We start from the raw sequence: 143,724 nt of genomic DNA on the forward strand, positions 1-143,724 counted from the left end.
ATTTTGCCATGACGATTTTTCCATGACGCTTTTGCGATGACGACTTTGCGATGACGATTTTGCCAAGACAATTTTGCCATAACGATTTTGACGATTTTGCCATGACGATTTTGCCGATTTTGCCCCGGCTATTTTGCCATAACGATTTTGACGATTTTGCCATGACGATTTTGCCATGACAATTTTGCTATGACGATTTTGACGATTTTGTCATGACGATTTTGTCATGACGATTTTGACAATTTTGCCATGACGATTTTGCCATGACAATTTTGCCATGACGATTTTCCATGACGCTTTTGCGATGACGACTTTGCCATGACGATTTTGGCATGACGATTTTGCCATGACGATTTTGGCGATTTTGCCGTGACGATTTTGACGATTATCCAACGACAATTTTGCTATGACGATTTTGCCTTTCAGCTGTCGAACACATCGAAACCTGTCCACTGAAACGATGCTCACACAGTTGAGGTGATGAAAATGGTCATGATTTTCGGGTAGAAATGGTATTGTTCTTCCAGATCAACTGCTTGGCTTTTAATCCGTGTAGCGAATGCGTTTTAGCCACGGGATCAGCAAATAAGGTACAGTCAGAATGCTACTACAATACGTACAACACTACTTGTGTACATAATAGACCGTTGCGTAATCAGACAGCTAAGTTGATATGCATCGTCCTATGTTTCCATAGAACGATGAGTGATGCATCTCCCTTCCTTTCTATTATAGAGAACGATGTGCAGCTTCAGATAATGTCTTTGTGACAAAGTTTCTTCTAAGGCTTTTATTTCTCCAAATCGAATGTTTTTGGTTGGCACATGTATACATTACAAATTGAAATACATCCTGTTTATTTAGGTCTCCAAGAAAGTTTCCGTCGTTTATTGAAGTTTTCGTTCGGATGTCGCCAATCACCTCTGGGCTCCGTGGTGACTGAATTAAACCGGCCCAACAGTCTTGAGCCAGAGAGGATAAACGTGGCTTGAACGCAGGGGATTCAATCCCCTACTCCCGTGGCACGAGTGATAAACTGCCACCCCACTTAGGAAGACGAGGTGGGTTACAATAGCGGTCCCACTGGAACCAGGCCGACGGAACTCACATCCGAGGGCCGCCGGTCCCAGGCGTCCGAGCCGGGAGACTAAACAGGCTCTAACTCCGACGGGGGAGTAGGGAGGATGACCCCCACCCAACCGAAGCCTGTACGGACCCCTTGCGGTCCGTGCAGGTGGACAGCGAAACAAGGAAAACGCATGTGCAAAAATCTTTTCAGAATTTTTGGTTTACTTCCGGGTTTTATTAAAAATAAAGTTTCTCAATCGCCTGAGTTGTGTTTGTGCAACGCGCGTGAAGAAGAGATCTTAAGACCTCTGAACAGTTTCAAAATCTGATGCAGAGTCGTGCTCAGGACGCTGTCCCTACTACCTTACTGCTACAATTCTGCCGCTATCTAGACTAGCACTACGGCAACCTAAGTAACTATAAAAAAGTGTTGTTTAATTAATTGAAAATACTTCGTTTCTGTTTTTCTTTTGTTCTTTGAGTTTTCCCTTGACTGACGGGAAGAAAAGACTTCGAAATGTAGCAACACTTGAACAGATCTACCACCTTACCTAAAATAAGACCAGAATTATTATTCCACGACGGAAGGACGCAATAGAATTTTTGCATTCGTTTGCGACGGAAAGTTGGCGGTAAAGTTGAAGTGGAGCAACTCCTGAAGCCTCACAAGATTCACTAAAGAATGCATGTGACCGTTTAGATGCACTAAAGCATATAGGAGACTGGTTATATGAACTAAAGAATACATTTGACCATCTATATGCACCAGAAACCTTTTTGTGGCGAATATCACTCACTATAAGAGACCTCACTTCAAATGGTGTTCGGATTGCCGATGCCTGACATCGCTTGTAGACGTGTTCTGCATTGAAGAAAAACGCGTGCACACGTGTTGCCATGGTCACCACAGACCTGGGCAACAAACACTTGGCATGGGTGAAATCACTGCAGTTTTTGTCGTCATGGTAACACACTTCGGTCTTTTCCTTGATGAGCAAAGCGATATGCTTCCAACAAATATTTTGACTAAAAATTCAACGTGAGATTCACATTTCTAGATAGAGACCCTCTTCCTCTTATGTTTTGAAACATGTATGTTCATTATCATTAGAATGTTAATGAGTTGTAATAGGCACCCGTCGGGCCTGGAAGCGGACAGACATCCAATCGAGCAGCCGTTACAAAGATCTTATAAGAGTCAGAAAGATTTAACTACGCAGAAAAATATTCACGTGTTATTTACCTTGGATTGGAAATGCTTCAATGTGAGGCGTGACTGTGTACGCTTACGTTGGTTCCAACTCACTCGTTCAAACACTCAAGGGTACTAACAGGAATATGTGAGAGTTTTGGCCGCTACATACTGCTCTAGATTGACAGTCAGACTTCGGTCTTGAGTCTTCTCCTATGGAGTTGGGTCAAGTCGAGCGGAAAACCGCACGTCTCGTAGAGACGCCAAGCGACATTGCCTTGAGAAAACGGTTAGCTCATTTTATTAATCAACGTATTTTCCCATACTTTGTACTTCAAGTCAGTGGTTACTCTCTCGAAAAGACGTCCACCGCGGGCAAGCGTCTTCAAAAACGGAGCCGCTTCGTCGTCAATAATGTCTATCACTTCCTGCGGATCCCCAGCTACTTCCGGAAAGGCATCGCCCTAAAAGAAATAGACTTTTTAAAAATAAAACGCGCTGACCAAAATTTCCACAATAGTGTAACCTCCCCCTCCTTGTCCCCTCTCCTACCCTCGGCCTGTATTGCCCCGGCGTCCGCCGTTTGACAGAGCAATAGTGAGTGCGCGCGTGATCAGCCATGTCAATTCCGTCGACGTCATTGGGGCCCACTTTACCCATGTAGGGTCTCGTGCCAGGTTTTCTACATAAAATATGCAGTCATGTACTTGTATTAGCCAAAGATGACAACAAACCTGTTCAATAGCTTTGAAGAGGGAAGTGAAGAGATCGGTGTCATAGTTGGAAATTTTGCCTTGCATGACTGATACGATTCACTCCTTACCTAGAGTGGACTGTCCTGGAATCAAGTGAATCCTGACAACAAAAAGAGGTCAGTACATCCAATTCAGATAAAATCGTCAACGAGAAAGCCACACACCTTGTCGTCGCCGTAGCTAACGCTGAACACGAGTGGAACGACATCGTGGCGAAGTACGCTGTCGTAAGTTACGTGGTATTCGCCCCGACTGCGAACGTCGGAGAAACATAGATTTTGCACTGTCTGATTGAATTGCTTGAGTCGCTTCGTCGAAGATCGACAATACATTTCGTTGCCTTGACAGCCGCTTAAGGTCACTTGTATCGTTTCCCTTTGACGTCGGTGCGAAATTCTTGGGCCGGTGACGTCGTCGCTTTTGATTCGAATTGCGACGATTTTACATCAAAACGTCGCCGGTCGATCGATTCGACTTCTGGTCTCGTCAGAAGAGGCTGCACTGACGATGACGGCGCTGGCGTACGTTCTTACTCTCAGGTCTGGAGAAGTCTGTGGCTCTACAAAAAACAATTATTTTCCGCTATGACAACAGACAGTGTAACAACTTACTAACTATCAGGATAGGATAAAGATCGGTGAATCCTCATCAAGATTCCATCTTGTTTTCATACTCAAACGTTCTCTAAAACGTCAATGACACGTCATTTTCTAGAACGTTCAATGCTGAACCGACAGACTGACTTCAACAGAGAAGCAGTGAGAAATATAATTCTCTCTGTCCTTTTCTTGAAACGTGTATAATGTCAGTTTCGCCCTGCAATGACAGTATACGTGAGATAATTTGAATACGAAGACTGAGTTCTGGCCTGACGAGAATCGCTGTAAAAATCTTTCTCGTCCGCGAGAAGTGAACTAGCGCTTTGGAATTGATGGAACTGCTTACTTCATGAATTCGAAGGCAAAAATGAGCTTTATAGGCCCTCCGCCGTTCGTGTTTAACTCGATTGAGCTGCAAAGACGCTCGATAGATGACGTCCGTGATTTTTCTGGGACCCTTCTTCTGTTCTTCTTTCGCCATTTTTTCGTGTTCGCGGTGTTGCCTCGAGCAACGAAGACGACGATACTTGCTCGTTTTCCTCGTCTCTGTCTCGCTTCTTTGCCTAGACCATCCGAACGACGTCTTCGATCAACCAAATCGTCCAGCGACTGCTCGCGAAGGCATATACACAGAGAAAGTCGCAGCAACACAGTCATTAACTCGACCATCACGTGTTCGTTCATTCTACGATGTCCCGTTCGATGACAAGCCAGCGAGTTCGACGATAATCTACGACAAGAAACCACTTAGAAGAGAAAGGCGACCACGAGGCATCTAACTTGAGGCGACAAAGCTTACATCATTCATTGCCAGAAATAGAAAAGCTGACCATAACTAGATAATGATGGCCTTTTGTGAGCCATCATGTGATCCCCGAACACCCTGAGCACGGTATCTGAGTTTCCATTACTGAACCGGGCAAGGTCACTGATTGTAATTGCTTCTACGGATTCTAGAATCCCTACTAACCATGACATGCATTATTTTCCGCAAAACCCTACAATTAGCCAAATTGACCTCCAATGCGACACAAAGCTACTCGTCCAGGTGATTGTGTCACGAAGCCCATTATCAGCTCGCAGTTGGGTTTGCGTGCTGCGAGCAAAGCTCGCAGCACGCCAAACCCAACGTGCTCCTTTACTGCGTTCCCTTGATAAACGTCACTAATAAACTCACTGTTATGTGCCCGTTATCAAACATTGATATAACACTGCTGTTATATCTATGCTGAAAACTATTGAACACCATCCGGGCTTGCTATCTGCTGTGACGTCACCTTTTTTTTGTAGCATTGTGAAATATACGGGAGAGTATGACATCACAATGAATGTAATGTCATAAAGACACCTGTGTGTGTGATTGAGCGATTGTGACGTGAGCGTTACCGACGGACAGAAAAACACTTTCCAAATTTGGCCCATCACGTTTGGGAGCCCCTCCCACCAGGGCGCGGAATCATTATGTTATTGCCTGGTCGCTCGCTCGCCCTGCGTAAGGGCTTGCGGTGCGGGGGCGTGGCCGCGTCACGTGATGCCTTACGTGCATCCGTGACACCCTCTGATCGGCACGCCACCGAGGCAGGAAGGTGGCCCGAAGGCAAAGCCGCCGGCCCAAACCAGTCACAACTACGCCTGCCGAGATCACGCGGGCGCCATCCAGACTATGTGCTCACGCCCCCGCCGACTGTTTATTTAGATACGCCCGCCCCGCCCAGCGAACTTGACACCTTTGCGAAATCTGCACCCGCCAGTCAAATTGCTTTTCCATCTGCCCAGCGCTTTGATCTTCTCTTCCGGGCATCCGACGCGCGCCGCCGCCGTTACAGCGCCAATGCAAAGGCTGTGCCCGGAAAAACGATCGGCGTCGTAGCCCCGCCTTTGCAGCACCTCCCGCATCGCGGCTACCAATCGCCGTCGTGTCAGAGGGTCCCCGTTCGGGAACCGGAACAGAGGGCCTTTTCCCGCCCCTCGTATCGCGAGGTATTGTAACAGCGACGATACGGGGCACATTCCATCCCGCACGCGTCCGAGGAACGCGAACGCTTCTTTGCCAAGTTCCGTCTTCGAAAACTTCACTCAAATCCGAGCCCATGACAGATTTACGCGGTCGTCCTCGGCGACGTCGGCGTAGATCAAGTGTCGTCGCTCGTCGAACTCCTCCGACGAATTCACGAGAAACTCGGCCGTGCGTAGGCACCCGAAGAATCCGACGCAGGTGGCGGCCTACAGCAGCGCGCCCTTGTAGCGATCGGTCAGCCCGCGCCACTTTGTCCGCAGCGCGTTCAGCGCCGATGCGTCGATTGGTAAGCGTTGGTCCCCGCCGCTGCGCCCTTGCTCTGCCTGCTCTCGCTTGATTCCTCGCAGGACTAACGCCAACTGCGGTGGCCTCGGCGTCGTCGGATCCCCCCCTTCGCTTTCGACATGCAGATTCCGGACTGCCGAAGGGTATGCCCTAATCGTCGAAGCCTTGCGACCCTTCTCCGCGAGCGACGAGACAAACAGACGCAACGTGTGTTCGCTTGTAGGTATCGGCGAGAGGGAAACCCTCTCGCAGAACTCCAGATACGTCTTCTGCGAAGACGAGTACGCTCTACGCTTCCCGACGGCCAGACCGCGGCTCATGTAACGCCGACGAGCGACTTCCAACTCGGCGATCCCCAGTCGGGGTCCGCTGTCGCCAGTTCGTCGAGCGCCGCCACGATTCTTCCTGAAAGCGTTACCAGTTCCAGACGTTTTTCCTGCAACACACCCCGGGTTAGCTCGCCTCTTGACAACGCGTCCGCAACTCGATTCTGGGCTCCAGGCAGATGCTCCGCGCGTATCGAGCAGTTGAACTGAGCCGACGACATCATCAGTGCCTTCAGCAAGCGCAACAGCGCCCCGTCTCGCGTCGACCCCGCATTGCACGCAGCCACCACCCTGCTTTTGTCCGATTTCAGCCGCACTGTAGAACCGATCCAGCTTTTCCCGACAGCAAACAAGCCGCCAATACCGGGTACATTTCCTTCGGGGCTATCGAGCAGCTCTGCCAGGCCTGTGTCCATCGCGCAGCAAACCCCTGCCACGGCGTGACAGAGACGAGCACCGCGCCGAAGCGCCATGAGCCCGACGCATCTGTTTGCAGCTGCGCTCGCTGCCGACCTGATTGCAGCGCCGACATCAAGCCAATACCGTTCCACTGAGTCGCAAATGCCAACCACCACTCCACGTCGCGACGCGCTTCCTGGCTAATACGCACCCTATGATGGAGCTTCCTCGGCACGCGGGACAGCTCGATCAATCGCCTCACGAACGCGCGACCCGGGCAAATAATCGACGCCGCGTGATGAAGCAAGCCAATGAGCGACAAGAGCTCTCGTTTCTTCCACGCTCTTGACCACCGAAGCGACTGCAGCGCCTCCGTGAGCTTCTCTCGCAGTCGTCGCAGTTTCTCAGCCGACAGGCGCAGCTCGCCGCGCACCGTATCCAATTCTATGCCGAGGAACTCCTGCGTCGTAGCCGGGCCGCCAATTTTCTGCAACGCCACCGGCAAACCCAGCGACCGACACGTTTCCAGCGCCCGCCGCAAATTCTCCGCGCTCTCGGCCAAGCCTCCTCTACCAAAAAACAAGAAATCGTCCAGGTAGTGAAGGCCGCAAGAGACCCCCTTCGCCCGCATGACCCAGAGCAGCGCGTCGGCCACGGCGGAGAATATCTTGTGCGCCGAACGCAGCCCAAACGTCAGCGCCGCGTCTAGCCCCACGTGCCCCTTCCACTGCACTTCCAACAGCGGACGGTCTGCCGGATGAACGGGAATCATCCGGTAGGCCGCCTTTAGGTCCAACTTCGCTAGCAAGGCTTCGTTCCCAAGCTGCAACGCCAGCCTCGCGGCGTCTTCAAGCCGGGCATACTGCAGCCCCGCAAGCGCCGAATTCACCCCATCGTTGACGCTGGCTCCCTCTGGCGCCGATAAGTTCACGATGAGTCTCCACTTGCCCGGCTGATGCGGCTTGGGGATCACCCCAAAGGGGCTCACGTGGGATACAAGATCTTCTGGCGGGGACCAACCAGCCGCCGCGCCCGTATCTTGCCTTCCAGATAGGCGTCCTACGACTCCGGAATTAGCGTTTGCCAATCCCATGTTACGTCGAGTGCTCCGCAAGGGGCAGCCGCGCTGGAAGCCAATGCAAAAACCCTGAGACAACCCAGTGCAAATGTACTGCACGAACTGACGGTCAGGATGTGACGCTAAGCCGTCTACCCACTCCTCAACCTGGACTGGGGACGACACAGCAGCCAACGCGGCCGGCAACGGCGACTCCGACGACTGGTTGCACGCGGCAATCGCCGCTAAATCGTCGCCGTAACGGTACCGTCCGTTTATCACGTTGCACTCCGCGACCGTTACCGCGACACCTGCCGACGAAAAGACAAGTAAAAACGGTTCAAGACCCGAAACCACCACGCGCCACAAAAGAAACGAACGTGGCACAAGCTACCCGCGAAATAAAGAAAGGAAGGAACCCACCGCGCCATGTGGCAAAGCCATGAGCACCTCTCGCCTCGTCGTCCCTGGCACCAACGTAATACCGACCCGTGACTCAACACCAACAAAACGGCACGCCGACAGAAAAACGAAAACGAAAAAAAGAAAAACCGCAACGAAGGCCAACACGCCGCCTGCGCGGAAACACCCGTCTTTGCGCCACACGACACCCTGAGCGCCGCTAGTCTTTGCCTTTTGCCCTAGGAACGCGCGTCACTGAGCGGTTACGTTTTTGCTCCCCGTCCTCCTCGGCTCCCGGGCACTCGGACACGCGATGCCAGCCACCGCACTGCACGCACTCGTGTCGAAACCGGCAAGCCGCGCCGTAACGACAGCTCTCGCGGTAATTCCAATCAAAGCACGCCCCTTTGCCCTTCCGGCCGCGACCCGGGCGGTTTCGCTCGTCAGGATCTGACTACACGCGCCCTGGGCATTGACTCTCCGTGTGATATCGATCGCCGCAGCTGGCACAGCGAGCTGGCAGCGACCCCTCCCGTTGCAGCCGCTTCCGGCCTCATGAACGTACGCGGAAATAACGTGCCGTGCGGGCGAGACCAGTCCAAACCGGGCTGCGCCGCGGCAAGCGTAGGAAACGAACGTCGTACTCGCGCCACCTTTCCGCGGGAAACGCGGACGCCTCCTGCAGAATCAGCCGCATGTACCCGAGCATCATCGTCGCTTCGTCGCGATGACGTGAGCACTGAATAATTGTGTACGCTGCGAAGCAGGCGGCCCAACTCGTCAGATCCGGAACCGGGCGGAGCTTCCTGCGGGTACCCGTAACCAGCTCACTCAATGGGTTGGCCTTTTTTAGCGTTGCCAGTGGAGTGAGGTTCTCGGCCAGAAGTTCCGCCATGTTCACAAACTTTTTGGACACAATTCGTGCCACTGCAGATAGTGCCAAAGAATGGAGGAATTGGGGTAAAATATAATTCATCCATTACTTATTTTCATTGAGCAATATGACCTTTTAGTATTGACAGAGAGAGTGCAGCATTCCGCGCCTGGATGGATTATCACTCACCCAAGTGCCGTTGAAATTACGAGGGTTCGGCTAAAGCTATGGAAAACAAGGGAGCAGTTGTTCTGTTCTCAAGGTCGATCGAAAAATATAAACTGGGGTAATTTTTATAATTATTCGTACATACCTTGAACGAAAGTGCAGATATACGACGTTTATTGGAGACGGTGACTCCAGCTCATATGATGCGGTGAAACGAATTTACGGCGAAGAGCACCCAGTGCGGAAGCTTGATTGGGTTGGTCACGTGCATAAGAGGATGGGTGCTCATCTCCGTAAATTCGTTTCTGAAAACAAAAAGATAATTATCAATGACGGAGGACGTGTCAATGGAGCAAATCGCCTCACGCACTTCATGATTGACCAGTAAGTGTAATTGACATCGCTCATAGCAAGACATCTAAGTTTCTTTAGCTTGAGTTCGAACTATGGCTACGCCATAAAGGCTAACGGCGGAGACGTCGAAAAAATGAGAAAGAGCGTGATAGCCGCTCTTTATCAAAGTATAATGCCTTATAACAAAAATAAGAAGGCAAGCGAATGGCAAGCGAATAGAGAAAATAAATATAAACTACCTACTTTTTTTCTTAGGTCAGTTCTCAAACGCCGTCTCCAGGGCACGCATTTGAGCACGGGCCTACTTGCTGCCCCCAAACGGAAGAAGACCAGCACCAGTTTTGCCCCGAAGGGGAAAACTCGTGGTGTTGGTGGCGTCGAGCTCAAGCTGGCGCTACTCCTGGACCGCAAAAAAAAGCGCTTCCTCACGCCTTCTTCCACGAACTCAAGCCCATCTTTGCCGTTCTTTCATTCCCAGCGCTGCTGGAAAGCTGCCGAGAAGGTCTAACCCAGAACGACGTAAGTTTGAAATAAAATATTTTATCAGTTTGTACTACATTTACCTGTAGAATGAATCTTTCCACAACACCCTTTAGGGTTGCGTTGACAAAGCAAAGTATAAAGGGCCTGCAATAATAACGGCAGCGGCAAGGCTTGCTGCTTGCCAATTCAATCACGGCTCAAAAGCTTTTGCTCGCGTACTGGAGGTCGCAAAGAGGCCAGGTGGAAAGCATTCATTGTCAGCTTTCCAGAGCCTGGATGATGTTCGTATCCAAGCATCAAATATAAAGAACACAAGCGAGGGCATCAAGAGAAAAGCAAAAAAACAGAGGAGGGATCGGCAAGAGCGGCAAGAGGGGGCAACATACGCTCCTGGTGCCTTTGGTACTGTCGCTGAAGGAGACAACGAAGGAAGAGCCGAGGATAACGCCCCCGGTCGTCGCAGAGCTTCGCGCCGTCGTCAAGGTAAAGGGCAGGCAAGAGGAAGAGGCAGACGCAGAAGGCACGGCGAAAATTACCACGTCAGTGATGAGGAAGAAGGAAGGCAGATTGGAGATCAAACGGAAGCGCAGAGAGGGAGGGAGAGAGGCAGAGGCAGGGGTAAAGGACGAGGAAGAGAAAAGGCTAAACGGCCACTAAAAGAAAGATGGCCCTCCAGAAAAAAAGCAGGCATTTGTTGCGTGCGCTTACCGTTGTCTCATTCTTTTACTGCATAGGACGCGGTGCCGTTGAGACTGATCTAGACGACGAAACTACTAGTACTGACGAGTCCGAGAGTGAGAGTGAGTCCAGCGATGACGATTACGACCCTGATTTTGTTGGCTTTAGCCTGTCTGAAGAGGATCTTTTGGACCCCGAATTCCAAGGATTCGATTAGGAGGTCCCAGTGTAATCCATCTGTTTGCGTTTTGTTGCGCGTAGTATCGCATTCCTGACTAATGAAGTTCACACGTCATGGCTCCCAACTCCGTGACTTGACGCCTTGGCCACGGCTTGCTCCTTTTCAGTTGTTCTGCTCAACGGCCTTCCACGAAAAGAAATCAAACCGATTAGACACGAAAACGCATTCCCTAAGATAGAGAAAAACGACAGAAGCGTTCGCGACAAGCAGCGATGGCGTAGGCCGATTTCCGTGAAACGGGCCGAATCGGGACTCTCGCTAGAGTTAGGGTAGTCTCTAAAACGCATTGGAAACGGGGTAAATGGACAATACGCATCCTGCGTTGACTTATTTTTGATCGCGAAGTTGGACGAAAAAGCGACCAACTCGCCCTCAATTTTGGTAGCAATTATGTCGACAAGTCCAAAATGGCCGACTGCGCGGTAATCGGTGGCTATTTTTCCTTCGGATTGCCCTACCACGATGCCATTCTTTTCTATAAGATAGAAGACACTGCATTGATATCAACATGTTGCTTCGAATACAGAATCGAGCCAAGAAAAGCCAAATCGAGAATTTCGAATCCTCCGACAAAACGGAACGGTCAAAAGTTGGTCGTAAAATTCTTTTGAGCAATAGCTCTTTAGAAACTATCACTGAAAAGACCCTTTTCAAAGCGATCGCAGCTGTACCACAAACAGGTACGCTAGAATTTGGTCATAATCTTATCTAACGGTTGTTTTTGAATTTTTTGTTTGAATTTGGCTCGTTTCTTTGGAAATCGGTAAGGTGCAAGAAGATTAGGACGGTCTAAGGTGCACCGTAAGCAATTAATAAAAGTCCAAAAAATGTATTTTATATGTTTTGAAAAGAGGGCGGAATATTCATAATGCCACCCTAATTAAGTAATTTTATTTCGCACAATCTAAAACGGACGCTTGTAATACAGAAAATCAAGGCGATTTTCTTTTAAAAACTAGTGCGGGCGCTATGAAGTAACTAGGAAATTCTTTCGGCGTTCGAATATTGAAAACGAAGCCAAATTTTAAAATGAAAAGTTTGATCTACCTTTTCCTTACGCATCAATTAACAACATAACGTCTCTCTTCTTTCTTCAATGTATGACCGCAACTTGATGAAGTTGAATCGAAAGAAAACACAATTGATGCTGTTTCGGAAATTTCTCAAGATATTCAGCTTGGCTGCTATTTTGAGCTGGAGTCCGCAGGTAGATTCAATAAGGTGTCTTGGAAGCTGGGTGCTATGTATCGATTCCTAAAGAACTACTGAGCTCCGCAAGGCTTTTCTCTACCGGCTGCTAAATTATTTAAAGCGTGCTAGCGCCTACGTCGAATGTCGTGCGTCATCGAGAATGACATCATTAGAATTCTCTGTCCCGTAGGATTCCAATGATGTAAGGCACGTAGGCGTTCGACGAAGTACGTATATAAAAGTTACTTGCTGCTACGCAATTGGCTTGTAGCGTACGCGACGGTTTTGTTCCTTTACGTATTACAGGGCAGAATAATTTTGTACTTGCTTAGAAAAGAAAAGGGCAGCACCACAGTAAATCGTTAGGAGCGTTTACTGTTTTTGGTGTAGTTAAACCATGCGCGCGCTAGCCACGCTCATGACAACAAATAACTTCTAAAGCGAACTTCTAAATTACGCAGAAGATCAAAAATCGCCTTGACCAAAGTTTTTAGCTTTTTATTTTATGTCGTTTTGCAAGGGCGCCAAATCGCGAATTGCTTCGTAGGCTCTAGAAAACGCCTTTAGCAACGATATTTCACAGCGAAATTGTAGGCAAACAAAAAAACAAACTTGAAGTCGCCTCGACCAGTATTTGGAAACGTGTAGGCCGTTGCGTTTCCAAAAAAGAAGTAGAGCACTTACGAAGGGATTGACGCCAGGAAACGGCGAACAGTACTTTTGCAATATCGTGAAGAATCATCGATCAGTATGCATGCGATCGACTAATCCTTCGACTAAATCCTAGAGAAAGGATGTCACTATCGTTTCGCGTTAGTAAATCTTTCTCATTTTGAATAACGCGGCGAAATCCGTGAAAGGTTTACGTGAGAACCTTATGCAAGGGTGCACTGTCGTACTTTTGGATTCACACTATGTATTACAATTTCCGAAGTGGCTGGCATAATCTGCATCATGCGAGAAATTCTGCGGCCTTTCCAGACAGGTAAGGAACATTGAGTCTTTGGGGCTTCTTCAAAAACGGCTTTAATAATTTTTCCATAAAGTCTGAGTTAATTTTCTGTGCACACAAAATTTTGCTGTTTCTTTTATTCGGTCAGCCGTTGATCACGATGAGCAGTCAATTCTGAGCATAGAAAGAAATTCCACTACTTTTGTACAGAAAATGTTTATGTGCCTTTTGAATTGTTCTTTCTATCTGGAATACCATCTGGAGGAACCCTTTCAAAATGCATTAATTAGATCGCTGATCACCAACATCTTTAATTCTTCATAATGATGCCGCCTTTCAGTAAAAAGGCATAAACACTAATCGTATCTTAGATTTTTTCCACGGGCTGTAGTTACCTCCTCTTATCTTCGTCAAATTAAAAAAGAAAATCAGAGGCAGCAAGTCGTCGAGCAGATGCAGGAGCAAGGCGAAGTCAGCATCTTTACAGAATTTCAAAGTTTTTATTACGCCTTTTCTCACCAGAAGGCAGCCGCCCAGTGTCGAAAAGATGAGTTTAAATGTTCTTTGAAAACTGGGCTTCTTAAAAAAGATTTCTCTTTTGCCAAACAAGTATTTGTGTACTTCTGTAAAATAAAATAAATTATTTGCACGTTACTGAGATTAATTATTACATTCCAATAAATGCTGATAAAGTGAAAGAAGATTTTCGGCAGCGTCCAAGTGGATATGAAATGGCCGAAGGACGAGACCGAAAGTGAAGAAAGCGACACAAATTCGACAAACGTCCGCCTTTTCTGAAGGCCTTATCGCAGTCAATGCAGCGATGATTACACTGCCCCAACTGGGAACAGACGGTGTTCTACAAGAAGACCGCATTGCAAACCACAAAAAATCCAGGGGAGCTGTCACTACACAATGAGTGGTCTTGCGAACGCGTCTGTGGAGGCGGGGGGATTGCATAGGACATTGGGGAGCCTTCAATTTACCTGAATTATCCCCACGACGCGCCTCTCGTCTAAACATAACAAGAGAGACAACATTACTGCATCAAACAGGCAATTCCAATTAGGCGTACTTCGTCTCGTTAATGGTTCCTGGGGTCGGGATTTCCGAAGTATTTTCGTCGCTGGTACTTTCCAGTCCTCTCCTTCTGACTTCCTTCTCGGTTGGCTAACGGACGCGACGACGTCGTCGGTGTTCGCTGGCTCAATAGCTGCCGTTGTTTCAGTTGACGTTTGAATTGTCGTTGTTGGCGTTTGAAATGCCGTTGACGTCTCAACTGCTGTTGGCATTGCAATTGTTGTCGGAGTTTCAATTGCCTTTGGCATCTCAATTGCCTTTGGCGTTTCGACTGCCGTTGTTGCCATATCATCGTCGTCGTTCTCACTGACACTGCGCTCCTTCGACTGCTCACTCGCTCTGTCGTCATCGTAAGCCGTTCCAGTCGGCACGTAAGACGGCAGTTTCTCCGTACGGAGCGGCGGCAGCGAGGGACGTCTCGCAGGCTTCTTCTTTATCGACGCATTAACCAAGAAGGAGTCGCCTCTTCTCCTGCTATGGTGATGGACGAGCAGAGAAGGAGGTTGCGTCCCCATGCCAGGAGACGGCATTATCATCTCTTGTTGCGCCACTGCTGCGTGCGTAGAAGACGGCAGCGGCCCAAAAGCCGCTGGTCCAACGGGGTACCTAGAGACAACACTTTCGCGTAGAAACAAGCGTGTCAACGTGCGTGCACGGACGTGTGCTTACCAACTAACTGGAGAAGCGTAAATGTAGTCTGGTGGCAGTTGCAATGGCGATGGCGGAGGCGGCGGCACTGCAGAAACTGCGCGGCCCGGATGTATGACACAGCTCGTGCCGTCTTCGTTATCTAGGCCCGGCCGAAGTATCGCATATTTAGCTTCAACCTTGCAAACGGACGATTGTACCCATAAAAACACGAGGTCGACCTGCTTACGAAATTTCCACGGATTCTATGGTACTTCCCTTCAACTACTTTATCAGCAGATTCCTCTTTATCAAACGTAACAAAGGCAAAGCCTAGAGCCGTGGCAGTCAACAAAGCCAACAATTTAAACAAATAGCAGAGCAAGTTTCTTTTATAATGCCGCAAACTGTTGAATGTCCCATGTGGAACTCGAATGTCATCGACGCTTGCGAATTCCGGTTGCCAAGAACCTGATCGTGACAATAATGCGCTCTTGAGGAGCGGGACTAACTTTCACCTCGCATGTGCGCGTTGCTACATACTTTACGGTCTGACGAACAGCTCGTTTGTTGGTTCTTTTTCGTTCCTGACTTTTCGAAAAGCTTAAGGAAGCTTTGTTTTTGAGGTTATGTTCTAAAAGACGCATGCCAACGCATTTTATTATGTTTTGCGAATGAATCGTCTATTGCTCGCCTTTCACAGGGCGATGAGAGATCTGTTAGACGTGCCAAAGGTTCTGCAGTAGCTTTACGTATACACAACCATTTTGCTTTACTCACTTATTCCATTTCTGGGGTGTTCTCTGGTAAGCTTAATCAATGGCGTTCAGACACGAAATACTTATATTCATATTCGGGGTAACATAATAATAACGCAATAGTCGAACGACGAAATATTACGTAACGTATGATACGAGTAGCAGTCACTGATAAGATACGGCAAAGAATAGTCTTATCTGCTCTTCTCTACTTGATTAACGTACTTTGGCTCCCTGCAGTAATGAACGTGGCAAGTTTTGCTGAAAGTTGGCTGGACAGCTCGTGGGATGTGTAGTACTCTACTTCGTCTTGTTACCCATCTTCTTCATCGTTGATTTCTCCGTCGTCACGCGATTCCTGCGTTTTCGTCACTACCACGAACTTCTTTACTCAAATTCGGATTGAATTTTTCCGCCAACTTTTTTACAGACGTAAGAAGAAGAGGCTGGCAGAAGAGGCAATTTCTGTCTCGAATGGAAAGAATGCCCGCAGCTCAATACAGCAGCTTCTGCAGCAGGACTGGCAACGGTGCAGTTTTTTCTTTCCCAAATAAATGCAACTGACGGTGGCGTTTTGGTAGAGTAGCCAATCGGAAAAGAACGCTCGTCAAACACTGGATCAAAACCAGGTGCACTGATTATTGCTTTGTTCCTCCGTTTCTCTTTTGTTAAATTAAGGTTCTCCGCTGTGCAAATAAATTTGCCTGATGATCTTATGAACGAAAATTTCTTTCACCTTTTCAGACAGGGAATCGTGGTGTGTCTGTGGGCTTCTTCAAAAACGGCTTCAAACGTTTTCCATAAAGTCTGAGTCAAATTTTCGTGCACTCAAAACTTTTGCTGTTTCTTCTATTTGGTCAGTCTTTGACCACTCCGAGCAGTTCACTCTGAGCAAAGAATGAAACACTTCTACTTTTTTCAATTCTTACTGGGGCCCCCGAAAGTTTATCTAGTCTGGGTATTACAACAGGGAAGTGCTCACTTTTTGCGTATTTATTAATTAATAATAAATGCGGGAGACCGTTCGTATGCACGAAAAATAGAGGGATTTTTTAAAGCTAAAATATACAGGAGACCGTTTATGTGCACTAAAAACACAAAGTTTATTGTTAATAATGCACTAATTATCAAGAGACATTTTATGTTCTCCAAAAAACAAGAGACCTTTTATATGCTCTAAAAATTCACGAGAGCGTATGAGATCACATTCGCGACATCACAATGAATGTGACGTTATGAAGGCGCTTTTGAAGTGTGATTGGTAAAGTTTGATTTTGACGTCGGGATATACCGACTTTCGATTTGAGCAATCACATTCAACAGACGGCACCAGGAAATTACAAAACCGTACATTTGAAGGTTTTTAGCCTTGGTACGAAGCTAAATAACTAGAAAAAGTATAGACATCTTTTTCAAATATATGCAATAGGATTTTTTCTGCCATTATTATGCAATAAACAACTAATGCCAGCACAAGGGTTTTTTGCTAAAACTGTCTCTGCGAAAAATAGTTTGAGCTGACTGAGCTGACTGCCTAACTGCGGACACACATTTAGCAATTTCGTAATGAGTTTCTTTGCAGATGTAGAAATTCGATTGCTTCCGCGTCGCCTTGCGACGACGAGTCGAAATAATTCTACATTAAAACTAATTGAAGGAATTGACGATCTTTCAATTCCATTGACGACGGTTCGCCTTGATGCAACATATGAAGATGTTAAAGAAATTGCGAGAAGAGAATTTTTCCCTCCAACGACTTTGACGGTAAATTGAGTTTCTATAAAATCGTTTTATGTTGTAAAATTGTGTAGAGGCGAAGTTGCTCTAGAAGTTTCAAAACGCCTTCGTCCCTCTTCCCCAAACAATTGGCGACAACGTCTTCTGCGTTGGGCTTTTTTTAAAGTCGCAACCCCGAGTAAAGCAAGCAAAGATGTTTGCTGCTTTACATACGCGTAAGTAAATACTTTGTACTTTTAGAGCAATGAAATTAACTTTGCCTATTTTGTTTTTAGCAACGGCTCCTGCGACAACGACGAGGCCTGCACGAATGCATTCGTCAGAAATAGAAAAATGTACAATACTTTTACCCGTAGCTTTAGGGTTCTAAAATCAATTTCTTTTATTAGTACGTCTAAATGACGAAAACATAAAAATCATCAAAGAATTGGATAGAGGCTCGTCGTGCATCATATACGATGCGCTCTACATGTTTGGCAAAGTCACTTGCAAATATGTAGAAAACATAGGAAGCGCTTTGGAAGCAAAGCGCGAGATAAAGATGCTAAGGTACAATTTATTGCCTTTGTTGTAAGTATAGTTATCTTCAAACCGCTTATCGTAGCCGACTTCGTCACCCCAGCATCATCAATTTCTACGGCTACGTAGAAATTGATGACCATTTCAAAATCGTCCTGGAGCAGCACAGGACAAACCTTTTCGACCTTTTTGTGAACGGCAAGGTAAATTTAAATAACGTAACAGTTACTTTTGAATGCAATCTACGTCTAAAAATAGGACGAAAATATTCCTATTACACTAACCCACTGCAATTCCATACTTGGGCAGGTCGCCGGTGGTATTTCATACCTTCATAAAATGATGTTATACATTGCGACATCAAAACTGTCAATATTCTTGTAAGTCGCTTCGAATTGGCCAACGAAAATAGTATTGTTTTTGAACGTCTTACTTGGATTCGAAAATTGCCGATTTCGGTTGCGCAATTTTGAAAAGCGAAATTCAAAAAATCGAAAAAGAGGACGCCGTCAAAATTGGGACGTTATGTTACTTTTCCCCAGAAATGTGGGAGGGGAAACTGGGGAAGCCGTGCGATGTCTACGCCTTTGGCTGCGTTCTCTACGAGATGGCCTCTAAAGAGGTCATGTGGAAAGGTCATCAAAAACCGGCCTTTAAGCGGAAAACAATCGAAGGGTAATGAAAACTGAATTTAGATATGTCCTACATTATATCGTAATTTTGCAGTGTCTTTCCGAATGCGTACAAAAAGCTCGCAGATAGAATAAAACTCATTATTTCGAAGAGCTGGGCTGCAAACGTGGCAGAAAGGCCAACGGCAGAGAATCTGGTTAATGTCTTGGAATTCCAGGAGACCTTTGTTGCAGAAGCAGAGAGCAGTCAGCCGAAAAGAAAGAAATAAAAAATTGTTTCGGTAAATCACCAAATTTCTTCTACTTTTAAAACTTAATTAATTAACATTCCTTTGCAGGACAACGACGACAACGCTGACGACAAGTAGCGCCCGTTCCTTAGTTTAATTAAACTAACAAGTGATGATGGCTATTAATAAAAGATTTCAAAAACTAGCGCTCAACTTTTGTGACATCTATTTCTTTAATTAAACAATGTCGAATCTACCTCCGAGCAAAAAGGTGAATCCTCAACAAGCAACAAGATGACAAAAAGACGCCCTGAGTTGTCCAAAATGGCTACACAAAAGTGTCAGGGTTGGCCGTTTTTGGACTATGGTTGGCAAACGCCGATAGAGGGGTTCGCTTATTTTGTCTGCTCTATCCAAATTTGCAATCGCCGTTTTAATTCATGAAAGTTTGACATATGGTTTCTTATAAACGTAAGATCGATTTGTTCAATGGTTAGAGTTTAGGCGCCAGGGTTCGCGAAACTGACTTGCAATCTTGGAAGAAGTAACGAGGCGCTCGATTATTTCTTTTGTGGTAAATGAAGTTATGAGTTGCGTAGGAAACAACTCTCTAAGCTCTTATTCAATGGCGAGAAATAGCTGATACGCTGCATCGGAGACTTCGAAGAGATTGCCCCTGTCTACTTTCTCAAGCCAGACAGTAGTGCAACCATAAAATGTGTACGCCAAGTGGTGGTCTGAAAGGAACTCTTCTTAATCTTTGTCTGCCATGCCCTGAAGGCACTGACGAGTAGCCTGCCGCTCCTTTGAAGCGTCCTTTCTGTATTGTTTCAAAAGATGATAAGGCACAAAGCCAGAAGCGAATCGACTTGCGTTTTCTTCATCTCCTGTCAGTGGCTTGGGAGACTGTGGCTCAGTCGATAAAATCTCACTCGATGAAGACGCAGCAGAACTGAGAGTGTCGTCAAATATCATCTGACTAACCGTCTGTGGCAAGAGATGGTCGTAGGAAAGCAATACTTGTTCTGCCATGAAATCGTTCTAAAGGTGTTGCAGTTTGCCAGCACGAAGAGCATGGAAGGCTCTTTGCGCTCTCTGGCGCACTACACAGAAATTTCGAATACGCGGACCCTCGTCAAGCACGATACACGAACGAATGGAAAAAACGATCTCGTCAGCAAGAAAAATTGCTTTCGAGCCGTAATTGGCGCTGTGGAGCGATGTCGCTGCTTCTCTAAGACGTAAACACCTTTCCGTCTTCGCCGTAGTTACTTTTTCATTCACGAAAGCGAGGAGAAAACGACGAACGACTTCCATTGCCAGAGGTAACAATCGTGGGGTCAGCCAAAAGTCACGTGATGACGGGAGTTTCATTTCCCTCTCTCTCTTATATCTCTGCTTTAGGGGTGCAAAAAAAACAAAAAAAAAAGAAAATTTTGAAGAAGCTAAGGTTCCATATCCCCACTGCCACCTTAATTAATTAAGCATGCCATTGATGCTAGCTGTTATGTACAACAAGAGCAAATGCTGTGTCTAAAATGGTGAAAAGTTACAGTAATTCCAAATGTACGTTCCAACAAATGGCTTGTCCTTTTTTCGTAGAGCTGAAAAAGCAACGCTTTATTGCAGCCCGTTTAAGTCGCTTTCTCGTCACTTTTCGCTTCTGCATGGCATGCTTTCGACGACTGAGAAATCCTTGTTTCATGCAATTTTCAAACAGCCGCGGAAAGTCGTTGGACATGTCTGGCGTAACGTACAGCCCGAATTGCACAGTACTGTTCAGACCACAATGGCAGAGAATGATGCTAAAATCAGAAAGGAGTTTTCTCCTGGCACATTTCAAAGACTATTTTGGGAACAACAACTGAAAGCATTCAAGTACAAATCACCTATCGGGATGAGATGGCATCCTATCATGATTAAATGGGCTCTGCAACTAAAAATGCTTTCCTCCTCCAGCAATCATTCTCTGCGTACAGCGGGTTTTATAACCATAACCATGCCATCAGAACGGACACTGCGAGACTATTCACATTTTTTCAAAAACTGAAGTGGATTTCAGAAGGAATGACATGCTTGTCAAAGTGGCGGAGCAGCATAGAACAACTTCTATAGGAAACCACGTCGTAATAGTTTTAAAGAAGATCTCGTGAACAACAAACGTGAAATGGAAGTCATTGGGTTTGTCAACTTGGGAGACTTAAAAAACAGTTTACTGGAAATGGAACGCATAGGTGATGGCGAAGCACCATACAGCAATATAGCAACACACGTCTTGGTACTAATGGTGCGAGGCTTAGCTTCACAGTTGACTTTTCCATATGCCCACTTTGCCACGACGGGAGTTACAGCCTATGCTTTGATGTCGATAATGTGGGAGGCAGTCGAAATATTAGAATGTTGCGGTTTTAAGGTCATGGGAACTTCTTGTGATAATGCTGCGCCCAACCGAAAATTTTTCCGACTGCACCCCGGTGTTTCAACAGAAGGCGGCGTTACGTACAAAACGAGGAATATGTACAGCAAGGAAGAACGATGGCTGTATTTTGCTCAGATGTGCCACATCTAATAAAAACAACAAGAAACTGTTGGTCACGCTCGAGAGACAACGGGAAAATGCGGTCGTTGACTGTAAGTAAAAAGTCAACTTGTGTGCAAATGACACAAAACGATTTTTTGGATTAAGGACAAACACATCAGCTGGAGCCATTTGGTTCAGTTGTACAAGCGTAATCAGGAAGCACAAAATCCGGGAGGCTTGAATATCCTAACAAAATTGAAGCTGGAGCATGTAGAACTTAATTCTTACTCTCGTATGCGAGTAGACTTTGCTGCACAGGTGGGCGAGGCTTCTCCTTAGTCATTAGAGTCTCTAATTTTATTTAGACTTCAAGCAATTCAGTTGCCAAAGGATTACAATACTACGAGATTGAAGGAAGCTGCGAAACAGTCAAATTATGTCAAATGTTCGATCAAGCTTTCATTGCCTGAACGTTAGAAGTCTTCCAAATCCTAAAGAATCATGTAGAGGTTATACGTCAACCGTAGACGACCGTTTCACGGTGGGTACATTGACTCTTACATGATATGTATTTTACACCGAGATTACATGGCAGTGGTTGATCGATGTTCTTTGAAATATCTAAAGGAATAGGACTACTGGGTCAAATCACACGTTGGTATCTCTCGAAGCGATAAGAATACGTTGAAACTGGGTCAGGAGACGATTTTGGGTTGGCGAATGACAGGTAAAATTGATTACGATGCCATTGACGCCGAAAATTGACTTATTAGTGATATCATTCGTGGAAATCACACGATATTTATTGGGTCTGCCGGAAAATGACGTGCTGTACGTGCTAAGCGAGCACCTAAGACAAGACCCCCTAGAGCTAATATTACTTTGGACAACAAAGATCTAAAGGCGGAAGAAACGACAACCCCTCAGTGAATGAGTGCCTGCAAAATGCCTCGTCTCTCAGAATACAGGGGTCAATCGCCCAGGTTCAAGTAAGAGGGAATAGCAGTAGGAAGAGATTACTCTTTACGGAACAGGTTATTGATGACACTCCGTTAAGTAAACGCCGTCGAAAGAATTCTAAATAAACGCCTCAGCGGCAATTGAGTGCATGCCTCTTAGGAAAAGTCACTGGCCCGAGACAATGTCTTTCTTAGTCCTTTCTTCTTTTTAGTAGCAACGCATTTGGCCTGCTTGTATTTCCCCAACCATGAGGACGCCAAAGAAAACCCTCTCATCATCACCCAAATGGTAACTATTTTCTTGAGCAAAATATTCTTTTCAGATTCGTCATCTATATCAGAGGATGTCATATCCCATTGCTGTTGCACATCAGCATCTCTCATAATAGCCTCAATCAAGTCTGCTGGGGTTCCTTTCTTTTTTCCCAATTGCCTAGGCAGAAGGACTCGAACAACGCTCTCAACGGCAAAGAATAACTTGTAAGAAGCATTATTGACTTTGAAAAGTCTGCCTCGATCAATCAAAGAGAGCCACTTGGTAGTTTAACTGACGAAAGTGTAGCCGTGGTCGTGCAATGTAGGATCCGTCTCGTCATCGTCGTCAACGGACATGTTGCTCAGAGTTCTCAAGAAAAGAGCGGCCCTCTCAGTGGACAATTTTTGGTACTTCTTCAAAGTTTAAATGGAACGAACTCCGAGGCGTAACGCAAGGCGCTTTCTTCGTCAGGAGTCATCCGCTCGAATTCGGAAGATGGGTCAGCGGCAGCGACACAACTATCCTTAGGCTCTAAACTTTCCAAGAGTATGCTTTGAAGACTCTTCTATCGGTATTTACGCACTGGGACAGCAAAGGATCATCGTGGGGTATGCCTACTTCAAAGTACAGAGCTTTCCAAATGGCAGGCAAAGCGTTCATTCTGACAGCCATGAACATTCCAAGCGCCTTTTCGCCTACAGAAGACGTAGACTGATTTTCTTTAGGTGCCGAAATGCACTGATTCAAAGCCTTTTTGAAGTCGTTAGCGAATTTGAGAACGGTGCTCCGCATTTCGGCGTTGAGCAGCTCTCGGGCCTCTCTCTTGAACTGATCGCACCTTTTCGTGGCGACTTTCATAACGTCTTCACGCAAAATGTCTTGCAAGGCGCGTATAATCTCCGACATTGCAGTGGTTCTAACGCGTAACTACCGTATGGTCACGTAACAATCGGGAGTTTCCAATCACTCTCTGTAACATCTATGGCGGAACAGCCGTGAGTTGCCAGTAGAACGCGTGCCAAGTCCGCTCAGCGCACAAAGCCCCGTACAAAAGCCATTGCACGTGCCTCATTGCGTAGATGCGGCTGTTGTGAACTTACATTTTTTGTTGCGCATATATATTTTTTTGCTGCGCATATATTTTTTTCTTGCACAAACAATATTTTTCGTTGCGCATATACATTTTTTTGATGCGACTATATTTTTTGGTTGCAAACATATTTTTTGATGCGCATATATATTTGCCGTTGCGCATATATATTTTTTTCTTGCGCATATAAATTTTTTGTTGCGAACTTTTTCCTGTTTATCATTCCATACGCAAGATTCAATATCTCTCGCCTTACTGTTCGCTTTTTTGTTCCGGCGGCACACTTCGATTCGTTCGAACGATCGGACGCTTCCAAAGACAAAGCCACACTGTCGCTACGCTTATACGGGATACCACTTTTAATACTCTTCCTGTTCGCGAAACTTTTATCTCATTGGTTTTCTTTTTCGTTACAGACTTTTCAATTTTCAAGTGACTTTTTTGGCTTCTTCGTTTCGAGGGGCGCCCTGGTTCTCAAGCCGAATTAGCAGCTCCGAATCCAACCACGCTGTCTCCTTTTTCCTGTCCACCTCTTTCAACGTCCATTTTGTCACTTCCGCCTCCTGCATCAGTACCACCGCCGCCACCACCGCCACCGCCACCGCCACCGCCACCGCCACCACAACCACAACCACCAGAACCCCTACCATTTCCGCAAGCAGAACTGCTACCCCTTGCACCAACCCTGCCTCCAACGCCTGCTCCCGCCTTTACTTTACGCTCTCTACAGAGTCGAGCAGCGTTTCACTACAATCATGCGGCTTCTTATGTCGCCGTCGGCGACATCGGTTCTATGACCCACGTATGCACGCATTGTCGGGCGTTGAAATGGAAGAAAGAATCGGAATCCATGTGTTGCGCTAACGGCAAAGTAGTTTTTAGATCCCTACCTTTGCCTCCAAGTCCTTTGCGACAACTTCTCACCGACACTGACCCTCCATCTCCCCGTTTTCGATCGCGCGCTCGCATGTACAACTCCTGTTTTCAGATGACCTCTTTTGGAGCGAAGAACCAATATTGTTGTCTATCCAGGATTTATGCCGACTTTTAAAGTTCAAGTTCAAGTATACCACTTAGTAGGCTCCCTCACTCCTCCGCCTGGCAGCGATCTGAGTTTTCTCCAGATATATTTCGTCGGCAGTTACCACGATCAAGCCCAAAGACGACTTTCATCCCAATCTGACGCCGTTCGCAATGCTGTTCAGCAGCCTCCAACAGATGCTCCATGACGTCAATCCGTACATTCGCGATTTAAAAACCGCATTTGAAAGAGGACTCGTAAACGATAGCCACAAAATTGTCATACGCCCCGACAAGGTGCCGCAGGGAGAACATCGGCGTAGATACAACGCTCCACAGGCTTCTGAAATCGCAGACCTTCTGCTTGAACAAGACGCCAACTGTAGAGACATTGTCCTGTCGACAAGAGACGACAGACTTCGACGCATCTCCGAAACAAACAGGGCGTACGACTCGTGGCAGTATCCACTGCTCTTTCCGCGATGAGAAGATGGATATCACCTCGAACTCTGTCTCTGCGATCCTAAATCAAAAGAACCGATCGACAAAAAAATGTCGCCTCTTCAGTTCTACGCCTACAGACTAATGCAACGACAACATGAATTAGACATCATTCTGCGCGCCTGCTCTTTGTCACACCAATTTTTGGTTGATGCGTACGCAAAAATAGAAACCGAGCGAATGTCTTACATTCGAAACAGTCAGGAAAAACTTCGAGCCGACAGCTACGCTAACCTACGAGACACCATAAATAGAGGTGACGATGTTGTGGATTTTGTTCGTATGCATGTTGGGATCCCGTAAGTACGGGACGGTACTGTACGCTCGAGTGTGAGCCAGGACCCATTAAACAGCTCTCTAAGCAGTCGTTCTAATTACTCCTCTACGCCTAGCTCCCCCGTCTGCCGCCCGTCGACCGGCCGCCCGCAACAACTTGGTGGAGAATCCGGGTAGCCGCGCGCGTCGGAGAGAACGAGCGAAGCACGTCGTTCGGACAGAAACAGCTAGCGAGAAAACGTCTGGCACGCTGATCGCTGGCTGCGTCCGGACCTGTCCGACGACGTTGCGACGTTCGGACTCTCCCCGCCGGCTACGACTTTTTGAAATCGGCGGTTACCGGGGCGTGGCTGACGTTGGGGGAGGCGTAATTGGCCGCCCGATAACCCAAACAGAGGCGTGTGAGGCAGCTCCGCCGCACACGCAGCAGCGACTTCGGATCTCGCGTCGTGCACGGACACCCGCTCCGCCACGCGCGCCGTCGAGCAGCGACAGCGCCACCGAAGAACAAGAATCGTCGAATCGCCGCGAATCGCAAGTACGTCGAACGAGAGCGGTCGTCATGCCGAAGACGCGCAAGCAACGCCAAGGCGCCGCGGTGCGCGATGCCGTCTCACCGTTCCAGCAGCCAATGCGCCAAGTTGCGACGACGCCGCGCCAAGTTGCGACAACGCCGCGCAACGCCGCGGCCGCGCCGCAAGCGGTCGCAGAGGAGCGACGCGGCAACCGTCTGAGGCGAGCGGACCACTCGCGCGCGATGGATAAATTCTTTGGAGAAAGCGTCGACGAACTGCACGATTGGCTTTTTCAAGTCGACGCAATCGCCGACGCCGACGAGTGGACCGACCAGGAGAAATACAAAACCGCCCGCGTCATGCTGCAGGGCCGCGCTCGCACAGAAGTCCTCGCGTTCGAACGCAGGATGGCGAGCCGCGGCCAGCGCATAAATTGGACGTCGTTTTGGGAGTTTTTAAAGAAGAAGTTTGGACCGAATGACCCCCAAGTTTACTACACCGACAAACTGATAGCCTGCAGACAGGGGCTGCGGGAGGACGTCGATACGTTTACGACGCGTTTTCGCACGATTGTTTACGATCTCTTGGAGGCCGATCCCGCGGCCCTGTCGGAACGCATGCAAGTCCAGCATTATAAGAACGGACTACGACCCGAATTACGAACAGAGCTACTCCGATCCAATACAAACGACCTCGACGCCGCCGAAGAAGCAGCCCGGACGGGCGAGAGAATTTGGCGCGCGGGAGCCCAAACGGCTATGGAGGTGTATCAGGTTCGGCGCGACGCCCCCCGTGAGCACAAGCAGACGCGACAGAGACGCGAAAGCGAATCGGGTCCGTCGACGGCGACGTTGCTGGCGGCCCTCCAGACACAGAACGAACTTTTAACAACCGTGCTCAAGCGTCAGAGCGAGATGCAAGGGATGCTGGATAGCCATTCAAAACTCCTTAACCAACTGAAGCCGGCGCCAAAGCGATGCGACTACTGTCAGAAACGCGGACACACAGCCGACCAATGTTTCAAACGGAAGAACGACGAAGAACGAAAATCAGAGCGCGCTGCTAAACCGCAGGAGGACGTCCGATCGATCGGAAGTACGAAATCGAAACCAGACCGTTACTGCGATGTGACGATAGGAGATCTCCGTCCGGAGCAGCTGCTCTTCGATTCGGGTTCCGATCCGTCCGTTGTTTCACGCGGATTTCTAGCCGAAATAGGCGCGACGGCAAGCGACGCTGGCTCGCAAACGTACACGGTGGCGAATGGAGGATCGTTACAATGCGATGGAATCGTTCACCTCAGCGTAAAAGTCGGTGCGTTTGAACTAACACACCCGTTCATCGTTAGCGGTGATGTTGCAATTCCGGTCATCGTGGGAAAGGACTTTATGCGTGCAGCCAAGGCGACAATGGACTTCGGGGATGGATCGATCGTTTTACGGACACCCGGCATCGAGCAGACCGTCCGGCTCGCCAGTGTAATGTCCGAAACCGACGGGATGGACACCGTATCTCTAACGGAAGCCAAAGGACGAATCTGTGCGATAACGGCCATGCGCCGCCCCGACGCAACGCTCACATTAGGCAACGAAGTCGTCCGCGACGTAAATCCCGAGCGAACAGTGAAGAGGCGAGCGACGCCGGCGGTGATACAGGAAGAGACATTACAGACACCACAAACGGAAACACCTGTCGAGGCGGAAGCGAAAAGGGAAGCGACGCCGGCGGCGGTACAGGAAGAGACATTGCAGACACGACAATTGGAAACACCCGAAGAAACGGGAGAGGCGACGACGACCAATGCGGCGAGCGCAGCGAAAACACCGTCGATAGATTTCGCCATCAATCCCGACCTAACGCCGGCACAGTCGAAGGCACTGCTGCGCGTTTTGGAGAAACACGTCGACGCATTCGCGACGAAGGCCGGTGATTTAGGGCGACTCAAAGGCGTTTCGCATTTCATCGACACGGGAACGCACCGTCCGACGAGTCAGCCTCCTCGCCGACTTGCCCCCCCGCTGATGATCGAAGCACGCCGGCAAATCGACGAAATGCTGGAACGTGGCATAATACGCAACTCGACTTCACCGTGGGCTAGCCCGATTCTACTGACCGATAAGAAGGATGCCACGAAACGGTTCTGCGTCGACTTCCGCGCGCTCAATGCAATCACGAAAAAGGATCGATACCCCTTGCCACGGATCGACGATAGCTTCGACATTCTCGGCGGCAATTACTACTTTTCGAGCCTCGACCTGCAAGCCGGTTATTGGCAAGTGGGCGTCAACCCCGCCGATATCGAGAAGACGGCGTTCACGTGTCTCTACGGCCTCTTCGAATTCGTTGTCATGCCTTTTGGTCTTTGCAACGCCCCGGCGACGTTCCAAAGAGCGATGGACCTCGTTCTCGCGGGCGAAAAATGGCGCACGTGTCTGGTGTATATAGACGATATCCTCGTCTTTGCCCCGACATTTAAACAGCACCTCGAGCGATTGGCTACCGTTCTCCGCCGAATGATCGACTTCGTATTGAAACTGAAACCGTCAAAGTGTACGTTCGGACACAATTCGCTCGCGTATTTGGGACATATCATCACCGGAGACGGGATTCGAGTCGATCCTCAGAAGGTCCAAGCAGTGACGAAATTAGCGCCGCCGACCAACAAACCGAGTTTGCGATCCTTCCTCGGGCTGTCCTCGTACTACCAACGCTTCGTACGCGACTACGCCCGAATCGCTCAACCACTGTCTCGATTACTGCGAGACGGAAACGACTTCGTGTGGGACACGACCTGCGGAGAGGCCTTCAATACGCTGAAGAACGCGGTCATCGGCGCCGGTCCTCGCGTATCCGGACTGGGACATTGTTTTTCTGCTCCAGACCGATGCCTCTAACACTGCGATTGCGGCCGTGTTATCTCAGGTTCATGCCGACGGGATGGAACACGTCGTGTCGCACGCCAGCCGCGTCCTCATTGATCGGGAACAGCGCTACGACACGCGCGAAAAAGAACTTCTCGCAGTCGTTTATGGCATCGCAACGTTCCGCAAATATCTCCTCGGAGTTCCGTTCGTTGTGGTGACCGATCACGCAAACCTGAAGTGGCTCATGGCGTCGACGAAGATGTCCGGGAGACTGGCGCACTGGGTGCTCGAGCTACAGGAGTTCGATTTTGAAGTGCGGCACAAGGCTGGGAAAGCGAACCGCAACGCCGATGCGTTGTCGCGCCTACCGACGGTTATGCCGATTCAAGCCGTCGCGGTGCCGACAGCGGACGATATTTTGGAACACCAACGCGCGGACCCTCAACTACGTGCGGTGATGGATTATCTCTCCAAACCCACGTCTCTGTCACCACAAGCGGAAGTTACCGAGCTGCTGCGTGATAGCGGAAAAGTATCGGTAGAAGGCGTTTCCGGTATGCTGTACTACACCGGACGCGCGGGTACCCGTGGCATTACGACCGTTCCGTATCTCGCCGCCGCTGACTGCCTCGATGTCGTTCGTGCTTCTCACTCTCTTCCGTCCTCTGGCCACTTCGGACAGTCGAAAACGTACGATCGCGTACGATCACAGTTTTATTGGAGAGGAATGCGCCGCGATATCGACGACTTCATTCGCTCGTGTCAAAGCTGCCAATTTCGGAAGAAAATTCAGCCGAAGAAAGCCGGTCGACTCCAACTCTTCAGCGCCTCCGCACCGTTTCAAACGGTTGGCATCGACATAGCGGGGCCCTTTCCACGGACCGACGATGGCAACCGATTCGTCGTCGTTATGGTGGACCGTTTCACGCGCTGGGTGGAGGTCGCGGCTGTGTCGACAATTGACGCTTTGACTGTCGCTGACGTTGTTCTTTCAAAGATTATTTTTCAACATGGTTGCCCCGAGCAACTGTTATCTGATCGAGGTGCTCAGTTTACCTCAACTCTCCTCAAGCGTCTCTCTGAGTGCTTAGGAATCAAGAAGATCTTCACTACTGCCTATCACCCGCAGTGCAATGGGCAAGTAGAGCGGTTTAATCGCACACTGAAGACGGCGATCTCCGCGTTCGTCAACGACGATCACACGGACTGGGACATTTACATCGACGCGGTTGCTTTCGCTTACCGCACGGCCGTCGTGGATTCTGTCCGTAATACCCCGTTCTATCTCGCACACGGTCGAGACGCTCGGCTGCCGACAGCAGTTATCACCGGACCGAAAACGGAACTCACTCGAGACGCCCGGGAATATGGTCTCGCAGTGACAAAGAAGATCCAGCGCGCTTTCGAACTCGCCCGGCGGTATCAGCTCGACGCCGACATTCGACGGAAGGATTATTACGACAGAACCCACTACGCGGTTGAGCTTGCTCCCGGTAGTCTGGTCCTTCTCCATCGTCCCGTCCTTACGCCCGGTCTCGCCACGAAGCTGCAAGATCGCTTCACCGGACCGTATCGCGTAACCCGTCGTTTATCCGACGTGACGTACGAACTCGTGAATCTGGAAACAACGCGACCCGTCATTACTCATGTTCAGCGAATCTTATCGTATTATCCTCCCGAGGGCAACGTAAAGTCGGCATACAGTGACTTCCGTCGCTCTGAACCTGCATCACATGACGATGGATGCGCCTCGATGGATCCTGAACGACAACGCCGTTCACGCTCGACGCCGCCTACTGCTTCTAAGCAACGTCGTCGACGCATATCGTGTCCGGAGCTTCAGGATGAAAGTGGCCTCGTGGTCATCGATGGAGCAGCCTCTCCCCACTCGAATTTCTCGTCACGCCACGGCGTAGACCCCCGTTGGCCTGGGGATCCTTTTCGTGATCGTGGGAGCGGGCCATTGTCGCAGTTACCTCGTGGAGCAGCTCAACTTCATTCTCAACTTCATTCTCATTCTTCACTTTCTTCGGACGCCTCATCTCATCGTCAAGGTCGACCACTGCGCCGCACAGCTGGGCAGGCCGCCCTTCGTTACGACGAAGAGTATTAGCCGTCTCGAACTCTCTCAAAACTCATTATTTTTTTTTCTTTTTGGTGTCTCACCGTTATGGTGTTTTCTGTCCTGCATGTCTGCCCTAGCTCTTCTCTCGCGTTTGGACAGGGGTCAGTCCTCTTCTGTAGTTAGGGGGGCCTTGTTGTGGATTTTGTTCGTATGCATGTTGGGATCCCGTAAGTACGGGACGGTACTGTACGCTCGAGTGTGAGCCAGGACCCATTAAACAGCTCTCTAAGCAGTCGTTCTAATTACTCCTCTACGCCTAGCTCCCCCGTCTGCCGCCCGTCGACCGGCCGCCCGCAACAGACGATGTCGAAAACATCGGACTAAAAGTCATACTGCCTTCAAGCTTTACTGGCTCTCCGAGGTACATGCACGAACGTATGCAAGACACAATGACGTAAGTCAGAAACTACGGCAAACCAGATTTCTTCTTGACAATGACTTGCAATCCTTGATGGACTGAAATTCTCAATACTCTTTACGAGCGCCAATCTCCATCAGTCCGACAAGACATCATAGCTCGCGTTTTCAGGCTCAAAGTCCAGAGGCTTATGCACCTTTTCGGGAAATCGAACATATGTGGACCATTACGGTGCTACGCCTATTCAATCAAATAGCAGAAACGCGGATTACCTCACGTCCATCTCCTTACGTGGTTTTATGACAAACTACGACCGGAAGACGTCGACAAAGTCATCTCTGCCGAAATTCCCAATCCACAAACAGATCCCGAACTGCACGCAATCGTAAATTGCAATATGATTCACGGGCCTTGCGCTGACTTCTGCTTGGTCGACGGAAAATGCAGCAAACGCTTTCCCAAAAATTTCTCATCTCAAACACACAGCGGAAGTGACGGATATTTCCAATACAGAGGACGATCTCCCGCTGAGGGAGGGCACACAATACAAGTGCGCAGAGGCGTTTTGAAATCGACAACAGATGGGTCGTTCCCTACAATCCAACTGAGACGTCAGCTGAAAAGGTCGTCATAGCGCCTATGGAAATTCTGGACATCAACGAGTGTTCCACGGACGGAACAATTTCTATACTGGAGACGACGGCACGAGAACTAGCACCGGTGAAAAATGTCTACAAGTCAAGCTTGGTACGCACATTCTTCTGAAACTGTAATTGGCATGCTTTGTCTCGTGATTAATAGGCGATTGTCGGCGACCAGCTGACTTGCAAAAATATTCGCGGAGCCCAGTTACTTAGACGTCCTGAGCCTAACGAGCGTAATCAGCTAAAGTGGGCCAGAGAGTACCCAGGTAAACGCTACTCACTTTGCAATCACGAAAGATATATTCTTACCTAGGTGATTTTCATTTCACTTGGGAATGTCTAGGACTATGTACAGATTGTCTGTGGGGCGATGAAGATGAAAAAGGCACTCTCAGCAATCTGAGAGAAGTTCTAAAAAGAACGTCTGTGGACAGAAAAGCCAAAAATTTTCTGGCGGCTGACGAATTTTTTATACAGGTCAATAACAATTTTGGGCAAAGTCACCAAACTCATTTTTTGTTAGGCTTTTGAAGCTCATTTGAAAGCGGCAGTTTTACTTTTCTTTGGCGTGTCTAATTCAGAAGACGTTTCTGTGGCAGCAGACGTAGCTGATCAATGTCAATGGCTGAGAGATGTGGCAAAAACAATCGTCCTCCGTACGTTTGTAGCTCCAGAACCAACGCACCCATCCGACGAGGAAGACGACGTCTACGCCTACCATCGACTGTTACTGCATATGGGATTTCTCTACGCAAATCTGCGTCACTCAATCAGATTCAACAAGAGCGAAGACATCATTCGTATGTGGCGATATTGGCTGATACCTCTACTTGGAGGTGGAAGGTCAAATTATTCAAACGAGGCGGCAAACCTACTTGCAAATCTTGCTGCTGATTGGCCAGAAGATCTAGTTCAAGTGTTTACTTATAATAGAACGGTTAACATGACTGGGAAAGTGGGACACAACAAGCCCATTGACCAACTTGTGGAACATTATAATCTGTAAGCGTTCGAACTATTCAACCGCTACTCTCTCTCTATATATATATCTTTCCACAGTATCATCAAAAACGCGACGAGACATTCTGGGCCCAACCTTACCAAGCATCATCTTTGGCTGGTGTCTAAAGCAGCATTCTTGCTAATGGATGTATGCTCTACTATGGACTCCTTCCTTGGAACAGCCAGAAAGAACGCCCATACTACACGCGGCTTAGGCGAAGACATCGATCTTATGGTGAAGGTATTGGTAGAAAAGGAAGTAGCTGTTTTCCAGCCCCAAAGAAAATTTGAGCGTTTTAAGTTCGAAAATGTACGCAGAAGAGGATTGACGAAAATAGAATCTGGCTGGCTGAGAAATTACCTCGACAGACAAACGCACCACCGATTGGTTGACAGTACGTCCGAGACTGGGGAACACGTCGTTGAAGACGAGAACGACTTCATTTTCTGAACTGCAACTTTGAGTTCTGTTATTAGATATTAGTAATGTTATTTAGTGAATAATGAGCACTCGCACTTTGCGCCCAGTCCTTTATAATGGAAAAAATTACCTTTGCGTGGCTCTCTCTCGATGCCCAAAGAGACAAGATCTGCGTCATCTCGGATAGACTGAGAGACAGCAACAATAGCATTCAAGGCTGAGTCGAAAACAATGACTTCGACGCCTTGAAATACGAACCCTTCAGACTCCGCAGCAGATCTTCGCCACCTAAATAAGCGTTGCCGAAGGTCGTCTGCACTCTTTTCATCCTGAAAAGGCAGATAATTGTGTATGAAAGAGAACGCGCAAAGTGCACCGTACTATCTCCGTTGATTTCAATTTCCGTTTTGGAAAAGGGCCAGTTCCTCGTCCTCGTTGTCCTTTCCGGTACGTGAAAAAGCCGTTCGGATCGACGAAGTCCTTTTCGGGGTTATAATCACATCGAGTGCAGCAGGGGATAATCCATCTGTTCGCTTTCTTCAAACGAAGATTCCAAGTGCTCGCACAATTTCTTCCGAATGCAATCCTTTGATTGAAGTACACAGCAGGTTCGACTGTTTTCGAACGAGTCGCGAAATTTCGACAAATTAGGATTGCGGTAGATTGTACGCCATCTCGGCCCGCTCTTCCAAACATCTGCAGCTTGCAGATTGTGGCTCGTTTGTACATTACGTCTAACTAATACCTGATATAGTTGACATAAGCTGCTTGGTACGCCGTAATGAATAACCAGGCGAACATCTTTAAAGTCAATACCCTGATTAAGCTAATAAGGAATTACTGGGAAATCATGGATTGAATACTGCAATTTTACCATTCCGAAGCCAATTGTCGCCACCACAACGGATACGTCTCCATTTCGAAAGTCCCTCTCGGTTTGCTCTTTGGTGCTGAGGGTAAGGGAGGAATGATGCACCGCGACCTTTCCGTGATGACGAAGAAGCTCCCACAGAGTCGTAGCCATCGTCTTCGTTTGGACAAAAATGATAGTCTTGGCGAGTCTCCGTTTTCATTTGCTCAATAATAGGACTCATTGTGTTCTTGACGAAGAAACATCATTTAACTCTATTGATATCATTTGCTGTACCCTAACCCACATAGTGATCTTTTTTGCCCTTTAGAACTCCAAGAAAGATGTTCTTCCTATTTATTGGGCCAGTGACAAACACTGGATCACGTAGGCCACACCGTTCTTCTATTATCTGCGCAATTTTGGATGTTGCTGTTCCTGTCAGAACCATCATGGAGCATGAAACTGTAACTTGTAAATTGTAACTTGCACTTTGCGTGACCCTTGTGGGCCACCGTATTTAGCTGATAAATTGCGCAGTGTTAATAATGCGGATGGCTGTGGTTCTTCTTGAAAAAACAAGAAAAGTCTTAATCTGTTAGAAGTATTTAAACACCATTTTACGCTTACGCTGTATAAAAATTAATTTTCAAGCTAATGAGTGTTTGTTTTTAGGTTGTTTTGCAGATAGTAGCGCCACTAGTGGTCGCGCGCGCGCATCAAATTTTCGTGCAGCCTTGCATCATGGAAGATATTCATACAAACGTAGTTTGAAGTGTTTTTCTTAAAGAAGATCACTTTTCTTGATGTAAATTCTGTGCAACGCAAAAGCCTTTTCCGCCAGACGAAATAAAGGTTTCCTGGCACAACAAAAATGAGTTTCGTCAGCGAAACGACCCGTTTTGTCAACTTCTTAATTTCAGCAGATTTATGATCTGCCGCTCCAAATGTAATGCTGTCATATCTTCGACTTCTACGCAACTGTACTAGCTTGCAAATACCGTACATCTCTTTCAACATTGAGTAACGAGCAGCAACACAGACAGCTTAAATAATTACAGTAAAACCTTGTTAACGACCACTCGTCTTTAGCGACCACCTCTCTATAACGATCACTTTCTTTGGGACAAATTGGTCGTACTTTAATTTACCGTGCATATAGCGACCGTCTGCCTTATGCGACCAGCGACCACTTTCCTCTGCACGTTCTTGCGCAATTTGCACTGTTTTCAGCGACCACATTAAGCGCAATCGAGTATCCTGAGCATTAAATCTGACTACAAAGTGCCTAGTGATGCCTAAAATGCCTCCCACGGACTTTTATTTTACGTGCCAGGTTCGTTGCGTTCGTCTAAATGAACAATGAGATGGCGATGAAGACGGCTTGCCGGTGCAGCTTATCAGGGACCAAAGGAATTGGCACGATCAGAACGCAAGAGCGGTACTGTACACCGGATATCGCTTAGGACATCTTCAGCGAGAGGTTGCCTCAGTCATAGCACAATGGTTAGATCGTTCTCAAATTATTATGACTGGAGATCGAGTACCAATGAAGAAACGTTCTAGACAATAAAAATTTGAACTTTCCTTGAGATTCCATGGCGTTTATTCCTGAGACCGCGCGTTCACGCAGTCGCCCATACAACCGCCTGGAAGGAAAACACTCCCAACAAACAAAATGACTTGCAGCGTACAGGAAGATGGCGAAAGAATTCGGAACAGCGTGAAATGATACATAAATTTTATGTATTATTATTAAATGCATCCCCTTCATGATGTTACTCCCCAGGAAGTTCTTCATGCGAGTTTGTTTCAGATGCTATAGTACATGAAGCAACCAAGCATTAAAAGAATACCGTTAAATATGAAACAAATGTGTCATACACATTTTTAAATACGCGACCTGCAGACTCGCTAGGGGATTTAAGTTTAAACATGCTGGGAAGCACTGTACTTACGCCGTAGCCTCGGTCCCAGGCAATTCTCCTCTGATCCCGGATGCCCGGGGTAAGTTGGCCAAATACCTCGACGACGCAACGCGACTCGGATATCTCTTCGAGCCGCTCGTTTCGAGGTGTTCGGCCGATGAAGTCCCATCGCAAAACGTCTTTTTTCCCAATTTTCGCTTCGCCCTTCTTTTGATTTTCTTGACAACAAAAATGCATTCATGGCTTTTTAGCGTAAATGTTTGTCTGCCTGTCTTCAACGTTAGAATTCTCTTATTAATTCACGTAAAGATAAGTTTGTTCTCCCATTTATTTCTGTTTCCCGCGTGCCCTTTTCAGCTGGAGCTCCCAATAAAAAAGCGGGGAGGAGAAGGGCCTGGTACCATCGGTCTGGATCATTGACTAGCTATCCATGTGAACATGAGTTGACAATGCACCTTGAATTTTCACTACCGACCTCTGGTACCACTTTCTCGAACGCATCATTTTTAGTTGCGCAATGCCAAGGAATATGGACGACCTAGACGTACAAACTCCCTTGCCCTAGAGGCCTACGGCAGATCTAAAGGCGCATTTTGGATTTGACAGTTTCCGGACCGGTCAGTTAGAGGCAATCGTCGCCGTTTTCTTAAATATTGCCAGCAGCTTTGAAAACTATTACTTTCCTCCATTGTACTTAAGGTACGTTAGTCCCACTATACGTGTTTTGCAGACGCAAGCTAAAACGGAGTCCATGTGAAGCACGTCGCTTCCGAAAAGAACCGTGAAGTTAACATACTGCTCCGCCACTCTACTGCTGACTGTGTCAAACTAGTCAGTAGTTGAGTCACATGTGAAGTTATCATCCGCAATTTTTCCTAAAATTTGTTGTGCGGCTGCAATGACGTGGCTTGTGACAACCTGAAAGAGATTCTGTAAAGGCGCTAATTACTGTTTTTGCGGCCTTTTGTCACGTTTCGACAATGAATGACGTTCTGCAGCTGATAAAAAGTGCCATGATCAGATGCTGATTGTTTTAACAATCCCTCCTAGATAATTGATGCAAAGAAATCTGGTTTAATACTAGATGCCCTTGGATGATGATGATAGGTGCCTAGCATTGAGGAACTGAAAGCAAATATGTCGAAGAAGAGTATTGCTGTTGAAATATTAAATGACTTTACTCTCAGCCACTTTTGCTTTTGGCCAATGAAATTCTTTGCGAAAACGTCTTTTTATGCGCCGCGCGTCGCATCATTTTTCCCAAAGTGTTCACTTTATATCAGTGTAGCAGCTTCATGCAAGTGCAGTACACAGTCTTGACGACAATTTCTGCAAATAGTGAGCATTATGTTATATATTCCTTTGAACAAAACCGACAAACTCTACAGCGAAGTCTAAAACTTCTTTCATTGGCATTTAAAGTAACTGTTCGCGGTCAATATTTCGGCTTGGGTAGACGTCTTGGCGATCTATCCAACTTTCTGAGTTGTTGTTATTACAAAGTAGCGCATCCTTTTTCTGCTGCGGTTTAATTTATTTACCCAAGCTAGGTACCTGCATTCTCCATAACTATATTATAATATCCGATCGACAATTATAACATCAAGATCATTTATATTGTCCGCCCAATTCTATTGATCATGAAGATGAAAGAGGAAACTTTGTTGCGGACGATTGAAGAGCAGACGAATCCAGCATTTAGCTGACGGTATCAGGTTGGGAGGCAATCGTCCGTCTGTTTCTGCATTGACCAACAAGGATTATGGTTAGTGTTGGGGGTTATGGTTAGGGTTAGGGAACGAGGTTAGTACAATCGCAGACGTGTGATGGAATGAATGACTATCTGATAAAATGCATCTCGCCACAGACGTTCAATCCTTTGGTTGTGGACCGATTGTCCAGTTATAACGCTGCCGCGCCCGGGTCATCAAGATTGGTGAGAGCAGGGCCGTAGAGAAAGACAGAGCTTTGCCAACTCTGCGCATGCTAGGCTATCACGTGGTTTTATAAACGCAATTTTGGTTCCAGGTTCATACCGCGCGAAGGGTACTGCATATGTCCATATCAGTGAGTACCAACGAGATCTAAGAAATCAAACTATTAGCGTTAGAAAGGTGGTGCATGTCATGGAGGCGTAGAGAGCAAAGTTTAGTGCATTTTTCGCGTAGCCAGATGACGCACTCTTAGTAATGGACCTGTGAGACTGTGGAAACGCTCTTTTCTTGCCCTAAATTAAACTAATACGATGCTTTAAAACTTTCAGTCTGAGAAAGAGAGCCTTTTCGGGTTTAGAGTCTACGCGAACAGCACTTTCAAAGGGTCGCGATTTATTCGCCTGCCTCTGATCTGCGTTTCGCTAAAACTGTACCTAGCTAAAACCCTGTTTGTGCACTTCTGCAGCACTCTGATGCAAAAAAATTATGAGTTCGAGGCTTTTCTCATGTGGTCTTGTCTAACGGAGACCCTTCAGCTGGACCTATGATGGCGTTCATAGAGTCACGTGATTAATTAAGTTGGCACAGCTCTCTCTCTCTCTCTCTCTCTGGCTCTGGGTGAGAAAACATGAAGAGCGATACTTGAGCATTTTTACCGCCTATATCGCACCTTACCCGCGAAGGTACGCCATTTCTTTTGCAAGCTCGCTCAAACTGGTCATACACGGTTGAAACTCTGTTGTTGTTGGAACAATAAAGATACACTATGAGACGGCTGCATCCATCAACACTGCCGTTGATGACAAAGCGCCCCATCTTAATGACAGTGTTAGTGACTTTACAAAAGCGCTTTAAAAACGCAATATGTATACCTTTTCAGTTTGTGATTGCCGTGTATGTGCCAAAGACTATTAGGCCCGGGGACGGAATATTGTCTCCTTTCAACAGCCATCATGAATCAACTCGAAAACAGCATTTGCGCATGCGATAAACAGGAAATTTAATTTCTTGTTTGAGGACAGCATAAATCATGCGATAACCGCTTGTGGGGTCACTTTGCTTCAGCGCTTGTATGCGACGAAGGATTTCGTCTTCTTCAATTTGTGTGTCGTGTGTAAGACCATTCGATGCTGATTTCGTACTGACGCAGTCTACGCTTGATAGCAAACGCGATACCGTATTTCCTCGATTACGAGCTGCCAGTCTCGTGACTTTGCGACTTGCGCGCGTTCACGCCGAGTTGCGCTTGGCCGCCTGTTTCATTCTACTAGAAACGATTCCAGAAGTGCATCCACAGCGCAAACACGTGTTGGTCAACTATAACGTCCTTAACTAAAAGTTCAGTTTTCTCTCCACAAATCGGCATCTTTTCATCAGCAAACTTGTCTTGCGAAAAAATTTCTTATCCTTTCTTGCCAATGATTGGTACACTTCTTTTTCCACTACGTCTGACAATTGAGTTTTTGATTTCTCCAGGAGAAAACAGTCTCAAACGAGGCCTAATTTTTTCCACCCAGCAAGCAGGAAGTTTTATATTTTTGCTGAGCGCAGGGCACGTTTTGAAAGATATCAAGAGTCAGTCGAAGGACAACGGCGAATTGGAATTCTGCCAGGTGGATCGCATCGTACCCGGACGCCCGGACGTCCTCGCCTTGCAATAACAGAGGAGCAGCTGGAATATTTGCGTGATATTGGATTACGTAAAGTGGACGGACATCGCTCGAATAATGTGCGTGTCGGTGCGTACTATTTACAACAGAAGGCTGGAATTTGGCGGGCCATTAGCTGATGACGTCTATTCTCGCCTAAGTGACGACGATCTTGACAGGACTGTAGCGAGATTGTTGGCGTGTCCGACAGAATCGGCGAAAAGCTCGTTATGGAAAGTTTGCGTAGCAGAGGCATAACAGTTCAATATAGAAGACTGCGCCGGAGCCTTGAAAGAGTGGACCCTATTTTTAAGAGCTGCGAGGAGACAAAGACTGATTCATCGAAGGCAGTACAACGTGAGGGGAAGCAATAGCCTTTGGTATGTTTGTCACATGACTTGTACAGTATATCACATTTTTTCCTGTGTTATTACGCACGTAGATGGCAACCACAAGTTAATTGATCCTTGGCGGATTGTCACACATGGAGGCGTTGACGGCTATTCAAGGTTAATAGTTTACTTAGAAGCCAGCTCCAACAACAGAGCTACAACTGTGTGTCGGCTCTTTGAAGAAGCTGTTGCGATTCACGGTTTGCCGTCCCGTGTGCGTTCGGATCATGGCGTCGAAAACGTTCATGTTACACGATACATGATTCGAATGCGCGGGCTGAATCGTGGCAGCATGATAACGTGTAGATCCGTTCACAACCAAAGAATAGAACGACTTTGGCGAGACGTTAACGTAGCTGTTATAAACATGTTCAAAGACATCTTTCTCCTAATGGAATCGTGCGGAATCCTCAATCGATACAGTGAAGTGGATTTGTTCTGTCTCCACATAGTGTTTCTTCCAAGATTGAACTATGCTCTTTCTCAATTTGTACAGCAGTGGAATAATCATTCCCTGCGAACTTGCGGCGGTTCAACCCCTCGCATGCTTTTCTTCACCGGCTTAACATATGAGGATCCACCTGACAATATTTTCGATGATTACGGTGTTGAAGACGACACAGATGAAGACGGAAGCGAAATGTTACAATTGGACGGACGCGCGAACGAAGTTGAAGTACCGCCAACGTTGCAAGAAATTGGAAGGGACATAGTAGAAGCGGTTTGCAACGCCGTCGACGCTTTATCAGACGATGGTTATTACGGTATACAACACTTTGAAGATACGAGGAGAGCCCTTCTTGAAAGTATTAATAATTGAACATAAGGGAATGTCTAAAAGTGCAAAATCCTCTGTTGCGAATAAAAATAAAATCTTCTTTTACGCATAAAATAAAATCTTCTTTCACGCATAAAAATAAAAGCCTCTTTTACGCATAAAGATAAAAGCCTCTTTTACGCAAAAAATAAAAGCTTCTTTTACGCATAAAAATAAAAGCCTCTTTTACGCATAAAAATGAAGCTGTTACGAATAAAAATAAAACTGTTACGAACATATAAAAAGATACGAATTTTTGCAGGTTTGTCGCTCCATAAGTAGGAGTCCCGTGCTTTTTCTCCTTTAACCAGAGCTAGCATGGGCGTCGCGACAGGTCCGGCAGACCCGGCAGCTGCCGGACCAACTTTTTTGCCGAAGCTTGAAATATTTTGTAGTCGGTGAAGTAACGCTCTACGTAAAAGCTCGCAATGAAGAAAACTGATGCATACCTGGAGGAAGTACCGTAAATTTTACAAAGATGATATTGGTCGGCCAGAACTAGAAACGCAATTGCAACTGCTTGACACGTACCTTTCGGGACACGAAAACAAAGCCACGCTTTAGGATTGTCTGCAGTATTTGAAAAGCCTACAGGAAGAACATCGACGGTTATTCAAAGAAGTCTGCACCCTAGCTCGTCTAATTTTAGTAATGCCGGCTACAAATGGAACAAGCGAGGGATGCTTTTCCGAGATTCAATCATCTTATGATTCTTAATCTCAACAAAGACAAACTAGATGCTTTAGATTTAGACGTAATCTGTAGTGAGTTCGTTGCTGAAAATGAGCAAGGCCTAAGTTTATTTGGACAATTTGAACTAAAATATTTTAATTAAGTGAGGCGTAGCCAACGAGAATAAGGGGCGTGGTCGCAAAATTTTTTCGCGCGAACGTTTTTGCCCGACCAATATCGAAAAGCTTCCGACGCCCATGGCTAGGAATCCTTTCCTTGTTTCTGATATAAGCTTATATGCAAAGAGTCCTTTTTTCTCTTTTAGCACAGCTCTAACTCCTGTGCTTTTTTCTCCCATAACCACAGCTAGAAATCCTGTGCTTGTTTCTTCTATAACAAACAGAATTTGTTGAGCAAGATATTTCGTTCAAGTTTGGCGTCGGAACGAATTCTTTTAGGTATATCGCCGATTCCGGGAGTTTCGGAAAGAATTCTTTCGCTCGAATCGTTCCTTGACCACCCATATTGGATTTCTCTTTAACTTTGCTCAGGAATAACGCTGAAGAGGATCAACGTAGCATCTAATGATCACAACTTCGCCAAGGTATTTTTATACTAACAATTTTCTAGTACAGTACCTTAAATTTTCTACACGTAAAGGGCAGCTAAAAAATTTTGATATGTTATTTGTACTGTAATTTTTATTGTATATGCACTGTTTTCATTTCAATTTTAACTTTTGTTTGTCTGGTAAGAGCGATATTTTGTGCGGCACGTGACGCTGTGCGACGCAGATAGAGGTGAAGGGACTGTCTCTCCTCATACATCCAGTGCGTTAATCCGGGGTCTCGGAAAGATCGTTCTACTTCGCTCTGTCCGCAAGAAGTCCCCTCAGCCACGGTGTCACAGGTAGTAACGAGGACGATTCGAGGGATGAAACGGATTCTACCTATTCGATTTCCTCGGGAAACGCCGAGACCGACACGCTCTCCTCCCCGGACGACGAACCTGTTGGTGCTATAGGACCGTATACAGTTTTGAGCCTGAGTACGACAGCAACGAATTGGAACAATCATCGACTAACTTTTTTGGATTGGTAAGAAAGAAATGGACATTTTTGCTGTGCGCTAGGTGTACGTAGAATAAAGAACTAACCGCCTGAAACTAAAACTCTAAAACCTATTCGCCCGAAACAAGGTCGTTACGTATCACTACTATACTAACTGCATGTTATCTAGTATCGAGTGACTCTGCCTTTTGCCTTAGAACAGCTTTAAGCTGTGCTCAGTCATCGTTCAACTTTACCTGTTCTTAGCTACAACTCGAAGGGGAGACTCGATCCGAAAACGTCGCTACGGGAGAGAAACAGAGGCGTCTGTTTTATTCCGGGATATCACGTGCAACCAGTGACGTAGGCTGTAGCGCGACCGACGATGGAATTTGGCCTCTGTCGCGCGATAAGAAAGCCGCACGCCAACGAGAACAGCGCGAAAAGCTTTCGAAAGGTCTCCATTATCATACCAAACCCACTTGCAAAAACGTTGGAGTACCCCTTTAAACTTACAATCCCCTAGCGAGCCTGTATTTAAAAATCTGTACGACACATTTGTTTCATATTTAGCGGTATTCTTTTAAGCTACACAAAATCAAATGTGATCGGATATAGAGACAATACTTTGTTTACCTGACGCCAAATACCCACTGTGAAATACGAGTGTCCGGGGCAATAAATCTGACTACAAAGTGCCTACGAAGTGCCTAAAATGCGTAAAATACCTTCCACGGACTTTTATTTCACGTGCCAGGTTCGCGGCGTTCGTCTAAATGAACAATGTGTTGGCGATGAAGACGGCTCGCCGGTGCAATTTATCAGGTACCGTAGGAATCGGTACGATCAGAACGCAATAGCGGTATTGTACACCGTATATCGCTTAGGGAATCTTCATCGAGAGCTTGCCTCAGTCCGATATCGCATCATGGTTTGATTGTACTCAAATTATTATGACTGGAGATCGAGTACGAATGAAGAAACGTTCTACAGTGCCGGCCAGCATAAACGCCTCCCCGTTGATATTTATTATCTTGGCGCGCAGTTTGAATTGAGGTTTGTTATCCGCAGAAATGAACCAACAACGCGCGTTACTGAGCATTAGAATTTTACGTCATTTCCTCTCTAGCAGCCTTTCTTAAAGAGGTTTTCTCTGGCATAATAGCTGTGTCAATGCGGCGCTGTTCCACTGTGACGGTGTCCCACTGTGCCGCTGTGACACTGTGCCGCGGTGACACAAAACCGTGACGCTGTGACGCTGTGACACTGTGACGCTGGGCCGCTGTGATACTGTGACTCTGTGACGCTGTGACGCTGTGTTACTGTGACACAGGACGCCGTGACACTGTGACACTGTGACACTGTGACACAGCGCTGTGTTGCTGTGACACAGGTGACCCTGTGACGCTGTGACGCTGTGTTACTGTGACACAGGACGCCGTGACACTGTGACACTGTGACCCTGTGACACAGCGCTGTGTTGCTGTGACACAGGTGACCCTGTGACGCTGTGACGCTGTGACGCTGTGACAGAGGACGCTGTGCCGCTGTGACACAGGACGCTGTGACACTGTGACAATATGACACTGTGACACAGGACGCTGTGACTCTGTGACTCTGTGACGCCGTGACACTGTGACACTGTGACACTGTGACACAGCGCTGTGTTGCTGTGACACAGGTGACCCTGTGACGCTGTGACGCGGTGACGCTGTGATACAGTGTCACAGGACGCTGTGCCGCTGTGCCACGGTGACACTGTGACACTGTGACACTGTGACACTGTGCCACTGTGACACTGTGCCACTGTGACACTGTGCCACTGTGACACTGTGCCACTGTGACACTGTGATGATATACCGTGACGCTGTGCCATTGTGCCACTGTGACACTGTGCCACTGTGACACTGTGATGATATACCGTGACGCTGTGCCATTGTGCCACTGTGACGCTGTGCCGCTGCGACACTGTGACGCTGTGACGCTGTGACGCTGTGACGCTGTGACGCTGTGACGCTGTGAAACTGTGTGACACTGTAATTTTCCACGGACGGAACTACACTGACACTGTACCGCTTGATTTTCTCAAGTTGCCGTAGATGGGACATGTAAACATGCCAATCAATATCTAAGCGATCTAGATGGCTTCTTTGGAGTCCACAAAACGCTAGCGCACGTTGATCAGTCATGTCGTCTACAAGCAAAGGTGAAACGGAGGCGTTTCCGTGTTTGTCTGAAGGGTGTGGTAGAGTGTACGGCTCTAAAGCAGCGTTGCAGAGACACGTTAAATCGAAACACGGCGAATGCTTGGCAAAAGAAGGTCGTTACGAATGCCCCGTGAAGGGATGCAACAAAACGATGTACAGAGCCGGACTTTTCGTTCGTCATCTGGAGGAGTTTCATGAAGTAAACGCAGGTACGTATACGCAGATCGCTTATATTAATTATTACACCGGCTTTTTTGCCTCCCCGGTTTTACAATAGGCCTTATAGAACAGTCGTTTTCATCGTGGCCGCATTTTCTTGAGTGGAAAGAAAAAACAGAGAGTGAATCGCACACGGCTTATGTTCGGCAAAGTGGCGTTTGCAAGACAGAAAGCGGTCAGTTCGTGCACGTATCTATAGGTCTAGAATCAAATATACCGGCTTTTACAAACTGTATACAGTTTCGACTTTTTACTTTGTTTGCTGCCGAGATGGTGACGCAAAATTAGAGCCCAAGCCGGAAGGAAAAAGGAAGAGCAAGAAAAGTCGCAAACTTGACGCACCTTGCGCTAGCCGAATTACTGCCGTACTTAAAGACGACGGCACAGTTAACGCTACTTATATTCCTCTTCATACCAATCATGAGCCTTCGCCAAGCGAAGACAGATTTCTCCCCCTGCCCCAATCAGTCAAGGAAGACGTCAGGAAGAAGCTACTTGTAGGAATACCCAAAAGCGTGATTGTTTCAGGTTGATTTATATAATTTGCAATTTCTCCAATTAATTAAACTAACAAACGCAGATGCAAACAAGCGACTGGTTGAAAAGGTTGACAAAGCGTCAGATATTTCTATCGTCAGCCGACGCGATTTCCTCAACAAGCAAGACGTCAAAAACATTGAAAAAGCTACTCCGTTGCTTCAAACTGGATATCATTCTGACGATGCTAAATCGGTTGATATTTTTGTGCAGAGGTTACAGAACCAACAACACAATTGTATTCTCTTATACAAACGTGTTGGGACAGTGGATCTTGGAATGGAGGAACAGGAATTTTTTCTTGTGATCCAGTCTCAACATCAAAGGCAGCTCTATCGCCAGTACGCTTCGAGGATCGTATGTGTTGACAGCACACACGGCACCAATGCATACGACTACAAACTGATAACCATGATGGTATGCGATGATTGGGGGCAAGGTAAACGTTTAACCTTTGTTAATTTACGCTGTGAATGACAGTCTTTTAGGCAAAACCGTGGCATGGTGCATTAGTAGTCGTGAGACCAGCATTTGTTTTACTAAGTTTTTCGAGGCTGTCAGTGGGGCCTCTTCTGACACGACCATAACTACAGTCATGACGGACGACGGTATAGAATTTTTAGCAATTAAAATTATTCTTATTTCAGTGTGTTCAGATAAAGCCTTAGCACAGTCTATTGTTCGTGTATATGGCGAAAATGTATGTCATCTTCTTTGCCAATGGCACATCGACCGGTTAATTCGGCTCATAAAAGATCACTAGTGCATGATCTCTAATCGCTTGAATTTTTAGGGCTTTCAAAAACAACCTAGTTTGTCGCGTCAAAGACCAAGTACACAGGCAGCGACTGTACCATTGTCTGCACTGTCTTCTTTACACTAAGTCCAAAGTCGAATTCGAAAAAAAAATAATCGGCTTTTTGTCGCTATGGAGAGAGAAAGAACCGAAATTCATCAAATATTTTGAAGAAAACTATGTCATTCGGCAAGGTTTTTAGTCTCTAACGTTTTAAAATATAACAATACCTAAGGAAGGACGCAATGTGTAGAAAATTGGGCCACAGCGTATAGAAATTTTCATCATTCGGACGTGGACACAAATATGCTTGTGGAGAGGTAACAATTATTTGTTTTTTGGGGCAAGTGGCGTTATTGAAAATTCTTTCAGCTTTCACAGCAAATTGAAAATGACGTATTTTGGAGGGAAAGTCTGCCGACGAGTAGACCGCCTTTTGGAAACTCTTTTGCGCTTTGAAAAGGATGAAACAGCGGATACCATTCGCAAAGAGCACCTCGGCAAAGAGACCCCGAAGACAAAGAAGGATCGCCGTCGTCATTTGCAAGCTTTGGAAATTCCTGACAGCGCCATAGAGGTACCAATTTAAAAAGCTATTTTTCCACTAGAACACTATAAATTTATTGGACTTTAGAGACAATCGGAAGGTGTATGGCGGGTCGGCGATTCCGTTGTAAAGTACGATGAATGCCCAGAAAGTGATAGCAGTCGTACCTGCGATGAGGGTGACTGTAAAAACTTTTGTCATCACAACTACACATGCTCCTGCTTTGATTATGAAACGGGGCACGTTTGCAAGCACCTTCACAAAGTGGCAAGTGCCATGTTCAGGAATAACTCGGATTCAGAAATGGTGCCTTATACCATTTCATCTACACAGCGCAGTGATCCTGAGGGTACTCGCTAGTGATATACAGATGACAATTTAATTAAGTGAATGTTCCTTTTTTGCTAAGACTGCGAAAACTCTAAACTCGACTATGCACGGGAAATACAACGTTTGACCGCTTCCATCAGCGACACTGCCAGCACTCTTTCAGCTGAGGGTTCAAGAGGTGTGATTGCGCTGCTGAAAGAAGTGGAAATTCGCATACAGTACGACAAAACAACTACGAAAGAATCGTTTTCGTCCGTCAGCCCTCCTGCAGTTAGTCCCAGAAAGAGGATAGCGGAGCGGCAATCACCCAAGTTTGTCAGAGTGACAAAGCAATTGGGGCGAAAGCGCAAGACTCCTTTCAGGTATACTACAGCGAAGCAGTCAAAATTACTAACAACTCACATTCTGAAGGGCACCGTCGTCAGAAGAAAAAAGGGTGGCAGATGCAGATATGCTAAGCAATTTTATAGCAGTAAGCCTAGAATAATGAATGTAGGTAAAACTTACAATGTGGTTCAGGATGATCACACGTATTGCCGTCAAAATGCGGGTTAGACATACTCTACTAATATCAGCAGCTAATCACTCCACTTGCTTTTTGATCTCTCTGCGCATGATCGCTTCTATCTCCTCGTGCTTTTTTTTGATCTATCTGCGCATGCCCGCTTCTATCTCCTCGTGCTTTCGCCATCTTTCTGCTCGCGTCCGTTTCCTTCTTCAGCTCGTTTTGTTGGTCATTTCTGCCTCCTTCTTCAACATTACGTCACGTTTTGGGTGCGAGCAACTTTCGAAGGTTTGGCATGCTGTCGATAATGCAGCGAACGAATCCTCATTTGCTCCCAGGATCATCAATGTCAGAAATTGTCGAAAGCGATGGCTGCCTAGGCATCCGGACCGGCGAGAACGGAAAATTCGTGCAGAAAAGCAATTTTCTCTACAGAATACATGGATTTGTTCCCGGGAGCAAATCCATGGGTCTCGAGCAAGGGTACATGCTTGAGGTGACGTTGGGCTCTAGCGGAAAAATGAAGTAAGATTTGCAGAAAACGTAGAAGTCAAAAATAACAGTCTTTTGTATTGTGTTTTTCTTGCCTCGCAGACAATGTTTTGTCGATCGCAAATCTTTGTTTTCAAAGCAACTACTTGTCGACGCGATCAATCCAGCGTTTGTTGACGATGACATTCTTTGGTGTTGCCTGTCATCCACCGAGCTTCTGGACTACTTTCAAAAGCGACAGGAAGAGTACAGCAGTCACGCGGCGAATAAAATTTATCCAACCAACGTCATCGGACGGCAGATGATCGGCGAAAAATGGTACTGGGTCATTAGCGAAGAGGTGATTAAATCCATTAGCATTTCTGTGAGCCAGTAGTATTTTTTAGGCAATTTTTCACGACGACGGGACTTTGGCCGAAAAAGAAGAAATTTCGGTTTATCTGAGAGGTACAAAGGACACCGCTCTTGTGCCCTCAGGACCGATACTCAGCACTGTGGCTGAAGGCATTCCCAAAATGAAAGAGTTGAGGAAAATCGTTTGTACCGCGTTTCCTCATCTTAAAGGTTCTGAGGCTTTCCTTTTTTCTCGATATTCCTCAAATTTTACTCGTTTGCATTTTTAGGAATGTTTTATCTGGTGTTGGCTGGAGCTGCACTAATGATGCATTCAAGCATTGTTGGCAAGAAGCGAAAAAGCGCGCCAGTCATTTTGTTGCATGGCGTCGTCTCGTCAGGAAAAACGACCCTCGCCAGGGTAGCTCTCAGCTGCATAGGGTTACTCGTAAGATGACTTTTTTATCGCTCGCTTTAGCTCACTATAGTGCTATTTTTTTAGCATGCATTTTACAACGGTTTGTCCACAACGAATGTTGTGGCAAAGGCTAGCGAAACAACATTGGGTTTTGCACTGGAGGATCCCAAAAGCGTTCCTGAAGTTGAGAAGTCGGTCGTGAACGTGTTCAACAAGGCTACGCAGTCGACATTTGAACGCAGTGATCAAACTCCAAAGTGCTCGTTCATGATTACCACAAATATGGATACTGGCGATGATCAGAGGTAAGCAAGTACTATTGTAAACAATAATCGTAATTGAATAACTTTAGACTTCTGTCTCGATGGGTGATCCTTCCTTTCACCAAAGTCATAGATGACCTATCTGTGGAGCAAACACTTGCGCTGGAGAATCTGCAAGATCTACTACCGAAAACGGCATGTGCTTTGACACATTTTATTTCTCTGGGAGACAGGTTAGAATAAATCTCGAAATTTTGATCTGTATATACGTAAACATGAAGGGCTGAGTGCAAAAAGGGCCTAAGAGCCAAAATAGTTGTTTTGAGTAAAACATCGTTGAAGTTTAGGGAGTGTAGATTTCGTCTAATAATGTTTGTTTGAAGCAAGGAAACGACCATTTTGTAGCATTTTTAATGCGCTATCCGAACATGCAATCGGGAAGTCCCGCTGTGCTTACGCAACCGTAAAAATAAGCTGAAGAGTCTGCCTGTTTAAGCCTCGGAATCGGATTCTTGAGAAGTACAGGCCTCTAGACCCTCATAGAATGGCACGAACTGCCCTGGAAGATATGGGATCATCTTGCGGAGATCTTGCAACTTCATTACACTTATTGGTTTCCCTGCGGGATACTTCTGCGGTAATTTGCGCGGAAGCTTCACAGGCACTCTTTTTCCTCTCTTTCGAATGTCAATTTTGGTCCACGGTTCTTCTTCTGAGTAGCTAAAACGTAGCCAAAGAACGCCAGGATGCTTCACAGTTATTTTCTTTCCATCTACAACCTCTTCGCCCTCTCCATAATTAATCCAAAGAGCTTTGCTTTTGAGAACAGCTTCTCCGTTGAGACTCTTTTTTCTGTCAGTGTATTGACGCGTCAGGGACGAGTGTTCGAGCATATCTTCAGCCTTCATTTCAATCACAGTGAACGGTTTGAGCGGTCTGGCGTTCCGGAGAAATTCGATATAGTCGGAAGGCGTATAAAATATTGATCCTTTTTTACTTTTTGAAATGTGGCCAAAATCTCTGTCATTTGGTAGATATGTATGCCCCCGGACAAGAAATTTGTGGTCAATTCTTGAAAAAGTCTCTTTGTTTATTAATGTATTGAAAAGGCTCATCATGACGAAATTTTTGTTTTGACCGAAACAGCTATCGGAGTAACAAATTAGGTGTCGAGCGTCTTCAACCCGCGCAGAAACGTGGTTGGACAAACAAGATGCTATTTCGTCAGGACCTCTACCTGCTGTAGATTCATCCCATGCGTAAAGATAAGCAGAGTCATCGCTCGTATGGTGAATGCCCAGTACGAGTACGTAGAGCTGCCGAAGATAGTACATTGCTGAATGAGTCATGGACGGAACAGGCGAATTCTGCATCATGTCAAACGTTAGGACTAACGCTTCTGACTCTGGTTTTCTAGAGTTGTCGGTATCCTTCTTTAGACTAAGGTATCCCTCACCAGCTAATTTTTGATGCTCTGCAAGTTGAGCCATAAAGATATCCTTTTCCTCATTTGAGATTTCAGGGTTAGCAGCTGCATTTTTCAAATAGTCGCATTTTTCGCAAGTGTCTGATCTTGGAAATCCAAAGGAAAGATTAAACTGCTCATTAAAAATCTTCCTATACATCCATTCTGAAGCCAGCGGTGTTTCTTGAGTGTTTCTTAGAGTTCGACGCCTTGCAGGTTGATATTTCTCGACGTAAAGCCTGTACATTTCAGCGATGCTCAAATTCTCAGGAAGGTATTCACGATGCAGATTCTCTGATATAGAGTAGTGGCTTCGCTAACGAGGAAAACTTTCAATATGCTGCTTTACTTTTTCTATCACGTCGGCAGGAATGGCATTTGGACGAGGAGTGTATTTTCCTCTTTTGTCAACCGGGACGATTTCTCCAGATGTAATCTTGTTTTGAAGTACAGTAGAACCTCTCAATAGCGGACACTTTGGGACGACGTTTTTTGTCCGCTATAGAAAGGTTGTCCGCTCTAAGAGGGCTGTCATATTTTGTTTACTTATCCTTTTACTTTTCTTACAACAACTACGAGAAGTAATCTAAAATATGTTTCTGCTTTGTTTTTTGACACTTACACATGGCAACGCGATCTACACAAGAAGCAACCATGTTTGCTTCGTCGTAACAGCCTTTGCTTTTTAAAAACTCTTCAACATCCTCAAGACTCGTCATGGCTTCTCCAAAACTTTTAGTAGCTATTTCTCGCTCTTCATTGTTGCCTTGGACCTCGTCTTCATCTTCGGAATCAGAATCTATTTCAACGACGTCTGAGTGATTGGCTTGGTCCAATGACTGCATAAAGTTATCTTCCCAGTTCTCATCATCAGCTTCAAAACACACTGGAACATTTTCTTCTCCTTGAATGTATTCAGCTACATTGCAACCTTCTGAACCAACAGTTTCTTGCATAAGCTGTGCAAGATCGTTTTCGTCACCTAAATCTGTGAACATGTCGGCTTCGTCTACTCGAACAACGGTCATGTCACTACTCACAACTCCAGCATTTCTGAAACACTTAATGATTGTGTCAGGTTGGACATCACGCCAAGCTTTAGCCACCCAGCGGATTGCAGTAAGAATAGTCACAGACTTAATCACATCAGACGGAGTATCACTTTCCTCAATCTTTGCTAAGACGTATCGAAGCAAAGATTTTTTGTAATGAACCTTGAAATTCTGTATTATGCCGAGGTCGAGAGGTTGCAATTTTGAAGTTGTATTTGGAGGTAGGAACAAGAGTCTCACATTGCTGTATTTTGTCTGACATTCCGGCGGATGACACGCTGCATTGTCCAAGAGCAGCAAGACCGATCTGTTTTGTGTGCTCATGCGCCTGTTGAAAGCTGCTAAAATTTCTTCAAAGATTTTACTTGTCATCCAAGACTTTGGCTGGTTAAAGTATTTCACTGGCAGAGAAGCTTTATTGATTCCTTTGAAGCATCTTGGGGTACAAGACTGCCAGACAACGATGGGAGTTTCTTTTCCTCCTTCTCCATTCACGAATAATGCTACTGTCATTCGATGCTTTTTCTGTTTACCTCCATGGCATTTCTCTCCTCTTCTCGCAAAGCCCTTGTCAGGCAGAGCCTTCCAGAAACAGCCTGTCTCGTCAAAATTGTAGATGTCTTTTGCGCTGTAGCCTGTTAGGAGTTCTGGGAGCCTCTCTTTCCAAGACTGAACGGTGTCTCCCCGAACAGTCCCAGATTCGCCACAAATTGTGACCTGCCTAAGGTTAAGCCTTGTTTTCCACTTCTGAAGCCAGCCATTTGAACCCCGAAAGTCATTGATACCCAAGCGTTCAGCAATCTCCTTGGCTTTTTCTATCAACTGCGGCCCTCCGGGATAGATATTTTTCGACGAAGCCATAACATACCACTCGTACAAGCGATCGTTGACATCTTCGAATTTTGACTTTCGAGCCTTTTGTCGGAGTTGGATTGCTGTACTTGAAAGGTTGCTTTCATATTGCTCTAGGTACTGCTCTTTCTTTTTCAGCGTTGTTCCAATTTGGGTTTTGCTGCAGTCAAACCGCTCCGCCAATGCTCTCAGAGTGAGACGAGGATCGCTCTCTGCCGCTTTGATGACTTCAATCTTCGTTTTGAGCGTAAGATGCTTTCTCTTTCTTGTTGGCAACGTCGGGCGAAACATCGCTTTGTCTTGTGCAAAACACGTGCAAAAGCCGCGCACGCTAAAGACGACCGCGGGCTTCAAAGATGGCTAGCCAGCCTGGTACTCTGCCGGACACTACCTACATCGAAATACCATCTTTCGTGAGAGGATATCACATCTATAAAGAAGATTGGAGTCCTGCAGTTGGAGACGTCCTCCTATTGCAAAGAGATCCTCTAAACGAAAAGGACCGAAACGCAGTGGCCATCGTCAGAGACGGTTCAGTTGTTGGTCATGTGCCATTCAACTTAGCGCCACTGTTTTCTCATTTTCTAAGGCAAGAATTAAATAAAGGAACGGTTAGAATTACAGGCAGCCGAGTTAATCGAGGAGGAGGGTATGGGCTTGAGATTCCGTGCACCTACTCTCTCTACGGTCCGGCAGCATTCTTGCAGCGAGTTGCGTCTGTGGTGGAAGAACTTCGCCAGAAGAATTTGATTTAACTACAACAGCCTCAAGGCTTGCTTAATTAATATCCCTGCCTTGTCATAAGAGACATTTGTGTCCCTTTTGAGAAAATTTGTTTTGTCTTTAACAAAGAGGTCAAGAAACAGGAATAAAGCTTTTTCGGAGTACAAATGTGTCCGCTATACGAAATTTAGAGTGTCCGTTAAAGAGAGGTCAACGTAGTACTAAAAGGTAAGAAGAGTCAATTCGTGCCACGGTTGTTGTCCGTTATAGCGAGGTGTCCGTTAAAAAGAGTGTCCGCTATTAGAGGTTCTACTGTACTCGAACTCTTTTCGGATTGATCCCGTGAACTGCACAGAAAGATTTTCGGCAAACTTGAATAGACGTTCCATTCTGCAAACGCAGGTGGTATTCGAAAGAATGTTGTCTTCGAGAACTTTCACGCACTCGCGTTCGGACAACTGGTTTTACGTTGATCTGACCTGCTAGGTAAATATTTTGCAGATCGTAGCTTTCTGAATCATAGAAAGCCTTAAAAATTCGCTCCGCTTCTTCAGACGATACATTTCGATGGCAACCGTAGCTGCAGCGGCACGTTATAGCTCTCATCGTCGTTTTCTGGACGATTCTCCCTTTAGAATCGACGTATTCTTTACCGGAAACTTTCAGCTTCTTGTTTTTGTTTCTAGTCCACTCGTCAGGCTGTCGCAAACGCTTTCTTCCCTTTCTCTGGCTTCCTTCCGTGACGTCCATTGCAAGTACGAGTGTGAAGTAAAGTGCGTTAAGAGTCACGTGGTCTTTCAGAACAAAACCTGCTATATCTCCGTTAATCCTTCAGGGATATGCACGAAATTTTAACTCATGAACCTCCGACGCCTAAACTTTACTTTCCGGCAGTTAACTCAATTTTGTACAATTTGGCGCTTAGGCCCTTTTTGCACTCAGCCCTTCACATAAAAACTAGGTTCATCTCCTACGGATCTGTTGCTGCTGTAGAAGCACTGCCATCTGTAAAACGATACTTGCGGACGGTCATAGACAGGTGCCGCCAGGGATATGCTGACCTACTTTGGTTTGCTGGCGAGGTGATGCACCTATCATCATAAACTTTGCAATGAAAAAAATTTTTTAATAATTTAGATTGCGTTTGACATGGGAGAAGACGAAAAGATTGTCACAGATACGTTTCTCTCTTTGGTGTCAGAGATAGAAGCACTGCAAGGCAAGAACTCCGTCCTGACGGATACGAGCAGCAGCTTCAAAAAGTTGGCTGAGAAAGTCGTTTCTTGCATTAATAAGCTGAAATTAAACAGTGCTATGGTGAGTTTTACTTCTAATGAATACATGTCTACTTCATTTGCCTAAATTAGGTGAAGGAGTTCGCATGCTTTGTGAGAAGCAGCTCCGGCGATCGAAGCAAGGATTGCGTTGCTATCCACTTTGAGAAATTTCAAGACGTCTTAGACAAAGCCGCGGTTGATCCATCCCCTGCAACGTCAATTACAACCATCAAAAGAATTTTCAAAGAACGCTCATCTTTGGGAAAAACGGAACCAGCCAGATTTCTGGTAGACTGGCAAAAAAAGGAGTCAAAGAGAAGCCGCCAACCGCACATTTTTATGAGTTCTTTTGCTGCTGACGTTGGTAAACGCCTGAAGAAAGGTTGCCATAATTCCTTGACTCTATGTAGCTTATACGCCAGCATTTATACCTTCTAGCTATAGCTTTGGGCTGGGAAAAGGAGTTAGAGGAAAAAAGCGACACCCGTGATAGCAGCCAAGGTGCTTTGTGCATACAGAACGCTTACAACTTGTGCGATCATATTAATTCTTTATATATGTTGCACGTAGATGCAAGCCCTCAGGAAAGTGAAGTGCTCTTTTCAGAAATTCATCCTGCTAATCCTCCTGCTGAAAAAGGTATAATTGTCTCTTAGAGTAGATTTGCTAGCATACCTCCTAATACTAACCGTTTGACATCTTCGCCTCTAATAGTAGTAGATGAAGTTGCCGGTTCAGTTGCCGGTTCAGTTGCCGCTTCAGTTGCGCTGAATGCTCTTGAAACAGGTACGTGTACTGAACTGGCGCTCTGACAAAAAACGAATTCACTGATTCTACCTTTGCATGTCCAGAGAAGGAAAGGCACATTGGTCAAGAAGTTGCTCCTGAAAGTGACACTGACACCATTTTCGGAGGTACGTCTACTACTTGGTTCTGACAAACGGTTTTCACTGGCATCAATTTTTCCGCTACAGGTAGTGACATTGAGGACAAAATACCAACTGTCAGTGGAAGTGCTCAGCCAAGAAAGACAAAAAAGACGAAATTGAAGGGTAAAGCGCATGCGGTTCGGCCTGAAATTGGTAAAACAGGTAAGCATAATTATAGATGGTTTTCTAACTATAGTACTATGTTTTCTTTTAGTCAAAAGGCAGTTGAAACGGCCTAGAGAGCCAGAGCGCCTCAAAGACAGCATACATCCAGGCCAACTGTCAAAAAGGCTTCGAAGCGAGAGGAGCTAGATTGCCGTTGCAATCTACCCGAATGGAATCCACGAGTTTGCCATGTTGAGTTGATTGAGGTTCATGTTTATGACAAAGTAAAGCAAAAAACGTACTGATTGCCGCAAACTTCAGTGGAGGGCTCGAATAAGTATAGAGAGTCAGATCTGCATCAGTGGAACGCGGTGTCACTATTACGGTGTCACGGTGTCACAGTGTCACAGTGTCACAATGGCACAGGGGCACAAAGCACAGTGACACTTGGGACACGGTGTCACGGTGTCACGGTGTCACAGAGCACAGTGACACAGTGCCATGGTGGCACAGTGTCACAATGTCGCGGTGTCACAGTGTCACAGTGTCACAGTGTCACAATGGCACAGAGCACAGTGACACTTGGGACACGGTAGCACAGTGTCACAATGTCAGAGCACAGTGACACAGCGCCATGGTGGCACAGTGTCACAGTGTCACAGTGTCACAATGGCACAGAGCACAGTGACACTTGGGACACGGTGTCACGGTGTCACAATGTCACAGAGCACAGTGACACAGCGCCATGGTGGCACAGCGCCATGGTGGCACAGTGTCACAGTGTCACAATGTCACAATGGCACAGAGCACAGTGACACTTGGGACACGGTGTCACGGTGTCACGGTGTCACAATGTCACAGTGTCACAGTGTCACAATGGCACAGAGCACAGTTACACACGGTGTCACAATGTCACAATGTCACAATGTCACAATGGCACAGCGCACAGAGCACAGTGACACTTGGGACACGGTGTCACAATGTCACAATGTCACAATGTCACAGAGCACAGTGACACAGCGCCATGGTGGCACAGTGTCACAATGTCACAGTGTCACAGTGTCACAGTGTCACAATGGCACAGAGCACAGTGACACTTGGGACACGGTGTCACGGTGTCACAATGTCACAATGTCACAGAGCACAGTGACACAGCGCCATGGTGGCACAGTGTCACAATGTCGCCGTGTCACAGTGTCACAGTGTCACAGTGTCACAATGTCACAATGTCACAATGGCACAGAGCACATAGCACAGTGACACTTGGGACACGGTGTCACAATGTCACAACGTCACGGTGTCACAATGTCACAATGTCACAGAGCACAGTGACAGCGTCATGGTGGCACAGTGTCACAATGTCACAGTGTCACAGTGTCACAGTGTTACAGTGTCACAATGGCACAATGGCACAGAGCACAGTGACACTTGGGACACGGTGTCACGGTGTCACTGTGCCACAGTGTCACGGTGTAAGAGTCACATAGACGCAGTGACGCAGTGACGCAGTGTCACCGGTACACTGTGTTTTTGTGAGACTGCACAGTGACACTGCTCCACGGTGCACGGCGACACAGTGAAAAAACAAATCTTATACGCGTATTTTTTGAAAAAAAATTATTCTCAATAATGCGAGCAACGTATAAAATTAATTGTTCGGAAACAATGACGTAAGCTATAGCGCGAGTGTTCGTGTTCGTTTCTGCGGATAACCACGCTCGTTTGAATTTGGTAAGGGGTGGCCTTTCTTTACTTTGTTCCTTCAATGTAGAGTCCATAAATCTTTAAGCGATTTTTCCTCCTCACTGTTTGTTGTCATTTCGTTCTTGATAGATGGTTAGACAGTAGAAATTGACACAGTCGAACATTTTTGCACGCACTTAGTCGATAGTTTCTCTTTAGAAATGCAATATTTGTCGTATGCATATATCGCTCCATTGAGAAGTACAACTTGCGGTACACCACGTTTATTGGCGATGGGGATTCAAAAGCTTACAGCAACATCCAAAATATTTACGGTGAAAAACACGAAGTGAGAAAGCTCGATTGCGTAGGCCATGTTCACAAACGGATGGGTGCCAACTTGAGGAAATGGGTAGACTCTTCCAAGAAACATGTCTTGGAAGATGGAGGATCAGTTGGCGGAAAAAGTCGCCTAACAAAAATTGCAATGAACAGGCTGAGCACCTAATATGGCTACGCAATAAGGAGAAACCTGGGAAATGTTGGAGCAATGAAGAAAGATATTTTGGCTGTTTTGTATCACACCTGTCGACCAAAAAATGTGGATGACGCTATTGGGAAGAAGACCAAAAAGAATCCATCAGAAGGACATATTTTCAATCACGACGAATGTCCAAAGTCAGAGGAAGAGCAACGCCAATCGGTGAAAACTCGTGGTGTCGCTGGCAGAAAGACCGAGCAACTGGTCAGAACCGGTACAAGCAAGACGAGAAGCGAACTCTTCCACACTGCTTTTTCACGAGTTGCTTCCCTTGTTTGAACGCTTGTCGGATGAAAATCTCCTGGAGAGGTGCAAAGACGGGCATACTCAAAATTCCAACGAGTCTTTCCACAACACTCTATGGAGCTATGCCCCAAAAGCAAAATACCGTGAAGCCCTGTCAATTCTCATTGCTGCTCGAATTGCAGCTGGACAGTTCAACAATGGCTCTACTGTCTTTGCACGACTCCTCCAGGAAATGAGAACTCCTCCAGTATGATTTTCACTGCACCATTTCCAGGCGATCGACAAGAAAAGAATTTCTGCCAGTGAACAGAAGTGCTCAGAAGAGGGGATAAAAAGAAGGGCAACTAGGAAGAAGAAAAAGGCACAAAGGCAAGACCATCAGGAAAGGAGAGAAGGACCGATGTACGAAGCTGGCGGGTTTGGAGGCGAAGCCCCTGAGCGGCCGCAGCCGCGGCAAGATACGGCTCGGGGTGGTCGGGGTGGTCGAGGTCGTCGAGGTAGATCGAGAAAAGGAAAAGAGCCTGTGACCGCCCCAGTACGACAAAGACGGCAACCGTCACCAACTGCCGAGTCTTCATCGGAAGACGAGGCTCCCGTAGTCCGAAGGCAATCAGCAAGGAAAAGATTTCAAGGTAAGATAACCCCTTAGAGAATTGAGCGTTTGAAATTCTCTATAAAGGGCACTACATGGAGTTCTCTTCGTCGGATGAGGATGAAGTAGCTACGGAAGTGGGCATTCAAGAGGATGTTGCCAGTGGACAGGTAACTGTAAATGTACTAAATGTTGAGTCTGTGTTAGAGGAGGACAGTGACAGTTCGTTTAGAGGTTTTACTACAGAAGATATAGGGTCCGTGTTATTTAGTGATATTTCTGAGAACGATGACGATTAGATTAGAGTAAAATAGGGGTGGGTAGAATTTTCTTTCAGTGTTGGTGCCGTTCTCTAAATAATAATAACCAGCATCTTCCCCCCTTATGGAAATCGCCTTTCACGGACAAAAATTAGGTCAGAACCAACAAATGAGATCAATAACCATGTTACAAGTGGCCTTTCCTTACGAATTAGGCGGCTAAGCGCGAATAAAAACCAGCGAATCGATGGTAGCAGAAACTTCACCTTCTTCCTCCTTTTTCTCGTGATTTCCAAAATGGCGACCTGGCAACGGTCAAACGGTATTGGAGAAGTCGCTACTTCACGAAGAAAGCCCATTCGAATACAGCCGCATACGGGACATATGTAGCAGTCATTGTATCTGAGCGCTTCATTCAAAATACGATCTATTCGACCGATCGGCGACTCCAAAGTTGCAAGTTGTTGAAGAACAAAGGTAAAAAATACTTTCGCCAGATAAAAGCGAAGATTTTTAGAGTGAAAACACGATTTCTCTTCGAACGCGGATGCAAAACACAGCGACGAAGGTCCAATACCGATCAAAGAGGCACGACCGCATGTTTTCGAAGCCGAATAACTGATTCCACGACAACTTTAGGGCAGAAAATCCTAAGGCGACTGTTTTCTAAGGTAAGGATAGTTCAAGCGAGACAAAAGACTGATTGAAAAATCTTTTATTTTCCATCAAAATTTTAGAGGTGTGGTACCCTAGTACACCACCTTACACAGGCATAATGCTAGTTGTTACTAGTGTTTCAGCCTTAGTTCATATTTATTCAACTGGCTACATGTCAGGAGATCCACATATACCCAGATTTATGTCATATTTTTCCTTAGTTACTTTTTTTATGATTGTTTTAGTAATAAGTGATAATTATGTTCAATTATTTATAGGTTGAGAAGGTGTTGGTTTATGTTCTTATTTATTAATAAATTTTTGACTTACAAGAATCCAAGCTAATACAGCAGCTATAAAAGCCATGTTGGTAAACAGAGTCGGAGATATTGGATTAGTTTTGGGTATGTTTGCTATATTTAAAGAATTCGGAAGCTTAGAATTTTCAACAGTATTTAGTACGGTGAATGAAGTATCTCAACCTAATAGCATAGCTTTAATATGTATATTATTACTTATTGGGACAGTGGGTAAATCTGCTCAACTAGGTCTACATACTTGACTTCCAGATGCTATGGAAGGTCCAACGCCTGTGTCGGCATTAATTCATGCTGCCACAATGGTTACAGCCGGGGTTTTTCTAATAATACGGTCTGGGCCTCTTTTCGAGGGTTCTCCTTTAGCATTAACTGTTACAACAGTTGTAGGAGCCTTAACAGCCTTTTTTGCTGCCACGGTTGGATTAGTACAAAATGACTTAAAGAAAGTTATTGCTTATTCTACGTGTAGTCAGTTAGGGTACATGGTAATGGTTTGCGGGGTATCCAACTATTCAACTAGTTTATTCTATTTAATGAACCATGCTTTTTTAAGGCTTTATTATTCTTAAGCGCAGGCTCTGTAATTCATGCAATAGCGGATGAACAAGACATGAGAAAAATGGGACGTCTAATTAGATCTATACCCTTACGTATGTAATGATACTTATAGGGTCTCTATCTTTAATGGGATTCCCGTATTTAACACGATTTTACTCTAAAGATTTAATTTTAGAGCTAGTTTATGATAAATATTATCTGGTTTTGCTTACTGATTGGGGGCCTTTTCAGCTTTATTAACTGCATTTTATTCAATAAGATTAATATATTTAACTTTTATTTCTAATACTAACTCTAAAAAAGAAGTTTTAATGAATGTTCATGAATCTTCTTGAAATATTACACTTCCCCTATTTTTATTAGCTTTAGGAAGCATTTTTGTGGGGTATATAGCCAGAGATGTTGTGGTAGGAACAGTATTACCTCCTATAAACCAAGTTCAATAAAACTTGTTCCTGTTGTTTTAAGTTTATTAGGAGCTACTTTAGCCTTTTTAGGCTATAATACATTAGGCGGCTTTAAAATGTTCCTTCCTAAAATAAAACCACAAACGGTGGTGAACTTGTTTAATCCTGCAATATACACTTTTTTAAATTCAGCCTGACAATTTAATTATATAATTAATCATTTCTTGGTTGCAAAAGCATGAAAATTCGGGCATTTAATTTCTTATCGTGTAATAGATAAAGGCTTACTTGAAATAATTGGACCTAGGGGGATATCTAAATTAATTATAGGTGTTAGCCAAAAAATTAGTAATCTTCAATCTGGTCTAGTCTTTAATTATGCCTTAATTATGTTAGTGTTTACAACCCTATTTATATCAGGAGGCGAAGTAGGTGGCTTCGCATCACAACAATGGGCATACATTATGTTTAGCTAAAAGGGGGGTACAACTGTACTCTACCCCATAAGGGAGTGTGGTGTAAACGGTGAACACGGCTGGTTTAGGCCCAGTTAATGCAGGTTTAAGTCCTGCCAACCCCAAATGAAAAGGGCTTTTAGAAAAGAAAATCTTGTCCTATTCATAGTCGATGAAACATTTATTTGTCTGTCTACCATACTTAAATTCTTCCACATTCAGAGTTTAGTTGAGGTGGCCGGCTTAGTGCCTCCAACACCATCTTGTGCTTTACAATGTAAGAATAATGTATGATGCTCTACTTATATAGATTTCGCAGAAAACCAGCTATTTCCAAGTTCGATTAGCATTTCACTGCTAGTCACAGATCATCCGAGATTTTTGCTACAATCACCGGGTCGTTCCTTCACTAACTGGTAAATTAGCTTCAAACTGTCCATGACTAGATCACTTGGTTTCGGGTTAAATTTGACTGAAATGTTTCGCTCTATTAAAACTTGCTTTCGCTACACCTTCGTTTATCAACTTAAGTTTGCCAAATCTTATTCTCGCGAACCCATTATACAAAAGGTACGTGTTTACGCACTGCTTGTAAGTTAACGAATCACTTCATATCCATTTACCTCTAGGGCTTTAGGATATTTACTCTCTTTCAACCAACGGCGGCGGAACGAATTTTTTGTTGAGGGGGCTAAACGGCGCGCAAAAATTTTTTTGACCACGCCCACTCAAGACTGCATTTCCGGCGTTTTCGGCATTTCAGCGCTATGTTGGATAAAGCCTCCTATAAATTAGATGTCAGATTGTAAAATACGCTCCTTAGAGAAAAACAGGTAAATTTACTCCTACTGTATATATATTGAGAGATATACGTGCTCACTTAAATAATTTTTATCTTTAAAAATTGCCGAAAAACTCCCTTCTCCTTTCATTCCTTTCGCAAAAATCTTTGGCAACTTGAGCTAAATCTACAGTGTCTGTTACGTGCTTATGGATGTGTAAAATAGCTGCATTATTAAGTCTTTTTTGAGTCATAGTTGTTCTAAGGTAAGTTTTGAGACGACGCAAAGAAGAAAAAGATCTTTCAGCTGTAGCAGTACTCACTGGTGCAGTTAGAAATATTCTTAGTAGCTTGTCAACTTCCGAGAGCATTATTTTAGCAAATGAGCACTTATCAAACATCGAAGATATCCAGCTTATAGTTATGTTATCTGAAATTTCAGATCGTTTTTGCCTTGTTTGCGCCAAAGCTGTTCGAACGAAGTCTGGCATTGTTGAAAGTTGAACAAGCAAGCGGTCGAAATCGATTTCTTCTCTGTACGTTTCTCTTAGAGCGGGCGAAAGGCGCGGAGATTGCTGCGATTCTGCGCAGGAAGACACTAGGGTGTTCTCAATCTCGGCAAGAAGTTTGAAAGAAGGCTGCTCAAACCTTCGCTCCAACTCGTTAATGAGCAAATCCAAAACTTCGAAGTACGCCTGACGATAAAACGTTTTTGGGTCCGGTGGTACATAAGAGTCACTTCCACTGTCGTACCTGCGTGGTCGCTGTCTCTGCCTTGGCAAACAAGGAGGTTCCGTAAGACTTTCACATTCAGTAATAACATCACGGTAAAAGGTTTCAAAATATTCGTCTGAGCGACGTCGCTGAAGATACATCTTGGTTGCATTTACTCCATCTAGAGAGTCTGAAATGTTAGTTTTCTTTTTCTGTAGCAAAACAGATAGCTCTTCAGTGCGGCCAAATATTAGCTCAGAAAGTTTGAGTCCAAAGAAAACAAAGAATTTGCCCATGAAAACTAAAAGACTAGAAGCGTTGCTGCTTGTAATGCTTCTAGGCATATCAGCATTTTCTTCTAAGCTTCTACCAATTACGTCGTAATTCTGCAGAACAGCTTGAATTGCCTTTGTGCGCACTGTCCATCTGGTTGGACAAAGCGGTTTAAGTGAACTTGTACCTGGCGCCATTTCGTCTTTGATCTTCGAAAAAGCTGCTAGTCTCTTTGGAGACGCTCGAATATGCGTGGCCAAATCTGAAACTAATTGCAGTGAATCTCTAACACATCGGCATTCTTTTCCAACATCTTGCAGGCACAAATTTAAAGAATGAGCCATACAGTGAACATACAAGGCACGAGGATTGTCTCGTTGAAAAACAGCAGCAACACCATTAAGCCTTTCACTCATGTTCGCAGCTCCATCAAAGGCTACCCCACGACACAGCGGCAAAGGAAGAGCGCACCGTACAAGAACATCCTTTATTGCTTTGGATAATGTCTTAGCGTCTGTTATATCAACTTGCATAAAGCCAATAAAGTCTTCGTGAACCTGGTACTCTCTGTCTATCCAGCGAATGGAAATGCTCAATTGTTCCTTTCCGCTGGAGTTCCGCGTGTCCAATAGTACCTTCCTCTGCTCTTCTTGGTGGGTTGGGTTCCCGCTCGCGTTTTCTTATTATATGAGCGCTAAAATCGAATATTATTCTCCTAACGAACTTTATTTCTATAGTTGTCTAAAGAGAAACTATAGACTAAGTGCGTGCAAAAATGTTCAACTGTGTCAAGTTTTACTGTCTTACTATCTATCAACAACGAAACGACAATAAGCACACAGGGAGGGGGAAAAATCGCTTAATCTATTTTGTAGGATTTCCGAGAGAAGCAAGAAGCTATCTTTTCGCGGCACTACCTACCTTGCCCCGTCGCTTCGACACTTTTCCGCCCATCCGTCTGTCCCTCACCGGCACGACGAACGTCTTCAATCCGGCGGCGGCGGCGGCGGAAGCCTGCGAAGAGGCGGGACCGTGTTGAGCCATGTCATCCACCGTAAACGTTGGATTCGTTGCACTGAGATCGGTGTGCTGCCTCAGTCCTGCCGTCCGACTTGGCCGCTGTTGAGCGTCGGTCAATTGAGACACGTTTTGCTGAGTGCACGTGGGATTCGACCGGAATGCACGAGTGCTTCCCTGCTGCAATCGCCTATCCCTATCGAGACAACAATTTTTGAACATTTTTTCTTTCATTTCACGATTCTCAGTCGCATTGCCGAGAGTTTTTCGAGATCTTGAATGGACGACTTGTACTTGAGCGAGAGCTCGACGGACGACGACGAAGAAGATGTCGCGGAGAGACGTCAGGTAGAGAACTTGAAACGAATCGAAGCGGGCGAATACGTCAAAGCTTGACTCATTAGAAACATACAACTATTTGCCGAGCAGGGTCTCGTGGAGCACAGTCCGTTACATGCTGGGAGAAGTTCACTACGGTGGTCGAGTTACGGACGACATGGGCTTTGTCATCCAGGGAGCGAATCTCATGACGTCACCCAACGCCAATTTAGACTACAAGCGTCAATCTCAGTACACTATTGTCGTTCGGTCAACCGATTCCGGGTCTCTGTTCGTTGAAAGAAAATTGACAGTCTACGTGAAAGACGTCAACGAAGTTCCTAGTGCCGTCCCTGAAAGGAAACGACGTTCTGGAGAACAGCCCTAAGGGCACGGTTGTCGGTGTTGTTCGTGGAACGGATCCGGACAGCGGTCAAAAGTTGACATTCATCCTCGTTGATGCGGTCCTCATGACGTCACGTGCCATCCATTGCAGCTCGTATTCCAGTTGGACACTCAATTGACTCAAAGTACTTCATCCTAAAGAAAAGGCGTTTGGTTTTTTTTTCTGTTGCAGTTTTCTCGTAAAGAAATGGGACATACTGACGAGGCAGATGAAGAGCTTTCCGATGTCGCCATTCACCTCCGGGCCCCGAGGTGACTAAATAAAACCGGCCCAACTCGAGCCAGAGAGGTTGAACGCGGCGAAAACGCAGGGGATTCAATCCCCTACTCCAGTGGCATGAGTGATAAACTGCCACCCCACTTGGGCAAGACGCGGTGGGTTACAATCGCGGTCCACCTGTGCCTTGGTATATAAAGGCACCCCCGGGACAGATGGGTCACTGTCTCCCCGAAAGAGGGCCTGGGTGAAGGGCCCTTCACCTGAAGACGCCGGGAGGACGTTAGTTTTCTTTTTGGGCTACTTCCGGGTTACTTCTGGGTTTAATATTTATATTTATGGTATGAATTACAGCATTGCACCCGGCAGTCCAGGTGACGTACAAACAAAACGATAAGGACAAACATTGAGTTTGTAATAGGCGCCCTTCTTCTGCATCAGATCGGCGTGCGTTCCCCGTTCGACGATGCGGCCATTTTCTATCACGACGATTTTATTTGCTCCTTGAATCGTCGACAAGCGATGAGCAATCACTGCTCGTGCGGCCTTCACGCGCCCGATCCAACGCCTCTTGAACGATCTGCAAAAGAGAAAATCCCGGAAAATTTAATATTCAATAAGAGAAACGCGTTTCAAGATAACCTTTTCGCTTTCTGTGTCGAGAGCCGACGTCGCCTCGTCGAGTAAAAGAACCCTCGGATTTCTCACGAGAGCTCGTGCAATGGCTATTCTCTGTTTCTGACCGCCAGATAGTTGCGTACCCTTGTCGCCTGCTCCTGTATCGTATCCCTAGAAAAATATGAAGTGACCATGGCAAAGTACGCTGAGGGTTTCTGACTTTTGGAAGGCTTTCGATAAATTTATGAATGTTTGCATTTTTTGCCGCCGTCTCGATCTCCTCAGACAAAACGTCGCGAAAATTGTCTCCGTACGTGATATTGTCTCGAATGCTACAGTCGAAGAGTGGGTTCTTGACTGACGAGACCCAAATGATGACGAAAATGCTTCAAATTCCATTCACGAATGTCCTTACCATCAGCAAACTGAAGACCATGGTATATATAGACTTCATAACATAGAGAAGATTTAGCATACCACAGCTCCTTCCTTTGGATCGTAGAATCTCTCTAGAAGTTGAACACACGTGCTTTTTCCGCAACCGCTCGCTCCAACTAAGGCCACCGTTTCTCCTGGTTTCACCGTCAAAGTCAAATCTTCTAAAACAGGCGCGTCCGGTCGAGTTGGATAACAAAATTTGACGTTTTCGAAGCTAATATCAATATCACCGCTGAAGTCGTCCTACAAAAATTTTAATCAACGGTCACCGCTTTCTGATTGAATTGCATATATAATATACCCGCTTTTCTCCTTGGCACGATGAACTGTCGATTGACGGCACCAGGTCAATCGTTCGAAAAACTCGCTTCGTCGCCACGCGCGACTTGGAATAATCGGGCGCCAAAGACATCGCCTCTCCCATCATGGAAAAGGCTCCAAAGATAATTGCGCCAAAAACACTAAGCTAGAGAACGTACAGGTAAACTACCATCACACACTGATATATCATCTCTTACATAAAGACGGCCTCGTAATCGTAACCTTGGTGAGCAACTTGCCACGCGCCGAAACGAAATGCTGCAGCGTAGGAAAAAAAACAGAAAGCCCTGGGAAAAAGCAAAAGTGAGGCCTTGAACGTGCGCCTTGCGAATTGCTGATTTGTAGGGCGGCTCGAGGCATTCGTGATACTTTCGAATGAAGACGTCTTCCCTCGTCAGCTGCGCAACCGTTTGAATGTTGTCGATACTTTCGACGACCACTTGACCGGCGTTCTCCATCTGAGCGGCGTTCGAGTGCGCGTGACCGGCAAGTGCTTTCGTCTATGACGAGAAACGGTATGACGGCAAGTGTGGCAAGCGTCATTTGCCAATTGTAGACGAAAGCGATGGTGACACCGGCAAGAAGAGTGGCAATCATTTGAACGATCGTACCAATGCGCGTCCCAAAGCCCTGAAAAAAACTCACCTCTTTTCAATTCCTTACAGTTGCTCTTTTCGATGCTTACGGCTTTGACTTCGGCGGCGTCGCGAGCGAGTCGGGTCGTGAGAACGCCCGTCGAGTGATGCCGATCGTCGAAGTAGGCGATCTCTTGACGCAGCGTCGCGCGGAACATGAGACCTCGTAGACGCGTCGTCAACGCTTCGCCGGCATGCCCGTAGAAGAAGGTCTTGCAAAATTCGAATATCCCCGAGCCGACGCCAATGTAGATGAAGACGGGCGCCCAAATGACGACTTGACGTTGCATCTCTTCGCAGTCTTCACTGAACACCTATAGAAATAGAAGGTCAATTGAAATCTTGATCGTATCGAACGATTTCGCGCTCACTCTCATCATTCGGGCGAAGATGACGGCAAATGCGGGCATCACGGCTCTGGCGCCCACTGCGCCGATCGTTCCCATTAGAAGGTGAAACCATTCCGGCGAGCTCAGTCTGGCGATACGGACTAGCGACGGTGGCGGAGTATCCTCCACGTTTTCGGTATCCTCTTCCTCTTTCGTCTCTTTCTTATCTGAAGTACCCTCCTGCAAAAGGGGTAGTTCCACTCAAAGAATAGAGTAGACTTTTGCCTTTGATTCTTACAGCTTTTGAGTCTTGGCGACTCGCTGACTTTTTTGATACTTGACGCTGTACAGAGTGTTGACGAGTCACATTTTAAATCTCTACAAAAAAATGATGTAGTGTCTAAAATAACTAAGCAACCGGACTTGCCTTTCTTAGTTTCAGTCTCGTCAGGCCCGCCACCGACAACACTCTAAGAATCAATCTACGAAGTGACCATAACTTAGGCTAGATGGTCTAACCTGATTCATGACTAGATCGTGATAGACGTCCCCTCGTTTCATCAATTCGTCGTGACTTCCTTGCTCCACAATTCGCCCCGAAACGATTGCCGTGATACAGTCAGCGTTCTTCACAGTGGACAGTCGATGAGCAATGACGACAGTAGTTCGACCTTCTCTAGCCTAAAACATAGCCCAAGTCCCGGGGTGAAAACCCGGTCGAGCGTTGACTTATTATACCTTATCAAGAGCGTCCTGAACCGACTTCTCGCTCTGAGTGTCCAACGCCGACGTGGCTTCGTCCAGGAGAAGTATCTTGGGATTTCGCACCAAGGCTCGTGCAATGGCAACGCGCTGTTTTTGCCCGCCGGACAAGTGGGCTCCACTCTCCCCAACCAACGTATTGTATTGCTAGAAAACGGCGCACTGTAGAGGAAATTCGTGCGCCGCCGCGTGCATGGGGGGACTCACTTCAGGCAATTTTGTTATAAAGTCGTGAGCATTCGCCGCGATGGCTGCGACGCGAATTTTGTCCGTCGGTGACCCCTTCGCGACCGTAGCGTATATTCTCGGCAATCGTTGTCGCAAACAGAACGGGCTCTTGACTCACAACGCCTATGTGCTGCCTCAGCCAACGGACATTCAATCGATGAACGTCGTGACCGTCAAGTAGGACCTTCACGCGAGGAAAAAGTCAGGATTTTAGTCGACTGCCCCTTCCAATCCTCACATCTTACCGTGCCGCTTGCGGGATCGAAGAATCTTTGAATGAGCTGAACGGTTGTACTTTTCCGCATCCGCTCGGACCCACAAGAGCCATGGTACGTCCACTGGTGATTTTCAAGTCGATACCGTGAAGCACCTAGGAATTATATCAAACGGACTCTCCTCTCCCTTTCCCCATTTGTCTCGCCTCAACGTCTGGTCTAGAAGGATAAGAAAAGTCAACGTTTCGAAATTCGACGTTGCCCTTCACCGTCTCCTCGCTCGGCTTATCGCCTTCGTCAGACATAGGATCAATCAACGATTGCTACGCGAGGAGAGAAAAGAGCCTATCAATTTACACTTGGCCATCCTACACTGTCCTCGATTTCAAACACTCGAACAGCAGCCGCTCGCGCCGTACTCACTGCCTCCCAGTTGGGACCGGCGTAGCCGAGAGAAAAGGCTCCAAATGACATCGCAAATATCGCCTGGTCAGAAGACTACATGAAGAAACGCGACAGATATTCCGCTTTGGGTCTCACTGTCAAGACGTTGCCACCCGTGGTCAATTCTTCATATACAAGAAATCCGGCGAACCTTCAACAACAACAACATCCTCATTTCTCTTTTGGCTGACATACCAAAACGCGAATCCAAATGCCGCAAAAACGATAATGTATAATGAAAAGACGGCCAGGCCACGACTCAGCGCTTTCTTGTTTCCCAGACGACGAGCCTTTTCAATTTCGGTTTGGTATCTAAAATAATAGTACGCGTAATAGGAACAGCGTTTCTCCCCTGCATCAATTATTTGACCTGCTCATTTCCTTCTCCTCGCCGCTAAACGCGACGACAGTTCGAATGCAAGAAATGACCTCTTCGGCTACGCTTCCCGCTGTGGCGTAGGCGTCCTGTTCTTTATTCGTGAAAGAGGTGATAAGCTGAAAAAGAGACCCGTTCAATATAAATTCAAAAGTGTTTTTCAATCTCTTTCGCTTCAATCACTCCCAAAATTGCAAGTATGGGAGTTAATCCCAAGATGAAAAGAGAGAGACGCCATTCAGCAATAAAACCAATAATAAGTCCGCCCAGAAACACGGTCACCCACATGACAAACGAACCAATCTTATCTCCATTGCCTCGACTAACTTTGTCGAGATCACTAAAAAAGGAAAAATTAAGCGAATTCTCGGGGGTGAAAAAAAAACGTGCTCTCACTCAGCCAATTGCGTGGCCAGCTGCCCGATATCGTTCGTCTGGAAACACGCCATCTCCTGTCGCATGATCACGCGAAAGAGGGCTTCGCGCATGCGACGCGTTCGGCGGCGATGAGAGTTTGCGTAGGAGCTTGAGACGAACTTGAAGCTGCCATGACAAAAAAATGTAGATTGCACCCATGCCTGCCAAAAAATAATTAATCAATACACACATACAACGGTCAGTGATTACTTTCTTCATTGCCTTTGAGTCTACAGTGTAGCAGACCAGAAAATAAATTAATTAGATTATAACAAGAACTACATCTCTTACCTGACTAAAAGGAATGCAATTATTTTCTAACTTTTCCTTGCGTTTCTGTCTCCTTTGGAAGGTCGAGCTTCTTCAGTCCGCACACAGCAAAAATTTGACGTCATCCATTGTCTTCTTATTTCGTCGCTGTCCTTAAGGAAAAAATAGAGAGAAAAAGCTGAAAACATTTCATGATTTATCATGACTTATCTGAAGATCCATGGATGAAGAAATTCCTAATCAAAGAAAAATTATTTAAATATATAACTTCTTCTATCTCGTTCTACGCTCTTCAAGCGAGCCTCGCTTTACTTCGATCGCCTCCCAGACGTACGTATTAAAGGGAAAAACTCGTTAGAAAAACCTAAGATGGCGCAAACGAGCCACAAACAAACGGAAACGATTACGGGTACGACGGACTCCATCGATCGACGCGAGAAGAACTACAAAAATAGAGAAAATTCACCTGCATCTCTTCCCGTTGCATCCAGCGCAGAAAGACTTTCCGATCGGTCGCAAAACCGATCGGAAGTGTCACTTTGGTAGTCTCGCGTAGCCAGACCCTTCCCCCTTGGTGATATTAACTCTCACCAAGGGGAAAGGGTCTGGGGAACTTCTTTGATCTTCTTGTGTGCCGCTTCCCCCGGATTCCGGGGGGACCATATATGGAATGTTGACCATATACGGTAACTCCTTGACGTCACCATATGTCACCCAGGTTTTGTGACAATCCAATAAGCGATCACACCAGATTACACTGTACTGTAGAGTGACGCCATTCGTTCGCTTGCCACTGAAAGACGCAGCGGGTTAGCAATGGGTAGGGCTCGTTTGATCTGCACGCAACGATTCGCCAGCTGCCATTTTAGCCAGCATTGGAACCGCTACTTATTGGATTGTCACCCGATCTGGATGACATCATGTCACTCCTACGCGCGGCACACAAGATCAAAGAAGTTCCCCAGACCCTCTCCAGTGGTGATATTAACCACCACTAGAGAGAGGTCTGGCTACGCGAGACTATGACTTTGGCTGCTCTGCGCAAGAAACAGAAAATCACACAAAGCAATGAAGAGAAGTAGACAAACCTCGTCGCGACGGTTCCGCTGAGTTCCGTTGCAGGAATCGCTGCGAAAAGACAGAAATACGCTTCTAACGCACGCTGGTGCGAACAATCGATATATAATCACGTGATTACATAATTGCTCATATCAAAAACCGATTGAAATAGCTAAATCTGTGTACAAAAACATCCCATTGAATGATTACTGAGCTTCTACACTGATTTCTAGTCTAAAAAAAGCGAGGTCCCACAATGGGGTACATAGCGGAAGTGAGCCATGATTAGGAAAACAGTCTAAAACCAAGTTTACAAACCGAAGCGGTGATTATAAAGCGACGTATGATGACATAAATACGTAGATGATAAACTGATAATTACTGTTAGAAAAAGTGAGGCCCCTCGTTCAGACACGCACTCGAAAGTCGTTTTTAGAGAAGCAAAAACGGTGTTTACAACCGCCTTCTGATAGCTGCTTTTGCTGTTTACAGTATGTTTTCGACTGTTTTCTCACGGTGGCTCACTTCCGCTGTGTACCCAATGAGACCTCACCTTCTTTATTTGTAGAAATCGGTGTAAAAGCTTATTACTTATTTGACTAAATGGTTGCGACACCGCTTTTGCTTTCTAAAAACGATTTTCGACTGCGTGTCCGAACGAGGGGCCTCACTTTTTCTAAAGGTAGTTATCAGTTTATCAGCTACATATTTATGTCATAAGTCGCTTTATAATCGCCGCATCGCTTTGTAAACTTGGTTTTAGACTGTTTCCTAACCATGGCTCACTTCCGCTATGTACCCCATTGTGGGACCTCATCTTTTTTTATACTAGAAATTAGTGTAGCAGCTTGGTAATCATTCAATGGGATGTTTTTGTACACATCTTTGGCTATTTCAATCGGTTTTTGACGACAGTGATTATATCACGTGATTATATATTATAGATTTTTCTTCGTGGCGACTTTTCGCAGCGAATCCTTCTACGGAAGGCAGCGGAACCATCGCGATGAGGTTTGTCTACTTCCCTACACTGCATTGTGTGATTTTGAGTTTTTGCAGACCCAAGTGAACACTTCCGATCGGTTTTGCGACCGATTGGAACGGTTTTCTTCCCTGGTTGTAACGTTTTTCATATGGACTTCCTGTGCACTTTCGCCCGTCCAATGGACCACGACGACTGACGGCTCGCTCTTGCCACATCCTAATGGGCACGTTTCGCTTCCTTATAAGTTATTCGTCTTTTTATGAAAACGCGCAAAGTCCATGTGCGCTAAACTATATATTAATTGCTCTGCCTGCGCAGACACAAGAACGTGTCTATTATGATTGCGCAATATATCGTCGTGGAGTCGCACTGCTCCCTCCGTGTCTTTCCAAACTTTTATGACCAATTGGCCGTCTTTTGTCACGTGATTATTGGTACCCCTATCTTGATCTCTCCGTCCTTCTCCTCTCCTCAACGATCCAAAAAAAATAACAATGACGAACTCTCCTTCCCTGGACTCCACTCAATTGCATGGCTTGTTCTCACTGGCTGGAATCAGAAGATTTGATGTTAAGTGCAGATCCTCTGACTGTGTAGAAAAGCTAAAGAAGAAAATTAATTGCACGTATAGAAAATTTAATAAAATAAAATGAAATAAAAAACGCGGGGAGGAATTCAGATGCTTGTCGCCCATTCGGATTGAGAACGGCAACGCTTCCGAGACTGCTGACGTCCGTTATAGTACTGGCTCTCATCGTGATGAAAGTGTTCGCCCTGCTAGTTGCCACGTCGGGGAATCTATTGATTTCCTTCAAGTCGTCCTCTGTGATGTTAACGGCAATTTCGAAACCGATGGGACTGTTGGTACGGCCTCCAGTTAAAGAGAAAGAATTGCCTGTTCCAGCAGCGTTGCCCTGGATCGTTATGTACGTTACTTCGAATTGATCAGGTAAGACGACGTCGTCAAAAGTCAGAGTCAAGATTCGGTTTTGCATGTCAAGAGTAAAGGCCGAGAGAGCGGGCGCTAGATTGTCTTCTCTGTAAGTCGTCACTTGACCGGGTCCAAAAGCTGAAACGGGGTTCCCGGCACTGTCTTTTACACTTTCGCTATAAATCTTCAGGAAAGTGTTTTCTTTTCTGGCAGCCAAAGCCGAATTGAGCTTGATATCTTGCAAATCGGCATTGTTTATTTGAATTACAAGAATCGTTGGATCGGAGTCTTTTCGGTGAGGTTAGAAGCTTCGCCGCCAGAACTGCTAGCTTGCAAAGTAATCCAGCCGAAATCAATAGAGTTCGAGTCCACCGGTTCACTGAACTTAATTTCCGCTGTTCCTTGACCCAAATCTAAGCTGACAAAGTCAATAGCAGTGGGATCCGTTTCGTCTTTCACGTAATTTCGAACTTGCAGCGCACTTATTCCGTTTAGAAGCGGAACGGCTCTGTTGCCACCAGGAGGAACGAAAACGGTATCTCGAGCTAGACTTGCCGTTGCCGTCAAATACGTAGAGTTCTCGTCCGCTGCCAATGCGTAAATAGATTTTATTCCGTTGAGATCCGCTGCGTTCAGTTGAATAACGAAGGAGGGGTTGTTTCCCGTGTTCACGTTTCCAATTCCAGTTGTCAAAGTATAAGACGTTGTTGAATTAAAAGCACTTTGTAGAGTTATCGCAGATGGATCAAAGCTGACTTCGAGAGCAAACTCATTTAGCGTCACGGTCAATTCGCCTGTTTCCAAATTCAAGTCAAACGACTGCACTTTAGTTCCCGTCGTATCCTCAACGATACTCGTCGGCGACGAATACAATCGGTTCGCTACGTCATCAGCAAGCACGGCAACGTCGTTGCCAGCCATATCTTCAACGAAATCTGAAGAAAATCGTATGTAGCAAAGTCCTGGAGAGCTGCACAGTCGAACATTTCTTTTGATGCTATTGAGGTCGGCAGCGGAGAAAGTGACGACGACTCTCGTTCCATCGGCGCTTGTCATAGCGCCGGCGGTGAGGTTCACAATATCGCGGTCAATATCATCGTTGTACCATCCTTTGATTTGGACAGCTGATGGATCTAAAGTCGACACTCGAACTGTTTCGGAAAATCAGCGTAAAGGTTCCGTCGTTGAAGTTCAACACCTCGAAAGAGACGAGAGTCGGTGCCAGCCGGTCAACGACGAAGTCAGTCACCTTCACTGCCGTAGCATTCACTAGAGGATTCAGTGGAAGTGCGACCATGTCGCTGACAAGATCAGTCGTGTAGACCAGGTAGCAGTCATTGACACCGGTGCAGTAAGGCAACGCATTCAGTCTGTTCAAGTCGGTTGCAGTAAAAACAAATGTCAGTTCTGCGCCATCTCCAGTCACTCTTGCAAATTCAGTCAAAAGAAAGAGGTCCTCGGTAGCTGTGGCATTATTCTGAAAGTGCAGATGAGAAATGTTAAACGTTGACGAATCAACAGCTTCGCTGAAAGTCAGAGTCACGTTTGCTCCGTTCATGTTGACCGAAAAGCCAACAAGTGTCGGTCTTGTCGTGTCCGGAACGAATTTCGTCACTTCCACGGCGTCATCACGATCTGACGTAAATAGGCCTACGAGATCTTCTGCTGCGTTGTTCGAAACGGCGACGAATGTCGTATTGGCAGAAAGAGCCAGAGTTCTAGCCACTTTTATAGCATTTAACCGATCTTTGGCAATATTGAGACGAATGATTGTCGAATCTTTGGACACAAACGTGCTGTCTTTCAAGTCGATTCTCGCGACGAAGTCACTGATTTTGTCTTGAACGAATAATTCCGAGGGATCGACTGAAGAAGCGCTAATCGTTTAACTAAAGGTGAGATCGAGTATTCCGTTGTCGAGATCAAAGACGGCGCTAACAAGTTTGGGCATAGTTGTGTCGTTGAAAAAGTCAGAAACCTTAGAGCAGGCGACACGATCCCGACCATCCCATTTCCAGCCATGTCTTGAGCGAGGTCGGCGTCTACACTGAGATAAGAATTTTTCGAATTCGAAAAGATGTTAGGATTGCTTCTCAAAAAGTCTGCATCGACAATGCTAAGAGAAACGTCAAAAATCGAAGTGGACGCCCCTGTTGGTTGGCTTCCTGAGGTAAGCTCTTAAGATACCCCAGACGAAGTATTAGACTGGCTGTAAAGAGTCACTCCTTTAATTCAAAGTCCTATTTATAAAGAATATAGATTTGCGCACAACCCTTTTTGTCTTAGCTTACCTGCTTGGAGCGCCTGAAAGCGAGCAGATAGCATTACTACAAACAGGTGAGTTGCACAGCTTGACTTGAAATGGTATATTGACTTGTAATTGAAGGTCAGCGCGTGATTAGTGCATTTGTTGATCACAGCCAAAGCGTTTGCCTTCGCTTGTTGTCTTTGCTTGTCTACCCACTTCTGTCTATCGTCGTCGTGAGTCCAAAGACCAGCGAGACAATTCTTGGCGAATCAAATGCGTTGTTCAAATGTTCATTGGCAACGGAACTTCTTTCCACCGTAGAGGCGATATCGCATACAGCAGACGATAAACGACAGGAAGGAGACTTCGCGAAAACGGCCGAAAGAGACTTTGAACACTGTGACACAAAGGTGGGCTCTCTTTTACCTGTTCTGGACGTTTGCTGCCGAACACTACACGGCCTGCTGACGAAGTAAGAGGCTAAGGGCATGATGAAAGGGATGGTTTTCGACGCTTTTACACTATTTGCACTATAGTCGTATCAGCACGGTGGAGTGGTTATCGAAGTTGATGGAAATGATGCCAGCTTACCGGCAGAAGCCTGTTCCCGTCTACTTTGTACTTATTGGAGCCGCGCTGTTTTCCTCTCCTCTGGACGAAGCTCGACCAAAAGTGCTACAATTTCTCAAGGCAGTCGCTCTTTCAGACCCAGCTCAGGCTAATTTATTATCCGTTTGAAGTTTACGGGTTATTATCAATTTTTTTGTGCAGTTAGTGTCGCTTCTTCATCTCTTCCTTTACCAGCTGAACCTCGAATCGATTCCCGAAGTGAAACTACACATTATGTATTCAATACCTGATCTGGCAACTCACCGGCTTGCTGTTCAACCAGTGTTGAGGAGTCTTCAGAAACTCGCGGAGAATAAACGTCTTCAGCCTCTGTCTATTCGACTGATCGGCGTTTTGTGGCAAAAGCAGGTAAACAGCCTTGCAAACAGATCTCCTGTCGTAAGTGTTTACACTGTAAACTGTAGGACCGAATTTTTCCTTACCTTCTCCAAGTTCTCTTCGCCTGTCCTATTGGCTTTAGTGACGGCGGTCCCATCGAACGTTCACGAAACTACGAACTGAAGTTGTCTCAAGCGGCTTGCATTTTAGATGTGTGCCGACTGAGGTAAGTCATGTCGTGCACGTTGCTTTGAGCACGTGTGATGTTTCTTTACCAATAGAGCAAGTCAGCATGGTGCTGATTTAGTCGGTCTCCTTTCTCGTATATTGAATGCCGCGCTTCGCGATCCTCTTGCACCTTGCGAACCGGCTGCACTTGCTATAGAAGCTCTTAAGTTTCTTTGTCTTGCCGACGTGATTGACTTGCCGACGGCGTGGTCATCTCTTGCTAGCAAAGTACTGAAAGACCGACGTCCTTTGCTCTTGAAGCAGGCGTGCTCGCTCTTGAAGGTAACCTTTGAGCTCTGTGAAGACGATGTAGGAAAGCCAGTAAATTGCGTCCTTTTCGCGATTACGTTATGCTTTTGCGCAGGATTTTATTGATAGTGTCGTGAGAACTCTGTGGGAAGTGGCGCTCACAATCCGCTCTTATGTATCGCCAATGAAGCTTATGCAGCTTTGGCGGAATTGCCACGTAGCTGTCTGAAGTTTGATCTTCTTGGTGTGTGAGGGTTTCCGCTATCGTTTTCTAGCGAGACGTTTTTCTTTTTAGCTTCAGAAGCAGGTACTGAAAAGCGTGAGCAGGACACTAGCGGCGTCTCTAACAGTTACTGACGACGAAGACGAAGATGACCAAAAGGATCGCCCGTTGTCGAACCAGTATAATAGATCACCGGTATAATAGATCACTGCGTCATCGTGACGTAGAGGTACGTATGAATGACGTCACCATATGCCGCGGTCCCTCTCCGTCTTCGATTCGGTCTCGAGAAATTTCGTTCGTGAAGACGATTCTCGAGCCTAAATAGATTCAGCGAGTACGCTCTCACGCTGATCTTTTATGCCGGTGATCTTTTTTACCGCTGGCATAACAGATCACCGGTATAAAAGACCAGTGCAGTGCATGCCTTTCTGAGACAGCGACAACAAATTCATTATGGTTTGGACACACTATGCGCATGATCACTTATGCAGCCGGCAGAAAAGAACTCCATAACCGATAGATGCCATTCTGTTATTTAATTAATTTTTTAATTAAAGGTGACTGCATAGCAATATGTTGCCACATTAGTGTAAACTAGCACAACATCATCAATCACAACAATAATTCGAGGCAATGATTGCTGCTGCAATCAAGCCGTTGTTTCGTCTGTTGATATGCGAAAATTCAAGTTTTTATAGTTACATCTATCGGTAGTAAACGCCATACTTCACCGATCATTGCAACGATTGTTATTATGGTTGGTTAATTAAAGTGCAAGGCAGAATTAACTAAAATTTGCCAAGAAACATTCTCAAATGCGTGAAATTTTTTTATGTAGAAATGGATCGCGGCACTGTTTCCAAAAGTTATTCTGCAGTAGGAGTAGGAAGCATTCGCAATTAGGGCGATGCAGCCTCACGGAAGTAGAACTAGCTCTCCTAGCATTTAATTTTATCAACGCTACATTTCATGCAGGAATAACGCACTACAGAATACAGTAACGATTACAACATGCACTGATGAATTTTTATCACAAGGCATTGCAGCAGAATTGACTACCGATGTGAGTATTCCAGCAAGCATTGTCGCAATCATTATTGCTGTTTCTGCTCTTTTATTTTGAAAGGAATACAGTAGAATCTTGTTAAATCCTATTGTTTTAGAAGCGCATACACTTGTCACTAATTCTAAAATTGTTTCAAGACAATTTTAAAAAGGATCTCAAAACAATTCTAAATTGTCCCAAACCAATTTTCAAAATTGTCTCGACAATTCTAAAATTGTCCCAAGACAGTTAGTTTTCTATACGTTAGAAGAACATGCACTAAGATCTGGCGATCTTTTCTGCCGGCTGCATAAGTGATCATGCGCATAGTGTGTCCAAACCATAATGAATTTGTTGTCGCTGTCTCAGAAAGGCATGCACTGCACTGGTCTTTTATACCGGTGATCTGTTATGCCGGCGGTAAAAAAGATCACCGGCATAAAAGATCAGCGTGAGAGCGTACTCGCTGAATCTATTTAGGCTCGAGAATCGTCTTCACGAACGAAATTTCTCGAGACCGAATCGAAGACGGAGAGGGACCGCGGCATATGGTGACGTCATTCATACGTACCTCTACGTCACGATGACGCAGTGATCTATTATACCGGTGATCTATTATACTGGTTCGACACCCGTCCGTACCTGGTGTTCTTCTCACCCATCTTTTGGCGGGTTTTAATTAGCAGTCGAGAGACGGTGCGGACATTTTTCTTAATTATTAATACCGCTGTATCAGCGCAATGTTCACAACCACAACGCGTTGAAATATTCCATATTATCATATTGAATGTATATCTGCAAAGACTACCTGCAAAGACTACATGCACTAAGCAAAACGCCCACGCAATTACAGCAAAGTTCAGTTCTAATACATCTAGATCTCGTCGTTTTGTATACTTCGGCTATCACGTATAAAATACATATGGCCCGTATATCCGGGTTGAAAAAGCCGTCCGTATAATATGACATACGGGCACCAATAACTTCCTCGTCCTCTAGACTAAAAGCGGACGTTCCAGTTCCACGTCGATCATTAAAACTAGAGGCTTGCTTGTCCAACCCAGGCCAATGTGAATATTTATTATAGTCTAGTCTTACCATGTGTGAGCTCGAGCTAATGCCGATACTGTACCGGTCCTTTCGACGCAAAATCTCTGCGGACCGCTGCTTCCTACATAAATAAATATCACTGTATCCTCTACTAGATTGATTTCGCTTCTGCAAACCGTAAAGTTCAGCAAATCCGTTCATAGGAACTCGAGATGTGCCTGTGATGAATTGAAGAAGACGATGCTGCAGCCTGCAATTGAGACAGTAGTCAGATTTCGTCCGAAGCAGTACAGACTTCCTCACCTTCCATAGCCAAATGATAATAGGATGCCGATCCGAATAACCGCCTTTGTACACTGTGTGTTTGCGCCAGTCCTTCAAATCAATTTCTCCCAATCCACATAGCAAATACTAGATAGAAGAAAGTGGCTAAATAATCGTTTGAGTGTGTGTGTGTGAAACAGATCTCAAAACCAGTAGAATAAACGACGCCTAATAAGAAAAACCCTCTACGACGCTCGAAACATTGGATTCTTTGTCGAAAATGCAGAGATTTTAATCTTTTATGCCGATCGAGTCGAGCCAATGTTCGGATGTCATCGATATCGGATTTTACGTGGAGTTTACGCGATCATCCCCGGCACGTGTCTCACGTTGGGTTGGTTAATCACCATCGAGGGATCACGTGGTATTGTTATTCCTCAAAGGTGACGTCATGTACGGCTCGCCCGGAAGTGGCCCGTGTACGCGATTGGGCGTATCCCCACTTCCGCTGCATATCAGCGTTGCGCGTCGATTTCTAGCTACATTATGGATCGCGAGAATCTCGCTCTATAGGGTATGCGCTGCAGAACGGTTTCGCCGGCAGTAGTGGCGAGTGCGGTGCGAGATAAGCGCACACGAGCGCAAATCTCTATACCGGCGAAACCGTTCTGAAGCGCCCCTTTGCATACCCTATAGAGCGAGATTCTCGCGATCCGTAATGTAGCTAGAAATCGACGCGCAACGCTAGCCTCGCGTTCGCCAGGCCCTTCTCCCTGCTCTCCCGTATAAACCACGGGAGGGGTATCTGGAAAATCACGTGGTGCCCCTTTTGGGGGTGCGGTCGGGTGCGACGATTGGAATACACGTCATTATTTTCCCCAAAAACACGGATCTGTTACTTTTGGCGTACTTCGGCAGGCTGCGCGACCAGTCCGACGCGTCATACCGACCGCACCCCCAAAAGGGGGCACCACGTGATTTTTCAGATACCAGGCCCTTCTCCCCTCCCGTGTTTATACGGGAGAGCAGGGAGAAGGGCCTGGCGAACGCGAGGCTAGCGCAACGCTGAATCGCTACTTCGCGCGTGCACTTGCTACTTCGCGGCACCTACGTCACTACCAATTATCCCACCCGGTGGGAGCGGTGCACAACAAGATCAAAGGCATGTCCCATTAACGGAGGGGGAGGGACTGGGAACGAGACCATTGTTACGCCAGCTGGTTACGCACTGGTACTCGCACATGGCGCGTTTGTTAGGGCTTGTCTAATAAGAAAATAGCTTACGACAAATGCGTGCATACCGTAGTTACTTGGCCGTCGACTGAAACGAGTTTCCACTTTCCCTTAGGCTCGAGGGTCCAGGCTGTTGTCCGGAACAGGCTGGGCGCATCTGACAGCACGTGACCTGGGCGTTCCTCTAGCCAGCCAATCGTCGACCAGCATTACGCATTCCAGCACGATTGGGCGTGTGATTCCGTGCAGGAAGACGTGGTGAAGCGATAGACTACACTGGAACGAGATTCCGTCGTATTGAGTCCTTTTCAGCGACCCAGCTTTAGGTTTGATCAATTTGAGATCACTACGATTGCTGAAATCAACCTAAAGAGAAATGCAGCCTAATGTGCGACCAACTGCAACGAAGAAGTCTTACCGCGAGACCCAAGCTTTCGGCTTTCGATGGATCGTTGTAGACAGCCTCGAGCTTCAGACACAGTTCGCCGCTTTCTTTTTGAAAATGTTTTTTCTTCTCAGGCTTGAATTCCCACGTAACATTGGAGCTAGATGCAAACCGAATTACAAAACCTGCATTTTCTTACTCCAAAACAAGGTGACGTACCTGGTAATGCCAACATAAGCCACGGTTTTTGATTGCCAATCATCGACCAATGACAATCCAACGCTGGGTAACGACACGTTCAATTCAAAGTCGGGCTGCTCAATGTGGTCAGTCTAAATAGCACACCAATTAGGTAACAGTTATTCCGGCCGAGTTAACCCTACTTCAGTAGCCTTGAACACTTCCGATTTATTGTCAGTAAAAAGATAAACCCGTTGAAGTCCGTCTAGAAAGGAAGCGCAGTAGACAGTGATATCATCGCGCTTTGAAAACGCCATTTTTCCTCTCGAATCCTGTACGCGCATGCACGAGTGTCGCGTAACATGTCGCCGACTGTTTAGAAATGTCTATTTATGAATCTGTTTTTAGGCTAATGGTGCATCGTACAGTGTGACTCAAAAATCAACTAACGATGCTCTTTTATTTGGCTTTCCGAAACCAGGCTCCAAGCAGAAGGCGAGAGAGAGAGAGAAATCGTTTGTCACCTTCTACAAAAATCTGCTTCCTTACCTTTTATCAGATTCGTCTTGAAGTGTGTGAATCCGAATGGTCAAAATTGTTTTCCATTGATGCAGCGGGAAGCGGAGGCAATATCAAGTGCAAGAAAGACGATCAATTTTATGAGGTGATTATTTCAATTCGAATTAAGAGTTAGTTTTAGGGAAATTGTGTGACTCAGATCGGACTTCAAGTGAGATTGACACGCTCCGGATTGAGTCGAATCGTCACATTCTTGCCGTACCAGACTGTAGTCAACAAAACTAACGTGAGATTTCGTCTGCTGTATAAAGTTATGTATAAGCGTCTGTTCAGGAAAAAGTCATTATGTACGATGATGGCAAAACAGAGGACGTTGAGGCTGGAGAAGTTTGCCTAAAAGAGCTTGCAACTTATATTTATTGATCCTTCGCCGTTTTAGTGGATACCTTATTGGACCAAGGGCAGGTCGGGTCTAATGTCTTTGAAACTCGGGTCAGAGAGCGAGCCGGAATCTTGCAAGTTCGCCTTCAACAAAGCTCAATCAACTCTATTGAAATTAGAAGGAACTGTGGGTCTATTCTGTGCATGTTTTTTTCCGCTAAAGCTCTTCTTTCTACAGGTTCGAGGAGTTCACGTTCAAGTGGAAATCTCCGATTCGTCATCAATCATCACTTTCATGCCTTACTTTGTCGGCTCGTCTCCTGTGCGCGTTGAAAATCGCCTGCGGGAAGACATCCCCGTGACCGTATTTCAAAGGTTAGATCATGCATGTCACGTCGTATTCCGGCCGAATATTGGCGCACAGAGACGAAGAAAGCGCCGGCGTCTGCGTCAACAGCGGGACCAGTCAAATGTTTACTTGGTCGAATCCGAACGGAAAGCGCGTTTTCTGTTGGAAATTTCATTCATTTTCAGAGCGTCTATTTTGCAATGATCTAAAACAGGTAAGGATCTCTCCACTTCGGTATAGTTCTTCAGCAATCATCTTCTTTGTCTGATTCACGTCGATCAAATCCGAGACGGCTTTCACGAACAGAACGACGGCATCGTAGACCATTCCGAGCAGAAGAAATGTGAAACGACGCGGATATCGAATCGCCGTGTCGTATTCAGTCGGATCGAGCTTGTTTACGCGACGTTTCAATTCAGCCCACAATTCATATTGTCGAATATCTCTTAGAAGGTATTGGACAACTTCAACCATGCCTAGAAATAAATAAGTGAGAAATTATTTTTATGAATTTATTTTTGTACCGGCAAAACCCTTTGCACACGTGACTTTTTCCGGTACGGAACAGCTGTAGAAATTCTGCAGAGGAAAGGACATTGCAGCCAAAGTCCCGGCTGCAACCAACTGATATCCCTATATAAGTATATATATCTAAAGTCTCTTCTTTTGTGATAGTGTGTCGCAGTGTACGTGATAAGGTGCGATTTCGTGAAGAATTGCTTGCTTGTAGAGATGCCAGCTGTCTTGGCTGAACGGAAATGATAAGATCACGTCGACGTTTTCCTCCTTGATGCGTCAGAAATTCTCAGAATAATTTGGAAGGTTTTTGAGCGTCTCGTTAATCTGACGATGTCAACAATAAATCAATCGAGAATAATTAAATGAATAAAAATGAACCTCTTGTAGATTGGGCACGTTGGGAACGCTATCCACGCCTAGAATATATTCATCTGCAACAATTTCTATACCTAGATTGGCTACCTCCTGTCGAAATGATCTTGGAACAGGAAGTCTGGAAATTTTCGACCGGTGAAAATTATTTATAAATTTATTTATTTTTACTTTGAGTTCCAAATGACTGCGACTCGTTTCCATCCGTGGATGGCGCAATAGTGAGCAAGGGCCTGACCAAAACGATCAAAACTGTAGGCAAAGAGCTTCAGAAATGGATATCTAAGAAAAATCAGAGAGAAGTGAAGAGACGTTTCTCCTAATGATTCTTTCTCTATAGCTACTACCTCTGCTGGTACGTAAATCGCTCTCCCTGAGGAAACAATCCAATCTGAAAAATACGCACGTGATCTCAATTAATAATAATAATAATCGTTATTTATTTTTCTAAACCTGAGTGACGTTGAAGACTCCCGGCATCATTGCCATGCTGTCGAAATCCAAATTCTGCGAAGAAGATGAATACGATCTTTGGTAATCAAATCCATGATTGATGCTACGAATTGCCGCCACTTCCGGAGCCGTGTTCAACGTTTCGCTGCCCGGGGGCATGTGACCGACGAAATAAGACAATTTTCGACGACCTTTTTGACCAGGAAAAATCGTCTCAAACTTGTTTGGATCACTAAATAAAAGAAATAGATGATAGTACAGAAGTTAGGATTGATTTCAGTTGTCTAACTTGACGTCATCAAGAGCTAGTGTGACCATTGTACAAAAGGCGCTTCCGTAGAAGTCATAGACTCCGGGTTGTGGCGCCAACAGACCGATCCTGATTTCCTCTATATATGTATGTATATAAAAAATAAATAAAAAATGGCGAATGTTTCTTCTACTTTCGTCGCCGTACCTACGACGTCAAAAGCGTTTGAGACAACGTAAAACGTTGCGTTTTCCGTCAAAGAATGCATACTAAAATTGAGCTGAAATCGACCTCCTTCGCAGACGGAGTCATAGAAAAAAGCAACTCTAAAACCATAAAATATAATAATTATTTGAATTTGTACGTGGGGGGCATACTTTACCCCTTTGTTGCATTAATGACGCTATTGGTTAAACAAGCCGATGGAACGGCTGAAACTTTGATGGAAAGAGAGGAATCGGGTCCAGATGTGACCTTGTTGCCATTTGCGTCACATATAAAGACTTGAATTGGTTGCGGAAAAGGGAAATTGGCGTCGACAGTAGTTCCGGGTGTAGGGTCAGTTTCCGGGTCAATTTGCAATCTCGCAGCCTTTTGAGCGATGACGTCGAACGGAGGAGTTAGGAAGACTTCTTTTGAGCTGGGAAATCGTCGTAGCGAAGTGGAACCCTGCTGTGGGAAAAGATGCTTTGTGACGCCGTAAAATTCAACTGCATTCCATCGTATATATCCAGAAGTCGAATGTCAGTAAAAATCACTCGACCCTAATATGATCCAATCAAAAGTCGTCCTTATCCCCTCTACGTTAATTGCTTACATCTCGCGCTTCTTCTCGTATTGACAAGTCACCAGTGATTACCTGCGTACGAACTTTGTCGCCGCCCAGATCAACTCTAGACGATTCTAACTGATTGTTCTTAGCTGTGAATGCTTTCAAGACGACCCCTACGAAATAGATATAATCTATTGACAGCAACTGAGGAGCATGAGGCCTCTATTGAAAAAAAACTAATTATGACACAAGGGCAACCTCTGATGGAGGGCCGTCTACAATTAAATGCATCCGGGCCAAAAGGGGAGGAGTGGGGGGAGGAGGCTATAAACCATCAGGTAATGACTCATTTATAAATACTGAAAACATGATGAGGAAAGGGAGCTTGGCCTAAATCTCCTCTAAAATGCCTGTGCAAAAGTTGGCTTACCGTTTAATTTTCTTGGCAGTGACATCAACGTTGGCAAAGGCGTCGTTTCCGCACGTTGTTTCATTGCAAATCTTTAGAGTTTGATTATCATAGGGATCCTTGTACATTATCACTAATTGAATTGGAGGCAAAGGCGTGTTTGTCGCAATTGTCTTGGGAAACGCATTGGGCACGGGATCGACCAATGCCAAATGGTGGCCTTTGTCTACAAACGAAATAATTCAAAAAATAAATAAATATTGATTATGCATAGCATACCGGTTATGTAAACTTTATTCGTATAAACTTTGTTGTGATCATGTTCTACGTGCTCGCTTCCGTAAACTTCAAATTTGAGCTGACGACCATTCAAAATCGGGCATATTCACGTGACCAAGAAACTCAAAACTGGAGAAAAAATTACAAGGGGATTCTATTCATTTTATTATGCACATACGTTGCTACACCCCTGACAGCTGTCCTCTTAACAAATCCACTCGGATATCTGAATTGACGTCACATACTCTTACGGCACCAGTGTAACGACAATCAGTCTCCAAAGCGGACAGGCAAACATTATGAAACCTAAAAGTATTGAAAAATATTAGAGACAGTGACAGTGAGTTCTTCTCGTGCCACGCCCACGCACGAGCATAGTTTTCCGCCTTCCGCCGCTCATATGTCGTCTATCGTAACATTGGAAGATGACGCAATGATCTCCAAAGTCGAGCACGGTCCATCGAAAATGCGTTCTCCAGATCTCAAAAGTTCGACGGCTATAGAGCCAAGCATGAAGCCGTCAACAGGAACATTAATATACCTTAACGTGTTTCTTCTTCAGAGATTCAAAATCCTTCAAATTCTTCTTGAACAATTTCTTAAAGTCCTAGGAACGCGCAAAAAATAAATCACAAATACAAATTATAATTATTTAATTTTCTGCCTTCATTGTCTTGATCCTCGCCACGGGTTCCGCGTCCCATTCGCCAATCGCCTCCTCCTTACGGCTCTCATCACTCGTCACCGACTTTCTCAATATAGTATAAGCATCTGGTCCAGTGGTGATATCCTCTCCCTGTGGAGACGTCTCCTTGCTTCGGATCCCCGTCGCCTCGTCCTCAGGAACGCAAGCCGTCGCCACGGGAGGCGGAGACGATTCCCTCGGCCCATCTAATTCATATCATCCATATTTAATTATTTCAAATATTTATTTTACCTTCCCCTCCACTCTGTTTCATCTAAAACGTTATCTCGATCTTAATTAAAGGCTCTTATTTGTAAATAGGGTTTGGGACTTACTTCGTCGTCGGCGTCGTCCAGAAGCTCTTCTAGTATTTTCCCGCGTTTTCTTGAGCCGATTGATACGCAATTGGATTCTCCAAAGCGTCGAGAAAATCTACGACGTAGCACGTGAATAAATAAGTGTTAATTGACGTTCTACGTCTCAATGTACCACTATAGGCTTTGGGCACGTAATCAGTCACTTCGAAATGCACAAAAATTGACGCGAAATCGAGTAGCTGATTAAATTCGTTTCGAAGTGGAATGTGACGATATCCTTTGGAGAAAATAAAAATCTGAATATTTATTATTTAATCTTACCTGACATCAGTGACGTCATGGGTAGAACCCGTTGCCCCAGACAACGATTTCCATCGTCATAGACACCAAATCGAATCATAGCCAATTCGGGAAGCACAATCTAAGTTTCCATAACAACACTAGCGCGCTACGTACAAGAAGAAACTCAAACCTTTTTGAAATTAAACGGCTCTTCATCTCATACGGGATTCACTGCGTTGCCAGGGACGATTTTCGTCTTGAATCTACGTCTCACCGTATCCGTTGGCAACCCGTACATATCAAGTTCGACGTAGACGCCGCACTTGCGATCGCAGAGCATCGTCCCGGATATAACCTCAGAGAGAGAAAAACTCAAAAAATACATAAGTATCTATTTGCAAATATACTTTGACTTGAAGAGAGGCGGCGACGATGTTCTGCTCGAATTTTCCGAGATGCAGCTGAAAGGGAAGATCTGCAAGAAAAAGAAAAATAGATATATAGATACGTAATCGATATTAATTAATATTCTTTTCTTCTGTCTGACCGCATGTCTGAAAATTGAGCGAGACCATTTGACAGCCGGCATTCCAGAACACCTGAAAAATCAAACATAGATACGTAATCAAATTAAAAATAAAATTTTGAACCTGCGGCATGTAATTGCTCGAATCGTAACGAATTCCCTTGGGATAAATTCGATTAATCTGCCTCCGATTATACCTTAAAAATGAATAACTAATTAAGAATAATTATCTATCGAATTCGCCCGCTCTCACAGAGCAAATTCCACGGGCGATCTCTTCAAGTGATCGGCGGCTGCCGCTTCGTTTAACGAAGACATTTCATAGGCGCGATTTTTCCCTATAAGGGGGACCCTCCTCTTACAATGATACCACTTGGTATGAGTGTCTAACGTTCTGCCTCTTCAAAACCCTTGAATCGTATAGGCGTTATATAACTTACGAGATCGGATAACGCCGTTTGCGTTTCGCTTTGCCCCTCCCACGTGTAAACCTTTGATTATTTTATTGAGAACTTGAATTGTGTTTAGCTAATCATGTGATGTGCGCTTACTTGAGAGCGGATGACGTCTGCCGATTTTTCTGACGTCAATTTGGCGTGGGGTTCATGAGAAAGTTCGGCCTGTTCTCCGACTTTTTCTTCCGTGTGGTCTTCTGGATTTTTTATTATTTACTATTATTAGCAAATGCACTTTTCTCTTCTGCTTCTTCTTCTTTCGGTTTCTCGTCTTTTGAGCTATCAATTACCTTCGAGGGATCGATACTATCAGCTATAAAAGAACTAAATGACTACAAATATTTAATTTTTATTTCCTCATTGCATTTTGCCAGTTGCGCTTTCTTCTTGTTCTTAATCAATGTTTTGCCTCGAAGTAGATTCGGACTTGGCAACGGAACGCCGGGATCAAGCTTAAATAAATAAAAAATGAATTAGTCACGTGCACATCCTGTGCAATTGATTCTACAGGGAATCCTTCGATGGGCAATCGAAGGAGCTTCTCCTTGAATATTTCCTGGCAATACTGGGTCATTTTCAATTGCTGAGAGGCGCTATTAAAAATCAAAACTATTTAATTGGTTAACGAATTAATTTCTGGACTATTGCCTGCAGTGATTTTCGAAGGAGAGAATCACAGGAAATTCGGACGTTTTAAAAAAATAAATATAAAATTTTTTGAGACTACCTTAAAGACTTCTCCTGGTAGAACAGCGAATATGGGTCAATTTCCCCCGCTCACATGAAGGTACCCAAGAGAATAACTTTCATTTCTGGCGAATTCATTTGCATACTCATGAACGACGCCTCTTTCTTCTTCTCGGACGACCGCAACTGAATCATCACCTCCAAGACGCTCTCGAGACAAACTATTCTCATCCTCATTCATATCAACGATGGTATCCGTAATCCGATCATTAGCGAAATCGGTTACGGAGAGACTCCGCCCCCACGCGATTCCCTTGAGGGAGAGACAGCTCACCTGGAACGCGGTGCGCCGAAGCGCGAGCATCGGACAAACGGAACGAAGCGACGACCAATTGCGTCCATGGACTTTCAATCGAACAGCGATGAGAGGATTCTTTCGAAAACCCAACCACTTGGGCGGGGTCCCATCAAATCGTCCAAGCCCAAATCATCAACGTCATCATCTTTGACGTCACCACGGCTCTTTCCTTGCATACACTATCCCTATAGGCTCTTTCCTTCTATACACTGTTGCTATAGGCCTCTTTCCTTCTGAAATACACTGTTGCTATAGGCCTCTTTCCTTCTAAACACTATTGCTATAGGCCTCTTTCCTTCTAAACACTATTGCTATAGGCCTCTTTCCTTCTATACACTATTGCTATAGGCCTCCTTCCTTCTAAACACTATTGCTATAGGCCTCTTTCCTTCTAAACACTATTGCTATAGGCCTCTTTCCTTCTATACACTATTGCTATAGGCTCTTTCCTTCTATACACTGTTGCTATAGGCCTATTTCCTTCTATACACTATTGCTATAGGCTCTTTCCTTCTAAACACTATTGCTAAAGGCCTCCTTCCTTCTAAACACTATTGCTATAGGCCTCTTTCCTTCTAACCACTATTGCTATAGGCCTCTTTCCTTGTAAACACTATTGCTATAGGCCTCTTTCCTTCTATACACTATTGCTATAGGCTCTTTCCTTCTATACACTATTGCTATAGGCCTCTTTCCCTCTATACACTATTGCTATAGGTCCCTGCAAGTAAGATACACCAAAATTCATCTCGTTAGGGAGGAGGAACGTTATACTCTCCTTTTGCGCTTGTCTGTAAATATCTGCAATTATGGTGTCCAACTACTATTTGTTTAACTAAGCGTCTCCTAATAAGCAAAAAGTGCTTAATAAGAGACAAATCATTTCTGTCCAAACCATACCTCGTTTAAGTGGTGAAGTTCAAGTGAGGTGTTCATTACCGTTGCGTCTCCCAAAAGGCAGAAATTGCATTATAAGGGACAACTCCTTACAGTCAGAACATTTGAGAGTAGATTGTCCAACTAGTTAAATAAACTTGCGTCTCTTAATAAGCAGAAACTGCGTAATAAGGGACAAAACATTGCAGTCCCAACCATTGACACTAGGTTGTTGAACCAGTTAAATAACCTTTCGTCTCTTAATAAGCAGAAACTGCGTAATAAGGGACAAATCATTGAGGTCTGAACAATTGCTAATGAGTGTGTCTCTGCAAGTAAGATACACCAAAATTCATCTCGTTAAGGAGGAGGAACGTTATACTCTTCTTTCGCGCTTGTCTAGAAATATCTGCAATTAGGGTGTCCAACTCTTTGTTTACCTAAGCGTTTCCTAATAGGCCAAAAGTGCGTAATAAGAGGCAACTCTTTGCAGTCCGAAGAATTGAGAGTAGGTAGTCCAATTAATTAAATAAACTTGTGTCTCTTAATAAGCGAAAAGTGCGTAATAAGGGACAAATCATTGCAGTCCGAACCATTGCAAATCAGTGTACCTTGTTAAGGAACAAATCATTGCAGTCCGAACCATTGCAAATAAGTGTGTCTCTGCAAGTAAGACATACCAAAATTCATCTCGTTAAGGAGGAGGAACGTTATACTCTCCTTTTTCGCTTGTCTAGAAATATCTGCAATTAGGGTGTCTAACTCTTTGTTTACGTCTCCTAAAAGGCAAAAAAGAGACAAATCCTTGCAGTCCGAACCATTGAAAGTTGGTAGCCTAACTAGTTAAATAACATAGCGTCTCTTAATAAGTCAAAACTGCGTAATAAGAGACAAATCATTGCAGTCCGAACCATTGAAAATGAGTGTACCTCGTTAAGTAGGAGGAACGTTACACTCTCCTTTTGCGCTTGTCTGTAAATCTCTGCAATTAGGGTGTCCGACTTCTATTTGTTTACCTAAGCGTCTCCTAATAGGCAAAAAGTGCGTAATAAGAGACAAATCATTTCCGTCTAGACCATACCTCGTTTAGGATGCGAAGTTCAAGTGAGGTGTTCATTACTGTTGCGTCTTCCAATAGGAAGAAATTGCATAATAAGGGACAACTCCTTACAGTACGAACATTTGAGAGTGGGTTGTCCAACTAGTTAAATAAACTTGCGTCTCTTAATAAGCAGAAACTGCGTAATAAGGGAGAAATCATTGCAGTCCGAACCATTGCAAATAAGTGTGTATCTGGAAGTAAGATACAGCAAAATTCATCTCGTTAAGAAGGAGGAACGTTATACTCTCCTTTTGAACTTTTCTAGAAATATCTGCAATCAGGGTGTCGAACCCTTGTTTACCTAAGCGTCTCCTAATATGCAAAAAGTTTGTAATAAGAGACAACTCCTTGCAGTCCGAACCATTGAAAGGTGGTAGTCCAACTAGATAAATAACCTTGCGTCTCTTAATAAGAAGACTCTGCTTAATAAGGGACAAATCATTGAGGTCCGAACAATTGATAATGAGTGTGCCCCTGCAAGTAAGATATACCAAACGTCACCTCGTTAAGGGGGAGGAAATTATACTCTCCTTTTGCACTTGTCTAGAAATATTTTCAATTAAGTTGTCTAACTCTTTGCTTACCTAAGCGTCTCCTAATAGGCAAAAAGTGCGTAATAAGAGACAACTCCTTTCAGTCCGAACGCTTGAAAGTTGGTAGTCCAGCTAGTTAAAATACCTTGCGTCCCTTAATAAGCGAAAACTGAGTAATAAGGGATACATCAGCGTCTCCTAAAAGGCAAAAAGAGCGTAATAAGCGACAAATCCTCGCAGTCCGAACCATTGAAAGTTGGTAGCCCAACTAGTTAAATAACCTTGCGTCTCTTAATAAGCGAAAACTGCGTAATAAGAGAAATCATTTCTGCCCAAACCATACCTCGTTTAGGTGGTGAAGTTCAAGTGAGGTGTTCATTACCGTTGCGTCTCCCAATAGGAAGAAATTGCATTATAAGAACTCCTTACAGTCCGAACATTTGAGAGTAGATTGTCCAACTAGTTAAATAAACTTGCGTCTCTTAATAAGCAGAAACGGCGTAATAAGGGACAAAACATTGCAGTCCGAACCATTGACACTAGGTTGTCGAACCAGTTAAATAACCTTGCGTCTCTTAATAAGCAGAAACTGCGTAATAAGGGACAAATCATTGAGGTCCGAACAATTGCTAATGAGTGTGTCTCTGCAAGTAAGACGCACCAAAATTCATCTCGTTAAGGAGGAGGAACGTTATACTCTCCTTTTGCGCTTGTCTGTAAATATCTGCAATTATGGTGTCCAACTACTATTTGTTTAACTAAGCGTCTCCTAATAGGCAAAAAGTGCGTAATCAGAGACAAATCGTTTCTGTCCAAACCATACCTCGTTTAGGTGGTGAAGTTCAAGTGAGGTGTTCATTACCGTTGCTTCTCCCAATAGGCAGAAATTGCATTATAAGGGTCAACTCTTTACAGTCCGAAAATTTGAGAGTAGATTGTCCAACTAGTTAAATAAACTTGCGTCTCTTAATAAGCAGAAACTGCGTAATAAGGGACAAAACATTGCAGTCCGAACCATTGACCCCAGGTTGTCGAACCAGTTAAATAACCTTGCGTTTCTTAAATAACCTTGCGTCTCTTAATAAGAAGACTCTTCTTAATAAGGGACACATCATTGAGGTCCGAACAATTGATAATGAGTGTGCCCTGCAAGTAAGATATACCAAACTTCACCTCGTTAAGGGGGAGGAAATTATACTCTCCTATTGCACTTGTCTAGAAATATCTGCAATTAAGTTGTCCAACTCTTTGCTTACCTAAGCGTCTCCTAATAGGCAAAAAGTGCGTAATAAGGAAAAACTCCTTTCAGTCCGTACGCTTGAAAGTTGGTAGTCCAGCTAGTTAAAATACCTTGCGTCCCTTAATAAGCGAAAACTGAGTAATAAGAGACAAATCATTGCAGTCCGAACCATTGCAAATGAGTGTACCTCGATAAGTAGGAGGAACGTTATACTCTCCTTTTGCGCTTGTCTGTAAATATATGCAATTAGGGTGTCCAACTTCTATTTGTTTACCTAAGCGTCTCCTAATAGGCAAAAAGTGCGTAATAAGAGACAAATCATTTCTGTCCAGACCATACCTCGTTTAGGATGCAAAGTTCAAGTGAGGTGTTCATTACTGTTGCGTCTTCCAATAGGAAGAAATTGCATAATAAGGGACAACTCTTTACAGTACGAACATTTGAGAGTAGGTTGTCCAACTAGTTAAATAAACTTGCGTCTCTTAATAAGCAGAAACTGCGTAATAAGGGACATATCATTGCAGTCCGAACAATTGACACTAGGTTGTCGAACAAGTTAAATAACCTTGCTTCTCTTAATAAGCAGAAACTGCGTAATATGGGACAAATCATTGAGGTCCGAACAATTGCTAATGAGTGTGTCTCTGCAAGTAAGATACAACAAACTTTATCTCGTTAAGGAGGAGGAACGTTATACTCTCATTTTGCGCTTGTCTAGAAATATCTGCAATTAGGGTGTCCAACTCTTTGTTTACCTAAGCGTCTCCTACTAGGCAAAAAGTGCGTAATAAGAGACAAATCCTCGCAGTCCGAACCATTGAAAGTTGGTAGCCCAACTAGTTAAATAACCTTGCATCTCTTAATAAGCCAAAACTGCGTAATAAGAGACAAATCATTGCAGTCCGAACCATTGCAAATGAGTGTACCTCGATAAGTAGGAGGAACGTTATACTCTCCTTTTGCGCTTGTCTGTAAATATCTGCAATTAGGGTGTCCAACTTCTATTTGTTTACCTAAGCAACTCCTAATAGGCAAAAAGTGCGTAATAAGAGACAAATCATTTCTGTCCAGACAATACCTCGTTTAGGATGCGAAGTTCAAGTGAGGTGTTCATTACTGTTGCGTCTTCCAATAGGAAGAAATTGCATAATAAGGGACAACTCCTTACAGTACGAACATTTGAGAGTAGGTTGTCCAACTAGTTAAATAAACTTGCGTCTCTTAATAGGCAGAAACTGCGTAATAAGGGACAAATCATTGCAGTCCGAACCATTGCAAATAAGTGTGTATCTGGAAGTAAGATACAGCAAAATTCATCTCGTTAAGAAGGAGGAACGTTATACTCTCCTTTTGCACTTTTCTAGAAATATCTGCAATCAGGGTGTCCAACCCTTGTTTACCTAAGCGTCTCCTAATATACAAAAAGTGCGTAATAAGAGACAACTCCTTGCACTCCGAACCATTGAAAAGTGGTAGTCCAACTAGTTAAATAAACTTGCGTCTCTTAATAAGCCAAAACTGCGTAATAAGAGACAAATAATTGCATTCCGAACCATTCAGAGTAGGTTGTCACACTAGCTAAATAACCTTGCGTCTCTTAATAAGAAGACTCTGCGCAATAAGAGACAAATCATTGAGGTCCGAACAATTGATAATGAGTGTGCCCCTGCAAGTAAGATATGCCAAACGTCACCTCGTTAAGGGGGAGGAAATTATACTCTCCTTTTGCACTTGTCTAGAAATATCTGCAATTAAGTTGTCACACTCTTTGCTTACCTAAGCGTCTCCTAATAGGCAAAAAGTGCGTAATAAGGGACAACTCCTTTCAGTCCGAACGCTTGAAAGTTGGTAGTCCAGCTAGTTAAATATCTTGCGTCCCTTAATAAGCGAAAACTGAGTAATAGGGGATATATCAGCGTCTCCTAAAAGGCAAAAAGAGCGTAATAAGAGGCAAATCCTTGCAGTCCGAACCATTGAAAGTTGGTAGCCCAACTAGTTAAATAACCTTGCGTCTTAATAAGGCAAAACTGCAAAATAAGAGAAAAATCATTGCAGTCCGAACTATTGCAAATGAGTGTACCTCGTTAAGTAGGAGGAACGTTATACTCTCCTTTTGCGCTTGTCTGTAAATATCCGCAATTAGGTTGTCCAACTTCTATTTGTTTACCTAAGCGTCTCCTAATAGGCAAAAAGTGCGTAATAAGGGACAACTCCTTTCAGTCCGAACGCTTGAAAGTTGGTAGTCCAGCTAGTTAAATATCTTGCGTCCCTTAATAAGCGAAAACTGAGTAATAGGGGATATATCAGCGTCTCCTAAAAGGCAAAAAGAGCGTAATAAGAGGCAAATCCTTGCAGTCCGAACCATTGAAAGTTGGTAGCCCAACTAGTTAAATAACCTTGCGTCTTAATAAGCCAAAACTGCAAAATAAGAGAAAAATCATTGCAGTCCGAACTATTGCAAATGAGTGTACCTCGTTAAGTAGGAGGAACGTTATACTCTCCTTTTGCGCTTGTCTGTAAATATCCGCAATTAGGTTGTCCAACTTCTATTTGTTTACCTAAGCGTCTCCTAATAGGCAAAAAGTGCGTAATAAGAGACAAATCATTTCTGTCCAAACCATACCTCGTTTAGGTGGTGAAGTTCAAGTGAGGTGTTCATTTCCGTTGCGTCTCCCAATAGGCAGAAATTGCATTATAAGGGACAACTCCTTACAGTCCGAACATTTGAGAGTAGTTTGTCCAACTACTACTAGTTAAATAAACTTGCGTCTCTTAATAAGCAGAAACTGCGTAATAAGGGACAAATCATTGCAGTCCGAACCATTGACACTAGGTTGTCGAACCAGTTAAATAACCTTGCGTCTCTAAATAAGCAGAAACTGCGTAATAAGGGACAAATCATTGAGGTCCGAACAATTGCTAATGAGTGTGTCTCTGCAAGTAAGATACACCAAAATTCATCTCGTTAAGGAGGAGGAACGTTATACTCTCCTTTTGCGCTTGTCTAGAAATATCTGCAATTAGGGTGTCCAACTCTTTGTTTACCTAAGCGTCTCCTACTAGGCAATAAGTGCGTAATAAGAGACAACTCCTTGCAGTCAGAACAATTGAGAGAAGGTAGTCCAACTAGTTAAATAACCTTGCGTCTCTTAATAAGCGAAAAGTGCGTAATAAGGGACAAATCATTGCAGTCCGAAACATTGCAAATGAGTGTACCTCGTTAAGGAGGAGGAACGTTATACTCTCCTTTTGCGCTTGTCTGGATAATATCTGCTATTAGGGTGTTGAACTATTTGTTTAACTAAGCGTCTCCTAATAGGCAAAAAGTGCGTAATAAGAGACAAATCATTTCTGTCCAAACCATACCTCGTTTAGGTGGTGAAGTTCATTTGAGGTGTTCATTACCGTTGCGTCTCCCAATAGGCAAAAATTGCATAATAAGGGACAACTCTTTACAGTCCGAACCTTTGAGATTACGTTTTCAAACTAGTTAAATAAACTTGCGTCTCTTAATAAGCAGAAACTGCGTAATAAGAGACAAATCATATCAGTCAGAACCTTTGACACAATGTTGTCGAACCAGTTAAATAACCTTGCTTCTGTTAATAAGCAGAAACTGCGTAATAATTGACAAATCATTGAGGTCCGAACAATTGCTAATGAGTGTATCTCTGCAAGTAAAACACAACAAAATTCATTTCGTTAAGGAGGAGGAACGTTATACTCTCCTTTTGCGCTTGCCTGTAAATATCTGCAAATATGGTGTCCAACTACTATTTGTTTAACTAAGCGTCTCCTAATAGGCAAAAAGTGCGTAATAAGAGACAAATCATTTCTGTCCAAACCATACCTCGTTTAGGTGGCGAAGTTCAAGTGAGGTGTTCTTTACCGTTGCGTCTCCCAATAGGCAGAAATTGCATTATAAGGGACAACTCCTTACAGTCCGAACATTTGAGAGTAGTTTGTCCAACTACTACTAGTTAAATAAACTTGCGTCTCTTAATAAGCAGAAACTGCGTAATAAGGGACAAATCATTGCAGTCCGAACCATTGACACTAGGTTGTCGAACCAGTTAAATAACCTTGCGTCTCTAAATAAGCAGAAACTGCGTAATAAGGGACAAATCATTGAGGTCCGAACCATTGACACTATGTTGTCGAACCAGTTAAATAACCTTGCGTCTCTTAATAAGCAGAAACTGCGTAATAAGGGACATATCATTGAGGTCCGAACAATTGCTAATGAGTGTGTCTCTGCAAGTAAGATACACCAAAATTCATCTCGTTAAGGAGGAGGAACTTTATACTCTCCTTTTGCGCTTGTCTAGAAATATCTGCAATTAGGGTGTCAAACTCTTTGTTTACCTAAGCGTCTCCTAGTATGCAAAAAGTGCGTAATAAGAGACAACTCCTTGCAGTCCGAACCATTGAAAGGTGGTAGTCCAACTAGTTAAATAACCTTGCGTCTCTTAATAAGCGAAAACTGCGTAATAAGGGACAAATCATTGCAGTCCGAAACATTGCAAATGAGTGTACCTCGTTAAGGAGGAGGAACGTTATACTCTCCTTTTGCGCTTGTCTGGATAATATCTGCAATTAGGGTGTTGAACTATTTGTTTAACTAAGCGTCTCCTAATAGGCAAAAAGTGCGTAATAAGAGACAAATCATTTCTGTCCAAACCATACCTCGTTTAGGTGGTGAAGTTCAGTTGAGGTGTTCATTACCGTTGCGTCTCCCAATAGGCAGAAATTGCATAATAAGGGACAACTCCTTACAGTCCGAACCTTTGAGAGTAGGTTTTCAAACTAGTTAAATAAACTTGCGTCTCTTAATAAGCAGAAACTGCGTCATAAGAGACAAATCATATCAGTCAGTGGCAAACAAAAAGATGCAGTTAACAGTGCTTCCAAAGACAGCGTCTTTCTTTTCTCTGTCTAGTGAGAATGACCGTGATCTCCTCCATAAGCGCGCGAAAGGGGTTCTCGTATTTCTTTCAACTTTTCTGAGACGTCGCTCTCGTTCGGCTGACACTGCGAATTCTTCTCGTTAGAGCGACGTTAGTGCCTAATACGCAAACATGATCACTGTATCCAAATCGGAGATGATTCCTTTGACGCTATCCGCAGCGTTGATGCACGCCTGCGTTCCCTTGGCACCCGCCTGGAGCGACGCCATCAAGGACGCAACCTGTGAACAAAACAAAAATTCTAATTTTAAATATTCATTTTATTGGGATGGACTCACGTGATTCGTGACGTGTCTCGCTGTGTCCGAGAGCTCTTTCTTTCCCTGAAATTGCTTTGGACACTTCCGGCACATTGCAACAATTCGCCCAATGCCCAGCCCAATTGTTGACAAGCCTGCTTCAATCGATCAGCAATCTAAAAGAAAATAGAGAAATATTATTAATTAATTAATTAATTCTTACGTCATCATTTTCGACTGTAGCAAGAGCTCCCCTACAATCGCTCGACATTGTGCAATAAATTGCCGTCGTATCTTTTGAGACCACGCCCAATTCAGACGGATTCGTTCTCGCTTTGCCAACCTAAAGATATGATGATGTCATCCTCACAATGACGTCACATCTGTTCCACTTATACTGTCTTGAGCTTTGACCATAATTGCTTTTGCGGAAATGCTCACTCTCCTGATACTCGGGAAAACGATTTGCTCACTTTACCACCAATTACGTCATCAAGCTTCATACAAATAATCAATAATAAATAATCATTGAAAATATATTTTCTTACGGTTCCAGCTGCCTGTGCAATTGTGTTCACCATTCCCGCCGTGAGTCCCGCTTCGCTCGCCGCCATTTCCAACGTACTCTTCAAATCTTTCACCGCTTCCGTCATGTTTCCAGCTGCGTCATTGATTTCCGCAAACGCTTCGGTCGCCGCCGGATTCCCGCCGCATTCTTTCGCCGCGTACATCAATTGGAGAGCCGATTCGGCGAGCGTCTTCGTCTGCTCAAGAAGCGACATCTGGAATACGTCAACTGTTGTTGCAAGGCGCCCAATCAATGTGAATGTCGCCAAGATCCCTACCATACATCCACCAAAGGTTGGAAAGGTGAAAATTGCGAGACGCCCGTATGCAACGCGCTCAAAGACAGTTGCAATGGCAACGGCGATTGCGTCTATCCAAGCACGTGTTCCTGTTATCCGGGTTTTGAGGAATTTTCGCGCAATTCCGGCGACGGCGCTTGCTTCGTTCCCAATTGTAGCGATGATCGAATCTCCAACGTACGCGCTCAAGGAAATTCAGAAATCGTCATGGGACCGGGAGGGGTGTGTCGGAACGGCGGCACGTGCAAAGTCACGAGACTAAATTCCACATTTCTACTCGAATTTCGCGGTGTCAATCGAACGTTCAATCATCAACTCACGTGCGAGTGCACAGTCAAATATACGGGCAATCTTTGCCAACGCATCAACCCCAATACGGCATATTTACCAATAATATTACCCACAGTTCTCGTGGCCGGACTCGTCATCATCGTCGTTAGCATTCAATACAAAGTGCCACGCATGCGCATACAAGATGAACTGATTGGTGCATTCGATTCGATGACGTCTACGTTCAACCGGATCGACGTTAAGCGCTTCAGCCATAACGAATCAATTGCGATCGTCTAGCGATAGAGGCATCTTTCCATTCAGCTTTGAAAACGTTTATATTCCCAACCCTACTATATATAATACTGATAGTAGTTTTTCTCCTTTTTTTCGTAGGGAGATCGAGCTGGATATCGCGGAGTTGAAGTCAATTTAAAAGTTTTCAACGACACTCAAGGCCAACCGGATCTCTCGTTCGAAATCAACTATTCATTTGAGCTCAACTTGACACTCCATTGCCCTGAAGACGAGTCAAAGTGTCGCGGTTTACTCTACAAGTATCTGAATCCGTCTACGCCAGTCAAGAGCGAATGGTGGGCGAAACCGTTGATACAGGAACGACGATTGTTTCTCTCTAATGTATCGACGACAGACGAGTGGATTTTCGGATTCAATTCCATTCCCGTGACGTGTAAAAAGAATATTCGCATATCTGAACGACGACAGACAATTTTTCTCTTTCTATTTTTTAGTTGAATGTGAATCCGGCTGCGGAGGTGGTCCGATGACGTCAAAAGAGACGAATTTCATGTCCAGGAGTGTGCGACGACTATAATAAGGGCGCTCAGAGACGTTTTCGCTTGAAGGAAGAGTTCTTCATCACAACGAGCGCGAATTTGTTGCAACTGGCAACTGATTTCTACGTCACTCTTTTCACCAAAGATAACCCGAGAGAATGGCTAGGTAGCCAACCTGAGGTACGTTGGTACATGAGTGCACTCATTATATTCTAGTGCGAAGGCGGTAAAGCTCTCCTTCCCGCTTGCCAGAATCTAGTTGCAGCTACGTTTCCCATCTCATTCGTCGCTTCTCCCACGGACGACGATCCGTCGTGCAAACTCCAAATGTTTCTTCCCGAAAACAAATTGGGATTTCAACAGTCCCCTTTCTGCGTCTATCAATCCGATCTTTGCGGACCCATTCTCCAGCGATGTGGCATTTTTAGCACGACAATCGACCAAGACAACTTGTCTCTCTATCGTCAATGCGCCTTCGACGTGCCAAACTTTCTCGAATATTGTCAATTGATACCGTACGTGGAACCGACGAAAGGCTACATTGACTGTCTTGGCGTCCACGTGACAGTGGCCATGTGTGAAGCGCTCTTCTTTCACAACGTCAATTGCACCGATCATCCCATTGCTTGTCGACGTCGCTGCTGGAAAACCGACTCGTCTCCACTCGGGCGTAAGTCTTCCTTACGTGGAACCTCTCTTGGAGCTGCTCGAGAGAAAACCGTCGGCTAGCAACGAAAAGAATTGGGGATCCGATTGGGAGTCCAAGTTGGATCACTTTGCTCTTGATGCTCTCCAATCCCATCTTTATTCCAGTCGTAGTCTGTCCATATCGTGTCCTATGTACTCTGATGCTGGATTCAAACGATCGTCAGGTCACAAGGTTATACGTGAGCTTAATTTGTATATTCGGAACGATTGGCCAACGAATCTGCTTGCTTCGATTTCATTCAAAGCCGGCAGTTTTTCTGAGAAAGTGGGCAAATTTCAGGTGATGTCGTCCGCTCTAAGTGAACACGCGGAGCCAACGCCAACGCAAGCCTAGTGTCAGTTTTGCATGCAATCTTTCAAAATTAGAATAAAAGTCTAATAATCGTTCCGTCAATAGCCAACTTGAGATCCAATAGAGTATTTCGGACGCAGGTAATGACGCGCTGCATGCGATCAATCTCCTGCCGAAGAAAGATATTCATGGGCGATAGGGATTCCCTGAAGTCGCGCCCTTGACCTAAGAAAAACATCCGCATAGCATCTCCCTATTAGAAATTCTGCGCATGTCTTCTCACACCTCGTGCGGAACGAAATCTTTGCGGTAGTTTGTCCAGTCGCTGAACGACGCTCTCTCGCGTCTCGCCGCCTCCAGCGGCGCTGTCTTTCGGCTGGATGCTGACAATAGTGTCGAAAACGTCCTTGGCGAGGCTCGTCTGGTAAGTGATATTGGCGTTCGTGTGCAGACCGAAGACTTCGGGCGAGTCGATGAGAGGATCGAAGCTGCTCGATGTAGTTCATGTATTGGGCCGCATTCGAACAGTGAGGAATCGAGTAGCCCTTGTATAAGCGAAAGTTCGTTCCAAACATGTGCTCGGCAAACCAAACCTGAAGAAATTACGTGACGCAAAAGGCGAAAATTTAACAGGAGACGTCAGAAACCTTGCAAAACGTATTCAGAAGTCTTTTGTCCATGTCGTCCGTAACTCGACCACCGTAGTGAACTTCTCCCAGCATGTAACGGACTGTGCTCCACGAGACACCCTGCTCGGCAAATAGTTGAATCGTTGAAGAGGATTAGAACAACGTACCCTTTTCAAGTCCATGTCGTCAATGTGATTCTGGACGAACTGCATGCTCGAATTCAAATCAGCGTTGTTGTACTCGTACGGAATGTTCCAGCCCAAGGGACCAAATTTGCGACGTTCCTACAAACAGTGAATGTAAACCCTCCTTTCCCAGAGTGAACAATGTCGTATCGTATACCTGGACTGTCGTGTGCAAGAACGCCACTGCATAGAGCATCGGTTTCCACTGCGGCATATTCGTCACGTCCAACACGTCCTGAGTAATACCTGTAAAAGACTTACTGTAAAGAGTTGACCCTTATAATGCAATTTCTGCCTATTGGGAGACGCAACGGTAATGAACACCTCACTTCATCAGCAATCAACGAGTACCATGCGGCAGATCGGATAGACTGAAGCAGCTTGCGCAAAACAGTATTTGCCATTATTTCTATGACTTCATTTATAATGTCATGACTACTGTATCTGCCGCTCTCCATCCATTTATCGACTTCACGCTTATTATCGGAAAGGCACCTCATGAACTGATAAAGATTCCCCTCTTCCTCAGAATGTCCGCGCACCGCTAAGCCCTGCCTCACCAACAATCGAATAGCACCCGCTTGAACAAGAAACATGTTTCTTCTTAGCGATTGATCTTTGTCCAAAGTAGATCTACCGGAGTCTGTTTTTGCTTCATCAGTCTTGAAATCGCTTCCTTGTGTGCTTCGCATTTCTCGTGCGCTCGAAATTTTTCAGGGCCTTTTTTCCAGTTTGAAAATCCAACCGACACAAAAGCTTGGTCTGACTTTTTGCTTATCGGAACAGCTTGACCAGATCCAAACGCCTGTCTGCAGAAGTGGCAAAATACAACGCAATTGGTCAAGCAGAACGTTAGCCAGGCATACTCACTGAACCACGAAAACTGTGGAGACCGAATCTGCTTGCCTTGCTTTTTCATCGTGGACTTGCATTCATCCGCCGACGGATGGTACGGATCGTCGTCTGTACAGCAATCAAGAAAACATTCAAGACGTTGGTTTCCTGTGCATTCAGGAAACTCTTCAGTTTCGTCTCCTTCCGTGACGATTTGGGGGTCCTCGTCATCCTCGTAGAAACGCAAACCGTCGTCGCTGCTGGTCTCTTCCGTACAGGTTCTTTTAGCGGCGCTGTTGCTGGAAGCGCTTGAGAGAGACGAGAAGAAACACTGAAGACGCGACTGCATGTTCCGGGAAATGCGGCAAACCCCGTACTAGCAGTACTGTACATGTATACAGTAGTAGAGATATTATGTAACTCTATTCCTAATAAAATTAGAGATTATGAAGAGTTAATTGAAAATGTCGAGAAGGCTCAGCTGGGGGGGCTAAGCCCCCCCAACCATCGAGTTGGGGGGGCTTTAGCCCCCCTAGCCCCCCCCTGTTCCGCCGCCTATGCTTTCAACTTTCCTTCACCGTACTTGTTCACTATCGGATTGTTCCAATGTTTAGTCTTAGATGTGTGATTCACCTCTCTTCAAAAAGTTTTACTATAAAGACTTTAGGATAGATCTACGCGACTCATACCCTCTTTGGATTTTGATCTATCTAAAAATCCGCTTTCGCTCGCCGCTACTTACGGAATCTCGCTTGATTTCTTTTCCTCCTGGTACTAAGATGTTTCAGTTCCCAGGGTTACTTTTTATTGGTTTCCTGTGTGGATATTCGACATTCACAATTTCTTATAGTCGACATTTCGTTTTTTTACGTCCATTTGGAACAACCTAGTCATCCATTCGTTACTCGTTAATACTAATTTTTATAGGTGTTGAAAGGATCGAACTTCCGACCATTGTGGTGTAAACACAACACTCTACCACCGAGTTAAACACCTAATTTCTTGCACAGGCCCCATTAGGGGGCCCAACGTATAACTAGTCTGTAAGCTCATTAGCTTGAGACTCTACTCAATGTATATACTTATCTAAAGAAACTGCTTCTACAACTATAGGCATAAAAGAATGATTTGCCCCACATATTTCTGAAGCAGGACACCTTTTATTTGCAATATTATCGGGCTTTACTTTTGATATGTTAACTAATGGACTTGCTCTTTTAAGTGTATTTCCTATGCTGATAATGATATTTATTACACTTTTAGAGATGGCTGTAGCTGTAATACAGGCCTATGTGTTTTGTTTGTTAACGACAATTTATTTAGGGGATACAGTAGCATTACATTAATTTATTACACACCATATAGGCGACGGATTAAATCGGCGCCCCAAACACCAATAGCTCAATTGATAGAGCATTTACCTTCTAAGTAAATGGTTGTAGGTTCAATTCCTGCTGGATGTTTTAATAAAATCGACTAAAAATTTTTTATTTCTTTGGTTAAGTGAGTCCAAATCTCACAGTCGATAAATGTCACATCAATATCATCCTTATCACTTAGTAGATCCAAGCCCATGGCCCTATATAGGTGGTTGTGGAGCTTTATTTACTACTATTGGGGCTGTAATGTATTTTCATTATAATCAAGCTTGAGTAGTACTTTTAGGGTTAACTACATTAGGGTTTACAATGATCGTATGATGGCGAGATGTAATTAGAGAGTCTTCTTTTCAAGGACACCACACATTAATAGTAAAACAAGGATTAAAGTATGGAATGATATTATTCATAATTTCAGAAGTTTGTTTTTTCTTTTTGTTTTTTGAGCCTTCTTTCATAGTAGCTTAGCACCTGCTATAGAAATAGGAGCAGTTTGACCACCTAAGGGAGTTGACGTATTGAACCCATTTTCTTTAGTAAGATTGATAGCATACCAATTAACCCGACACCATCACTTTGGATTTGAGGCCTCAGCCTGATATTGACATTTTGTGGATGTAGTTTGATTGTTTCTTTATGTTTGCATATATTGATGGGGGAGTTAAATAAAGGTACCCCCATCAATGGACGACCACAGTTACAACATGCAATTCTTAGTCAAAAATGACGTCAAAAAAGACAAAAAGTTCTTTGAAAACTTTTTTCTGAATGATCCCGACGAATAAGTCGACTGGGGTAAGACTTTGAGATCGCTGTAGTGTCTTGAACAATCACCGAAGATTTTGGTTAAGGTTGTCGGTCCTGGATGCTTCAATCTAAATGTAAAAAATTGCGTACACAATTGAACATCAATCTCGACGGAGTTGTACCGGTATTCGACCAATTTCGTAATATAAAATTGAGATTTTGGGCATGACATCTTCGAGAGCCTCTGCAATTGCGATAATATCACTGCCAAACACAATCGTCCAAGTCAATTTTAAAAATCATATAAGACGATTTTAAATGGTCCAAGACAATTTTAAATATGCCCAAGATTATTTTAAAAATAGGCAAACTAGCTAATGTAGATTTAAATATAATATGAAAAGAGATAATAAATATACTAAAGACGTAAATTACAACGACATACGTTCTGATGCTGCTTCCATGTATTCTTCTTTAGAGAAATAAAAGTCAACGTTTAATTAAATAGGTATTTAGATTTTCTTCTTACGTCCTTTTAAACTTTCAATACGTGAAACTTGAACGAAAATGATTAATCCAGCCTAAATAAAGGTGCTTAAGAACAGCTGTCGACGCTACGCTGACGTGAACGGGTCTCTATTCGTGACGTGATGCCGAGAAGGTGATGTCAATCTGATTAAAGGGTAAGTGCCACGCGATTTTGACCCCCATTTTTTACTGTTTTGCACGGTAGTGTGACAAATAAAATTTTGTTTTTTGCATTTCTTTCCTAATAGAAATAAACATTCACGATTGTATAGCGTTTCTAATTTGCTTCCGGTGCCGCCCTATCCGGGTTCCACTTACGTCATTGGTGGAACGGAAGTCTTTCGCGCACACGTCTGCTGTGCGTAGTTGGCTGCCTCAACTGAGTCCCCACGGCCACAATGGTTCAACGCTGCGTAGCTGCCGGCTGTAGCAACTCAAGCAAAGACCGAATATCCCTTTTTCGTTTTCCAAAAGACCCCGAGAGACGCAAAAACTGGTCTGATCAGGTGAAGCGTACCAGGGCTAGGTGGGAGGGGCCGACGGAGCACTCGAGGCTAGGCATCGAACATTTTGACGGCGATTGCATCACTGACGAATGCCGCGTGTCGGAGGGACTCGGATTGGGGCCCAAATAGGTTCGATTGAAGGAAAATGCCGTTCCGACGATCTTCAAGCGGCGCCGCACCGACAACGACTGAAGGAAGGAAACAAGTCGGAAAAGAGGAGCATACGAAAAGCGCGAGAGAGGCAGGGTAAGATCTCAACGTGTTCTCCATTGCACGTTCTCTATTCCTTCGTATTTTTGCAGATATTAGGCGAATTGATGGCACGTGCCCCGTCTCAAACTGGTGACGATGACGCCTGTACTACACCTCTGAGCGACGACATGGCGGCTCCTTACACAGATTCGAATATTGAATCGATGACAGTAGGGCAAAAGTACCAATGCAAAAATTTTAAATAATCCATGCCTTAGATTAGCTTGGGGAAGACTGACCAATGAATACAGGCTAAAACAGACATAGGTACAAATGATTCTCTCCCCAAAGCATTCATGGACTCCTTCCCTAGAAATTCAGACAGACTTTGGCCCCCAATTCGCTTCGATTGGCTGCCAGTGCAATCTCCTTGATGCTCCTCCATTGTCTTTACTCAAGAAGGATAAAAGTAAAGTTGACAGCGTCAGCTCAGCTCAGACAGAGAATGAGGCAGAGGATGAGGACACAGAGGATGAGAACACCGATCAGTCTGACTTCGAAATGGCAGATAATGCTGAGCCCACTAGAGAAATGCCGCGCGAGACAATTACGTATTCCTTTATTTGGCATTTCATTATTGATAATTTTAGGCCGTTTCACAAAGAGCAAAAGTACATTGTGTTTGAATCAGCGTTGCTTTCTCTCTTCAATAAATGTGTGTATTGCGGGTCACACGACGTCATAGTGACAAAGGCCGTCACTGGGTCCCTCTTGAGGGTGAAACAGGACTGCGAAGACTGTGATCTCGTACGGGTATGGGATAGCCAACACTTTGTCAACAACTTGCCTGCCGGAAATATTGCAATTTCTGCTGCAATATTCTTCTCTGGATCTTTGCCTTCTCAAGCCCTGAGAATTTTTGAATTCCTGAACTGTGCCTGCGTGTCAAGACGGTCGTACTTCAGGCAGCAAAGTCAATACATTTTGCCAAGTGTGTCTCACGTGTGGCAAACGAAGCAGATGAAAATTCTTCAGCGACTAAAGGCTACTGGTGCGCCTGTAACTGTATGCGGAGACGGAAGAGCTGACAGTCCTGGCCATTGTGCCAAATTCGGGTCATACAGTCTGGTTGAAGTCGAACAGAACGTGGTCATTGACTTGCAACTAGTCCAGGTACTTCTTCACTATTTATTCATTGACTGACCTTATAGTGGCATTCTTTCATAGAGTAATGAGGTGCTCGGATCATATCACATGGAGAAAGCTGGTCTGATGAGATCTCTTGAATTTCTTGATGAGCACGGCATTGACATTGGCCTCCTCATCACTGACCGCCATCGTGGCATAGCTAAATGGGTTAGGAAAAACATGAGAGCAACAGTTCACCTCTTTGATGTTTGGCACGTAGCAAAATGTGAGTATTACGCAACGTAGTACAGTTCTGATTAACTATATTTTTTGGCAGCATTCCGTAAAAAAGCGGAAGCCTTAGCAAAGACGAAGGACTGTGAAATTATTGGCTGCTGGATTAAGAGTCTTGTCAACCATCTGTACTGGTGTGAAGCCTCGACTCCATCAGGAGACTCTGACGAGATTCGGGCGAAATGGCTGTCTCTGCTAAACCACATTCAGAATGTGCACACAGGGCATGGAAATCGTTTTCCATCCTGTACCCATCCTTCTCTGACTGGCGAAAGAGAGAAAAAATGGTTCAAACCTCGTAAGCAGTCTAATTGTGTTTAGAAACTGTACTAACAGCCATTTTCAGACACTAAAGCCTTAGCCAAAATAGGCGGACTGATTCAAGGGAAAACTTTTGCTAAAGATGTGGGACTGCTTTCACCGCTTTATCAAACGTCATCTCTGGAGGCATTCCATAGCGTCATCATTCACTTCGCACCGAAATCCGTGGCCTTTTCGTATGATGGGATGAACGCAAGGTACTACTCTCTCTTGTAGTTGATTCGGAAAAAACTACCAGAGACGTATCTAGACTTTACCTCGCTGCTCTTCATTTCAACGAAAACAGCTCACGAGTTCAAGCCCGGACACTTGCAGGTGACGAAAGGTACTCTATTCTTTATCCGAAGTACAAGAAAGGCGGGTACATTGTGCGGAAACTGTTAGTCGACAGTTCTTACGGTAATTTCATTTTTGAAGTCATTTCACATGCATAGAATTGACTGATTGATTGATTGATTGTACAGGGTACGTTGAAGACATTTTGGAGCATGTCAATAGGGTCACGAAAAACCCAGACCTTCTACCACGGCAGAGAGAAGAACGGCCCCCACCATTGTCTCAAAGTTTTGAGAAGCCGGTCAAAGAGGAAGCTGTTCAGAAGCAACAGTCAAGATTCGCTTTATTCAATACACGTAGGTGAATATACACGTAGGTAAATAGTCAGAATGTATAACACAGATCGGGGTAACGGAAGCCAGCAAACGCTGCGCTTGGGAAGGCATTTCTAATACTGCTGACGACACATGCCGGCAAAACTACACGTACGTCTCTCCCCAGCCATCCCCAACACCATCTTGTAAATTGCCGGTATGCCATGTAGCGATAGCGTCTATTAGAAATATTTAAACACAGTGAAAGTGTAAAAAAAGGAAACCATACTCATTAGTCGGTGGTGCTTGCTGGCTATGTTGGCTAAGATCATCTCCGTATTCCTGCCTCATTTGATAATAAGCTGTCTGAAGAACCCAGACGTTGAGGTACACTGCGTCGAACCCTGGATGCTCGATGATGCACTGCATTGTTGGGTCGACTTCGTCCATTTTGCTCCCATCGGGTCCCATTTCTTGGAAGCAGATGCATTCGTTCTCCGTTGGCAAAATTGGGCAATTTCCACAAGTACACCTATTATTTTTATATAGTTTTATTGATTTTTAGTGTCTAGTTAATATCACCATTGAAGTGACCCCAGCCTCTCGACCTCTGAGCTTCCCTCGCTTTCGCTCGAGTCCGAAGAAGCGTCCTCAGGCGGAGGAGTGACTCCAGGTTCGAAGCGGTAAGGCCTAACGACGTCTGCGTTCTCCGGAATGGGCTGATGATAGGCTACTTTCGGTGTCGTCGAACCACTGCGATATCCAGTCGTCGCTTCCATACGGGGAGGCGTCAGGGTCCGGAACATCGTCACGGGCAGCGTCTGAGTCTGGTGAGTCGATTTCAGGACGAAGGGAGATGTCTGTAGGGTTGTTCGCGTCGTTCATTTTGTTAGGCAGACGTATGCGCGAAAGACTTCCGTTCCACCAATGACGTAAGTGGAGCCCGGATAGGGCGGAACCGGAAGCAAATTAGAAACGCTATACAATCGTGAATGTTTATTTCTATTAGGAAAGAAATGCGTAAAACAAGGTTTTATTCGTCACACTACCGTGCAAAACAGCAAAAAATGGGGGTCAAAATCGCGTGGCACCTACCCTTAACTAATAAATAACAGCTATGAACCAAACACTCTCAGAATCTCGTGTCGCGCGTTGATGAGGAAAAAGAGTAAATAGGTAACAAATTGAGTATGTTTTCATCTTGTAAATTGTATACAGTATTCATAGCCTCTCAACGCTTTTTGCATGAACATTTGAAGGATGGATTGGAAGATCGGCTACAGTATACAATGCCTTGCTCTACACGTTTTTACTTCGCTTAATTAAACAGATTTCACTCTACAAACTCGAAGCGCTTGCGGACGCCGACCGTTGCAAGCACATAATCGTTTAGAGAACGCGCAAATGTATTTGACCGAACGCGCACAGATCGAAGCCTCAGCCTTGGAGCGAAAATTGGAAAAAAGAGGTAAGCCGTTTGCAAGGAAGAGCTTCACGGCGTTTATGAAGCGCTAATTTGGTCCGACACACCCGCATGTGCATTATACGGGGTTTCTTACCCTAGTGCGCTAAGCACACGCCCATTTTAGAATCACCGTTTTTTCGCCGACAGTAAACTGGTATGCGCGTTAACTGCCGTCTAGCGGAAGACAAATACCTAAAGTTTCATATATTTGCTGTTATTAGAATCGTCCTCTTTGGCTTGTTTCATTTGCTCCGCCTTTGCCGCACTTTATCCGCTTATCTAAGCATTTCCACCGCTGGTGCTGCTACTTATACGTGAGCGTATGTAGTGTTACACTCATATGTGGCTTGTGTCGGATTGGACACTGTCTTTTGACGACGATTTAGACCATTTTTGACAAGACATGTCCGATCTTCAAGAACGCGTGCTTACAGCAAAGGCCGTTCTCATACACGGTGTGTACGAAGGCATTCAATACGTCGTTCCATGCTTCCCTGTTCTTACCGTCGATCTTCACCGCTGTCGAGCATCTGTTATAGGGGAAGATAACGAACCTGGGCCTTCATTTGACTGTCTCGTTAATAGTGCTGAAATCCAATTAGCTTCTTGCCCTCAAGTTATTATTTCCTACAGCAGCTTTCACATCAATGTAGGACCAAAAAATGTTACTGATAGGTTTAGAATAGGCATTTACAACCGGAACCTCTATTATAGACCTAACCTCACTAAAAGTTTATGCAAACCTGTTCTCCTTCCCTAAAAAATGATTCGTTTCTTCTTCAGATCTCTAGAGGAGGGAACATGCAGCTGCCAACTCCGATCGCTTCGAGCTTCCGACGATTGAGATTCCGAAGAACAACGCCGGGAAAATCCATATCCTTTATGAAGGCTGCACTGACCTATAAATCGTAATAGTAATTATTTGAAAATACTTCGGTATTCATCGCTGACTTTTCTAGGCAGCGGTAGCCACATATTTGGTCTCGACGTGCATGATCCGTCGCGCGACTCCCGCCTCAAATTTGCTGCAGCTATGACAGACGTCAAAACTACAGCTACGTAGGAGCACGCCTCTCCAAGTCTGCAAACTATACGTAGAATTGCTAGTTGAAAGTAAGTATCGTCAGTTTATGCAATTGCAATGAGCACACGCACACAATTTCGCCGCTTATGCGCACCACAGCCCAAGGACGTAGCTTTCCGCAGACATCCATTGGGAATGCCGTATCTACATTATTTATGCTCATACGACACTTTTTCTAGAGAGCGTACCTTGTCCATGATGAGGAACATCGGTTTTTCGGAAACCGAATAGGAGTGCTGCTTCTTGTGCAGTACCCAGCCGGACTTCAAAAAACCATTTCGGTCGAGCATGCTCTTCCATGCCTAGATAGAACACTGTTGACCATGTACGATTACACGTCATGACCAGCTCGCCGGAGATGAGCCACAGCGCGAGAAAGGCCTTCCTTTTCCATGTGGTACAAAACTCCCACCTCATTGCTCTAAGGTATACGGAGTGCATCGTGATGCTTACTTTCCCACTAGTAAAGTACCTGCACAAGTTGAAAGTCAAGGACTTTGTTCGTGTTTCTTTCAAGCCAAGTGTAGCTGCCATATTTTGCACAGTGACCAGGACTATCGGCACGGCCGTCACCCGCAACTACGATAGGGCCCTGCAATCTTTTTAGGTCAGACAAAAGTGAAGACTGGTGCGTCTTCCAGACGGCGTCAATTTCTGGCTGCACGTAGCAGCTTTGGTTTTTGAAGAAGATTTGACGACTGATAGAAGCACACACTGCAAGAATTCGAAAATTCTAAGTGATTGCGTTGGAAAACATCCAAAAGACGTAATCGCTGCGGTCATAAAAACGTTTCTCGCTGGGCTATTTCCAAGATGCGGCTTGCTGTTCCACGTCATTTTAGACTCGCATGATTGCCAAAGCTGATTGATTTGAAGGAAACTTCCAGAAACGCGCTTTTGGACGTTTACGTCCTTTGCAAGGCAGTGGGTACAGGTCTGGAAGAGCTGAAGAAGGCAGGCTTCAAAAACAATGTATTTCGTTTCGGGTCCGAAAGCGACGACGAAGACTTCGAAGATGACCTAATCGATGAAACTCCTTCATCGCCGATGGAAGTCGAAGAAGAAATCGAGTCTGAAGACGACTACGAAGTAGTGATGGGCCGACACCAGTAATTTTGAATCGATACGATACCGAGTACGATACCTTAAAGTATCGGTCCTTTCGATACTTTTTCGATACGATCTATACTACTATAGCGACAGGGCCTCGGCTTTGTTCGCCTAAAACTCACGAAGCCGACAATGCCTGGTCGCCATGTCACTGCCGTTGCCCTTGTCCTAACGTCAAGAGTGCACAGTCACTTTGTCGTCTCCGTCGGCGCTATCGTACTAACAAAGCTACATAGCGTCGAAAAATCGCTAATCTCTAAACTCTCTAAACTCGATGCGCACTGTCTGTGCACTGTTAGCGACGTAAGCTTAAGGTTACCGGGTGAGCGCAGGCGTCCTCAGGTGCGAGTGTGCTACAGCAGGCGAAGAGAGCGTAGCTCGGTACGCGCGCATGCGCATAACAGATTGACATGGGCGTTTCCTCTTTTTTTCTCTGAAGAACCTCCCAAAACAACTCTTACCCAATTCTTTGCTCTCTGCCAAAAAGACGCTTTTGCCAAGACAATCTTGTATCCAAATATTCCAAAATACTATACCTGGAATGACAAAGAATGGAAACCTCGAAGACGTTGCAAACCAGTTTCAAATTATCCAGGAAAATTTCAGTCTGATACAATCGGACGCGTTTACACTGTTCGTCCGAATAATGTAGAGTGCTTCCATCTTCGCCTTCTTCTTCACACCATTCCCGGACCTTCATGCAAAGTTGACGAGGTTATTTGTGAGACAAACCGTGAAGCCTGCAGACTTCGAGGTCTTGGAACCTTGCTCTTACGGAAGTTACGATTTCCGAAATGCCGTCTAAAATTCGTGACATGTTCGCAATCATGCTTTATTTTTGCTCAATATCTGATCCTCTCGCACTTTGGGAAACCCACAAAGGCCATGTCCGAAGACTACCTGCACAGGCAAAGACAAAGCGCATCAGTTCCAAACCTTCCTTTCACCCAAACCATCTTTAATCAATGTCTTATCTACATAGAAGACAAACTTCTCTCCTTCCCAGGTGAAAACCCTCTAAGCACTTACGGTCTGCCTTCACCTAACAGAAGCGACGATGAGACAACAACACTTAGAGAAATTTTAGCAGAATACGCCTACGACAGAGAAGAAATGCAGCAAATTGTCATCGAAAGAGAGCCAACTTTAACCTCCCAGACCAAACTTACGCATACGATGCTCTCAACCGAATAACGCAACCCGAAGAGTCTGGAATTCTGTTTCTTGATGCACCTGGCGGAACAGGAAAACCTATCTCATCAATTTGTTCCTCGCAAAACTCCGAGCGCAGGGAGAAATTGCACTTGCTGTCGCTTCTTCAGGAATAGCAGCCACATTACTCAGAGGAGGAAAGAGAGCCCATTCTACCTTCAAACTTCCCCTTGATCTCCACTTCACAGAGAATCCTGCAACGTAAAAAAAGGCTCTTCGCGCGCTCGACTTTTTCGTTTAGCGAAGGTCATCGTATGGGACGAATGCACAATGTCATACAAGCGAGCATTCGAAGCACTTGACAGAACTCTCAGAGACATTCGCAAAGTGACCAAATCATGAGAGGACTACCCGTTATCCTTGCAGGCGATTTTCGACAAACGCTTCACATCATCCGCAGAGGCACGAGAACCGACGAAATTGAAACTTGCCTCAAATTGTCTAGAGCAATATGGCCCCACGTACAGGTAATACATCTGACAACGAATATGAGAGTTCACATGCACGACGATCCCTTTGACTCGGATACTCTTATTCGTATAGGCCAAGGTCAAATCCCTACTGATCCAACAACTGGTCTCATAGACATCCCCTATGAACACACCGTTGACTTCCCTCAGGAATCACAAGATAAAGTCTTTCCAGATTTAGCAAACAACTTTTCAGACACTAGCTGGACCTCTGAGAGAGCTATACTGGCTCCGACGGATGAAGTAGTTGACTCGATAAACCAGCCACTCCTCGATCTGCTTCCTTCTCCAGCCCAATACCTATCAATCGACTCAACTGACGACGTGGACGCTGCTCTCCAATTTCCCGTGGAATTCCTTAACTCCCTGAAGCCCTCAGGACTACCCCCTCATGACCTGACGCTAAAAGTAGGCTGCCCGGTAATACTTCTTCGTAACCTTGACGCCCCCAGATTATGTAACGGTACATATCGTTCGACAACTCCGACCCAATGTCATAGAAGCCACCATTGCACTTGGGCAGTACGCAGGCGAAACCGTCTTTATACCACGAATCCCTCTACCATCTGACACAACTATACCCTTTAGACGATTGCAATTTCCTCTACGCCTCTGCTTTGCCATGACTATAAAGAAGTCTCAAGGTCAAACGCTTCGTGTGGCGGGACTTTCTCTCATGTCACACTGCTTTTCTCATGGACAATTCTATGTTGCATGCTCTCGAGTAACCACCCCAAATAACCTATTTCTTCTTACAGAATCTGAAAAAACTCGCAATATCGTGTACCCTGAAGTATTATTAATATAGAAATCCCAAAAACCTACATCACCCTTTTCCAAAAATAACGACATAAAACCCGGCGAAGCCGGGTATAAATGCTAGTACTTTACTAATTTTGAATGCACAAAACGCACTTTAGATAACAGAAATAAAACAGAAATAGGAGAGTCAATAGGGGGTCAGTAGAACCTAAATATCAGCTCTGACCAAGTTTGTACCACCTGAGATACCATAAATGCCACGACAACTGATATGAAGGGTGGCAATGGGTCCCTGCTCCTTGTTTAGCGAGTGACGTAAGACTTTAATTAAATTTTATACTGCTATTGCGCATGCTTGAAGAGTATCGAACTTCCGATACTTTTCTAAATTGTATCGATACCTTTCGATACTGCACAGTATCGGTGGTATCAAAGTATCGGTATCGGCCCATCACTACTACGAAGCTGACTCATCTACTTACGGTGACGCCCGTTGTTTGTCTTTTTGTTCCGCTTTCTATTTTCTCTCACGCGGTAATCCATGAACAGTTTTAATTCTTCAGGGCTGGGATTTGTAGATAACTGGGGCAGTCGCTGCGGGTTTAGAATAGCAAATGAGGCCATTATGTCCTTTTCCTGAAATCTGCTTTCAAGGTTGTCAATCAATTTGTCAAGAAAGGGTTTGCGAATACTGTCGTTGAAGTACAGTTCACCTAAATTGTGTGGTTTCCGTACATCAATTTCCGCTTTTTTAATTCTCCAAAAAGAGCGGGCAAGCTTCTTGTGTGTCTTCCTTCGGTGGACTTCAGCTGCTTCAAACATGCAATCGTTGAGGCGATGAGACCGGGAATGATACTGTAATCACACGTGGAGTGCTGAAAGCATTTGGAAAGGGTGCTGACGTGAGGTAGTGCGTCGCACATCAGTAGCATCGTTGCTATGAATCGATATTCGGACATTAACCGGTGCAATCCCAAAGCTTTAGCATCACCACGCTCTTGGCTTTCTCGCTGCAAGCTCATCAGAACAGAAACGAACTTTGTTTCAGTCTGTTGACACTGTGCTCAACACTGAGCCAACTCGTGGCGCAGGGCGCAATCATCTTGCTCGTCTGCTCTTGACGCAAAGTCTGAATTGCCTCTAACCCGGCAGAGCGAACAGCGCTGTTGTCGAAAAAGTAAAAACTTGACGAATAATGTTTCCAAATGTTTTTGACATAAGGGACGGTGTTTCCTGCCTGCGTAGAAGATTCACGCGATGTGCCGCGCAGTGAACGCCGATCAGAGAAGGCTGTCTCACTTTCAATCGGGCAACGACGCCAGTTTTGACACCCGTCATTGTTGAGGCTCCATCGGTTCCAATTCCTCTCAGTTTGTGTATATCCAGCTCTGCTCCTTCAACGTATTCCATTACGCGTTTCGTCACGGTTTCAGCCCAAGCTCGAATGCAGCTGCTTTCCTCCGACATTGTATTAGCAACTTCTTGATGAAGTAGATGAACTATTTTTAGAAAATGGCTTTTAAGTCGTCTTCCATTGGTGAAAAGATGTTCGTCGGCTTGGATGAAAGGAAAAAGACTCGACACGGATGCAATGCTGGTAAGCCTGTGTATCATTTGTTCTAATCGTTAACGTGAAACTATAGAATAGAAAGTATTTCGCTGTAGGACAACTTTTTGCCATGAGTCTTTGCCACGGCTCATAAGGCTTCTCCTTCTTGGCACCGTACTTGTACGAATACTTGCTGAAGCCGTCAACGGTCAATGTTTCAATTACTGAAGAGGATACGTATTCCTGACTACGACGTAAGGGACCTCGTGAAAAAGGCAATTACTGTATCTAATCAATGTAGAATTTCTACTCGCTGAAAAACGTCGTCTATCCAGATAGCGGAATGCGAAAGCGACGACGAACTATCTGATCTTGTCTGCCAGAGCGAAAACGCGGCGTTTTGTATGAATGCGGCAACAAGCGTCTACTGGCCGCGGTGAAGATGTCGTGGAAGGCTGATCTCATTCGCATTCTTTCGTATCATTTCAATTTGGGAAAAATTCGAGGAGCAGTTGATCAACTACGGGAAGAATTGGCCTCCTTGGGTGTCCTCCGATGTATGGTGGCCTACCCAGAATTGCTGAAGACATTTTTTGTCTACGAAGAACGCGTCATGACAGCCGGTTCGTCAACTATTAGAAACTATCAGCTTTTATACTCATAAATTGGAGATGAACTACTTGACCTGTTCCGTAGCGGCAATATTCCATATACCGCTAAGAGAGATGACAAAGCTGCTTAGAAAAGAGAGAGAGACGATTTTATAGCGCCTGAAGACTTTTTGAAGTTATTTCTTCGAAGTTTAACATTTTACGAACAAGAGTAAAATTTATTGACAATGCACTTCTAAGATGGAGAAAACGGTGTGGCACCGGAGGACGTGTACATCTTTTGTACTGGTGCTTCAAGGCCTCCTCCACTTGGGCTTGTTCAGAAAATGACGCTGGCCTTTGACCACAATGCCGTTCTTCCGACGTGTTCCACATGCAGTTTGACCCTCCGATTACCAACAAAAATGGTGGAAAATCGCGAATCATTCTTTGCTAATCTCTGCCTTGGGTTCAAAAGCCACAATTTCTTCGGCCAAGTCTAGCTAGGTGTTCGGTACAATGGAGGCGCATTTGTCGAAGGAGACGTTTACTTTATTTGACCAATGAAACGCTGAATGAAGTTGTTACTTTATTTGAGTAATTACAAGTTTATTTGATATCTTTATTTCAGTTACGTAACAAGATGTTTACTTTATTTGACTTTATTTGACTAATTATAAGTTTATTGTATATGTTTATTTCAGTTGCGTAACAAGATGTTTATTTTGACATGTGGAGTGACACACACAATAAGCTGTTACAAAATCAAACAGAAAAGCAAAAATATAATCAAATGGAGAATCAAAATAAAATCAAACAGAGAATGAAAACTATAATCAAATGGAGAATCAAAAATATTATTAAAGAGAGAATCAAAAATAAAATCGAAGAGAGAATCAAACATAAAATGCTTCAGTAGGTGTAAAAAGAAATAGTAGAGAGAAAATAATACTTTGCCTTTTGGCGGTGATCACGCGCCATACTTCTGATTCCCGGACTGTAAAAAAATGGGATCAGGAATCAACATATATTTAGGGAGGCATATAATTTCTCCCAGTTTCCTCTTTCAAATTTTGCTTTGGCAAATGCACTCCAAGCATTATCGCGAGGCTCGGCTGAGCATCGATGCAATGTGAATCCCGCTCTGTTGCAAAAAAATCCTAGATTTTCTCTGACATAGTCATAGAGACTCTTCCCTTGTGTTGCCTTCGTGCGCTAACGAGATTTCAAGGGCGCGTTGCGTTCCCGGAAGAACAGCAGTTTCCAGTAATGGCGTACCTCTTGTCGATTTCTTGGCACGTAGAACAAAAGCCATGCAGTCTACGCGTGCTTCAATTCAACTGCTGAGTGATGTGAGTAATGGTCTGCAATGGATTGCGGCTATAACACTATTGAGACGAGAGACAGCAAAGGATACGAAATGAACTTATCGTCAAGCAGGAGGATTGGTAATAGCAATAGTCTGTTCATTTTACACAGCATTAAACTAATGAAATTAAGATGGACGAGTTGATTGAGGACGAGTTGGACAAGCTGCAGTCAATTTTAGCTCAGCTCGAGTATAGAAGACTAGTAATCAATATGACGACGACGGCGTGCCATTGCGCACATTCATATGACGTGCCCGAAATTGACCCAGTGACGAAAACCGCTTTTCATCACAGAGAAGATGAACACAATAAACGTAATAGTGCCAACATACCATATTTTGGCGCATTAGTGTCTCGTCAATAGCGAATTACAAGCTACGTGCGCGCTGGTGCGGGAGGAAATTTGAAATTTAAAATGATTCGCGATTTCCTGCGCTCTCCTGGAACATGCCTAGCTCATGCATTATTGATTGGCGTCCGGAAGAAAGATGTCGGTGAGGCAGAACTTTTTTTGGGTGATGAGTGGCAGCGTAAATGGAGAATCACGACCATGCAACCAAAGCCCGTTTTATCCGCACCGTTAAGGACGAGCGATCACACAGCTTTAGCGATGCCAGGTCAATAACGAAATGTTGATCTTGCCGCTGGACAATCTAATTCCCTGGCATCGATCTCTGTACGAATTTAGCTTCTTGAGAGTACATCAGTGAGTGACGATACCATACAAGAGAAATTATAATGTAAGGCTTTGCCTATTTCGGTCAGTTTGCGACGCGTTGGGATGTAGCCGAGAATAGATCCTTGCTATAACAACAAATATATATTGAAAGTCAAGAATTCCGACGCCGAGAGGCTGAAGAAAAAGGAACAGAACATCCGCGTGCTTCATCTACTGACGACGTGGAATGTCTCTTTAGCATCCTTAACAAAAATTTCGGAAATAATTTAGCATTATGTCGGGCAGAGGAACGGAGGGCGGATTTGCGTACTTCTGCCCGTTTACTCCGTACCTCTTCTCTCTACAAAAGTGGGGTTGGGCGGGGTCGGGCTGGGGTCTATCACATCATAACATTTTTAAACTCATAATCGCTTACATCTCTACCGAGAAGAAACACAACAGACAATCCACACAACAGAAGAAGGTCAAATCGTCGCAATGTAGCGTCCTACGGGCTACGTCAATCGATTTCCCGGCTTACCGTGACCGGATCGTACCACTTGGCAATCGCTGAGAAAATGTTTTCGAAGGCATCCTTATTATTTATTTCCGAGGAAGTTACCTTCATCGAACAGTGAGCAGTAGGAAGTGACTTTCATTGAGCAGTGAGCAGTAGGAAGTGACCCGCATCGAGCAGTGAGCAGTGGGAAGTGACCCGGATTGGGCAGTGAGAAGTGAGCAGTGAGCAGTGAGAACCCCGTATCGGCCACCGTACATTACGGACGGGCCTCTTTTCTCGGATATTCGTTAGGAAACATATAGAGGTATTATATCATTCGAAATAGCTTTTAATGACGCGTCTGTTGCAAATAATGGTTTTTGATTTGAAGCTTCCAATATGAAAAACTGAATTTTTAATCCACGTATATAAGTCACACGTTTCGGACACAAAGTCTTTTAGTAACATCTTCTAAAGCAGAAAGCTTGTTTCCTAAGCAATACTTTAATAGTTTTTTTGGCTGAAGTCAGATAAAGTTGGTATTCCACAAAACCACGTGCTTCAGTAACGGGAAACTGGAAATCCAACAGACGTTTGAGACAAATGAAGCACACGCGGCCTTTTTGTCTTGTACTGGTTTTCAAGCACTCCATAAAGCTACATCTGAAGCGGATCGACGAATCCGGAAATAACCCAGGCCGCCTTCCTCCGGCCTCCCGCTTCCCACCTTAAATTTGCCCGTTATCACTCGAGGCTAGAGAGAGTGTGCTTTATCGAATGTTTGTCATCGATGCAAGACAGAAACGCGTCTGCGGTGTTGTTTATTCGCACCGATCGCAGACTTCGGTTTCAAGTTAATTACGAGACGCTCGTGGTTTTTGTAGTTATACTTTTTCTGACTTCTTAAGGGAAAAAGTAGTGAAGTGACTGCTTAGGAAGCAAGATTCCCGCTAGTGAAACACTCAATAAAAATACTCTGTCCGAAACGTGTGACTTACATACGTTGATTAAAAATTCATTATTTTTACATGGGTAGCTTAAAATCAAAACCGTTAGCTGCGTTAAACTCGTCATTAAAAGCGCTTTCGAATGATATAGAATACCTGTATATGTTTCCCAACGAATATCCGAGAAAAGAGGCCCGTCCTTAATGCCTACCGTTGTCCGGATGGTCATGCAACTCGGACAAACGAAATTATCATGCCTGCAATCAAGCGCGCTAAAGCAAATAGATGCATGACCCACTGGTCGAAGAGTACACTGACGGCGACTAGAAATAACCTTACCTGGGCTGCGCAGTAACTTCAGAGTTGCAGACGGCGCGTCCGAAACCCATGCCGTCCGAATGTCCCTTCTTGACTCTATGAGGTCTTCTGTTTGGGCGACTCCAGCAAGAATGCGGTTAGGGGACCCACCTTGTAAAAGTGCCACAGCGGGACGAAAGTTCGAGAGGAAGCGGAAGAATTGCGAGCGAGAATCGCGAGGGGGCGAAGGAAAATCGCGATTCTTCTGTCTCGGGACTCGTTATCGATAGGACCCTAGTCATTTCATTTCGTTTCCACGGCTTTGCGCGCATGATTGAAGTGAGAAGGAAAGAGGAAAGGCTTGTACTGTAGCGCTATCCTGCGCTCAAAGTAAACGCGCCCATGCATTCGCGAGTGCAAACAGCAACGGACCACACGCACTCGCGACCCCTTTTCTACGCGTCATATTAAAACATTGTTTCGACGAAGGATAGGAGAGCGAAAACGTGTCGTATCGCCCGTGCGCGAGGTTTCGAGCGAGTCAACGCCTTTTTGTTGTGAATCAGCGGGGAATCGAAAAATAAACGAACGCATCTGTCAATCGATACCCAAATGCCTTTCCCACAACATTTCGCGAAGCTAAATTTAATGCAGTTGGCGAGTAATAACGGTCGAATTGGCGGTGCCAAAGTGACGTAAATCGAATATTGGAGCGGATTTAGACAGGGGCCGCCGAAGACGTAGCCAGAACCCATCGTTTACGATCGATAAGACGAGCGCGTACGGTGCGTAGGGCCGCGAGGCAGGAGCGTTCGAGCGTGGCGTTCGCGCGCGCGAAACGAACGCCGCAATTCTTTGGACCCCACTATACCCGAATGTTCGTACTCACCTTGATTTTGTCGCTGTTCGGCGAGAACGACCGTTGCGATGACGTACAAGAACGCTGTTGCGACGTACTGTTGTCTGGCATCCAGACTAGTTGCGGCCATTGGGAGACGATGGGATGCTAGGTTCTGTTCGAAAAGAAGATAGTGAATGATGCAACTTGTGTAAGGGCTTTGATTGGATGACAGAACGATATCCCGGATACCAGGTTAATTTAACCATTTTATTTTCTGTTGCAGGTAGCTGTATTAATTTTTCTACTACTGCTCCTAACTTTTCATGAAGAACGTAGAAAAGTGACATAGTTGACGGATAGGATACAATTTTAAACTTTTAGCAATGAATTGAGAATTGCTTTAACAAAATGAACAAGGAGAATCCCCTTTGGCGCACTATAACCTAATGTCCCCCGTATTGTAAGCGTTTCGGTTTTGTTAATGTCAATTCACGACGCTTCGTTATGTTTACCAATTTTTACTATTTTTTTGTCTCTGTGTAATTTTATATAATGCAAAATGACCCTGAAATGGCGACAGGTACACTGTATTTTCCATTATTTGCGTTATATCTGGTGGAACTCTATCGAAGTCTCGATTGTGTAGGGTAAACGGTTTCTTAGCAAAAAACGAGTAAAAGCCGTTCACCCTAAGTCCGGGACATTTCGTTAGATATGTTGCTGTGCGAAGAGAAGAGTTTTACGTCATTTTAATGCAAAAAGTTGTAATCAATTAAAGAAAACGAAACTTCCAGTGCAAAAAACTGCCCGAACATAAAGGGGAACTGTGCGCAATTTTTTTCAGAATTTTATTAAAAATAAAATTCTTTCCACTCTCATTTTCGCCCTATCTAGCCTAACCTACCTAACCAATCTACCCTTGCGCGTTGTCTGCGAAGAAAACTTGACTTTGAACGCACGGTTGTTTCAATGCCTCCGGCGGGCCGGCAACGGACCGTGCGTTTCAAAGCGGCGGGCGCTATAATACGTACACCCATCGAGCGGAATGAACGACGAGGTCAAGAAGTACATTTAGAAGAGAATCGATGCCGAGTTGGCCAAACTGAAGAGCGAAGAAGCCCGTCCAGATGTTGGACAAGGGAAGAGGCTTTCGGAAAATCGCCCCGATGCGTCGATTGCAAGTAGGTACAGTGCGCGCACGCATATAGGCCCGCACGTAACCCGATTACAATTTGCGCGGGTAGTTTGAATTTAGGTCACTCGGGAGCCATTCTTGCAGTTTCTGCTCGTCGTCGAGTGTCGAAGCTTTTGTTTTCTTCAAGAATAAATCAAGGCGATGATTCATTTTTGCGTGGATAACGTTTCTGCGTTTTGTGAGTGAAATCGCAAAACGGTCTATAGTTTCGCCTCCTCTGCGTGTAGGAATCCGGCTCGCTTCCAACGTGTCTGTATTGTATCCTTCCACGCGTCTGATTGAAGGCTTTTTCCAATTAGCTTTCCCAAATCCGAGAATCAGTTCGTTCACTAGATTCTTCCAAGGGCTATGATTTACGCCTGTATGGAATATCGTGGAGGTTCGTGTGTGAACTGGCACTTGATGATCATTTGCTTCAACTTCAATTGACTGCTTTTCCGGCTCTTGATCAATTTTTGATAATACATAACATCATTCTAATTTCCTGATGAGCCGTCACGTGGCCGTGACGGTATGTATAGCGCACTCTACGTCAACTATGGCATCTGCAGTTATTTGCATGATCGTGAGCGTTCGAGGGTGTAGGATGAGCCCGCTTTGGTCACATCTGCGTGCCTACACCCCATGCCTTCTGCGACGCCAACCTGAAAACCAGTTCGACTCGAACGCTATCGTCGTGCTTGCAAACGGGAAAGAAGTGGGCTACGTTGAGCGAGAAGCCGCTCAACTGCTTTCGCCAATGCTAGAGAAGAACGCCGTCATCGCTAATGGGTAAGCAGCAAGAGGCATTTTGTCATTTCAGCTCTAGTTCTTATGGTGCTCTTCAGACAACTCGTCGGAGAGCCTTTTTTTACGTATCCGCACGGAAATAGAAGCTGGCGGTTTCGGGCTTGGGCTATGCAGATCGGCCTTGAAATCCAGGAGAAAGGCGTGCCCCGAAAAATCTGCATAGATTTTTTGAGGCTGTAAAGTCCGCAGGCATTCGTGTATGGTGGGACAATTCGACTCCGTCGTACGTGCACCGAGTGGAGACGGTCCAAAAAGAGAAAGATGACGATAAAGCGGAGAAGGAGAAGGACAGCAAGGAAGAGGAAGAGGAGGACAAGGAGAAGGAGGAGAAGGAGAAGGAGAAGGAAGAGGAGGACAAGGAGAAGGAGGAGAAGGAGGAGGAGAAAGAGGAAGTGGAGGAGTGTGGAAATGAGAACCCCCTGCTAGGAGAATCAGACGTGATTCCATTCTCATCGCAATCCCTTGTACCCTTCCGTTTCACAGCGCAGCCCCGAGATGTCGGAAGAGTCTCAGATTCTTCAGGTGCGCTATTTGACAAAGCCCGTCAGTGTCGAGGAAAAGGCGAATACAAGCACTCTGACACTGCTGCCGTCCATGGTAGATTCCTCGTGTCAGACCGATGAGGTGCGTTGCTTCTGTTCACAAAAAGCGGGCAAGGATGGAGAGCCGACAGCAAAGCGCCCAAAGCCAATGAACTATTGTTGGCAATGCGGAAATAGTCTATACAATGTGTTTCAGTAAAGGCACGCCTCAACAGAAATATAATTTCATTATATCTTTCCAAAAACACGTCTATGAGACTTGTACGTCTTAGCTGCACTGTCAACAGTATAGCAGGTGTTCCCATCAACATAAGCCTGCACTAACTCGCGAGTTTTCCTGAAAAATTTTCGAAAGAGGTCGACTGAAACCGTATCAAGAGCGGAATCGATTGAACTTCGTAGCGAGGCAATGTTATATCTGCAGGTCTTCCTTGCCTCGTCCTTTGCACGACGCCAGACCCTCTCGATAGGGTTCAGTTCGAAATGATACTTTGGCAGAAATAAACAGTCGTGCCCTCTGCTGAAAATGAACCGCTCAACCATTGATTTCTCCGCTTTGAAGTCGTCGTGCTCCTTCAAAATTGCCACCAACTTATCTCTGAGTTTTCCCGCCACATTGACACCTCTTTCCTCCAATACCATTCTAAGGCCTTTGGGTTGCCCGTCGTCGCACACCATTTTCTGAGGTTGACCATTCCATACCGTATCTCGCATCTTAGGCTGCTTCCCCCCAACGCTCACGTTCATTGCATTGGCAACTAGTGCATCAGCTGAGCGTGCAGCGTGGTTCGAACTGTGGTCAAAGACGAAGACAATATCATGTGTCGCACGCGGGTATTTTGCCTCGGCTATCGCTACTGCCGTCTTGACTTGTGCCAGGAATGCTGGGGCCCTCCAATAACCGTCTCTGTTTTGGCCGTACTCAAGGCGAATTCTTGCCCTCTGTGGCAGATTGACACCAGGGTTCTCCGTTGTAAACTCCCTGTACTGCTCGTCAGTGAAACCGAGGAACCCGCCAAATTCCTCAATGAAATCGGATATCATACTTCTGATCATCATTCGACTGAAATGTGGACTCGTCATGGAATATCGTTACCAGATGCTTAGGGGCTGACAAATCCGAGAGAAGACAGGGCTGCGGTTCACCGGGAATGACGTCACTGGGAAGTGGAGGACACAGGTGCGATCTCTCTAGCTCTTGAACACGACAGACATACTGGGTGCGGCTCTCAACAACATCCGGCCTTTCGTGGCCGTCGCGGTACACACCCTTTCGTGTCGTATCGGTCCTCTGAAATCCTAGATCATGCAAAAACTTCCTAGCAGTCGTCATGCTGACTGACTTAGGAAATGTATCCTCCGATTGCAATTGAGGAAGCAGCGTTTCATTGACGTAGTCCATGAAGTCCCTGATTGTCATATTCGGGTGTCCTTTTCGGCAGCTATTCTCTCGAACCCATTTGGTCGCTAGTTCGCGGCAACGTTCATCTGTCAGAAAAGAGATCCTTTTGTATTTGCCGCGCCCATACTCCAGAAATTCGCCGTCGTTGTCCCTCAGTTCGTTAACCCAATCTCTGACCGTCTTCTCGCTTTTTCCTGTGACCTCTCCAACATACGCAGCTGCTTCCATAACTCTGGCTCGCGGGCGAACTTGACGATGATAGCAAAAGAGAAGTGTACATATATTTTGGACGTCTTCTCGAGAGCGTTCAGGGTCAATGACCCAATTTTTTGCTATGGCGTAGACGTCGCTCTCAGTCAGTCGCTCAGGCCCCTTCTCCAGTACGTCGCCGGTCGATGAACCGGAATCTCCCGGTGGACCCGGTTGGGAGGACATGTCAGAATCTTTCTTCGCCAGTTTCGCGCGGGCAAAAGACATTCTAGCCTTCGCTTGGTTCCGTTTTCGCCAACGAGCGCTCATTGTGTAAACAGTGACGTCAGCAGAAATAGCGCGCGCGAGTATTACGGATACGTGAAACAAACGGTCAGTATCACGTGATGGCAACGGACCAATCACGGAAGAACAAAAACACCAATCCTAGAAACCGATTTACACAGGACCAGAAGACATTGTCGATGTATGCATCATTGAAACAAAACAGAAAGAGCTAAAAAGATGAGGATTCCGTCCCAACTGCAGTCACTATAACAGACTAACGCGCGGGCCTATATGCGCGCGCGCACTGTACCAATGCCATGTGGAATAGGCTGCAGATAGATCTACGTCGAATTATTGCTAAACGTCGAGCGTGCGAAGAGAGTAAATTCCCCGAAACAGTAACACTAAGGCGTATTTTAGACCGAAAAGAGCGAAAAGAGCTCCTTCAACTGTATTTTGCGAAGCAGAAAGACGACCGTCTGGGGAAACGCTTCAAAAAATCAGAAGCTTACGTGGCCAAGGAAGACTGTGTGGCGGTACGAACGTTACATAGTTAAAATACGCTTTTCCTATATCCAAATAAGGCAGATAAAAGTCGGGGCAATGATATATTCGTCTCTTAAAAAAAGAGGAATTTTGTGCGCTAAAGACGAGAGGCCGTGGCGCGTAATTAGCATCAAGCGGTCTTCAACATATCAAGAACTTGTCGAAGCTGGGAAGGACGAGTTTTGGGCTGATGCTGAGGACAGCGGCAATTTCTATCTAGCAAACAGCGAGGGACACAGAATATCCGATAAAATAGACGGCCATGTGTGGACCCTGAGCGACTACCTGGAAAGAAACGGGTTGTATCCCAGCAAATTAAAAGTTTACGTCGTAAAGCCGGTAACTTTTTTAAAAGTTGTTTTTACTAAAAGCTAAATTTGCTATGTATTCAAGGAATTACTTGAGATTGTGAGTCAGTCAAAAAATACGCGTGGCGAGATTGGCAGTGTGCAGCGTTCCGGTAAAAGAATTGCTTATCAGTACTTACAGGAACGCTTATGTATAACGTTTGCTTGCAGTAGCTTCGTTCAATCCATTTCTCCAGCCGGCTGCACAAGCTACAAGAAGATTCATTCTTACGTACTAAGGTGTTCTCTTATCACGCACACTGATTATAGAAGAGAAACCGATAACTGGAAGGCAAGGATGTAATGAAATCTGTCCTATTACTGGTAAAAATTTTAGCATTTAGGACTGGCATCCTTGTAAAACTGTTTTGCTGTAGACTTACTAGAAGTTTCTTTAACAGAATTTGAAATAGCGCTGGTGGATATGGAGAAGTTTTTAAAGGTGTTTTCCGAGGAACAATTTGCGCAGTGAAAAAATTCATGGATACGGCATTGAGAAAGAGTATGTTGAAGAGGAGCTAAAGTCCTTGGCGTGAGTACCCTCATACACAATATTCCAGTTGTTAGGTTTCTAAATATACTAGGAACTTGAGGCATCCTAATATCATTTGTTTGATGGCTTACGCCAAAGATTCATCATTTTATTACTTTGTCACCAGCTACATATCTGGTGGCAACATAGATGATTTAATTTTTAAGGTGAGCCTTCTCCTATATGTAATAGCAATTAAACCGTGATCTATGTACAGAATAAAGAAGCTATCCTTCCAAAGCAGATTGTATCATTTGCAGAGAATATGGCCTCTGCTTTGGCTTACATGCACGGGTTGAAGAATCCGCTGGTCCACAGAGATTTGAAACCGGCAAATATTTTAGTACAAGAGTCAGTTTTGTTAAATATATAAAACCACTTACATTTACCACAGGTTGATGAAGGACGAGAAAACGTCTATCTTTGCGACATGGGCCTAGCGAGAGTCAAAACAAGTCTGGCCACACTCACTTCTTGTGGCTCCCATGGAACGCCGAGTTATATTTCTCCGGAGACGGCACTTCAAAGAAAATTTAGTTCTGCGTCTGATGTTTGGGCATTCGGGCTTATTCTGGTTGAGATGGCTACCGGAATGAGAGCGTAGGGTTCCCTTGTTACAGCCGTTGAGTTAGCTACCCTTCTTGTTCAGTCCGCTCAGCCGCCTTCCCTCGCGCACGTTCCAATTCACCTCACGTCCCTTTGTGGAAAGTGCCTTGCCTATTCCCCCAAGGATCGTCCAACAATGGTGAGAATCGCGGCCGATCTAAGAGAAATGACAATTAGATACTGATTTGTATTATGGTAAACGTTTTTGTTGCTCTAATTTTGTTTGGAGTTGATTTTCTTGAGAGAGCTGAGTTGCTCTAAACCTTATGTTGAGTTGGGTTGAAAATGACTTTTATGCGCGTAACACTTCTTTTTGTTTGGTTCAATTGTAAAGAAGTTGTTTGACGCTACGGCAAACGTTTAAACATGACAGAAAAACCTTCAATTATCTAATTTTCTTCCATGTCGTCAGCAATCGTGTCCACGACGAGAGAAAAAGCGTCCAATGCTTCGTCCACATTTCCGGGTTGCTGCCTTCCATTATCTGCCAGTAATTTGTCTGCCAAATTTTTGAAGTCATTGGAAAAAGGCATGGGCTTTGGCCTTCTGTATTGATCAATGTCCACCTCCTGTAGATCATTGACATCCAAATTAAATCGATAGCTTCGACCCCCTAAATTACATTGTAGACATTGTATATATAGATGTATCTAGTAAAACCTTCAATTTCTTGAGCATGGTATAGAAGCTCTGGAATTCCTGCAGGCGATCTCGCCTGCTTGCTTTTCTTAACGCGATGAAAGGTCTACTCGCGAGCTATTTTGTTTAGCTTATTTTGTATTACATTCATAAAGCAGTATCGAACACAGTCTCTATTAAAAACGTTAGAACGCGCAGGGTAGCAGCACTTATGAAAGTTTGAAGTTAAGTCCAACTTTCCTGTGTTCTTCAGATCCTAAAAAGAAGTGATGTTTGACTCAAAGTGCACGATACCATTGACAGCACCTTAAAAAAATCCATCCAGAAACCTGCCTCATTTTTGCGAAGATGCCCCAACCATGACTCGATTCTCTATGATTTTAATAAGAATCAGTTTAAAGTGCAATTTTCCATTTCTTTAACATGTTTAGCTATAGATCGTCCATACAAAAAACTTTTATCTCCTTTCATGTCGTCCGTGTCTTTATGACGCAAAAACTTTTGAACACCGGCAATCGTTGTGTTCTCGGTGCCTCTGTCAGATCGCACCACTCTTGGTAATCCTTAATTCATTCGCAACTGCTGTAGATGATCATTTACTGCTGCAGTAGTGGGCCTCGGCCTATGTATACCTTTCCTCTACCCAATTGCGCGGTCCCATCGCAGCAGTAGCAGCCGGTCAGGGTGTCTTCACAGCTGGTCCAACCGGGATAATCGCAGCAGCAGCAGCAGCAGCAGTACCCCATCTCTTTCCATCCACTGCTCTGCGCGATCGGCGCAGTGTTCCCCGTCCCGGTGCCTTTACAGTTGCTGCATTCGGTCCGGCCTGCTGCAGATCCTAAAATACGTTTCTCGTTTCCGGCGCTACGAAAAAACCGTAACCGGTTTGCAGCTGTGAATACTGTTCCTTGTCAAAGAGTCGCCGCAACGGAACCCGTTTTTTGCACCTGTAAATGAACCGAATCTATTTCGCTGCAAAGATGCGTTAACCAGTCTCGGTCTGTTCAAGATTGACGTAGTCCATCTCTATAAAATAAGAGCTGTCACGCAACGAACAGCACAATGTGGTAAACTCAGGGAGAAACTTGCACGCTACTCGGTAACGCACTCTATATCGAAACTGCATGTCCCGTATGCGGGAGTGTGCGGCGAAACGCGGCGTAACGGAAGCGATTGGTCGATGCAGACTGATCGAGCATCCGCGCGAGACGTCGCGTTCCGAAGATGGGCGCGATCGGGGGCGCGGAGAAGCGGCGGCGGCAGAGGATCCGCCGCGGGGGTCCCGACAATCGCGCGGAAGGGCGTTCGGAGCGTGGCGGCGCGGTCGACGCGCGGTTTCGGCGGCGTTAGGCGGCGAAATTTAAAGGCGAAAACGCGAGGCCACGTATGAAATCCCTGCATTGTGGTAAGATTTCCAATTGTTCATTTATTTAAAAGTCATACGGAACTAGGGAATGATGACTGTATTAGAGATAAAACAGACAAAAGGAGCTTCCCAAAAAAAATTGTTTCGCATGCACGAAGTTATGATGGATCACGTTGAACTTTACGTATTCAAAACTAATAAATCGAAATAATTCTTTGAATGAAGAATGTCAATAGTGGGGTAATTTAGGTACTTTAGCGGCTGTAAATGAACTTGAAACGGCAGCAGTATTTCAAATACCATATTTCGGTTAGAGTAGCCTTAGTTAGTTGACCACGTATAAGTCGAATTGCCATGGCCCTAAAGGGACCCGACTCGTGCATTAGAGATACAGCCGAATAGAGTAGTGACGGGCGCAGCAAGGCCGGCCTATCAGCACGCACCAGGTGACAACACGCTGTCAAATGCCGTTGGAATATTGCAAGAAACCCGAAAATTGCCGCGCTCATGTTTAAATACAAACGCCACAACAACCCGTTTGAAGAACGGATAAATCAAAGCTCTAAATTGACCGATACCGCGGCTACGACAGCTGTACATGGAACCGACCGATTACTGAATATGCAAATAAATGAGTACATTGTTAGGAAATGTTAATTGGGGGCCTCCAAATGAACCAAGTCGGTTTACAGCCACCTGAAAATGGCAAGAGTATACAGCCTGAGATTTCACCTTCAATAGCTTTTGCGGCTGTAAATGAGCTTTAACGAGAAACGGCAGCGATATTGGCTCTGATAAACCTTACCTGGTCAGATTAGCCGTAAATAAACCACGTAGGTCTAATTTTCCAGGCTCCAAAGGGACCCGATTTGTGCATTAGAGATATAGAGGAATAGAGAAGTAACGGTCAAAGAAAGGCTGGCCAATTAGCACGCGCGGCACCCGGTTGACAACACGCTGTCAAATTCCGTTAGAATATTGAAAGTAACAGCCGACTAAGAATTATTTTATATGCGCTTATGTTTGAATACAAACGCCACAACAACCCGTTTGAAAAACGGGTAAATCTAGTAATAGTGATTTCTACTACATTTGTTGATGAAGAAACATGTACGCTGGCAGAACTGTAGTACGCATGCGTACTTCGCTGCCTTCAATACTGTAGACATAGATATATGAGAGAAGGGGATTGGAAACTCCCGTAATCACGTGACAAATAGTGTCCCGAGGCGTGTTACGATCAGGCGACTGTTATTCCCGTACATGCTTCCCTTAGAATTCCATTTTTTGAATGGGAGAGTAAGATTTTCTTTTGATTTACGCGTTTTTAACAGTGGAAACAGCTTTTCTTTCTTTCGTTGTCGAATTCTATTGTCGCTGAGTGCGTAAAGATACGGGATTATTGTGCGATCAGGTGCGATGCACTGCGGAGGGTTGCGGTCTTCCCAAAACTCTCGAGCAGAAGTATCAAAGTTTCTACTGCACCCTCTATTCTTCGTACATACGTTAGATGTATTTTCGATTGATTTAAACAATCGAATAGACGTATTCGGCCGATTTAGCGTCTATTGAAGTGCGCTAGCTGCGGGCAAGTTGGCGCGCTTCCACGACTTTAAATTTACTATCTGTCGCCTTGATTTGTTTTAGCGGTACTTGCGACATGCGGTAGGACCTGCATTTGGCTGAGTTTCTACTCGCACGCCGAATTTTTGCGATAGAAAAACGGATTAACGCGCGTTAGTGTGAAAGCATTAGAGCAGTCTTTTCAGGCGCAGGAAATTCCAATTCCTCCCGCCTGAACAGATGTGCGCTCCGATTCTCATCGGAAAAGCTTCAGATGATTTTGACAGCCAAGACTTTCTCTAGCGCGAAATCGCGCACGATTTCTCTTTTGAGCAAATCCGCAAGCTTTCCCGCTATTTCCTTTATCTCTGCGTGACCCTGTGACTAGTTTATCAATCATTATCTTTTCAATAGCGCTACCATACTAATCGTAACACGCCTCGCGACACGAATTGTCATGTGATTACGGGGAGTTTCCAATCCCCTTCTCTCATATATCTATGCTGTAGAGGTTTTTCATGTGACGTCAAGGATCACCTGACTCCAATTAGCCGCCATCTTGAGTAATTCAGAGAAAAGCTTGTAGCTCTGTTAGATGAGCAAATAAATTGACTCAAAAATTGACTCAAGGCCACTCGATCATCTCCTATCACTTTTCTGTCAGTAACTACGGACGCAGAAGTCGATATTTAAGCTCCAATCGCGCGCCGGCCGTCGGCCCACTTTCGTAAGGATGTCTAATCTTCCCACCTTTGCGGATTACATCATTAACATATTTGCCTTCACTCCTAGTTCTCGAAACTTGCCCCTGCTGCCACTGTCGCCCCTGCTGCCACTGTCGCCACTGTTGCCACTGTTGCCACTTTTTTTGCCGTGTTGACGCTGTTGACACTTTGTCACTGTTGCTACTGAAGCCCATTTGCACGCTGCCAGTGAAGCCTATGTTGCAGCACGGATTCTGGAATCCGTGGTTGCGGTGTAAAGCGCTGCGTAGATGACCTTCTGTCAAAAATTGCGAAGTACGTCACGTGAGATGTTTATAGCGCGCTAAGGCTCGTTTCTGCGGATAGGCACGCTCGTGTCGAGGTGTCTAAGTGGACTCCCGTATTGTTATATCCCCCGTATGCTTATGTGGACTGCTAATAATGTGATGCTGTATTTCAACTGAATTACGCAATCATCAGACATTACTCTATCGTCATTACCTCTGAATGCTTTCAAAGCAACACAATCAGTCAACATGTGTAAGACATTACACTAATCGGAACTGTAACGAAAGTCAGTTCCTGGTACTTTCAAACCCTAAAGTATCCAGGGGCATTGCCAATGGCAAAAACGAAATCATGTCGAAATTTCTCAAACTCTCTAGCGTGATGAACACCAAAATAGGTCTGCAAGGAGCAGGTCGAAACCGTCATAAACCCTTCAAGGCCTTGGTTCAAGTGAAGGCTTGGTTTCACGTGATACCCACAAAGAGGGATCTCTTCGGAACCACTTAGGAAAGAAAGGACATTGCTCAGCTTAATGATGTCTCCGTTGATGTCAATTTCTACAAAAAGACATTGTGTCCAATGGTCGCCCAAGGAAAGGCAGTCGCTTACTTTCGGCAAAACTGTCCTTTGCAAAATCAGAAAAATTAAGATAAATTCCATCTTGCACTGCAGTCTCTCTTGTTCGATCCTTCTTCGGCCAGATCATGCATCACGAAAAGGTCGAGAAAGGAATCGACTGTCAAAGCTGGGCTTTTTCGTGCGTGAAGCGTGTGATAGCCAATTTCGGTATTGTTTCTCAGAAATTATAATAGCTGGAAACTCTGCAAACCTTCCGCAATAGACGATATTAGGGAGGAGGGGCTAAGGCCGTGCATGCGCAGAAGTTGGGGTAGAGTCGCGATTACGTGGGAGGTGCATTCGGCGTTGTCTCCCGCGGCAGTAGTACCATTTTCACTCTTCGTCCTTACGGTAAGCTTCTCTTAGAGTATGTGCGCACTCCCTGCTGTGGTTGTCTCTCTGTTTAGGGAGTTCTCTTCGTCAGGAAGTCAGCCAAATCCAATATTCGGACCACGCCCCTAAATGTTAAAATCGCCCTTTTCTCGCTGGAACAGAAGTGAACGAACTAACGAATCGAACCCTCGCGGACAGAAACGTATTTTATACCGTAGCGATCGCAGTTTTTCATCTGAATTGGCAAGAAGAGTAGTCGAGCCTAGGGCAGCCACAAACTCGCTCAAACGATTCAGGAAGCTCTGAACAACGTCCTTTTCGATTGTGGCATTGATAAGCGCAGCATTTTCTTTGGCTGTGAGACGACGCAGCCATGCGTAGGTCAAGAGATCGCTTGCGCAGACAAGACAATGCAACCATGTTTAGAAATAACCATTTCCGTCGCCATTCAGATGAAAAACTACGATTGCTACGGTATAAAATACGTTTCTGTCCGCGAGGGTTCGATTCGTTAGTTCGTTCACTTCTGTTCCAGCGAGAAAAGGGCAATTTTACCCTTTAGGGGCGTGGTCCGGATGTTGGATTTGGCTGACTTCCTGGCGAAGAGAACTCCCTAAACAGAGAGACAACCACAGCAGGGAGTGCGCACATACTCTAAGAGAAGCTTACCGTAAAGGCGAAGAGTGAAAATGGTACCACTGCCGCGGGAGACAACGCCGAATGCACCTCCCACGTAATCGCGACTCTACCCCAACTTCTGCGCATGCACGGGCTTAGCCCCTCCTCCCTAATATCGTCTATTTGGTCGATTTCCGCCTTTCTGAATAAATTACCTGAAAGAGGATTCCAATAAGATGGAACAAGTTATGTGTTATTTACGTGATTGATGCAAGTTGCTTCAACCAATTTGGATGCATCTTCTTTCTTAAAACAAGAAGGCAATCTGCCGTAACCTAAATGAAAACGAAAATCGTATTCATCGCTCTTAATTGCGTTCGAAACTTCGCTGTCTGTTTCACACGCTACTAGCTAATGAACACGGCATCCTTTATCATTTGCCTAACCCCATGTACTGTCAAACCTTTTCAAGACTCGTTTGAAAACTGGCGTCGCAAACTTCATTGATCACCGGCTTATTCCTCGCTTGTAGGAGATAGGAAACCACTGATCTAAATTCCCATCAATTAAACGTTTGTTGTTCAGAATGCCTGTATAAGCTAAAGGTTTACCTTGCCAAAAAAGCGGGACAAGGTCTTTCTTGAACGTTTGATATAGCCATCATCATTCCAGCAAAACGATAAAGCCCATCTTGCAGGTTTTTTGTACTAATCGATGGCATTTTTCTGTTGGCGGTTCCACAAAACCAGGAACTTTCGCTAAGATAGAGCATCAACCGCGTCAGGAAGTCACGACGAAGGCCCCCATCGTCCGCGCCAGCTTCTCCAACGCACTGAATTCTCAAAATTCGGCTTCCGCTTATCTGATCGCGTCTGAAAGCGCGGAGTGTACTTCCATAGATGTCTCCCATTCTCACGTCAATTCTGTCGTAGACCCTTGCTTGGTAGTATCGGTTGATATGCGGAAATTTGCGTGGACAAAAGAAATGAGAGTGCTCATGTCAACATCAGAATAATCCCTATCAATTAAATAAGGAAAATCATGAATATAGAACAGTTCCAAAACGTCGGTGCTGTTTGCATACCGTTCGGTTTCCTCCTGTTCAACGTCTGATTGATTGAAATGGTCGTCACTTCCTTCAGAATCCGAAATTGTAATAACTGTTCTGACGTATGTTCTACAAACAGGGATCAATGCTAAATGGTTATATGCAGCTACAAATGAAATTACTAATATGCGCCGAGATGTGACGATGCTTGCTTGTGCTCTTTCTTCTCCCGCTTCAATGGAGGAGACGACGCTTTAGGTTCAATCATGGCGCCGTTATCGGACTCTTTGTCACTGCTTCTCTCTTCCTACGTAGAATGCACAACAATAAACAAAAAAGTACACTTGATGTTCAGTCATTCTGGCAGAGCCTGACGCAAGACGCCGACGAGAACGATCAAGAAGACCTGCTAAGAGAAATTGTCTGTCTATTCATCCGAATTCGCGGTCATTCCATCGCCGCTAGTTGGTTAGAGCAGTATAAGCGAATTAAGGGTATAGGGAATGCTAAGAGTAGGAGATTGAGGAAGTCCTTAGTTACCGAGAAGTAGGCAACGCATGCAGCATGACGACTATATAATAGCAGCGGGAAAAGGAGGAAATATGAATCATATTTTACTTTGAGCTGTTACGATGTCTGTAATGTTTAATGAACCTGCGCATAATACAACAGAAATTATTATTAACCCAATTGGTACCTCATAACTTACATTTATATTACTCGAGTCATTTAACCGATTTACTCTGTGCACCCCTCCTTCGCTTGGGAATAGGGTCGTTTTCAATCACATCATTTAGGTAAAATAATCCCTTTCGACTTGAGTTGCCTCTGACCGGAAGAAGATCTGCCGATCCTTGCTGCCGTAGCGACATAGCGTTGTCCATGAACTGCTTGACAGATAGATTGTCCGACCGTCCTCCGCGCGCTCTCTGCTGTCCAAATAGTTCTCTATTGGATCCTGGTTGAGGTGGCCACTTGCAAAAAGCATTTTTCAGATCCCTCGACGGTAAAATGTACCTAAGCAGCCCCACAAACGAACGTAGTACAATGGTACTAGCTGTCCAAGACCCGGCTACGCCTGTTTTTTTGGTGGTGTTTAATTAAGTTGTATTGTTCTAATTAAATATAATGGTGGCAAAGAGGTTGGATGAAGTCACTGAAATATTTCGCGGTAGACAATATTTTTCGTTTTGTTTTCGTGAGTTAAAACGTAAAGATTATGAGGGGAATGAACACGGGAACAGGCGACATAGAATTGTCCGTGGGAGAAGCAGTGAGATAGAAGTAGTAGTCCTACGATGTCTAAAGTCTGACCTTGGGCTTTGTTGATGGTCATGGCAAAGGACAGTCTAATAGGGAATTGCAGTCGTCTAAAGGGTATTGTGGTGTCTGGGAATGAGAGGTATGCGAAAGATGAAGACGTGTTGTCCTTGGTACTGGCCGACGGCGATAACGGCCTCAATGAGATTGTCTCTGAGTTCATGGATAATTAGCTTAGGGCCGTCACGTGACTGACGAGACAACGTCTTCTGGGCACGCGGCAAAAATTTGATGCAGATCTTTAATTTCTCTCGCACGTAATAACTCGCGTAAATTACTTTATGCAAAGAGCATATACTACGCACACGCGCCTCTCGCGCTCAATTAAACTATAGGGTTATCGCTAAGTCAAACCTCGTCGTCTTCGCCTTCGCTGACGTGGGCATTTGCTTCAACACCGAGAGAGTTGTCCGTTTGGTTAGACGACATCGGCAAAGTTGCCGAAGACGAAGGCTTTGGAGGATTCGAAGACGAACGATTCCGAGGATTTGGAGAAGACGGTTTCGAATTTTGCAATGATTGCATCTCAACGTCGGAATTTCGAGAAACGTTCAGAACGGTCTAAAAAGTGTTATTGCAGCTATGCATAAAAATGTGAAATATCGTCTAACCATTGACTGATTGTTATATGTCAGTGCAAACTCTTTAGCATCGATGAGTTTCACGGGTGTGACATTGTCTTCACAGTCGGTATTGGCTATGTTGCGCAAATGTTCGCCTTCTGCGTGAAGACGAAGCCTGAAAGAGTTGGCGTTGATGCTGAGAATGGCGGAGACGCGGCTCTTGCAAGATGCCAATGATGACACGGTCGGACAGGCGTTGCATCGGCCGATGCTTTTGACATCCTTCAATTCCGTCATGTGACCGTTTAGGCAATCCCCGCAGACATGTTGAGACGAAAAATCGGTGACGCTGGCGACGCTCGCTCTTTCGACTTTCGTCGCAGCCGAAACAGCTTTCCTGTACGAAAAGCGGACTCCCTCGATAGGCGTCGTCGAGCGCTCAATGGAGACGTTGTGTTTTGGGGTCGTCAGCGTGTTCTCGCCGCCAAACTCTTTGACCATGAGACCGCTGAAGTTGTAGAAATTTCCGCTTTCCACGGTGTCGACGTGCTTCGCCCACAGATTCACTGTGGCTTTTCCAGTGTTGTCCTGGAGAGTAATGGTTTGAACGGGTGTTCCAGACAAAGTATATGTAGGAAACTGGAAATTGACGACGCCGGCGGAAAAATTGACTCTTGCGTAGGGCAGAAGTTCGTCGAGCTCGCTGAGGACGATATTTTGAGGTCCGGCATCCTTGGCGGCAGTCGATAGAGACGTCTGGTTCGAAAAGACGCGAGGTAACCTCCAGACGGCGGTCCCGTCCGTTATCATGACTTCCATGTCATCTCCGGAACGTGACGTTTGAACGACGGCGTTCGAAAAGTTGACCGGGCGACCGTTCTGCGCAAGGTCGCGAATCTTCTCGGCTTTTTTAGGGCTGAAGCCAACAAACCGCTTTCGACCCGACTCGTCTCCCAGATATCCGTCGAAAAATTTTTTGCCCGGCAAATCTTCAATATCCGAGAAAACTTCGACTACTTCGTGGACGCTCGCCTTATATCCTAAAAATGAGCATATATGTAGTGTATGTCGCAAGGTCAATAGACGATCTAGCTTACCACTCTGCTGTGAAAAGATATCAGACAGAAAATCGAATTCTTGTGGCCGAGGCCTCTTTCGTGGCGACGACTTCGCAGGGGACTGTTCCGACATAAGGAATGTCAACGCACAGATCTGATAAAAAATAATTCAGATTAGGCGACTATGAGTCGCTGTCGCACGGTTCACCGATACCCTCCCGTAAAAGAGAAAAAGAAAAAACAAAATGTTCGTCCTCATCAACTGACAAAAAAAACGACGGTAACTGGCAAAAGAATCAGTTTTACGGCGAACGCAGCAACGACTCGATAAATCGACTTACATCAGAAACGATTCGCAAAACAGCAAAAAACAAAAACAGGCAATGAGAACTCTATCGATCAAGAGTTCAAACAAAACCGTTGCGCGCAGCAGCGCCGCAAACTCACCGTCGATTCGCAAAAGGAAACGAAGAGGAATTCGAAATCGCCGCAAACGCAACAGAGCGGGCAGCGAAACAAAGGACGGCTGCAAAAACTGTCAATCAGATCGGTGCGCGAGGCAACTAAATCGGCTCACAGTGCCAAGCCAATGAGAGACCGAGAAGCCATCACGTGATCGTCATTTGGCCAATGGTCTTCTACGATGACGCCTCCCGGAAATAGCCCTGCGGCCCTCAAACCGCAAAAGGTGCGAAACGGCGTTGAAACGTCCTCCACAGCTACATTTGAGCGCACAACAGAATAAGAAAATACATCTCCGCGAATCGGAAATGTAGAGTCGACGGTAGGTAGCGCTAAAAGGCAAAAACGACAGAGGGCGTAAACGTCTTCACCTTCGCGAATGTCGCGCGGCCACACCCCTCTTCGAACAAAATCTAATGACGCCAAAGATCGCTGAAATCTCGCGCAAACGATTTTCGCGCGCGAAGGCGAGCGATCCGCGCGACGAACGTGAAACGGAAAAGCGAACGCGAGTTCGGCAAAGAGCGATGGCGTGCCTGTATAAACCGCGCACCACGCGCACTCCCCAATCCGCACTCCGCGGCACCCCCGATCGGGCCGCCGCCACAAAGCGACCGGCGTTACCGCTCCGCCGGACCTCGAAAATTGCGCTCGTGGAGCGACGCGGTGCAAAGGCGCTTCGTGTCGCGTCGAAGTAGCGTTTAGAAGTTTGAACTTGTGCTCTTAGTAGTATAGATATGGATTGATGCTCCTCATTAATACAGTAGATGATTGAATTACCTGTCATGATCAATCCTTCCAGCGTCTCTTTACTAAGCTGCTTTGGGCTTTCTTTTTTTTGTTAATCAACTTGCGATTTCCATTCATGGAGATACCCGAAAAAGTCCTTCTCTAAAAACTAGCAAGGCAAGTGTGATCACAGGTGAACTGCTACAAGTACAAGTAATGGCTAACCTCTCGCCGCTCGTTGTCAGAACTAGTGTAGCCACGCCGATCTGATTTGACAGCCCTGAGCGATCTCACATTCAAACAGTCAAAGAATCTGTCGAACATTCGCACAAATCGCGCCGTTTCTTCTCATCCCTCTATCTGAAAATGTTCAAGACCGTGAGCGACAGATGCGCTCAAGACCTGCAAACAGAACATTTTTCTTTTATCTTTGCACCATTGGCCAAGCAACTACTTGTACCTGAGCTGCAAGATCCACTCGCATACGCGAGTATGACGTTAGCTCTACGCGCTCAAGCGGTAAGTTTTGGCAGTAGGGACAGGCCACTTCTGTCAGCACTTTCTCGGCATCTGCTGTAAATCCCGCGGATGTGCTGCCACGTGACGTACTTTCCGTTAATTAAACAACATTTTTTAGTGCTTTTATGAATCTCTCAGCGTCTTACCATCATTGATCATCTGGTACTGCCTGGATATGAATGCGACAAGCAATTTCGTGCGGTCTTCATGAGATGAGGAACATCGGAGAAGAAGAAAATTGATCGAGGATAGCTGTAGCGATTGGGGACGCTGTTGACAAGAACGCCAGGTTTCGGAAGCCAATGTTGCCGGAAGAATCGCCGATTGCAAGACGCTCCATCAGCTGTGACAGCAATGACACTGAAGCCGCACATTTCAAGCTGGCGTATTGCTTCCCAGACTATGTTGTACAAAGCGTACGCCTGCCGCAAGAAAAGTGAAACATGGCTTCATTTAATATGTCATGCAGTACTCATGTAACTGCTGTAGGAAAATGGGAGAAGGGAAATTTCAGCGAGGTAACCAATCCACGGACCATTATTCCAAGAACGTGCGTCGCGACGGGGATACTGGAATCCTTCAGTTTCAAAGGACTTTAATTCGTTGTTCACGTCCCCAAGATTGACAACACCGATGACCTCTCCTGTTAGTTTGTCAAATACGACGTCTTCGCGTACCTTCATTGCGTCCAAGAGAATAATCACGTGTTTTTGGATTTTGGTGAGCGAGTCGATCTTTGCCTCTCGAATAAGGTGATCGTTGACCCCGCTGCTAAACCCTGGCTTCCATGGGTAAAAGTGGACGTAATCGCGAAGAGTGCGTTTTCTCGGGAGGAGCATGAAGCCTGAGGTGCGAGAAGCATGGTAGGGAGAGGACGAGAGCATTTTTAAATTCAAGGCCCATTTGACCATTATAGGATGCCAGCGCATGCCTCTCCCGTCTTTTAATTTTGCCGCTTTTCTTTTTGTTCCCTGAACAATTACCTACAAATAAAGTAAAGCATTAATTCAATGCTTTGGATGAGCTTTGTTATAAACGCACAGATACGATCCTTCCTTATAATCGGCTTCAACTTCGGCGTTCTTCTCTTCAACTATATTCACAAGGGTTTCGTGTAAACCACCTTCTGCTAAATGACCTTGTCGTTCAGCGACCCTCTCCACAGCTTTTGTTAGTCGACAAATTTGTCTCGCAGCATTTCTATTTGAAGCTGCCAGACGACGCAGTTTGGCTGCTCGCTGTGGCGTATTAAGCGTCGCATTTGAGCCAAACTTTGATTTCCGTCCGTTAGCATGTTGAAGCTGGCCTTTTATTGCACGGCGTAGCTGCCTATTTAGCGTTTGCCGGTGCATATTGCAACTGGAGCAGCGGCGCTCAGTGGAGAGCAGAAGCTCGCAACCGACACTTCGAATCGTCTTCTGATGCACCTGGCCGTTAAAAATAAACAAATGTCGGTCGATCGTTGCAGCTGTTTCGCCGTTCTTCGCCTTGATGGTGCCGCTTCGTAAGTCTCGGATTTCAAAGAACCTTTTGTCAGGATTTTCTAGACGAGATTAATGAATGATGGTTTAACTTACGTTGCACGGCCGAAGAAAACAATACCCGGACAAACATGGAGAGAATCGATAGTTTCTCTAAGTTCCTCCTCTTCATCCTTTGGAAGCAGCTTGGCGCATATGTTGCTTGGAACTGCGTATCCAAAAATGAAGACATCTGCTTTCCCAGACTTGAGTCGCACTCTGTGAGACAGGGTTGTCGGAGGACGGCCACTGGCAGGGAGCATTTCTATTCTGCTTAAAAGCACGGTATCATCTGTAGGCACACGGTGCCAATAGCTAATGGAATAGAGAGATGGAAGTTCAACATATGCCAAAAAGATTCACAGCTTTTTTCAGTCGACCTCTTTATAACTTCTGCGGTCTTTGCAGCACTTTCCTTTGCTGTTTTCTTTTTTCCCTTCATTCGCGTAAATCGAAATCGGCCCATAACGTCCTAAACAAAAATTGTCAAAGACGGTTCTCAAAACTCGTCCAAATTTGAGAAATCGCTAGAGCGGATCCGACAGTTAGATGCAAAGAGAGTTAACAATGTCGTTTGTAACGGTAGCCTTGCGGAAGAACACCTACGTTGACCTCAGGCCGTTCCCCCTTTTGACATGTCGGGAACGCCCATTCCGGGCCTAAATGGAGCGTTTTTGGCTAAACAAATGCGATAGGCTAACCGAGAGAGCGCGTTGACTACATCTATCCTCTATTGACGCTGTAAGCAACAACCGATACGTCTGGCTTCTATTATATAGATGTGGGACGTCCCCCCGTTTCTCATGTTGGAATGACCGCGAATAGAACGTGATTCCGGCCTTGGTTCGACAAACTACACGTAACTGCCGATACACCTACCTTTAGAAGAAGCGTTGAAAGCTATATGGACTAGAAGTTGGAACGGTTTCTTGGAGAAATTGTTGAGAGAAGCGAGCGTTATCCGGGGATTTGGAAGCCATTTGCGAGACACACATAGGACCATCAAGAATACACTGTAACTAGGTGTAACTAGGCAAGTTTCCAATCCCTCTCTATTTTCTATCTTTTGTGCCCTACATCATTGGAATGCTACGAGATAGAGGATTCCAATGATGTCATTGGCGATGACGCGCGACTGACGATGCGGACGCTAGCACGCTCTAAAGACGGTCGCTTTATGCGTGAGTGCACTGTACCCTACAACTCTTCTGAAAGTAGTTGCCGATACTTTGCGGTGCTCAGTTGTGAATACAACTTTCTGCGCCGTATAATAAATGAAACTGCCGTCTCTACCACTATTAGCATACGCGCCGTCTTGGGCAAATGGTCACGTGACGACTTTTTTCACGATCTCCTCCGCCGCCTTGCTTCGGAAGCCGATTTTCGACAAATTTTCTAGCTCTGCGAAAGAATCAAGATAATGTTTGGGGCTTTATAGCCTATAAAGACGTTTTGACAAAATTGCGCTGGCAGTAGCCAAAGGTTAATGTCGTGAATAAATACGTTGACACGCTGTGGTCTATCAGTTCAGTCACTATCAGTTTAAAAACTAAAGACAAATAATGGAAAAATCGAAAACAAAATCATATGCAAAATCACTTGCAAAATCGAATACAGAATCAAATACAGAATCAAATACCAAATCGAATGCTAAATCAAATACAGAATTAGATACAAAATCAAATACAAAATGAAATGCAAAATGAAATGCAAATGAAATGCAAAATCAAGTGCATAATCAAAAATCAAAGACAAAATCACGTTACAAAAGAAAATCAAAAAAATCGAATTTTTTCGGTGACCACCCGCCATAGATCTAAGGGTAGCTAAGGGTAGCTTTGAATAAGCTTAGCCATAGCGAATTTCGGCCTGGCCAATTTGAAGCCGCAACTGCAGTCCTGAACGGACGAGACGTCGTAGTGAAAATGGCCACATCAGGAGGAAAATCTCTGTGCTATGTGCTGGCTTCTATGTGTCTAAAGAAATTAAAGAAATTGGTGTTGTTAGTTAGTTAGTTAGTTAGTTAGTTAGTTAGTTAGTCCCAGTCCTGTTATTTCTCTAATGGAAGATTAGGTTTAGTAGATTTTTCATTCGGTCTTCCTACCAAAATATTCTCTAGATGGAATCAATTCGTGAGCACGGCTTATCCTCATCAAAGATTGGCTCTAACGAAAATGAAAAATTTGTTGATAAAATTTCACAAAATGAACTGACATTGCGTATACAACCAATAGCTATTTACTTCCATTACCTGACACGATTAATCATAGTGTTCACGTCGCGTCAGTCGTTATGTGACAAATTCTGGCGTCCATACCTCTCCGAGAATGTGAAGGATAAATTTGGTCTCTTCGTCTTTGACGAATGCTATTGCATACGAGTATGGGGAGATGCTATTCGTCCTCTGTATAAGGACGTTTCTTATCTTCGAGCTACAGCTCCTAAAATTCCTATAATGCTACTTTCAGCGACCCTCCCACCTCACTTGGAAAATCAAATATGCCATTATGAAGGCGTACAGTCGCGTTACGAAACGATCTCGTTTCCTCTGAACAGAGCGAATATCTTTTACTTCATTTGCAAAATAGCGTCTTGATCAATTGACTTCAGACATTTGGCAAATGCTCTATACGTGGCGATCGAGCATGAAACAGTACCAAAAACGCTTGTCTTCTGTTTGACAAAGGATTCGTGTTTCAACATTTTGACGTGTCTTTAAGAGACTCTTCACGAATGGCATGGGAGTGAACATCGGTGACATTTCAATTTTTTCCTGTACGGCCCTCCGGTAGAAGGATTGATGTTCAGTCAACTCTCTGGTCGCAGAGGGAGAATAGCGAAGGCCAATTGCGTGTGCGATTTGATGTTCAGTTCTGCAGAAGTGAAAAAAGCTAATCGGGATATGGCACTTATCTGCTCTGGTGAAGTTTGCATCCGTCAAGTGCTAATAAAGAATATTCTTTCTTCACATAAACTTCTTCCTGATATAGGAGTCCGTCAATGTTGCAGTGTTTGTTCTGAGGGAACCGTTCCTGTAGTCTATTCTGCTTCAGCTGGAGAAGAGAGGACAATGCGCTCCAAAGTTTTCAAAGAGAAGCCTCGTCGTATAACAGCTAAAGCTAAGAAAAACATCACCAATGGAAAGATTGTGTGTCAGAAGAGGCGCTACTGTTTTGAAGATTGACAAACCACACGGATGCTAGCGC

At 45.1% G+C, this 143,724-nt stretch overlaps 5 protein-coding genes, 4 long non-coding RNA genes and 3 pseudogenes across 9 annotated transcripts; 4 read left to right on the forward strand and 8 right to left on the reverse strand.

Moving 5' to 3' along the window:
- Nucleotides 1-6,549: 6,549 nt before the first annotated feature.
- LOC136196889 (uncharacterized) lies at nt 6,550-7,734 on the reverse strand. Its single transcript, XM_065986552.1, has one exon. The coding sequence runs from the start codon at nt 7,732-7,734 to the stop codon at nt 6,550-6,552; it is 1,185 nt and encodes a 394-aa protein (XP_065842624.1).
- A 36,919-nt stretch (nt 7,735-44,653) lies between these two features.
- On the forward strand, nt 44,654-47,657 carry LOC136196890 (uncharacterized). The gene is made up of 13 exons (XM_065986553.1): nt 44,654-44,882; nt 45,698-45,868; nt 45,918-46,037; nt 46,086-46,164; nt 46,223-46,262; nt 46,314-46,419; nt 46,479-46,545; nt 46,598-46,649; nt 46,689-46,802; nt 46,860-47,121; nt 47,182-47,464; nt 47,514-47,574; nt 47,622-47,657. The coding sequence occupies exons 1-13, from the start codon at nt 44,654-44,656 to the stop codon at nt 47,655-47,657; spliced, it is 1,620 nt and encodes a 539-aa protein (XP_065842625.1).
- Nucleotides 47,658-63,734: 16,077 nt separating this feature from the next.
- On the reverse strand, nt 63,735-69,775 carry LOC136196891 (ATP-dependent translocase ABCB1-like; annotated as a pseudogene).
- An 11,631-nt stretch (nt 69,776-81,406) lies between these two features.
- Nucleotides 81,407-82,561, forward strand: LOC136196892 (intermembrane lipid transfer protein VPS13C-like). Its single transcript, XM_065986554.1, has 8 exons — nt 81,407-81,418; nt 81,453-81,539; nt 81,604-81,708; nt 81,763-81,849; nt 81,897-81,950; nt 82,003-82,131; nt 82,183-82,319; nt 82,369-82,561. The coding sequence occupies exons 1-8, from the start codon at nt 81,407-81,409 to the stop codon at nt 82,559-82,561; spliced, it is 804 nt and encodes a 267-aa protein (XP_065842626.1).
- Nucleotides 82,562-82,653: 92 nt separating this feature from the next.
- On the reverse strand, nt 82,654-83,057 carry LOC136196674 (uncharacterized). The gene is made up of 3 exons (XR_010672301.1): nt 82,984-83,057; nt 82,818-82,926; nt 82,654-82,769 (listed from the first exon to the last, which is right to left on the reverse strand). It is a non-coding gene; the product is annotated as an uncharacterized lncRNA (long non-coding RNA).
- A 358-nt stretch (nt 83,058-83,415) lies between these two features.
- Nucleotides 83,416-83,696, reverse strand: LOC136196676 (uncharacterized). Its single transcript, XR_010672303.1, has 3 exons — nt 83,638-83,696; nt 83,532-83,575; nt 83,416-83,466 (listed from the first exon to the last, which is right to left on the reverse strand). It is a non-coding gene; the product is annotated as an uncharacterized lncRNA (long non-coding RNA).
- A 2,836-nt stretch (nt 83,697-86,532) lies between these two features.
- On the reverse strand, nt 86,533-86,975 carry LOC136196467 (uncharacterized). The gene is made up of 3 exons (XR_010672205.1): nt 86,822-86,975; nt 86,671-86,770; nt 86,533-86,626 (listed from the first exon to the last, which is right to left on the reverse strand). It is a non-coding gene; the product is annotated as an uncharacterized lncRNA (long non-coding RNA).
- Nucleotides 86,976-86,987: 12 nt separating this feature from the next.
- Nucleotides 86,988-88,305, reverse strand: LOC136196893 (1-phosphatidylinositol 4,5-bisphosphate phosphodiesterase beta-2-like). Its single transcript, XM_065986556.1, has 11 exons — nt 88,261-88,305; nt 88,121-88,205; nt 87,977-88,064; nt 87,848-87,925; nt 87,709-87,809; nt 87,549-87,648; nt 87,411-87,495; nt 87,282-87,354; nt 87,179-87,230; nt 87,039-87,106; nt 86,988-87,002 (listed from the first exon to the last, which is right to left on the reverse strand). Exons 2-11 carry the CDS (start codon nt 88,184-88,186, stop codon nt 86,988-86,990), a joined length of 726 nt encoding a protein of 241 aa, XP_065842628.1. The 5' UTR covers nt 88,187-88,205; nt 88,261-88,305.
- Nucleotides 88,306-99,010: 10,705 nt separating this feature from the next.
- On the forward strand, nt 99,011-99,543 carry LOC136196493 (uncharacterized). The gene is made up of 3 exons (XR_010672218.1): nt 99,011-99,084; nt 99,147-99,441; nt 99,503-99,543. It is a non-coding gene; the product is annotated as an uncharacterized lncRNA (long non-coding RNA).
- Nucleotides 99,544-100,617: 1,074 nt separating this feature from the next.
- Nucleotides 100,618-101,588, reverse strand: LOC136196894 (dynein axonemal heavy chain 5-like; annotated as a pseudogene).
- Nucleotides 101,589-105,444: 3,856 nt separating this feature from the next.
- On the forward strand, nt 105,445-123,459 carry LOC136196895 (uncharacterized). The gene is made up of 9 exons (XM_065986557.1): nt 105,445-105,601; nt 105,665-105,777; nt 105,899-106,720; nt 106,775-106,961; nt 107,013-107,267; nt 107,316-107,487; nt 107,541-107,689; nt 122,908-123,155; nt 123,202-123,459. The coding sequence occupies exons 1-9, from the start codon at nt 105,445-105,447 to the stop codon at nt 123,457-123,459; spliced, it is 2,361 nt and encodes a 786-aa protein (XP_065842629.1).
- A 29-nt stretch (nt 123,460-123,488) lies between these two features.
- Nucleotides 123,489-125,139, reverse strand: LOC136196896 (uncharacterized; annotated as a pseudogene).
- Nucleotides 125,140-143,724: the final 18,585 nt, after the last annotated feature.

This window comes from Oscarella lobularis, chromosome 16, assembly GCF_947507565.1.
Source record: "Oscarella lobularis chromosome 16, ooOscLobu1.1, whole genome shotgun sequence".
In the NCBI taxonomy this organism is placed as follows: Eukaryota; Metazoa; Porifera; class Homoscleromorpha; order Homosclerophorida; family Oscarellidae; genus Oscarella; species Oscarella lobularis.

Coding starts and splice junctions, on each gene's coding strand:
- LOC136196889 (XM_065986552.1), bottom strand. CDS start 7,734: ATGGGATTGGCAAACGCTAATTCCGGAGTCGTAGGACGCCTATCTGGA.
- LOC136196890 (XM_065986553.1), top strand. CDS start 44,654: ATGTCGTCTACAAGCAAAGGTGAAACGGAGGCGTTTCCGTGTTTGTCT. Junction 46,803..46,859: donor TTCCTGACAGCGCCATAGAG/GTACCAATTTAA, acceptor ATTGGACTTTAG/AGACAATCGGAAGGTGTATG. Junction 47,465..47,513: donor AAGCGCAAGACTCCTTTCAG/GTATACTACAGC, acceptor CACATTCTGAAG/GGCACCGTCGTCAGAAGAAA.
- LOC136196892 (XM_065986554.1), top strand. Junction 81,709..81,762: donor AAGACGATCAATTTTATGAG/GTGATTATTTCA, acceptor TGTGTGACTCAG/ATCGGACTTCAAGTGAGATT. Junction 82,132..82,182: donor TATTGAAATTAGAAGGAACT/GTGGGTCTATTC, acceptor TTCTTTCTACAG/GTTCGAGGAGTTCACGTTCA.
- LOC136196893 (XM_065986556.1), bottom strand. CDS start 88,186: ATGACCCAGTATTGCCAGGAAATATTCAAGGAGAAGCTCCTTCGATTG. Junction 88,065..88,120: donor TGCCCATCGAAGGATTCCCT/GTAGAATCAATT, acceptor TATTTATTTAAG/CTTGATCCCGGCGTTCCGTT. Junction 87,926..87,976: donor GAAAGCGCAACTGGCAAAAT/GCAATGAGGAAA, acceptor GTTCTTTTATAG/CTGATAGTATCGATCCCTCG.
- LOC136196895 (XM_065986557.1), top strand. CDS start 105,445: ATGCCGCGTGTCGGAGGGACTCGGATTGGGGCCCAAATAGGTTCGATT. Junction 105,602..105,664: donor AAAAGCGCGAGAGAGGCAGG/GTAAGATCTCAA, acceptor TGCAGATATTAG/GCGAATTGATGGCACGTGCC. Junction 106,962..107,012: donor TGTTTGGCACGTAGCAAAAT/GTGAGTATTACG, acceptor ATTTTTTGGCAG/CATTCCGTAAAAAAGCGGAA.